Here is a 143,680-nt window from a genome sequence, read left to right on the forward strand (position 1 = left end):
AGCAATGAGACAATGCTTAGTCTTGCAGAATAAAATATCTCAAATGGTTAACCCAAATTCACAACCCAGCCCCATCCAGCTGCTTGCCACCAAGCAGATTAAACTGCAGAACTTCAAAGTCTCATTTTTCAGGTTCTCTCTTCCCTTTCCTCCAGTAGAAGCAAAGCCTAAATCCGGTGCTGCAGAAGATATCAATACTGTCCATTAACACTCTTGGTGTTGCTATTCACAGGTCTTAATAAACTATGTGCAAAAACTCAGCTGCCAGCACACGTGCCCACTTAAAGAGGCATGGCCTACTCTTCTGAGATTAAGGGTGCTCAGTATTTTTATGAAGTCAGTGGCAGCTGGAGGTGCTCAGTGCCTCTGAAAATCAGCTCACTGCAATTCAGCTCTCAAAAATCCATATCAGCTCAGCTGTATTTTTTCTCCTTTGATTTTTTTTAAGTGGTAGTTACAGCACATAATGTAACAAGAACTACTTGGAAAGCATTATTTGTGGCCAGCATCTCAGATGGAAGAAAAGGACTGGCTCATCGCAGAAAAGGGGGCAGATAGAGGGAGTCCCCTTTTCATGAAATTATAAACATCTTAGCAGTGCCTAAACACTGACTTTGTGTTTAATAAAGTAGAATATTGTTCAGTGTTTTGAAAATGTAAGCGACAATTGATGTGGATTTGGGTAATTAACTTTGAAACATTTAATTGCAATTGACAGGTGCTGACATCTTATAGCAACTGGCATAATTTGAGACACTAGCAGGACACACTACGCTCAGTCCCAAAGGCTGTGGCTTTTCAGCAAGGTGGGAGGCTTGTAATGAAATTTTTAAAAGTCTTATATTTGAACAGTTGATTCCTGGAGAGAACATTTCTGCCCAGACTGCAACAAGGGGACGTCGAGGGAGCTTTAACAGATAACTGCAAATCAGAGCTGCTCCAGCATCTCCAAAATGATCTATTTTTTTATTTAAAAAAAAAATTCATTTTGTGTTTAGGACAAATCCTTCCCTTTTCTGCCCTTCTGCATTTGTACAGAATGTGCCCATAAGTAGCAGGTAACTTGTGGGGACTGAACCCAGATTGTGTGTACACAGAACCCAGGTAACTGTGCAAAGTGTTTGAGTGTTCTCTTAATGGCCATAGAAGCCATATTCTATTGAGAATCTCTCTTCAGGTGTGAGGAAGCTCCTCTTATTTGCTGTAATTATGGCCATCTGTGACATTCCCTTTGAGAACTGCTGCAATTCCATGCAGATTACACCTTAACGTTCATCATGCCAACTGCACCATACATACTTTATTGCACATTGCTAAAACATATTTAGGTTTTTTTTTGCAAAACACACCACAACACACTGTACAGAACAAACAATTTAACTCTGGTAATTTATTTTGTCACATCACAAAACATGAGCATTGTATATTTGATTTTTCTAATTGGAGTGATCTCCACCTAATGGAATAAAACTCCTCTTACTGAACACCCGGAGCTCCAACCTTCCAACCAAGATAAAGGAAAAGAACCTGTTCGGTAAATAACTTTGTGCCCTGTACATTTTCCTCTCTAGTATCCTGTAAAGAAAGCTGTAACCCTTTTTTCCAACTCCAGTAGTACAGGAGCCTTAAAGTGTACATCAAAGGAGATAAGAATGGCTCATTGACAAACCTGTAAAATTGCTAATCCCAGTGGATGGAAACAGAGAGCTGAGATTTTTAACAGAAAGCCAGTACAGGTTGTGTTTGTATAGATCAGTGCCATATATGTAGATCTATAGGTATAGATCTGGATTTCTTTTTAAAGTGTGTGGGTTGTACTAACAGCTTCAAAGTTACATTTTAGACTTTCAATTCCAAATTCCCATAGAAAACACTGTAGGGCGGAAGCTGCCCATTTATGTTTAGGCTTGGGATATCACAGAACAGGAGGTTACCAATTTCCAATAATAAACACATGGAAGTTACCACCCAGGTCTGTTCTATTTTCAGTTTTACACATTGGCAGAGCCCATGACATGGATGCATGAACAAAATTATTTGAGCACAGTCAAACTAGTAAAACTAATTTTAATAAAACTGGAGAAAGTAAAATTCCTGCTGTTTGTACTCACTCCTGCATCAGGGATTTTAACTGGCCCTGACAAGGGAGAGTGCATTGTAAATATTTAAATAACTATAAAGCATTGCCACTCACATCTATTGCAACGATTCCTTCTTGTCAGAAGAAACATACATGTGACAGAAGATTTTCAAGTCAAAGATTGCATAATACTCAGCATTTATATAGTGCTTTTAATCTTCAAAGCACTTTCTAACCATTAATTAATCCTCAACATCCCTGTGAGGTAGGTAAGTATTGTTTCCATTTTATAGGAGAAAGGTGACCAGCCCAGTGTCATACAATGAGTCAAAATGGAACTGGAACACAGTAGTTACTGGCTACTAGTCCTGCATTCAGATCCTACCTCTCAAACTCTGAACTAATTTTGCAAAATGTTTGCCATTTACAGGAAACCACTTGTTCACCGTACGCAGTTGCAATGGCACCCATTCATGAACGAATTTCTGGCTGTACTATGTGTTGCTGTAGTGTGACATGCAGAACTGTTGCAGTTCTGTTGTAAACAACTGTGTCTTAGTTGCATGGACAAAAGATGATGACAACAAAAAAGTACAAAAAGATTTGTGAATATTAAAGCAAAGTCCCAAACATCATACTCTTCTCTAAATTATAAACCCTGCCCCTGTAGTAGTGAAATGGCTGGGACATTTTTGGTTCAGTCTGAAGCATGAGAACAGTGTCTGCAAACAACAATGATATTTTAGAGGACTCATTACCTACTGGAGTTGCTTTTTTAGTAAACAATCAAACAAACCCAAAACATTCCTGCAAAGCAAAAAGCAATTGCTTTTTTTCTTGTTGTATTGGGTCTGGCATGGTAGATTTACTTGCTCTGTGACAGGTTTGTATCCTGAAGAGAAATATATCTTCTCCAAAGCTCTAACTGGATCTATTCTGACAAAAAGCAAAGTGCTGTTATTTAGAGATAAAACTTTTATCAGCAAATCCAGAAGAGGCATTCTTGGTTACAGCTAAAACAGTTTAATCACTGGTACTGCACCAGGTTCCTACTTACCTATTCTTCTGTGCTTAAAAATATATTTCTCAATGGTCACGCCAGTAATAATAAAATAATATATGGAGATATACCTGTCTCATAGAACTGGAAGGGACCTTGAAATGTCATTGAGTCCAGCCCCCTGCCTTCACTAGCAGGACCAAAAACTGATTTTGCCCCAGATCCCAAAATGGCCCCCTCCAGGATTGAGCTCACAACTCTGGGTTTAGCAGGCCAATGCTCAAACCACTGAGCTATCCCTCCCCCCACAGCAGCAGTGGGCAGCTCCACTCCAGTTTCAGTAAAAATGCACATTATTTTTTGGTACTTTGTCAATTTCATCTTATGATGGACGAAATCTCTATTTTTTTTTCCTTTTAATAAGATCTGGCACCTACAGTCAAAGAGATGCACTGAGAAGCATAACATGATTATGGAATTAAATTTAGAACTAAGAGTTCTTCTCAGACAGCTGCAATCTGCAGAATACTGTGCAACATTAAAGGACTTAAACTGAAAGAACAGATGAAAGACTGGAGGAGCACATGTGACATCACAAGTTATACTCTAACTATACTTTTCAAGAGTATGAGCAGAACAAAGAGAATGGATAGGAAACAAGGGAATCAGTTTCATGTATGACTCAAACTACTCAGTAACTCACTATAGGATATAATGTTTCAGAGCTTGCTTTTGGGTTAATTCATTTCCTGCAGGCATCTGCTATTCATCCTCAATAGACACCAGATCTGCCAAGTTTGAACACTGAAGACCTGGTTCTGATCTCACTGACACTGGGGTAAATCAGATGTTATGCCACTGAAGTTAGTAATGTTACATCATTGCAAATGAACTCTGAAAAGGTCCTATAAACAGATGAAAAATATCTCCATATTTTTCTTATCTTTCTTGATTTCCAGTTCATTTTAGTCATATGCCAACAGCGAGCAGCAATCTCTCCACCTGCTTTTAGGTGGTTCATCAAGACAATACAGAGCTGTGCAAATCCTATCATCACCACAAAGCAGATGGACTCTACTATTCCAACAAAAAACACTGAGATCCTTCCTGGATGTTTCTGATCACAGTCCCACTAACTAAACAGATCAATCTAGGAGCATCTGTGGAATAAAAAAATCTAATGCCTAATAATAATTTCTTTTTAGATCACTCATTGGGTTGGAGCCCTAACTTCTAAATGGCAAATTAAAGCCAAAGTGTGTGTGTGTGTGTGTGTACATACATATTTTCTATATTATTTGGATTCATATTTGCAATACACTGATGTAGGTAAAGAGATAAAAGCTCTATTCCATCAATAGAAGTAGAAAAACAGCTTTATCTGTAAACAAGATTGTATTATGCAAAATGGAGAATGAGTAATGAAGAAAAGATAAGGCAGGTGCTCCTTTTCACCATCTTTCATAATACCAGAAAAATGGGCAACCAAGGAAATTAAAAGGCAATAGATTTAAAAATCTGATCAACAGGAAAGACTTTTACACAAACATAATTAACCTGTGACACTCACCACCACAATATATGAAAGTCAGGGTTTTTTAAAAATCAGACATTTATACTGATAGTGAAAAGTATCCCCAAATGCATTAGATATGATAAAATTCTATAAAGGATGTAAACCCTCCTGCTTCAGGGCAAATGCCAATCACTAAATGCACAGGATTCAGTAGACAGGGTAAGTATGTACTGAATTCCATGTGCTGATTCTTCCATAATTCTCCATTGAGGCCATTTTTCTGTGGAAGCATCTGGTTCTAGCTGCTGACAGAGACAGGGTACGGGGCTAGCTGGACTATTTGTTTGGCTATCCCTATCCTATGCAAAGAAACTGAAGCAAGCCCTGTTTTTGACTAAAGAAGTCACATATGGAGTCATAGGACGAGTGACCCAACCTACAACTTTCTTGAAACCAAACTAAGTGTAAGAAATATTAAAATAAGAATAGATCAGGAAATGACACACAGTTAAAAAAAAATCGAATACACAAAAAGAACAACCTAGTGCTGGGCACTGTGTGCATCAATAATACAAGAGCTTTTCTTGTTAAAATGTTATCCTTTAAATACATAAAATCACACAGAAAAACTGAACAAGTATATGCAGGGTTCTGATAGCATTACCAACAACTCTGGGGGTGCACCGGGGAGGCCCTGAGCACATGTACAGCACTTTGCTAGCTTTTAAAGTTATGTTTGCACACTCAGCCAACATACAATCTGTAAACGAAGCAGCTCCCACTCCAGATACTGCAGTGACTCAATGGGGCAGCGTCTAAGAGAGGCCAAAGATATCAACCACTTGGAAGTAAATGTTTGCCACGCCCATGTGATGGACAACAGGGTCTCATTTCTGTTTAAACATAAACAGTGCAATCCTATTTCAAGCCAGAATGTGCTGTCCCTTACAATGGGCATCTTACAATAAGCAATCAGTGTGTGTGCTTCTTGAAGGGAAAAGATTTCAGTGAGGAGAAAGATTTCAGGTTCAAGCTTTCCAGGGTCAATATAAATAATAGTGAGGTTAAAGAAAAAAGAACCTGAAATTCACTAAAATCCCTCATGAGCAGCTAGTTCACATGGTGTGTGTCTTCTGTTCAGGTTCTTATACCACACCAAGTATCAACATACCTAAGCACTCCCCTTCTCTGCTCCTCACTTTCAATTCTTTCCTTTCATACTGGCTCTCTATATTTTACTTTTCCCTCTGAATTTTAAGATGAAAAAATACAGCATATTTGTTTCTACTTAATAATAAACACAAACAACAGAAACACAAACTCTATTTACAAGGGTACTTGTATTAACATCAGACTCTGGATGGCTTTACTGCCACACTCAAGCCCTGTATGTATATTGTATTGTATATATCCATACCACACACAAAGCTATACACACTAATAGGGGTGAGTGCATCTGTGTATTTGCATATATACTTCTCTATCTTTGCAAGCTCCTACACTTAGACTTTAGGCACCTGTGAGTGTGTGAGATACACTTTTAAAAATACAGTACTTCAATTAAAAGCAAGTGAAGGGAGGTGCGTTTCTGCTCTTGGGCACCCAGGCGGCTGAGCTGCACTGATGGGATTCAAGAACATGAAGCTTAAATAAATGACATCCAAAGTCAATGCAAAGCACGTATGTCATGGGACCTCCAGTGGGCTCTGAAACAAACACGTGATGACAGCGGATACGGTGTTGGAATTATCCCTCTAAAGAGCTTCCTTTAGTGCAACAACTCCTAGGAGTGATGGAGCTTTGTGCTGTTTTAAAGGACAGACCCAGACATGTGGGAAGATACTCTCACTAGACAAGAAGGGACTCTGCCTCCATCACACCGCATGACCTAGCCTAGCAGTTTAAATTTGGGTATCTAAAGCACCTAACGTGCACCCTTTGACAGTCCGGAGAGCCCCTCTGAGAAAATGCAGCTCCTCGGTTTAGGGCTTCAGTTTGCCCTCCTTCACTAATCTCTCATTGAGTTGGCAGAGCTGCTTCAGGAAGCCATCATTGGGCCCAATCTCCCGCTTCTGCCGGACAGCGCTCACTGCGGACTTGACATTCATGTTCTGGCGAAGCATCAGATAAGCAATGACCAGTGTCGGGGAGCGGCTGTAGCCTTCGCGGCAGTGCACAAACACCCGTCCTGTACAGGGAGAACATACAGAAAACAGATTATAACAGACTATCGTGGGAAGCACTACAGAAACATCTTTGATGGAAGAATGAATGAACAGAGTAACACTGGTCCTTCAGCAGCCCAATGACGGAATTTTGAATGGTCTCAGCTAGAAGACAGGTACTGTGTCTCTGTTAGCAGCCACGCCATCATCCAGCAGACTGCAAAACAATGACACATAATAAACACCTGTACAAATTAAAGCAGAAAATATCATATTTGTTTCCAAAGAGAGAAGAATTGGACTCCTTCCATTTGGTAAGCTCCTGCAATCTTTCGGCCTAGAATAAGGTTAGCAGCCTGCAGGACTCTCTAACTTCATCTTCTGCAGAAGGACCAATGTGGTAGAGAAATTAAAAACACAGAATTAAAAGTATGCAAGACTGCAGATGCATGGGATGAACAGAGACTCGGTTGTTGTTTGGATACAACACATTTCACAAAGCAAGATACACATCCTTTATGCTGTAATCCTAGCACTTCCTATGTCTCTACCTCAGTTACACCTTCCTCTGCTACTGCCGGTCTCTGCTTCTGAAGTCACATTAGCATGTAAGCGCTCTCATTTTAGAGAAGCTGCCCATTCAGCAAACAGGATACAAATGAAAGTGCTGACTATGCAGCACCACTAGCCAGCAGAACCCTGTTACAAAACATACCTGCACCAAGAGCAAACAGAATGCGGCCAGCTGACTGATACAGGATTCTGAATGCTATTACTCCAGCTATTTGTGGTGAATGTGCTGTAAATAAATAACCAATAAGAAATGAAATAAAATATCACCTCCATTCTCCCTGTTTGAAATCTGGCCCAAGTTGCTTTGCTCTCAGGTTGCTACTCACTGGCCCATGTTTCCAAAGACAGAACCTCTTCCTAAACACAGGGAAGACGGGAGATGCTGACCCTAACAAACCCATTGCAGAAGCAAGAGGACAGAGGAGTCACACATTTCTCCCATGAGAGCCAGTTTACTGTGAACTGCGGCAGAGAAAAGGCTCTTAGCATATTTGCCTTGGCTATTGAGATCCTTGAGAGACTTTTTTAGGAACATCAGCATTGCAACCTTTGTGTTAGTTTAAAGGCTGATCTCCTAACCACTCTCCTTATGTCTATAATATTTATTAATGGAATTTGGTGCCACTTCTCTTTCCACCTTTGCTCATCATTGCAGTATTCGAGAAAAGTTATCACTACAGGAACGAAGGAGAGGCTGGTGACCTGTCTGAAAAGGGAAGGGGAGTGAAGCCAATGAACTCCCTGCACTACCATACATTACAAATAATTTTAACAATGGATTCATTTAATAACTGGAATGGACCTTTAACCTAGCTAAAAGTCTATTACTTTTTGCATAATAACTAGACAGGTAGGTCAGAAGTGGCATAACAGCAGCACCTGAGACTTAAGGAGCCCTATCAGAATTAACAAGGGCACTGAAAATTCAGAGTAATTTTGTCACTATTATCCACATTTCTGTGAGCACCATCCAAATTGAGCAGGTGTAGCAGGACTTCCGTGCCTCTGCTACAGTTCACCCCAACTGCCTGGACTTCCTAAACTCTCCTTCCCAGTGCAGGCCTGTTTCCCTGGCTCACAAAGCTACTAGGAAGAGGTAAGTTCTTGCTTTTGGAATTCATCAGATTGACCAAACTGTAGGTTGTCAATCCCCTAAACCCCTCTCCCAAAAACATAAAAATATGCCAAAGGCAGATCCCCCTGGACTTCCTAGAAAGAGTTCTCTCTCCCCCTCTGCAAAAGACTCTTCAGCTGTTCAGATGTGGGCTGGGAAAATCATTGGGAGCGTGTGAAGAAATATGAAGTAAGTAGAAATAATGACCTGACGAGAAGCACAAGCTGACCTACTGCCCTCTGGACGTCTAAGATTTCAGTACAGAGGAGACCCATGTTACAAGCTTTGCTTTGCAGCATTGCAGCAAGTTTTCCTAGGACTCTGGGGAGCAGCAAGGTATCTAAGATTATACCAGAACTTCCATTTGAAAATGTTTAAGATAATTTGGTGCAGCAGAAATTCCAGGGGGCACATACCATAACCAGATAATCCATCTGAAGTGAGAGTTCTCAGAGCTAAAAATCTCATGACTCAGATGTTGTTTCTTTTAACCAAGCAGCAGTCAGTTTATTCAAACCAGAGACAGCTTTTATCAACTGTTCTGATCTTCTGACCAGTGACAGTGTTTGGAACCAGCATGGGAGTGTCACCCTTTCTCTCTCTCTCTAACAGAGAAATGTTTAATCAGAGGAGCTGCTACACCAATTCCCAGTTACCATTTCTTCTTGTTCGAATACACTGGCGCTACTATAATACCTTCAGCAGACTCTTTTGGATTACTCATCGCTCAGCTTGCTTTATACCTTCAAAGCACTGAACAAACATTAATGCCCTTACAATTTCACTCATATTAAGAACGGTCACATTCAACTCTAGAGTAGATTAACCCTGCCCTCTGTACAAGCACTGGGCCTTGGTAAAGTCTATAAACTTCTCCTGATGAGGAAATTGTACAGATGGCCCAAATTCACGTCTGTCTAGAGGCCGTCTCAATTGGTGTAATTTATACCTTCTTCTGTACCACTCCCTTATGTGTATATTACAGAATCTTAGACTGTGTAATTTACACCCAATCCTACATGCCATCTCCAAATTTAGCCCACTAAGAATAAAAGAGTAAGTTGATACATCTCACTTCACATCTGGCCCCATGATGAGTAAAGCAATGAGCAGGGCGTTCTAAGGGAATGTACAGTCAAGACAGCTACCCTCCCTCCTTCTTCTCCTTAGTTACAAACTCGCTTTCCTTGCACAGTTCACCTAGGAGCCAACTGGGTCATTGATGGCTTTTTATTACTGTTAAAATGAGGGCTCTGAATAAAAAAACAACAACCCAAACCTTGAATTCCCCAAGATTTCTGCCTGTCGTGTAACTTCTTCAGACTCCCTTGCTATGGTTTCCACCTCAGTTACATGTGAAGGAGACCCCAGGGGAGAAAGAAGCAGCACTGAGTCAGTTGTGTTAAAATATCTTAAAATGTCAGTGATTCCCCTGACATGCATAAAACCTGCTTCCTTTGAGTTGGAGTTTTTGGTCCTTATCTGCTGTCCTACTTTCTGAGCATTCATGCTACATCTAAAGATGACCAAGTAAACAGAGGAACAATTAATCAAATCCTAAAAGGTTTGCCTGGTTTTGGTGAATGGGGTGCAGATAGCAAATGCTGTTCAATGTAGAAAACTGTTAATTAATCTGTGAGAAAGGACCCAATTGGGAAAATACTGGTATGACTCCTCATTTCCAGCTGAGGGAAACAGAACAGAATTTGCAGGGGGGGAAAGAGATGAAATGAAAAGCACTAAACACAGCAGAATTAGCTTTTTTTCAAAAAACAACAATTTTTATTGCACAAAAGTCAGCAAAATAAATGGAATACCTTCCTAATATCACTATTCAATGTAGGCAACTGCTGTAGCTGCCACATGGACGTTGTGTGACCATGAATGGGAGAGGAGATGCTTTATATGATGTGAATGGGAGAGGAGCTGCCCCCAAAACACTCTTTCAAGAGGTTGACAATATATTGAAGGTGTTTCTAAACCTCTGTTTCAAAGGAACAATCACACAGTGCATGGTCAAAGAAAGGTTTGTGAAAACATAGTTGTACCCCATCAGTCCAGGACCGAAGAGTGAACACATGGCATAACAAGTTCCTGAGGATAAAGGGGGCGGGGGGGCTGATATATTGGGCTGGGGATGTTATCTTATTCCTAGAATTCCTTGCTTCTGGGAAGGACAGAGGGGTTTTAAAAAAAAAAAAAAGATATTCCCTCTGAGCCTTGTGCAAATAGAGCTGTTGACAGAGGAAACAGCTCCTCAGAATGGATTGATGGATGAAACCTATGGATCATAATTTAATTGATTTTAGTTGCATTTGTTTCAAAAGTGTGAAAACTTATGCCCACTGTCAGGATATCGGATAAAGAAAAGGCCATGCTCAAATGCATGGGGGCTTATGATGCAATAATAAAATGCCCTTTTTAAAAAAGGGAGAATTCCTTCACAGTCATATAAAATATAATATACCCACTACCCCTGCTACCAGAAAGAAGAAAAGAAATAGGTAAGTGAGCTCCTAACATAAGAACAGCCATACTGGGTCAGACCAAAGGTCAATACAGCCCAGTATCCTGTCTACCGACAGTGACCAATGTCAGGTGCTCCAGAGGGAGTGAATCTAACAAGTAATGATCAAGTGATCTCTCTCCTGCCATCCATCTCCACCCTCTGACAAATAGACAAACCCTAACCCTAACCACTGAGAGAGTGGGATTTAGATACTCACAAACAATAGGGGCCAGGTATTTAAAGATATTTAGATGCCTAGCGGGATTTTCAAAAATACATCGGTGCCCTATGCCAGGGGTAATCAATTATTTTTTGTCAAATTTCTTGGTCAAGGTATACTCAATGTCCAGACTCCAGAGAAAATAATATAAAAATAACAACAGTAATGATAACAAGTAAATAAAAAGATTTTGTGGTCTGTTCCAAAGCATCTTGTGGTCCGGATTTGGCCCGCAGTCCACCTATTGACTACCTCTGCCCTATGCTAAGAAATTATCCACTCTTGCATGTGTTATTTGCATTTAATCTGCATCTCTAATATTAGCTTGTGTTGCAAGCTGAGTGTTGCATTTTACAATGCCCTTCCTGACTCTGATTTACGATTTTTACCGTCTTGAATTAGTGTTTGGGTCCTGCGTTACTTTCCAGATTTTCCATTCTGATCCACTAATACATTCAGGAAATATTAAAGCCTCTCTTCCTAGCATAGCATTTCCAATATGATTTTTCCTTGACACTTTCATTGCTAAGATGCACCAGCTGTTTTACTCTCCCCAAATCACACACTGCTGTGGCAGTTTTCCATTGTTTCATACATTGAGGGGCTCTGTTCACAGACAGCAAATTCTACATTGAATATTCAAGTGCCCTAAACTCCTCAGCAAGAAGTCTAAGTCCTGATCTGAATGCTTTGGTTTCTGTTCCACTGAAAAACTGAGGAAAGAAAAAAGGAGTATTTCAAACAATGAAACAAATGGCCAGTAAATTCACATACTGGCTAGAAAACAGGGCAGAGAGACTCTTGGAGATGCCTTACCATCCTTCTGGGACAGCGCACTGTCAATAAAGTCAGCTGCCTCCTCAAAATAGCGACTGAGGTTAAATTCTTGGGTGTCATTAGCTTTAATGCCATGGTAGGTGATGCCTGTGCCTTCGTAGAACTCTGCATTAGTGTTCACATGCATGAAGGATTTTCCCTCTGCTGCATTCAGGACGTGGGTTATGCCGAGGCGCTGCAACCTCATGATATTCTTGGCTATGAACCTGGAAAGTAAGAAGTATCAAGAAAACAATTGGGGCTTAGCAAATCCCATAAACAGAGGCCAAACTCTCAGTATTTTCAAGTGCCCTCTGAATCTCTAACAAAGCCCCCTGCTGCCCACAGAATTACAGAAATGTAGGACTGAATGGATCATCTAGTTCAGCCCCTGCACTGAGGCAGAACTCAGCATTATCAAGACCATCCCCAGCAGGTGTGTTTGGAATCTCCATCATTGAAAATTTTTAAGAACAGGTTAGACAACCTCCCTTGGTAATTTGTCCAGTGCTTAACTACTCAAGTTAGAAAGTTTTTCCTAATGTCCAATCTAAATCTCCTTTGCTGCAATTTAAGATTACTTTGTGTCCTGTCCTCAGCGAAGGAGAATTAATTTATCACCCTCCTCTTTATAACATGTTGATTGCTATCACCTTTTTATCTTCTAGGTACTTACAAACTGATTGTTTATTTGCTCCATTATCTTTCCAGGTACCGAAGTTAAGCTGACTGGTCTATAATTCCCTGGGTTGTCCTGATTCCCCGTTTTTATAGATAGGGACTATATTTGCCCCTTCCCATCCTCCACAAGTTCTCGAGGATATCGCTACTCCTGTCCCTGTTATTTCATTAGTTGTCTCCTAGAATCACTTGGCTTTCAGGTCCTGTGGATCCTCCCCTTAGGCTGGGGGGAGGTCCTTTAGCAGTTCCGCCTGCCCACTTCCTGGATCCCAACAGGATAGTTACTCAACAGTCTGCACTCACCAGTGAGTCTCCTACAGATTTTTATCTCAAAAGTTGATCATATTTTTAGCCTGTTCACACAGGCTGTAGTCACATATGTACTGCGATCTACCACGGTCCCCACCTGTGACTGAGCCCTGCCTTCCTTGGCAGTGGGTGAGTGGAGAATATCTGGGACCCCAGAGACGGTCAATACCTTCTGTGACAAGAGGAATCCACCACTCCCTCTAAAATATGCAAGTCTGAGCAGTACTAAGGAACCATCATGGATGTTATGAAGGAGGCCTTGCAAGTCACTGCTCCTTGTTTAGCCTTTTTCTACACAAGGTAATTGAGAAACAGCTAAAAACAGCCAACAGCACCAGCTGCCAGCATCCTGGACCCCCCGGCCAGGCTTCAGGCCAGGACACAGTACAGAAATCGAACATGTTGCTCTAGTGCAAAGATGGGGAACCTAAGGCCCACCGGCTGGATCCGGCCTGTTGCTTAATTTCATGCGGCCCGCGGCAAGTCTCAGTGTCCTCCCCTCTTACCCTCTGTGGGGCTGGAGCCATGAGCGCTGGCTCGCCCCACTGCGGGGGGAAGCCTCGGGCAGGTAAGTTGAACGTTTTATATTTCTCTCTCTAAAAAAACCCCTAAATTAAGTTGCTTTTTACTTGCGTGTGGTCCACGATTGATTTTTTTTATGTGGGTCAATGGCCCGTGATAGAAAAAAGGTTCCCCACCCCTGCTCTAGTGGATGGCCCACAGGCAAGGGAATTCCATTCACACTCATCCTCTCTGTGGCATCTGATACTGTTGATGGCCAAATACCCTCGACCTACCTCCAAGAACATGCAGGGGTGAATGAAAACACCTTGAAATGGCTTAGGTCCTTCCTCTCAGACTGAACAAACTCAGGAGGTTGTTCTGGGTAATTGTTCCTCCACCTCCAAAGGCCTCACCTACAGAATCACAAGTTCAATCCTTGCTCCGTATTATTCAATATCCATGAAGCTACTGAGAGCTGGTGTGACAGTATTACACAGCCATCTCCCTGCTCTGTCTCAGCTGAAATCAGCATCTGGCAAAAGATGAACCCAAGGAAAAGGGAGGCTATAATTTTAGGAAAATGGAAACATTTTGAAGTATTTGCCTCATTGTTCATACATTGTAAAAGTTGGCCCACAGCTTATAGGTCCCTTCAGATTCCTCAGTTCTATCAGATACCAAAAAACCCATGGTGGCCAAAAAGAAAACCCAACAACCCCCAAAACAAAAAAAAAAACATTTCCATCTGCAACTGGCCAGAAGACTGCACTCCTCCTATTGGGTACAGACCTGGGCATGATGATAAATGTGTTCATGCCCTCCAGGCTTGATTATCACAATGCATTAAATGTAGGAATGAAGACACATGACCTAAAAAACCTCCAGTTGGTACAAATGGCAAAAGCCGATCTGCATAGCAACACAGGCAACCCTGAATCTATCACGACAGTGCTCTGCTCTCTGCGTTAGAATTTGTATTAGGGATAGGCAAAGTAGTTCAAAGGAAATAGAAACCACCAGCATCCTCCATCCCAAATCTTCACCTCCTTTTGGAAACAAAATCAAACCAAACTTTCAGGGGTCTGAACCTTTCAGAAAACTCCCCTACTCACCTGCCCCATTTGTGTACTGGAACCAGAAGAGCTGAACTACGGTGAAAAATCAGCTTTCACCATGTTTCCAGCTGGGTCTGGAAGCACAAATGTTATGGGAAAGCTGCTTCTCTCAAGAGCTCCAGCCCCATTTAGCAGGCTCAAGAGATTTTAATAGTCGCTGAGCTTTAGATAAGCATATGTGCTGTATATTTTTGGATGGGTTTCTAAGTTTTGGGAAGGTGCCCACAGCTTTTGGATGGACGCCTTTTTATTAGAAATCTAAATAGATAAATAAAATCTGAATTAGTAAATTGTACTCAAACTGAACCCACACTCTGGACTTTGAGGTTCTGCAGAAATTAGCTCACAGTTACCACATAATAAAATGTTAGATAATGAACATACAAACCTTCTCCATTTCCCCTGTGACTGTTCCCCTTTTTCAGTATGAGTGCACACTGCAGACAAATCCTCACGTGTGAGCAAATTTTCTACATGTTCTGCCATGTGTACCCAATAATCATGGCAATGGGCCAAATCATTTTAAGGACTTTCATCTATTAGCCAAACAAAAGTTGCCTAATTTTCTGTCTGGCAGGATAACAGCTGTGCCAGGGGATGAGTCTCAATGCCAGGGGAATTCTACTTGGAACAGAATAGTAAATGCTATAAAAACAAGGCCAAAAGGAAAAACGTTCATTCTGTAGTGTATGCCTTGTCCTTTCTTCTCATATCTGACATTTGTACTGATGGAAGTCCTTTGGGTTTGAAGGAATAGAATTGAAGAGAGCTTTAAGGACAGTAGGAACTCCTGTGTCTGGGAACCACAGACTAGGTCATCAATAACACTAGAGACTGGTCTCTATTCCTTACACAGTAAATGAGTTGCATAGAGTTATACCTAAGGTTCTGATCAGTACACTTAGTGGAAGCACAGAGCAAAGCTTGGCCTCTGCTTATTGTAGAACAAATAATTCCATTTTCAAACAGTCCCAGAAAATCCCACTTCTTACATTTCAGTTTCATTGCATCACCCTCAAACATTGGCTCCTGAGAAATAGAGCAAGGAGGTGGTCTCTGGGAAAGGAAAGCAGGATTAGCTTCTTTTCCCCTAAGAAGCTCATGGAATCTTATCGGCTCTGAATATAGAACTCTCCCCATTCTCGCCCTGTAATATTAGCTGGTACCTGAGTGTGTCTTTCTTCCTACCATAGATCACTTTTACCTTCCACAAAATTCCAGTCCTAAAGGCACATATGGCACCAGTTAATGGTAAATAGTCCTAAGTAAGACTGTAATGCAACATCACTCATGCAGCCGGCCAACCCAACAAATAAAGAGTTATAGACTAAGCCTGGCTACAAGACAGAATTCACTAATAATTTCTCCATTCTGCCTACCAGTATCCCCAGTGACAGCACAACTCACTTCTTACTGGGATATTCATACATGTCAATTTTCTTCTCCACACCTCTACCGACAGCTTAATCATGTGAGCAAGACACCAACAAAAGATTAACTGCCCTATAATTAGTGGGCAGCCATTAGCAACTCATTTATCTTAGCCCTGGGATGACAGGCCCAAATACATACACTTCCTACATACGATAAATGCAGGATAAACTGAAGTGTACTTCCAGTTCCTCATGAAGGAACAAGTACTTTCTAAAATTCCCCCACTCAGATGGGCACCATGAACCAGACTCAGACTTCCTTAGCAAGATCTTGTTACCAAATACATATTCTGGAGATGTGGCTTGAGGTGCTTATAGGTTTCCAAAACACAGTTTGAAATACAACAGAGTTTCTCAACCAGCAGTGCAGAAGTGATGCTGTTACATATGCAAAATTTGCTTGCTTTTTGACAGAACAGCAATTTTCACAGGACACAGATTTCTGCAGTAAAAAAGGAAAGAAAAAAAAAAAAAAGATAAATGGTCCATGTCAGCACAGGGCCAGATGAGGGGGAAATGCAAACACACAAACCAATAGGCTGAAGAGCGTTCTGTGCATTTACTTTTTTATGCCATAACATCGCAGTGTCTGCTCTCAGCCTGACTCTCAGTGTATTACTCTTTAAAATGCTTTGGACACATTTGAGAATTGTGTATTAAGATTATCAACTGCAGCTCACTGCAAGTAAAAAAACCCCTAACATCTAGAGCTCTGCAAATGTGCGGATATCTGCTTTATATCCATTCGTGGACCATGTTTGTAGATCTCGGATGGATGCAGATACAAATTTTGTATCTGCGCAGGGCTCTAATCACATCCACATTAATATCTTGTAGCCCTAAGATACAGGAAGTCTGGCTCTCAGACATTAATACATGAATTGGGAAAGCCTTAAACATGCCCTGTTCTTTTGTAATGCTATTCAGATAGGAATTTATGATTCATTGGTACTAGATAGTCAGAAACAATTATTTTCTGTGAAGTACTTCCTGGAGATGCAATTCAAAACAGTGTTAACATGAGGAAAATGTTGACATTTGTTCAGTGGATTGAGGATGATCTAGAAAAATTCCATAATCACAGAGGCTGGTTTAGATTTCATGCTGTATTTTGAATTATTCTGCTGCATTATTATCTGAAAAATATATAACTGTACTGGTCAGTAACCTGTGAATAGTGGTTACCCTTTACTTTGAGGAACTGGTCTTGTCTGAACGGTTAGGACTGTCTGGACGTGCTTTTTAGTTATTATCCTCTGCTGTTTTATCTTTGCGTTTTCATCGTTTCCTTCATCTATTACATTCGAGGTCTGTTCAGACCTAATTTTAAAGCCCGACCTGAACTCAACTAGACGCACAGCCCACCCAAACACAACCCAAGCCCGAGAGTGTTGAGTCATCTCATTTTCAGACCCTGCTCAAGCCCAGCTCAATACTTCCCCCCGAACCTTTATTAGCACTGCCACTTGGAGCTCGGTCTGGTGGGGTGCTTTCCGCTCGTATGCCTGCAATCTGTCTTCGGCAACCTCATGCCCATGAGATCAGTGCAACCGCAGATGTGTGACCCCTCCAACTGGCCGCTGCCGCCTCACTGGACTGTGTGTGCTGCAGAGGGAATGGCACTGCAACTTGTCAGCCCACTCATACCACAGTGCAGCAAAGAGGTGGTGGGTTGTTTTCAGACCCAACCAGACCTGAACGCAACATTTGCTGGGTTCAGGTCAAGTTGCAAGACTCCATATTATATGGAAAATTTAGTGCTTTGGCACTAAGTCACTCAACAGAGGGATTGTTCATATTGCACTGTCTATGTTCCAATTTAATCTCGCCTTTCTGAATTTCTGAGCTAAGTGAGATCCCTGAATATTCTAACACCACTCCCATTTTTAGCTCTGGATGATTCATTCACAAGAAAAAACAGCCATACCATGATGTGAAATAGTCCAGTAGCTTTCAATCAAAAGTTTATTCTGAATCCAGCTCAGATATTCTCATTCATCTGTTTGAATCCAGTTGCCCACATGCCAGTCACTGGGCTTGTGATTTCCCTGTGTCTGAAACCCTGCAGGGATGTGTCTGCTCTAGGAAAAAATATTTTTGAAAGTGCTTCCACTGGGCAGTGATAAATCAGGAACTCTATCCCAAAAAGGAAGTGATCCATCCAGATCAGAGTTGATGTTTCAGTGTCAAAGCAAATAATCAAGTCACTTCATTCTTCTTGGCAGGACTTTTGCCATACTGCTGTCCAGCACTATCTTGCTGCAATGTTTACAAAGTACCTTTGACAACAGCTCAGGTGGGAATCAGAGACAAGGATTACATGAGGGCCAAAAACAAGATGTGAACCATTCAAGCTATCTCAATTCACACAGACTATCAGTGTACCACCACTTAGCTAGATTTTTTTTTTACATTTGTTACATAGTAAGAATGAAGACTCAAATGGTTCTATTGTAATGTAAGATATGACTCAAAATTTCTTCATACAGACTTGCTATACAACCTGAATTGTTAGAATTAGAACAATTGTATAACAGCACATTTTTGCAGGACATAGTTTGTATGAGCTATTATGGTTGACTTAAGTTAAATAGACACTAGACCAGAAAGTTACTTTGGGATAAGATTTTATCAAATTAATTGGAGATCTGACCTTTCAGTTCCACAACCAAAATAAATAACTGTTTTCATTTGTCAACACATTCACACCGTTCTGACATTCTGTACTGCCACATAAGAGCAATACAAAACGTACACAGAAATCACGCTATACCATAGTCCTCCACAGTTACTTTGCTGAACGATTTAATGGATTTTGAACAGAGACTTTAATGATAAGGCAGACATTATAAAAAGAGAATGTCTGTACAAATGCAATGTCAGTAGCTTGTACTAACTCCCAGAATCCCCATTTCTACCGTGAAGATTCACGTGTTTGGATAAGGGCTTGTGCCATCCTCAACCGAGCATTACCTTTTGTTTGAACCTGCAGTGAAGTCATAATCCTAGCTTTGTGAAATCACAACATGTTGCTATGGAAATTATGAAATCCCCATTTAAAGGGAAGTATCTTCAGGCACCCCTCCCCCCATTTCTGATCTGCATTATCCACCGGTCCAGGTGTACATACAGCACAGATTTAAAAATGCAAACAAAATTTTTACATTTTAAAATGCTTCCCAGAGAGACAAGGTGTGTGAGGTAGTATCTTTTACTGGACCGACTTCTGTTGGTAATAGAGACAAGCTTTTGAGCTACACAGAGCTCTTTATCTGTCTGGGAAAGGGCTCTGGGTGTCACAGCTAAATACAAGATCAAACAGCATATATTCTAACTACTTATGCTAAACTACAGGACCATTCAAGGTGAAGTGGTCCGTTAGCACCCTGTAGTCAAAGGACAAAAAGAAGGGGGGCTAGTGGGTTGCAGATTGTTGAAATAAGCCATATTTCATTTAATAAAGACACTGCATTTATTGCTTATTTCAACAATCTGTAACCCACTAATCCCCCTCCTTTTTGTTCTATGACTACAGGGGTGTTAATGGGTCACTTCCCCTAGAATGTGTGCTAAGGGACTATCCAATCTGTTTGATCTTGTATTTAGCTGTGACACTCAGAGGGCTTGTCTTCAGGTGCAGGAGAAGATGAGGGGTGTGGCGCTTATCTTGGGCGGTTCCCAAAAGCGACCTACACACCCCTCTGGCAGCAGCGCCTAGGTAGGGGGGAGGGGGGGCTCGGTGCACCGCTGCCCACAGGCACCGCCCCTGCAGCTCCCATTGGCTGCAGTTCCCGGCCAATGGGAGCTGCGGAGTCGGCACTCAGGGTGGGAGCAGTGCACAGACATACACATCCTTCCCTCCCCCCACCCCCGGGGCCACAGGGGTATGTCAGCTGCTTCCTGGAGCGGTGTGGAGCGAGGGCAGGCAGGAAGCCGCCTTAGCCCCACTGCGCTGCCTATGGTGGCGGCCGGGGGCCCCTGGGCCCTTTTAAATTGCCTGGGGGCGGCAGGCGGGGCCAGGAGACACTCCAGGGGAGGTGCGTGGGGGCAGCAGGCAGGGCCAGGGGAGAAACCCGGCCCCAAACATTGGTGGAGCCGGGCCCCCAGGTCCTGAATATTCCTGGAGCATGGGCACCAGGGCCCATATAACTCGCCGCCCCTGCACATATCAGCAGGCAGTGTGAGGAGTGAGGTCAGGCAGACAGGGTAAAGGCAGAGAGAACTACAGAAGCAGGGAAGGAAGCTAATGTTGGGACAGGGTGGAAGAGGGACAAGGAGCTGGAGAAGGCATAGAAAGGAGGGAAAGACTTCAAGGAGAGGCCAGGACAAGTTCTCATCCTTATCAGGATGACAATCAATACAAGTACTGTCAAAATGAAAATCCAATACATCAGTTTAGGATAGAGATTCACAGCAATACAGAGGTCTGGGGACAGAGTGAGACATCAAGAAACCAGTCAACAGGAAAACGACACAGATTTTAGAACCAGAAGAAACCTTTACAACCATCTAGCCTGACCTCCTCTAATGTAGCCACAGAATTTCACCCAATGATTCCTGCATCTAGCCCAATGACTTGTGTTTCTAAATTATGGGCTCTAATTCAAAGCCCTTCATTCTTGATTTACAGACTCCAGGGATGGAAAGTCTACCATATCTCATGGTAATCTGTGTCAATGATCGATTGCCTTCATTGTTAAAAATGTGAATCTTATTTCCAGTTTGAACTTTGGTGGCTTCAGTTTCCAGCCACTGGATTTTGTTATACTTTTGTCTGCTAGAATAAAGAGTCCATTATTACCTGTGGGTGCTGGCCCAGGCCCCACCACACCACCCCGGACGTTCCTTCACGCCTCCTAGGAGGGCACACCCCACAGTTTGGAGACCACTGATCTATACCAAATGAAATTAATGGGCAGCAGGTTTAAAACAAATAAAAGGAAGTTCTTCTTCACAGTGCCCAGTCAACCTGTGGAACTCCTTGGCTGAGGAGGTTGTGAAGGCTAGGACTATAACAGAGTTTAAAAGAGAACTAGATAAATTCATGGAGGTTAAGTCCATTAATGGCTGTTAGCCAGGATGGGTAAGGAATGGTGTCTCTAGCCTCTGTTTGTCAGAGCATGGAGATGGATGGCAGGAGAGAGATCACCTGATCATTACCTGTTAGGTTCACTCCCTCTGGGGCACCTGGCATTGGCCACTGTCGGTAGACAGGGCTAGATGGACCTTTGGTCTGACCCAGTATGGCCGTTCTTATATTCTTATGACTGTCTCTGACAGGTGTTTGTCTAACCTGCTCTTTTGTAGTAAACCCAAAGCTGACTCCAAAGAATAACAAAGGGATCTCACAAAACTGGGCAACAAAATGGCAGATGAAATTCAATACTGATAAATGCAAAGTAATGCACATTGGAAAAACATAATCCCAACTATACACACATCTTGGAGTCAGTGTGGCTATTTCCCTGAAAACAGCTGCTCAATGTGCAGCAGCAGTAAAAAAGCTAACAGAATGTTGGGAACCAATAGGAAAGGTAAGAAGATAAGATGATAAGACAGCAAATATCATAGTATCACAATATAAATCTATGGTATGCCAACAGCTTGAGTACTGCCCCATCTCAAAAAAGATATACTGATATTGGGAAAAGAACAGAGACGGGCAACAAAACTTAGAGGTATGGAACAGCTTCCATATTAGAAGAGATTAAAAAGACCGGGACTGTTCATCTTAGAAAAGAGACCACTAAGATGCGATATGTTAAAGGTGTATAAAATTATGAATGGTGTGAAGAAAAAGTGTTATTTACCCCCTTCACCTAACAAAAGAACCAGGGGGCACCCTATGAAATTAATAGGCAGCAGTTTTTAAAACTAACATACAGAAGTATTTCACATAGCGCACAGTCAACCCATGGAACAAACTTCAAACTGTTGTGAAGGCCAAAAGTGTAACTAGGTTAAAAAAAGACTTAGATAAATTCGTGGAGGATATGTCCAGCAATGGTTATTAGCTACGATGGGCAGGGACACAACCCCATGTTCTTGGTGTTCCTAAGCCTCTGATTGCTAGAAACTAGGACTGGACAACAGTGGATGGGGCACTTGAAATTGCCCTGTTCTGTTCATTCCCCCTGGAGCATCTGCCACCGGCCACTATCGGAATATAGGATAGTGGGCTAGATGGACCATTGGTCTGATCCAGTATGGCCATTCTTCTGGACCAAGGCAGAGCTTATTTTGTGTTTAGGATAAAGGTGGAGGTCCTAGTTTTATTTTTATTTGTATTATGTTAGCACCCACAGGTCCACATTTTGCTACCAAGAGACAGTCCACTCCCCCAAAATCTTAAGTCTAAACAGACAAGACAAAGTTTGAGATGGGAAACCGAGGCACAGAGCAATGTAGTGACTTGCCCAAGGTGTCTCAGTAGGTCAGAAGCAGAGCAGAGACTAGAACCCACAGTCTGGGTGGAGTGAATGTAAATACCTTACAACTGAGGACAGGAACAGCCCCCGGCATTTTGCCAGATGGGTGGAGAATGTTGTTGGCCACCTAACCCACCCCCAAACAGCCGAGAGAATTACCATCTCCTGGGTAAATAACACATGTTCTTGAATATTTGCTCCCATTTCTGTGGGGTGTCTATTGTGGAGTATAGGAGTGTAGAACTTGGACTGCAACCCCCAGGACAGCTGTACAGGGGGAAAGGCTAGTGCTGACAGTCACATTCAGGTCTGAGCCTGGTGAGCAAGATTTCTCATCCATTTTTAGCCCACTCTTGAATTAGCTTTGACAGCTTTTATTTTAACATCCCTCAGTTCTAGGACTTCAGTGGGCTACCAAAACCCTTTAGCAAATACCACAGGGCCCTGCAGCTCTAAACTCACACACACGACCCTAACTTCAACCTAAGCACTCCCAGGGTCCTTTACCATGAATGTCCAAGGGCCACATAATCCTAACCCCCAGACCTTTTCTACCCACGACCTCCTAGGCCCCTGGCCCCAGCCAAGTTCTCACACCAATATTCGGACAGTGGATTGGGAACCGGACTCCCCGGGTCCCCAGCAACCCAGCTTCCCCCATACCCTCGGCTCACGCGCCCCCACCTCCGCCCCCGCCTACTCCCCGCTCTCAAATCAGGCCGGGGTGAGCCGTTCACAGCTGTGCGGGCTCGGGAGGTCACTGCCCGGGCCTCAGCCCCCCACCCCGCGGCCTCCCCCGCACTCACGCGTTCCCCACGTGGATGCGGGGGGCCACCTCGTTGCTGTGCGCGCTGGGGAGGCTGTAGCAGCCGCTCCCGTTAGCCAGCAGGTCGTTCAGCTCCTCCACTGAGATCTGATAGTCGGACATGGCCACTCCCTGCAGCCCCCACTCTGCTCCGCAGCTCTAGGCAGGGCCTTGCTTCTCTCCCCCCACGAGCGCGGGGCTGAGCCTGATAGGAGGGGCGGGGATCAGCTGGTTCTGCCAGCAGCCGGGCACACACGGGTCACTGTGAGCAGGAAAGCTGCACACGCCGCCGGGCAGGGGGGGATTTTCCTTGTCCCGCTGCCCCCACCCCCATCCTGACTCCCCCTCCCGGAGAATCGCGCCTCCAGTCTGTCCCGCCCCTCAGCCCCCGGACAGGACCCCGCCGCCCCGGGAACAGGCAGCAGGTGTCGAGTTCGCCTCCCGCGCCGGGTCCCGCGCCGGCCCCATGGAACGTTGTGTATCAAACATTGTATCGCGCTGCGGTGTGCTGATACACCGGCCGGGCCGGGGGGGGGCCGACTGGGCGTGTATGGCTGTCTCCGGCCCTTTCACAACAGGCCCAGGGAGGAGGCGGTGGGACGGGACTCTAGGGCGGAGCTGGGGCACCGAGCGTCTCTCCCTGCCCGGGCGGGGTGCGGAGGCAGCTGCGCGGGGCCCGGCCATGGCCACGCTGAAGCTGCTGGTGGTTGGGGACAGCGCGGTGGGGAAGTCCAGGTGCGGGAAGCGCTCCGGGAGCGGAGGGGCCGGTTTCTGGGGCGGGCCGGGCCGGGGGGTTGGTGTCCTGGGAGGCAGCAGGGCGTGAGCGGCCCGCTCACCCTGTCTCTCCTTTCCCCGCAGTCTCTTGCTGAGATTCACCGATGACACGTTTGAGCCGTACTTGAACCCCACGATAGGTGAGTGCTGCGAGCTTCCCCGGCCCGGCCCCCGCTCCCGGGGATCTCTTAGCACTCGGGGATCCGTGCGCGGGCTCCAGGCCGCCCCGGGGTGAGCCCCCCAACCCTGCAGCGTTACAGATGGATAATAGGAGACTGAAATAGGGCAGACTTGTACGGAGCCAGGACCCCCGGTGACACCGGCTGTAGGGGTCTGGATTTGGGAGTGGGAGGAGCGCGGCAGAGGCCTCCTAAAGGGGATCGCGAGGCTTTCATAACTGGCTGTTATGAACACACACAGCCTGTGTTTGTGTTCATGCCTCTTCTCCGTGTGAGGTGCTGTGTACAGCCCCGTGCGGCTGTGAAGTGACTACCTCCGCCTGTAGGGAGGTAGCAAATGTTGGCGAACTTCATAGCAACTCAACTAAACGCAGAGAGTAGCAAAGCCTCTTGCTGTGTTTGTCCTGACATTGCTTCCCTCTCTTTTGCATACCAGGTGTTGATTTTAAAGTGAAGAAAATGGTGGTTGACGGCAATCCAGTGCAACTTGCAATATGGGTAAGTTTTGCCCAGGACAGATAAAGACAAAAACGCCTGCCCTTTTACATTACTAAAGTTTGCTGTACTTTAGAACAGCGTTTAGTAGTGAATGGGTATGCAGCAGGTCTTTGCATACACAGTATCTCGAGTATTTAAGTGCCATGGGTCTGCTAGTGTAAAATTGTGTGAAGTGGGCAAGGTGCCTAAATAAGGCAAAGTCTCAAATATCAGGACTGTCACTATAAAATCCGGACATCTGGGCAGCTTAGCTTCACTAGTTCTCCTGGATTCCTCTGCTGTGCATTAATGGACTTGACAAGATACAGCCACCCATGAAAGAGGATTGTTGAGCCCCAGGTATTCTCCAGGTAGACAGCCCTTGAACAGCCAAGACCTAATGGGGATGAAATGCCCAAAACAGCTACTGTATGGATTTGGCTGTATTATTTCAGTGAGCTGTTTTGCATTGAACTCCCGGCATACCATGCTGAAAACAAACTCTAGACTTGCCATGCTCTGCCCCATTTCTTCAATTAATGGGAAAGGGGAATTCAGTGTTGTAATCCCTGTTTAAGGCTAAAGACTTATTTTCAGAGGGTCTGAGCCTTCACCCACAACTGTTGGCTTCAGTGGAGGAATTCAGAACCTCTGAAAATTAGGACACCAGACTGCAACTGCATGGGAAGTATAATTATAATATTTCTAAAGCTTCCTCTCCACACCCACAACCACGGTGCTTGGTGCTCAGTGCATTAGCATGATCATGATCTAAAATACCCCAAAATAAAAATCTATTTAAAATGCCCCACTTAAAATTAAAAGAAAAACTTGAAACTTTCTCTCTCTCCCAAAAATATATTTCTACATGATGCCTGTTATTCTCCTCTCTGTTTGCTTTCCGCCCCCTCCTCTCTCAGATCCTCAACTTTTCTTATTTAAGTGAGGTGAGAGAGACTGAAATTAAACTCAGAAGGAGCAGGTTCCGTATACGTGAGGGCACAATTGTCTGTCAGCCTCAGATCTAAAAGGTGGATTGTGTGAGGGTAGATGTTCATATGCAGGAGGCCTCATATACATTATCTTGGACCAATACTATTAAGGCTTTAAAATAAAAACAAAACAAAAAATGCTGCCAATTTGCATCATTTACATTGATTGTCTATATAGCAGGAGTCATACAATCATGGTTGCTCAAACCAGGGAGGAAGTATGCTGCTTACATTCTGAACAAGTTGCAAGCAAAGAAGCAGCTCTTCCAAGAGGGAATTCAAATAACCAAGCTTCAGTCACAAGGGTGTGTCTTGCTGTTCTGAGATCAAAATCAAGGGCAGAGCCTGTGCAAATTGTGCTGCTGAAAAAGATACCTTTGCAGCAGTATGTTAACAGCATCAGGAGAAATCACTCATTACTGACGTGCAGCTGTATTATAACAAAAAATAAAATCCATAAACAAGCTGCCAACCCCCAGAAAGATGTGCAGAGTCCATCTTTGTTTAAGGTTTATGCCAGCTTACTGTGTTCTGTGCATAGGTACTCTGATGACTGGTGCTCTGTGAAATCTAAAAATCATAGATAAGGTTGAAAATAATAAATTTGTTTTTTCCAGCTGTTCTGGAATTAGTATTTGGAAAGCAAATAAGATTTCAAAAGCTTGGTGGGGAAATTGGTCTCTAGAATAGCAAACAGACTTGGAACATAGCACTTGCCCTGCATTCCGTGTACTTTACATTTCATAAAGGCTCAGCAGGGAATGTTCTGAAATTCCCTGTGGCTGGATGTAATCTGCCCTAGCATGCCAGATGTTAAAGCAGAACTGCTTATTTCTGAGAATATCACTTGTGTAGTGGCTTTAAAATCCTTCCTCTTCTTTTCGATTAGTCAGGTATCCAGGAGAAATTTTGAAAATGTTTATTTTACTAAGATTGCATCAGACATTGCAGGATTTTCATTATTATTAAAACTGGGGATAACATTTAGGAACCATTTCTTTTTTGTTCTTTCATATTGCCAGTTGCACTGGTACTAAGGAGTGCTCTGCTGTTGTATCCTTGTGTACTTGGAGGCTTAAGGGTATAATAACAAACTGCTTAATAAAAACTCCACAGGTCAGCCCTTGTAAGGGAATACCATGCCAAACCTATGATTGAATATTTGCTGCACAATGTAGAGAAATTACATGATGGTGTAGATGTCCACCATGTCTAGGTTTTGTAATCCTTACATGTATTTAAATAAAAGGGCAATTTCTGAAGTAGACTCATAGACCTTCAGGCCAGAAGGCACCACTGTGATCATCTAGTCTGACCTCATTGCAGGCCACAGAACCTACCCACCCACTCCTATAATAGACCCATAATCTCTGGCTGAGTTACTGAAGTCCTCAAATAATGATTTAAAGACTTCACGTTACAGAGAAATCCACGTTTACCCTAGTTCAAACCAGCAAGGTCCCGGCTCTCATGCTGCAGAGGAAGGCAATGCTCCCGCAGAGTCTCTGCCAATCTGGCCCTGGGGAAAAATTCCTTCCTGACCCCAAATATGGTGATCAGTTAGACCCTGAGCATGTGGACAAAATCCACTAGCCAGATATCTGGGAAAGAATTCTCTGTAGTAACTAAGGCTAGGTCTACACTACCCGCCTGAATCGGCGGGTAGAAATCGACCTCGCGGGGATCGATTGATCGCGTCCCATCGGGACGCGATCAATCGATCCCCGAATCGGCACTCTTACTCCACCAGCGGAGGTGGGAGTAAGCGCCGTCGACAGAAAGCCGCAGAAGTCGATTTTGCCGCCGTCCTCACAGCGGGGTATGTCGGCTGTGATACGTCAAATTCAGCTACGCTATTCACGTAGCTGAATTTGCGGATCTTAAATCGACTCCCCCCTGTAGTGTAGATGTACCCTAAGAGTGCTTCCCAAGTAGTGTCCTATCACGGGCTGTTGGAGACAGACTATTTACAGTCGCAGATTGACTATATGCCACTGTAGGCAGTCTCATCACACCATCCTCTCCCTAAACTTAACAAGCTCAGTCTTGAAGCCAATTAGGTTTTTTGCCCCCATTACTCCCCTTGGAAGGCTGTTCCAGAACTTCACTTTCACTCCTCTGATGGTTAGAAACCTTCGCCTAATTTCAAGCCTTAAACTTATTGATGGCCAGTTTATAGCCATTTGCTCTTGTGTCAACATTGGTGCTTAATTTAAATAAAAGAAATCATAGTGGGTAAAATTTCATATTCCTTTGCCCCTTTATAGTCCTTGCTGTGGGGGGTTGGACTTCATAATGCACTCTGGAGATGTTTGAAGTCTTTCTGGAGGGAAATATAGGGCAGGGATCGGCAACCTTTGGCCCGCGGCCCGCCAGGGTAAGCACCCTGGCGGGCCGAGGGATGTGCTGGCCGTTGCTTCCCACAGCCCCCATTGGCCTGGAGCGGTGAACTGCGGCCAGTGGGAGATGTGATTGGCCAAACGTGCGGACTCGGCAGGTAAACAAACCGGCCCGGCCCGCCATGGCGCTTACCCTGGCGGACCGTGTGCCAAAGGTTGCCAATCCCTGATATAGGGTATTGCACTAATAATTTAATTGACCTGTGAGTAACTTTTAATCTAATTTCTCATCTGCTTGGGATCCTGCTAGCCTCAAAATGATTTACACGTACTGGGCCCTCTTCTTCTACTGCAGGATAAGCCAACGGGAGAATCAAACCCACTGTCTGCTCTTCCTGCCTGCAGTGTCTTGCACTGGATGAATATTTATTCCCATTTCCTCACCTCTTCCACTTCCAACCCTGCTCATTGTGTATATATATAGTATTGTTTTGTTTGCAGTATTATTCCCTTATTTATTTTTAAATGGCCTTCCAGATCTGAGTCTCATTGGCTTTCTTCACCTCTTTACTCCTGTTCAGAGACTGACATCCTCTTTAATTTTAACCTTCAATTATAACCTCTCCTTTTTCACGGTTTTTCTTTTCATCGCATCACTTTTCCTAATATTTGTTGCTTGTTTCCCTGACTCTGCATCTTCTATGCTTTATGTATCCTAATGTCAAGATTCCTGGTCGAAGCATTGTTAACTTTTTCTGTTTATGCCACATACTGCAAATTACCCTTTAATTCTAAATCTTTTTGATTTTTCCTCTGTAGGATACAGCGGGACAGGAACGGTTTAGAACACTGACTCCCAGTTATTACCGAGGCGCTCAAGGTGTTATTTTAGGTAGGAGGAATATGATTAGCACAACTGTGAAATCATTATCACTAACTAAATGTTAATACCTCTTTACCAAAAGAAGTGGTATTCACCAAAAAGGCAAGAGAAGCAATTAACACAGGCCTGCTCCACTAGAATTTTGTCTCCTAATCTTTATCAGCAGTAAATGATGAGTCTTCAGAATATTTTAAATTAAAAAGCTGTAGACTTTATATTACAGACAGCTCAACCATGGAGCAGATGCATTCTCAACTTTATAGTAATTTCTGTTTGGAGCGTTTCTGGTTACAAAGCAAATTATTTTTCAAGTCTGCTCTTCCTGAGACATTTTTATTTCCCTCTTCAGAAACAATATCAAATCTGCCTGGTGAAAAGCGCAGATAACTTATGGCCGTTCCCATTCTTTGTGATCGCATCAGTTGAAAAAATCTGATTCCTATTGTCAAGGGATTATGAAAGCCGAATAACCTGCTATACAGAATATACATTCCTTCTGTGGTACAGTCTGCCGCTCTGTTCAACTAATTAGCAATAAGTAAGCACAGTTGTGGAGTTACCAATAACCAAAAGTCTCTTTTTAAAAGGGTACTGAAAATTCCAAATTTCTGTTGCTAACCCACACTCCGCTGCCCCCTTAAATACGTAACTTTCTATTTTAAAATGTCCGGCAGTTCTACTCTCAGCTCTTGAACTCAAAGCCAGTAACAGCATAAAGCCCCAGCTGTTAGGTTGGGTTCCCCAACCTTAAATATTACTGGAACAGGTGTTTGTTTCCTATCATCATTATACTTACTCTGAGTCATCAGGGATTAGAATTGACATTCCTACTCAGTGGGATCACATCTACTACTCCTAAAATTATTTGAAAGTAACCTCAAATGAATAAATACATAAGAAATGAGTGCAGCACTAATGCATTAAAAATAGCCCAGGAATCTGCAGTTGACAGTGTCCCTTTCTTTTGTTGTTAGTGTATGATGTCACGAGAAAAGACACTTTCACAAACCTAATGACCTGGCTGAACGAGCTGGAGGCATATGCTACGCGGAGCAACATTGTAAAAATGTTAGTTGGCAATAAAATTGACAAGGTCAGTTTAGAGCGGTGTCATCTTATGCTCATACACTTGGTTCTCATTCATGATCAGTAGGTGTTTCCTGTGCACCAGGAGGCTCACAGCCTTGCATGCAGCATACCTGGTCTGTGCCGCTTTGACTGAAAAACCTGAATGAGGCAGGCTGGAGACCTCCTTTCCTTGCTGCTTCCTCTTAGAGGCAGAAGGTTGTTTGGGAATTTTGTGCAAACTGTCCCAGAGAGGTGACATGATCTAAATCAGGTGAGATGTTGTAAACAAGATTAAGAATTGAAAGAGCAAATAATATTTAATGAAAAGAAACTACGCTGGAACTCTTTCTGAGCATCTCCAGTGAAGTGCCATCTGAGTTAGAAGATTCCACCCTCTCTCCCCAGCTGTCCCTTTCTCCTGACCCTTTGGCCAAGCAGTGTGTCTTAGACTCAGCCTCTGGGTCTCCTGGTAGGTATTACCTCTGGGTTTCAGATCTGCTGTCATTCTCCCTCCTTGTCTGACTCACAGCACTATTAAACTGTTCAGGTTTCTTCAATGGGCCTCATTTCCCATCTTAACTACTGCAGCCTCCTCCTCGCTGGCCTCCCTAATACACACTTCGTCCCCTCCAATCTGTTCAGAAGGCAGTGACTAGAATCATATTTCTTGCTCGTCGCTCTGACAGCATCACTCTCTCTGAATGCCTCCACTGGCTCACTATATCAGTGGTCCCCAACGGGGTGCTGGCGCCCGCAGGGGCATCTTATGTGCACCCGCGTACTGGCTGGCGGACGAGCATCTGCCGAAATGTCACCAACAAGCAGCGTCATCCAGAGGCCTATTGACGTTGCCGCTTCTCGGCGGCATTTCAGTGGATGCTCGTCCGCCGGCCATGATCCATGTTGGCTCGTCGTCTGGCACCCGCCAGACGAAAAAGGTTGGGGACCACTGCTCTGTATCATCACCCTGAGTTCAAGCTTCTTGTGCTTGTCTTCAAGGCCCTTTACAGCTCTGCTCCTTCCTCCTTGTCCATTCTTGTCATGTTATCTCCTGCAGACGCTGCCAGCCTCGTCCACCCATTTGTCAGCCTCACACACTAACATCTCCACTCTTTCTCGTACACTGATCTTTTTGAACAACTCCTCCTTTAGTTTCATACAATCCAGTCAGCGATTTAACCGCTCTGCGGGTGAAAACTTAGTGTCTGAATCTGTAAGTGTTTCCTCCGTGAGTCAAATATTTCTTTAGTTGCTTTTTCAACTACCTAAAGCTTTTGTGAATCTCACCCTATTCTTCAGAATTAATCAGAGGTAACAGACAAAGGTCACTTGACTCAAAATTCTGTATCTGCCCAGTTATTACCTTCCTGGTTTTTACCATTTTTTAGAACCCCTAATTTTTTCTCTGGCTATTTTGAAATGCTGTACTGGATCCAGGGATCTTTCTATGGTTATACTGCTCTCAGTATCAGTACAACTCTGATTTTTTTTTTTTTTTTAAACCAGTGTTACAGTGGTTGTAAAGCCTAATGGAACCATTCAATCATTTATGATCACCATATAGACTTATGGATTTGCAGCAACAATTCGATATGTCTGGAGGAGTTTTAGAAAATGTGCCCACAATGACACTTTTCCTTGGAGTTCCCAAGACCTGGCAAGTATAGCGTATTTTACTTTTATTCTTTTCTTTTCTTTTCTTTTCTCTGCAGCCAGATCGTGAGATAAACAAAAGGGAGGGACTCCAGTTCGCTAGGAAACACTCAATGCTCTTTATAGGTATGCAGTTCTTTTCCAATAAAGATATAAAAATAGGATAGTTATTTTTTTACAGCTGAGCATGAATGAACAGAATGCAGCTCTCCTCCAGGCCATTATTCTTTGTTACTCTTGGGCTACTGCAGCTACAGATAGATGGCTGAAGGCAGTGAGTACTTTTCAGATCCACCTATAGTTAAATTAACATGACTCCTTTATTGCCTTTGGTGCCCTATGTGTGCACAAAGAGCCTTATTTTCTGGGGCTACATTTAAATCTGTGACTTAAAAGTAGATGTGTTGTATTGTGTTCCCAAACCTCCAAGCCTTACTCTGCTCAGACTGGAATCTTTATTTGGGGCTGGTACCCAGAATTTTGACCAATTCCTATTTTCCAACTTCGAGTTTTTTGAAGAGTTATGGAGGTGAATTTATAGCCAACTGTAGAATGCAGTCTGTCTTGGGGAGATGATATCATGGTGAAGACGAGTGAAGGTGCAATGAAATGAGAACCTACAAGTGGTGAAGCCTCTTGAAATGTAGGGTTGGAAGGACTTAAAGGGGTCATCAAGTCCATTGTCCCACAGTAAGGCAGAATTAAGTATGAAGCAGAACAAATAAATAAAGGGAGAACTTTCCTTTGTTTGCTGATGAAATTCTAGAGCCATCCTTTTTCTAAACATATATGTGCAGGATTGGTCACAACCTGAGGAGAAGTTTCAATTTAAAAATGCAAAAAGGAAGGGGAAACAATGGAGTTTCCTTCAGAGGAAATTAGACTCTTCAGACTGCTGTGGGATGATTTGTCAGTAAACTCGAGATCTGAGGAGGAAAAAAGTTCAGCTGCAAATAACAAAATAGCATCCCCTCCCCTCCAAATATAATTGTTTTATAAAGCGGAAAATTCTGTGCAAAAAAGGAAATTATTGGTTTTACCCTCTCTCTAGAGACCAGTGCTAAAACACGGGATGGAGTACAATGTGCCTTTGAGGAAGTAGTTATAAAGATCCTACAGACTCCAGGACTTTGGGATAAAGACAAACAAAAGTTTGGAGTCCAGTTGGAGACTGCAACACACACAGAGGAAGACGTTTGTGGTGGATACTGTACACTTACTTAAATTCACAGATGCCTATTCCATCCGACCAGCTGGACTTTCAGGCATGTTGCTAAGAGCTTACAAAGAGACAATCCAACTTCCATTCTGGACACATGTGATTCATGCTATGGGACCAACCCAGATGGGTTCATTTCAGCACACCTGCCTGGTTTTAAAATAATAGATTTGATGGTTACTATGTTCGCAAAAATGAAATGGATATTTATTTGTATGAAGCATGGTACCTCTTGCTCTGACATTATTTGCTCAAAAAATAAGACTGCAGTGTCAGATAGCAGCATAATGTTATTCGTCATAGGGCTAATAATAGAGCCAAGCTGTCCAACCCTCAGGCTTTATTGAAAAGCTTTTAATCTCTACAGTAAGCGTGCAAGGTCCTCAGGCAGCCAAGTTCCCTTGAAGGGTTGAAAAGACACTTCCCATGCTACAATCTGGGATAATCACTGATTCTACCTCCCTGTTTCAGGTGCTTTTATGTGCTGGAACTCCCTCTGAGACCTTTTCCATTCGACTTATCCAGAACATTTCATCCAGTTCTCTCGGATCCAAAAACTCAGTTCAACTCCAGCTCATCACTCGGTTACTTCATTAGGCATGGAACAGTTCTGTGCCCACACTAGCCAGGCCTAGACGTAGGTGGTTTAGATACAGGGTGACACACATTTTTCCAGCTACTAACATCTATACTTTTTAAATGTAAGTGGTTTGGACATCATACGGATCATGTAAGGACCAGTTGCTTTGCAGAGTGCGTAGGGCCCAATCACTTCTGTCTTCACCTTAGGTACATTTCAAGCTTATCAGTTCAAAGTGTCCCCACTTACCTCAGCTAGTTCAAAAACACTGTCTCCAGAAGACTAGGGTGACCAGATTACATGAACAAAATATTGGGACAGATTGGGGGGGGGGGGGGGGGGGGAAAGCAGGGCCGGAGTGCGGGCGGAAGCCAAAAAAAAACCAAACAAACCCGTGCTTGAGTGCCGCCGAAGCAAAAAAAAAAAAAAAAAAGACAAAAAAACCCGAGCCAGAATATCGGGACAAATGGCGTGCTGACCATACATTTGTCGGGACGCAGGCCAAACGACTAAATATCGGGACGGTCCCGATTTTATCGGGATGTCTGGTCACCCTACAGAAGACAGGCTGTCATACCCTTGTTTTACAGTTGAACCTTGCACTCAACGTGAGCTATATACAAGTTGATTCATGACCAGCGAGCTCTAGGCCTACATTATGTAGTATATGTTGCTGCTAAATGTTCCCAAGTCAGATGTAATCCAGCTACCTATCCAAAATACTCTGGGTGAGGACAGTCGTCATCTCAGTGTCACACTCGTGGGAGGTAGGCTTTTTCCACCGACTTTTCTGTTGCAAACCCAGGCGTTTACATGCAGCTCTGTGTAGATTTACTCCTCACTGGTTCTTACGTAATTTCTACCAACAGCTAGGATCGGTCACTATTAGAACTGTATTGTTTTAGGGTCTAATTCCACAAGCCACTTCGGGAATGCAGATCCCCATTGCAATTAACAGGGCTGTGTGTGGGCACAGTGGTCTGCCCGGGTGGAGCATCTTGCAGGATCAGGAATGTAATCAGTGTTCCTTCAAACTGTGAATGTGATCAATAAAAAATCTGGTTTAAAGCTACGTGACAGCAAGTGAGGCTCTAGAGGATTTTCCACTGAAAACAAGATGCTTCTCTCCATTTTCTTACAGTTTCCATAGTGGAGTTCTGGTAATTAGTTGCCACTAATCTTTATTATTTTCCACTACACTGAATCACTTCTCTTGACATTAGAGTTTGAGTTTATGGATGCAGCTGTGGCTCTTCTAAAATCTTTGAAATTACTGGGCTAGATTCTGACCCTAGGTATGTTGCCTTCTGTAGAATTACTGCCAGGTTTCAGCAGCAACTGAGACAAGAACCTGGCTGGCTGTTTTAACACAGCCAATCTCAGCCAGCAGAAGAGATCACTATGACAGCAATAAATAAGTTGGATGCAGCAGGTTTTGCAAGAAGGTCCTCGTGATTAGGGCTGCTTTAAAGAGGACCTGGTGCACTGTGGGAACTGTCTCCTTTTATGGTTCTCTTTTGCTAAGCTACAAATGAAAATCTAAAGGTTTCATGCTAGTTATGGTTTTTAAATTAGTCTCAAAAGTCTCTTAGCCAGCATGTGAGTGGAAGAGGGTGACCACTAACGTGACACTCAGGAAAGTTCAGACTAAACAACTAAAGCAGTGAAGTCAGCATGCCTGAATTAAAGCACATTCAATCCCTGTGTGGATGCTCTCATTCAGAAGTAAAGTGGCCTTAGTTCACTGTAGCTTATTTCTACTTGTCCCATGCAGACAAGCCCTAACATTCATCTCTTGAATAACATAAAGGTCCAAAGCTTCTGTTGAATGAATAAGAGAGGGAACACAAGGGAATGTAAGGGTGACAGTAGGTGGCGGGGGGTTGGCTGGGATGAAGAGGAAATCTGAATTCATGGAATCAGAAATAGAAGAGACTGAGAAGAGCATCCTAGAGTTGCAACTATAATACTTATCTCTAAGATTGGCTTACCTTTCAGCCCTTAATAACTACAGGCAGTGTTCCCTATGTGCATAGCTGTTTCTGAACTACTAGCACAAGTTCCAGAACTGCAGTATATGCACGGGTGAGAGAGCGAGTGTGTATGCACACAGCACGTGTAGTCATTGCTTCATGCAGCAGTGACCGCTGTGCAGCTGCTTCCATTCTGTGACTGTAATGGTGCCATGCCTAGATACTGTGCTAATTGGTGCTATGTAAATACATAGATACAATAATTGGAGTCTACCACCCTCTCAGTAGGAGTTTGCTACTCATCAGCTATTGGACTAAATGTAACAAACTGCCTCTCCTACCTTACATACAAGTAATATGCCCCAGCCTTCTTGTCTGTAATACTGAATGTCATTTCACAGTATTTGTATCTTCTCTCTACATCTGTCAGCCCAGGCTCTAAGCTCTGTAGTAGCTATATGGCTGTAAACTATTTAATGATTCCTAAAATATGCTGTTGCTTTAAAATAATGCCTGTTTAATAGTTCCCTCCTCTTATAGTCTACTTTTGCACTTTAATTAATTAATTGCCCTGGCAAGACCCTGCTACTCCACCCCCCACATATGGGTAAGTGGTATCAGTAACTAAGTAGTGTGTAGGTCTCTAGCTATGCATTTTCATTAGCGCTAATGAGAATTAGACCACGCACGTGCAGACATTGAGAATGTACCCCGCCATGAAAAATGCACACCTTTATGTGCGTGGAATAGTACCGTAATAGAAAATAGTTTAATTGGTCTTTTTAATACAGTATTTTTAGAGCTTCAAAGGGACACTCATATCAAACATAACCCCATCTTAGGTTTGATAAAATTAAACTTTCAAAAAAAAAGAAACATCATAGAAATGTCTCCATGCATGTTATGCATTTCAGTGGAAACAGCTTACTTTAAAAAAAAATTCTGTGTTTGCTGTTCAATTATTTTATGTTTGAACTAGTGCAAGAAAACCTAAAAGTGAAATTTCTAGAAGCCAACTGTAAAGAAAAACAAAACTCTTCAAGATGAGAGGTGCAAACAGTGACCAAACAGCATAAACAGGAAAAATCAGATAATTAAAACGGGAAGAATTTTAAAATTAAAACTAAGGTGTATGTAACATATGAAGAAAATAATAATAAAAATCCTCTACTCTGTCTCACTATTAAAGGACACTGTCAAGTTAGAAATAATTATTGAATTTTAACTTTTATTGTATAATAAAGCATTTGATGATAATACCGATCAAGTCCATAAAAATAATTAGCAAGTTTTCCTTCTTAGCTAGTATGATTGTGTGTTACGTGCATGAGTGTAATACAACAGATGTCATATAAAACTATTTATTTATAAATATAAACATTCTGACACTTGCCAGATTTGTCCTACCTTATTTTGAAGCCGTTATGGGCCTGATTCTGAACTGTCTTGTTCCTTGTAGAGTCATTTACATTTGTGTAAAATGAGTGTGTAAAACTGCCACTGGTGTAAGTGAGTGGAGAGTTCCGATTTGCCTGCGTGTAAATGATGGTGTAAGGTGCAAAGCAGTTGGAGAATCAGCCCTGGCATGTTTTCCTGTACTGAAATCTGAGTCTGAAAAACATGCTACAAAGTCAGCGGACACCTGATGAGCTCAATCAAGCACAGACCAATGAGAAAATGTTTAACTCCTAAAGCAGCTTTTAAATATTCTTAGCAACTGCTGTAGAGCCACAGCCACTTAGATAACCAGCCTGAAGAATAACATCTCACTTCACCTTACTGGTTGCAATGTATAAAATGTGACTATTGGAAACATGGTGATTCAGGTCAATTCATCACAAAGTAGAAGAGAACGCTGGTTTGCTGGTGGGTGTGCCCCAGCACAAATTCACACGCACAGTGTGTCACATCTCACAAAAGGGACAGCTGTTTCAGCCCTCAGCAGTTGGTTTGCAGAATGTAAATGTTACATAATTCAGTGCTGTTCATATCTACCGTATATCACCACAAACAGGAGTCCAGACAGAGGCAGTGAAACTGAGATTAGGAGCTCTGTCTGTGAGCTAGTGAAGCAAGGAGTCTGAGTGGGTAAGCTTAGATGGGTATTTTTGGGGAGTCTGGAGGAAGAAGTGAGATATCAGAAAGGGGGGGGTGCATCTGAAAATTGGCTGGAACATGGAAATATGGTATGATGATGCAGGAGGCAGGAGAGCCCTCTTAATGTGGGATGGGTGAGTGAGCAGAAGCTCAGAAGTAGGGTGTGGGTGCTACCTCAAGGGATGGTGTTGAGAAGTGAGAGGAGCTATAGACAATGTACTGTTCTAGCTGAAGTGCTTATAGCACAGTGTAATTCCTGATTCTCAAGGGGTTGGTTTTGGTCTTATCGCCCATCTTAAGAAGCAGGGGAGCTCATCTCCAACAGGCCCTGGTATCATTCCAATATATCATAAGAACAGCCGTACTGAGTCAGACCAAAGGTCCATCTAGCCCAGTATCCTGTCTACCGACAGTGGCCAATGCCAGGTGCCCCAGAGGGAGTGAACCTAACAGGTAATGATCAAGTGATCTCTCTCCTGCCATCAATCTCCATCCTCTGACAAACAGAGGCTAGGGACACCATTCCTTACCCATCCTGGCTAATAGCCATTAATGGACCATGAATTTATCTAGTTCTCTTTTAAATGCTATTATAGTCCTAGCCTTCACAACCTCCTCAGGTAAGGAGTTCCACAAGTTGACTGCACTGCGTGAAGAAGAACTTCCTTGTATTTGTTTTAAACCTGCTGCCTATTAATTTCATTTGGTGACCCCTAGTTCTTGTATTATGGGAATAAGTAAATAACTTTTCCTTATCCACTTTCTCCACATCACTCATGATTTTATATACCTCTATCATATCCCCCCCTTAGTCTCCTTTTTTCCAAGCTGAAGAGTCCTACCCTCTTTAATCTCTCCTCATATGGGACCCGTTTCAAACCCCTAATCATTTTGGTTGCCCTTTTCTGAACCTTTTCTAGTGCCAGTATATCTTTTTTAAGATGAGGAGACCACATCTGTACGCAGTATTCAAGATGTGGGCGCACCATCGATTTTTATAAGGGCAATAATATATTCTCAGTCTTATTCTCTATCCCCTTTTTAATGATCCCTAACATCCTGTTTGCTTTTTTGACTGCCTCTGCACGGCCATCTTCAGAGAACTATCCACGATGACTCCAAGATCTTTCTCCTGACTTGTATATCATGCCATTTGTATGCACTCAGTTCTGAGGACAGACATTACTCCTGTGCAGTGCCCTGATTCCATTTTTTCCTCCATAAGGAAGATGGCTTTATGGGTAAAGCATAGAGCTGAGAAGAGATCTGTGTGCTCTGCTGCTGCCCTGCTATGGGCAAGTCACTTATCTGGTCAGTGCCACAGTTCTTATCTGTCAGGTTGGAATGGCATTTGCTTCCCTCATAAGCGTGCAGCGAAGCCTGATTCATTAATGTCAGGAAGTGATTTGTCCTTTTCTGTCACCTCCTAGCCACAGATCTTCCCAAATGGGGCTTCCATTGTTTTAATTCCACAAGGCTCCCTTGTCTCCTGTCTGAGGGAAAACCTGTTTCTCCCTGTATTTGGTCACAGACTTTAAAGCATAATATCAGTGAGTACCATTAAGGCCTCAGCTGGTGTTAATACAGATATTTCACAATGATATTAATCACCAATGTGGCACTAGCTTTCATAAAAGACCTTACCCCCAATTTTATAATACAGTAATATTGTGTACAATCAGTTGACTCAATTACTTATCATTTGAGGTTCAGACCCATGGAAGAGCCTATCTCCCTCACTCACTAAGTTGATGGCTTTGTTTGCCTTTTACATACATGTACCTTTGTTGTCTCTGCCTGGTTGGTCAGACAAACAAATACACTTCTGTTGTTTAGGGCACAATGAGCTTATGCATTGCTTGCCAAACACATTTTAATAACAGAATTCTAGCACATATCCATAACTCTTTGTACACCTCCCGTACATACAACATGCAATAATTTTAAGTGTCAGTGTGGTATTAGTTTTCCAATTATAGCTTACATGAGACCTTTTACATCCAGATTATGATTATTGTTAGCTGTAGTATGTCAGGCCTGATGGGAGCTGCTAACAGAGCACTGAACCACAAATGGGCATCTGTGTCACACCGTCCTGTAGTACCAAGCACTAAAGGGAGCATTTCCCATGCAGTGTTTCTCTTTTCTCCTTCTTTTTCATCTCTGTTGTTGGGCTATTTAAATTTTGAAAGAAAGGTTTAATTATTTAGATTTAACTTTATTTCAAACTTATATTATCAGGTCATCAGTGTATTATATTGTTGCCTAATTATCAAAAGGAAAATCTACTGAATTAGTGCTCTTGAGGCAAGCGTCAGAAGAAGGGCCTGCGAGACTCTCACTTATTCAGAGGAGTGAGCCTCTGCAATGGGCTACTGTTTTATCAATGCCCTGCAGATGCTGTACCCTAGGGCCACCTACACTTTTGAGAAATAGCCCAGTGTCTTATGTTTTCTGAGATATTCATATCCCTTAAATGTGTTTGTTCTACCAACCTCCTGCTGAGCTGCCATGGGGCAGAGACAGGTACAGCGTTACTGTCTGTGCGAAAGAATTATAAACTTTCTGCTTGTAACGCCCATGTTCAGTTTGGGGCTTTCTTATTATGTGTTTGTGTTTGGCTCTATTTTTTTGTTTATTTGTTAGGTCACTATATCCAATTAATCACATAACAATATTCCACAACTTAGTTTTGATTGTCCAATGAATACTAGTGGGTTTGCGTAGCACATACAACATTGCACTATAAACCACCCTTATTGCACTGTGTTCAAAATAATTAAAAAAGAAATATTAGAAAAGCAAATTAGAGCGTTCCAATGAAAATTCTCTTATTCTAAGAATGTGAAAGATTCACTTAAAATTACATGCACGGTTTCCTGAGCCAGACAGATTACCTGTCTAGGTACTTATATGGTCCCATCACCATAGTATTTCAGCACCTTCCAAGTTTTTAAGTGTAGAAATAATTGATCTTCCTTCCTACCCTGGAGGAAGAATAACTCGATTAGTTTATAGAGACATGGGGGGGGGGAGGGAGGACGCTGCATGTGCATGTGTGTAGAATTTATTGAGGGAAAGGCAAGTCAAAGAAAGGAGTTCTGCGTTTAGTTCCAAACATAGGGAGGGGTGGGGTAACAAACATACATACCCACAATATCACTAGGAATTATAAGAAGCATTTAAAAAGCTACAGATTTAGAATCCTTTTGGAGCATTTGGCTGTGTGAGCAAGCTATTTTTAAGAAATATTTATCTGCCATGAGAAGCTGCTTGCTGATTGGTTAATTTCACCAAAATTATTTGTTATGCTTACAGTGCTTTCTCCTATAGCAAATGCTGGCCTCTGATGTCATAAGTGGAGTATCTATGGCAACTTTCAGTGGTACAACTCATTTTACACTAGGGCTTTACCTCCTTACTTGGTACCTAGGATTAGAACAGCAAAGATGAGCAGTTTAGAGTACTTAGCATATCCAGTGATTATTGCCAATCACAGGCAGAGTACCACCATGAAGAAAAAACTGGACATTGGTGACTATCTCTCTCACAAGAACAAACTAGAACTCGGTATGTTTTCTTAAATATTTCTCCTCCACATTTCTGAAGTCACAGTTAAAAGGTTTTAAAACCAGATGAGATGTTTTCCTGAAGGATAGCTAGCCATACAACTCAGAAAGTGTAAATTATATACACCAGAAAAATGGGAATTTCAGTCAGGACTCTGTATAAGTAAAGAAGGCTTGAGGAAATCCTGCTGGGAAATATGGGTACTTTCTCTTTTTAAGATAAGACCAGATCTTTTAAGATGACATATACTCCTGTTAGTTTGTAGTTTCCATGATGAGAGCCAGTGGATTCACAGAATGACACAGGGTTTCATGAGGATTTGAAACTTTTGCAGAATTTTATAATTTTACATACAGATTTATACCGAAACATATTAAGAGTTTCTTTTGATGTTGAAGGATAGGTGAGAAGAGTTTATTAAATTGGCATTGCTAGTGATCAGATAGTTTTATTGATAAGAATATCATACATATATACATATATTGAAAAATCTTGTATCTGACCTGCAAGCGCTGATGGAAAAATTATTAGGACAATTGGGTTTTTTATTAATTTGAAGTTAAGATTCTCCTAATTTCTGTTTATTCTGATTCAGAAATAAAATGAAGAGATTAAAAATATGAGGTACTCTCTGATAATTAACCAATGAGATTCAAAAGGTTTGCAGATATAGTTCTGATAATCATCAAGGTTTCATTGCTTAGCAGAACCCATTTAGTCTGTAAATTGGACTAGAAGTCTCATGATAATTGGGTTTCTTGTTTCATCTGGGCTGAAAACCAGGAAATGCAGCCATCTGAGAAATTTTTTTTTGACATATTTACCTGGTTGAACACTTTGCAAAATGCTGCCAACTTCCCCAAATTCCTCAGCACTAGGGAACATTTTTCCTTAAAAATTCAAAATGCTGCTTAGAAGATTCTGATAAATGAATACTGGAGGTTTCAGCCAGTTGTAAATCTGTCAAATACCACCCAAGGTAATAATATCACCACAGTTGCATTTAACTTCAGAAAGGGGAACTACACAAAAATGACAAAACTAGTTAAATGGAAGTTAAAAGATACAGACACAAAAGTGAAATGCCTGCAAGCTGCAAGGAAACTTTTTAAAACATTATAACAGAGGCTCAAATTAAATGTATACCCCAAATTAAAAAACATAGCAAGAGGACTTTAAAAGTGCCACCGTGGCTAAACAACAATGTAAAAGAAGTGGTTAGAGGCAAAAAGGCATCCTTGGAAAACTGGAAGTTAAATCCTACTGAGGAAAATAGAAAGGAGCATAAACTCTGGCAAGTCAAACATAATTAGGCAGACCAAAAAAAAAAATATGAAGAGCAATTAGCCAAAGACTGAAAAACCAACAGCAAAAAATGTTTTAAGTACATCAGAAGGAGGAAGCCTGCCAAAAAATCGGTGGGGCCACTGGACGATCAAAGTGCTTCAGGAGCACTCAAGGAAGATAAAGCTATTGTAGAGAAGCTAAATGAATTTTTTGCATCAGTCTTCATTGCAGAGGATGTGAGGAAATTTCCCACACATGAGCCATTCTTATTAAATGACAAACTGTCCCAGAGGTTTTTGGAACAAACTGATAAATTAAACAGTAATAAGTCACTAGGACCAGATGGGATTCACCCAAGAGTTCTGAAGGAACTCAAAAATAAAAATTGCAGAATTACTAACTGTGGTGTGTAACCTATCACCTAAATCAGCTTCTGTACCAATTGACAGGAGGATAGCTAATGTGACACCAATTTTTTAAAAAGGCTCCAGAAGCTATCCTGGCAATTACAGGCCAGTCAGCCTAACTTCGATATCAGGCAAATTGGTTGAAACTATAGTAAAGAACAGAATTATCTGACACATAAATGATCACAGTTTGTTGGGGAAAAGTCAACCTGGCTTTTGTAAAGGGAAATCATGCCTCACCAATCTATTAGAATTATTTGAGTGGATCAGCAAACATTTGGACAAGGGTGATTCAGAGGATATAGCGTACTTGGACTTTCAGAAAGCCTTTGACAAGGTCCCTCACCAAAGGCTCTTAAGCAAAGTAAGCTGTCATGGAAGAAAGTTCACTCATGGATCAATAACTGGTTAAAGGACAGGAAACAAACAGGTGGACTAAATGTCCAGTTTTCAAAATGGAGAGAGGTAAATAGTGGTGCCCCCTCTGGAATCTGTACTGGAACCAGTGCTGTTCAACATATTCATAAATGATCTGAAAAAAGGAGTAATATGAGGTAGCAAAATTTGCAGACAATATAAAATTACTCAAGATAGTTAAGTTCTAAGCAGTTTATGAAGCATTACAAAGGGATCTCACAAAACTGGGTGACTGGGCAACAAAACTGCAGATTATGGCAAGATGGACTAGGTCCAGAGGTCCCCTTCTGGAGGCGTCATGGGCCTGCATCACCCTTTCCCAGAATAGAGCAGCGAGAAATCCTCCAGGCAGCCTAGAGTGGCTGCAGAAGAGCAGCCAATCAGAGGAGTTGCTGGAGCGACCAATCCGGGGCCAGAAGGGTTCTATATAAGACAAGCAGCAGAGCACAGAGAAATTCAGTTGCTGTGTGGATCTTGATGAGGGAGGACTGGGTTCCGGGCTGACTAGACGAGCAGCAGGCCACAGGCAGCTCACTGCAGAGCTATGGCCCCGTACCAGGTCTGAGAAAGAACTTGGACTGTATACCCCAGAAGGGGGACAGCGTGTGCGGCTTGGCTGGAGGGCTGAGCTGCCGAAAACCAGCCGAGAAAACCACGAGCCCGGGGGAGGGGGGGCCAGAGCGCTCGCAAGAGGCCACCCTGTTTAAAGAACAAAAAAACAAAAGCAGTCTCACACCTAACTGAGAGAAAGGGGGCCATCCACAAGAGGTGGGTTTCCCCAAGATTAAAAGAACTGTGTTTGCAGGCACTATCGGCCAGAGAAAAGGGGGCACACACAAGAGGCGGGTGCTGGCCCTGTTACATAGATGATATTCAATGTTCGATGCAAAATATTGCATATTGGAAAACATAATCACATTTATACATACAAAATTATGGTGTCTAAATTAGCTGTTACCACTGAAGAAAGAGATCTTGGAGTTATTGTAGATAGTTCTCTGAAACCATCTGGTCAATGTGCAGCGGCAGCCAAAAAAGCTAACAGCATGTTAGGAACCATTAGGAGAAGGATAGATAATAAGACAGAAAATATCTTAATGCCTCTATATAAATCCAGGGTACACCCACACCTTGAATACTGCATGCAACTTTGGTCATGCCTCCCATATCAAAAAAGATATATTAAAATTTGAAAAGGTACAGAGAAGACCAAAAATGGTTAAGGGTATAGAACAGCTTCTGTATGAGGAGAGATTAAAAAGATGGGGACGTTTCAGCTTGGAAAAGAGATGACTAAGAGTGGATGTGATAATGGTCTACAAAATCATGAATGTTGTGGAGAAAGTGAATAAGGAAGTATTTACCCCTTCACATAACACAAGAATGAGGGGTCACAATGAAATTAATAGGCAGCATGTTTAAAACAAACAAAAAAAAAAGTACTTCTTCACACAATGCACGGTCAACCTGTGGAACTTGTTGCCAGGAGAATGTTATGAAAGCCAAACTATAATGGAGGTTCAAAAAGAATGTGGTTCTCAACCTTTCCAGAGTACTGTACCCCTTGCAGGAGTCTGATTTGTCTTGCTTACCCCCAAGTTTCACCTCATTTAAAAACTACTTGCTTACAAAATCAGATATAAAAATACAGCAATGTCACAGCACACTATTACTGAAAAATTGCTTATGTTCTCATTTTTACCATATAATTATAAAATAAATCAATTGGAATATAAATATTGTACTTACATTTAAGTGTATGGTATATACTGCAGTATAAACAAATCATTGTCTGTATGAAATTTTAGTTTGTACTGACTTCGCTAGTGCTTTTTATGTCACCTGTTGTAAAACGAGGCAAATATCTAGATGAGTTGATGTATCCCCTGGAAGACCTCTGCGTACCCCTAAGTTCATGATGGATAGGTCCATCAATGGCTGTTAGCCAAGATGGTCAGGGATGCAACCCCATACTCTGGGTGTTCCTAGCTTCTTATTGCCAGAAGTTGAGAGTGGATGACAGGATGGATTGATTGATGATTACCTGTTGTGTTCATTTCCTCTGAAGCACTTGCCATTGGCCACTGTCAGAAAACAGGATACTGGGCTAGATGGATCATTGGTCTGACCCAGTATGGCCAGTTTTATGTTCTTATGATGCTGTGCTAAGTAACAAAAGACTGGGGAAAGGGAGCGGGGTGTCAGCAGCTCTTAAAGACTCATCATAGCATAACGTTCATTTTGATTTTGTCTTTTTCCTCCAGCAAGACCTCGTGTTGATAATAAACCCCCACGTGCACAAACTCACCATCACTTTAAAATGAGCAAGATTCAGGTACTCTTCTTTCCATGTGGGTTCAGTTCTCTCCTGTAGTACCTGAGATTTATTCATCATGCTTTACACAGTGCCATAAAGATCAAGGCAGTGCTTCAGATAAGTAAAGAGAGGGGGTGTATAGTTTACTTTGGGTGTGGCACAGCAAGGGTTCACACCTAGGAAAGGGGGTGGGGAGAGTGAGAGGATGCAGAAACCATAGTAAAAGGATCAAAGATGCTCCTGGCCTCTGCATGTCTTGTTAGTTTCTTTGAAATACATATATTTATTCTGATGAAAAATAGTGGGGAAGGCAGTAGTGATGGACAAGCAAAGAGCATGGCAATTATGGACATGATGGATGACAGGAGTGGGCATGGGGGGCTGGCTGGCAGATATGGCAGGCAATGGACTATGGGAGTGGAGGTTGATGGGACGCTAACCCAATAAAGTGCCTCTTGAGGAAGGATTTGAAGCAGGAGAGTGATATCACAAAACTGGGTCTCTTGCGCAGGAAGACCAGAAGAGAATTGGTAGAATCGAAAGAGAAAACAAGCAGCTGGCAGAGAGGTTAGCTACCATTCAGCGTGGGACCGGGATGGTGGATTGCTGGAATCAATACTTTCAGAGGAGGTAGATAGTATTATTTGGATTACAGGAGCAGCCCAAAGCCTCACTCAGGATCAGATTCCCCATTGTGCTGGGCATAGCACAAACGTACAGCAGACAGTCTAGCTGCAAAGAACTCACGCTTCACAAAAGGCAGAGCTATCTCAGTTATCATCCTTTCAGGTTCACTCCTTTGTTCTCAGAAGTTGCACTGGTGCATTTGGGGACGTGGTACCATCTGAGGCCAGATGATGCCTTCGTGAGCTGACCAAGATGTGTATTTTCTTTTTGTATATTTAAAACTATAGACAAGATTCCACTCATGTGGTGCACGTGTCCAGCAGCAGCATAACTTTATTACTGTCTTCCCTTCTACACCCTTCATTTCTGTTCTGTTGCTTCTTTCCTGCAGCACGTGTGATATAATGTAAGCTGTTTGGGGCAGGGCTCTACATGTGCACTGGGAGACACCTGCTACAGTTTGGGGTGCTGCGAAGTAACCAACAATAATAAATCTAGAAATCAGCCTGGAGGGGACACTTAGGCCAAAAAATATGATTTCACAACTCTGGGTTTCAGGCAGCATCTGCTATTGAGCCTTTATTGGAGAGCTGTGGACTGGAGTCAATCATCAGTGAGCAGACTCAGCGAAATACATCAGTTATGCCCCTTAGTAGAGGACAGATAAAAGTATTTTGACTGAGTATTTGCCACCAGTTACCATCAACTCATGCCTCATTAGTGTCAGCCATTCAGCACGAAGATTCTGAGAATTCTATGGCTTTACAAATAAGGTTTTCATTCACATTTGTTTTTTGCAGCTCAAATAGGGAGAAGCAGAACAGGGAGATGGTGAGGATCACTGTTGAAAATCAGGGGATTCTGAAGCGACTTGGTGACCCTAAACCTACATATGATCGTAGGAAGTCTGAGATTGATTGGCAGGCATGTATAATCATTTTATTCTTGGAAAAACCGTTTGCAGCTATAGTCAGACTAATCAAGTCTCAGGAGATGAATTGGCTGATCTTAAAGTTTTCCAAACCAAAATGTGCACGATCAGCTGTTGGCTAGTTTATCTGGATCCCGTCGTTCTGGGCATATACATCCTTTATTAAAGCAAACCAAAACAGTCTTACATTGGATATACGTGTATCTAGAACATAAGAATGGCCCTACTGGGTCAGACCGAGGGTCCATCTAGCCCAGTGTCCTGTCTTCTGACAGTGGCCAGTGCCAGGTGCCCCAGAGGGAATGAACAGAACAGGTAATCATCAAGTGATCCATCGCCTGTCGCTCATTTCCAGCTTCTGGCAAACAGAGGCTAGGGACACCACTCCTGCCCGTCCTGGCTAATAGCCATTGATGGACCTATCCTCCATGAATTTATCTAGTTCTTTTTGAACTCTTTTATGGTCTTGGTCTTCACAACATCCTCTGGCAAGGAGTTCCACAGGTTGACTGTGTGTGGTGTGAAGAAATACTTCCTTTTATTTGTTTTAAGCCTGCTGCCTATTAATTTCATTTGGTGACCCCTAGTTCTTGTGTTATGAGAAGTAGTAAACAACATTTCCTTATCTACTTTCTCTATACCAATTATGATTTTATAGATCTCAATCATCTCTCTCCATAGTGTGTCTCTTTGCTAAGATGAAAAGTCCCAGTCTTATTAATCTCTCCTCATACGGAAGCCCTAGTCATTTTTGTTGCCCTTTTCTGAACCTTTTCCAATTCCAATATATCTTTTTTGAGATGGGGAGACCACATCTGCACACAGTATTCAAGATGTGGGAGTATGAATTTATAAAGAGGCAACATGATATTTTCTGTCCTATTATCTATCCCTTTCTTAATTATTCCCAGCATTCTGTTCACTTTTTTGACTGCTGCTGCACATTGAGTGGATGTTTTCAGAGAACTCTCCACAATGACTCCAAGATCTCTTTCTTGAGTGGTAACAGCTAATTTAAACCCCATCATTTTATATGTATAGTTGGGATTATGCTTTCCAATGTGCATTACTTTGCATTTATCAACATTAAATTTAATCTGCCATGTTGTTGCCCAGTCACCCAGTTTGGAGAGATCCTTTTGTAGCTCTTCACAGTCTGCCTGAGTCTTAACTATCTTTAGTAATTTTGTATCATCTGCAAATTTTGCCACCCGTTTACCCCTTTTTCCAGATCATTTATGAATATGTTGAATAGGACTGGTCCCAGACCAAACCCCTGGGGGACACTACTATTTACCTCTCTCCATTCTCAAAACTGACCATTTATACCTACACTTTGTTGCCTATCTTTTAACCAGTTACCAATCCATGAGAGCACCTTCCCTCTTATCCCGTGGCAGCTTACTTTGCGTAAGAGCCTTTGGTGAGGGACCTTGTCAAAGGCTTTCTGAAAATCTAAGTACACTGGATCCCCTTGGTCCACATGCTTGTTGACCCCCTCAAAGAATTCTAGAATATTGGTAAGGCATGATTTCCCTTTACTAAAACCATGTTGTTTCTTTCTCAACAAAGAATTAATTTAGTTTCTCCACAATGGCCTTATCATCCTTGAGTACTCCTTTAGCACCTCGATCGTCCAGTGGCCCCACTGGTTGTTTAGCAGCCTTCCTGCTTCTGATGTACTTACAAAAAATTTTGCTATTACTTTTTGAGTCTTTGGCTAACTGTTCCTCAAATTCTTTTTTGGCCTTCCTCGTTATATTTTTACATGTCATTTGCCAGTGTTTATGCTCCTTTCTATTTCCCTCACTAGGATTTAACTTCCACTTTTTAAAGGATGCCCTTTTGCCTCTCACTGCTTCTTTTACTTTGTTGTATAGGTGTATCTGTATATATGTATCTAGGTATAAGCAAGCCCAGTACCATTGCACAGTAATATGGAGGGGATCTTGTTAAATCAAATGCTACTTAGTTAATCATATATTGAACTAGATATAATTGCTCCCTAAAGCTACCCATTGTAGTAATCAGCAAGACTTGGGTAATGGGAAAGGGAAGAATTCACTAGAATTAGATTAATTCCTTGTCAAGTATTTATTAAATGAAAAACATCTCCCTGTTTATCAGGCTGAAGGGCTGGCTCCCTTAAGGGATGGCGTCTCAGCGTAATAACGGTTCTCTCATTGGGGTGTGAGCTTCGTTGACCTTTTATTCTGACAGTCTCAATTAATATGACCTTTTAGTACAAAGAAAAGAAAACTATACCTGTTGTGCTGCATTTATAACTTAAATATGAGCATCACCCTGTATTCACATGCATGATTTCAGATATAAAATCCATTTGTGGCTGAACAAGATTTTAGGCTCTGTCTTTTTCTGGTTTGCTACAAACGGCAATAAGTGACAAAACCATTAAAGAAGAGTCTGAGCCTTAATTTCTGGCCAGGGTCCCTAATTTGACTGACAGCAGCGACTGATTTCTCACTGAAACTTTGTGAAGTCACTGGAGTCTAAACTGGAAACATGTTGTTACATTTCTCTAATTTTATGGTCACCCTCAGTCTGTTAGAGGCTCATGTTGTGTTCACATCTGCAGGCTGTAAATTACTGACTTTCCCCAAAACCAGTTCCATTTATTAGGAGGTTTCATTCGTTTGCAATGGGATGGAGATAATGAAAAGAAAGTTATAAAAAAATCAGGTGCATGTATCTATGCTAGTTCTCGCCTCATAGCTCCTCCATTCTGCAAGAATTTCTCCAAGGACTCCATCTGCTTCCTGCATCATATCGTAAGAGGAAGAAGAGCCGCCTCATGTTGCAGTCTTAGCAACACCTGAAACATGATTTACCTGAGTGAGCGTCTCAGCCCAGACAGCGGGTTACAGGCATTATTCCCTTCTTTGTGGCATAATCTATGTGCCACTCTCCAGAGTAAAAAGAACAGGAGTACTTGTGGCACCTTAGAGACTAACAAATTTATTAGAGCATAAGCTTTCGTGGGCTACTGCCCACTTCTTCGGATGCATATAGAGTGTAACATATATTGAGGAGATATATATACACACATACAGAGAGCAAGAACAGGTGGGAGTTGTCTTACCAATTCTGAGAGGCCAATTAATAAGAGAAAAATTTTTTTGAAGTGATAATCAAGCTAGCCCAGTACAGACAGTTTGATAAGAAGTGTGAGAATACTTACAAGGGGAGATAGATTCAATGTTTGTAATGGCTCAGCCATTCCCAGTCCTTATTCAATCCTGAGTTGATTGTATCTAGTTTGCATATCAATTCCTGCTACTCTGAAAACTCTCCAGAGTGGAACTAAGACTTTACATTTTATAGTCAAAGCAACTACTGACTTTCAGTTAATTAATTGTTTTCAGCATTGGGAGAATTTGAGAATCTGGGGTAAATTATTAAGCAGAGTGTGGGAGAAGAGTGTATAAACCCTGTTATTAGTGAATTGGGGTTGTATATGCATTTTCTCCCACACACTGCTTTGAAAGCATAGTCCTCTCTCATAATTGTGAAAAGTTGCCAACCCCAATTTCTCTGTCACAGAATTAAATGTCTCCCTTAAGTCACTGCTTATGCATGCAATAAAAATCACAATGCCACAAAGCTCCCTACAAAGAAGGAAACAAAGCTATGGAACAGCTGCAGCTCATTGTTGAAGGAAGGCTGTTGAGTTTACACAGTAATTGCCGTGTCTCTGTCTCTCATTTTAAAATGAAGTTGCTGAGCTCATTTTGGATACCTCAGTTACTGAAGATGATTCAGAGGCCCATTACACCCTCCTGTGTGCTGCATTACTGTCAAAAGGGTTAAGCAAGACCTGGGTTTCCAGATACCCTTAGTGTCCTGGTACTTCAGCTCTAGGAAATTCAAAAGACTAATAGAATTCTTTATCAAGGTTTTAGGCAGGAATGAAGTAAAACACATGATTTAGAATGTGGGCTTTCTGTGGCAGGGTCTACGTCTTTCCTTGTTTTGTGAGAGGTGTGGCACATTTTTTGGTAGCTCAGAAATACATATTTTAATAGCTTGATTGCAATCAGGATTAAAAATGTTACATTTTCAAAAGTGGCTTCTGCTATTCGATGGCTAACTCGAGCACCTTCAGCTCCCCACGGCTTTAACTAGAATTATGGGAGACAGCACATGTGAAAATCAGACCCAAGACACCTCATGCTGAGATGTCCAAATCAGAAGAATCCAAAATCAGGGTCTACTTTTGGCCTCAGGCATTTACACTAACTACTAATAAAACAGAAAACATGGATGAGCGATCCGCAAGAGACTAAGCCCATTAATGACTCATCACTGCACTGCAGAAACGTAAGTACTAAAGGAACAGGATGCAGAAGTGTAAGGGGAAAAAAAGCATCATGATCAGACAGTGTACATGTTTTAATTACAATCCTAATAGTCACTTTAATAGATAATCAGTGTCACTGACAAATCTATACTCTTCCCTTCTCGTTGGCAGAATTCACGGCACTATATCCGGAATACCACGCGGTATCTCATTGCTTCTCGGGATAGCTAGGTATACAGTTGTGCCTTGGCTTTATTCATTTTCTAAAACTGTATGTGGCTGTCACAAAGTGTTGTTAGTGAAGTGGCCTGATTTGTGTGTGTATTTTACCCCTCCTGCAGTCAGTGCATGTGCATAATACCTAGGAGAGACTGGTCCAAATCCTGCCAGGTGCCTGCCCACCCACGAAATGCAGGACTGCTGAGTGACCTGGTAGCTTGCATTTAAACATGGCATCTGCTGAAATAACTGATGTCTGTATGTATGGGGAAAGAGATAGGGGGTGTGTGTGTGTGTTTTGGGGTGGGGGGTGATTCACAATCCTTTCCTCTCTCAACTTACCTGCTGCTCCTACAAGGCCTGCAAATCAGCACTGCGTGCTCCTCCAGCTGGAATTTGTTCCAGCAACATGTCTGAAGCCTGGACATTGCCACCTTCTTCCATTTGCTCCTATTCCAGGCAGCTGAGATCTTTGCCCCGCAAGCCCCTTCAGCTGGTGCCAGTACAAACACCTCCCAACTCCCCTCTGTACCCCTTCAGTTAGGGCCCTGCCTATCATCATTCAGTTCCCCACACCCCCTCTCCACAGGCCCTGGCTGTGGCAGAAATGCTTGAGCTCTAAATAGTAAATGAAATTTTAAATTAGGTTAGTTGCTGAATAGTTGGTTTATTAGGGGCAGAATTTGGCCTTTATATGATGATTGACAACATGGGGCTGGTGAGTAAATAAGGGGCCTTGGCAAGATGAGGCAAAATTTCATTTCCTATCCACTCAAAATGCAAAAAGGACGAAATTGCTGTTTGCCAAAGGACAAAATTGGCAAAAAGATTAAAGAAATGTCCTAAAAGGTTTGTAAAGTCTGAGATATTAAAAGGATAAAGAAATTATTTGTGAATGTCCCAGGATGCCCAATCTGTAGACCTCACACTTGGGCCCTGATTCAGCAAAATATTTAAACATCTTTAGGTTTTGCTGAAGTCAATGTGCTAATGTACTTTGCTGAATTGGAGCCTCGGGCATAACTCCTCATGGAGTCAAGACTTTGAGTTGCAATTCCATTATGAACCGATTTTTTTCAATTCCCCTCCCTCCCTTTTCTTTCCTAATTGCAGGAGAATACACCAGGCATGGATAATACAGCAGAGACTTAGCACATCTTGAAAGTCTGATGGCCTGTTAAGGATACATATTACAACTGGCTGATGTTTTCTTAGGATTGTAAAATAAAATGGAGCATTGAATGAATGCAGTTTTCCTATAAAAGTGCAACTCTCCACTCCAGCCCCCAAATCTTCACCACATACATGTCTACTTTTGCCATAATTTATTTTGAATTTACAAACAAAACTGCACCTAAAAAACTCACATCACAATTCTCCCAAATTAATAAAAAGGCAATTGTGTTTAACTACAGGGTTTGATGCCTGCACAGGATAGAAATGGAGGCAAAGATCATTTATTACATGAACCAGACTGCAAAAGACATTTTAGCTCAGTGTTTGATACCAATTTAGACCATGAGACGTTTTCAGTTATTGTAATTTTAAATATTTTACAAAATCTGCACATTTCCATTTGTCTTGGTTCTTTTAGCAACTATTTCCTCTATTGGGATCTACTGGACAATGAAGCAAACTGAAACTATGTTGTACTTTTACTGCTATCATTTTGTAAGTGGTTTGATAGTAATTCCTGCATTGAGTAGATTTCTGATGATATTATTTTACAGCACAGAGAATGCCGTTTCATCTAACCTACATCCTTGTCCATGGTGATACACAGTATATATATTTATCATGTCTAGCTGGATTTATTAAAGCTGTTAGTAATCTGCAATAAATCTACAGAGGCATTGATTATTTTACACAAAGGCACCATCTTTCCATCTGATATTCTCACAAAGTCACTTAGTGTGAAATTTTGCTCTTTAGTTTAAAATTGCTTTCAAAGAGTTATGCTCAGCGATTATAAAATAGAGATGGTGCCTCAGCTACCAGCTACGCTTATCCAGCAGCACTACCCGCGAGCTGCCCCCTCTGGGATGTGGTGGGCGAGGCAGAGTGTGGACAGAATTGCAGGTAAAGCAGCTGGACACTCAGGTGTTGTGGTTCTGGCATGGAGGAGTAGCTGTTTCTCTCTGGCAAACCACCTGTGTCTTTTCAGAGAGGAACCCAATCTGGCAGTCCAGAGCTTCTCGCTGGCAGGCCACCGCAGGCCCAGCAGCCTGAGAAAGTGTCTTCCTCAAAGAGGGTACAAGGTGGAGTTTTCCTCTACACCTAAGGCCAGGTCTCCACTAGACACTTTTGCCAGTATAATGTCAGTTAGAACTGCCACTTTTTGCAACGTCTGTATTGCCAAGAACCTAATGTAAATGCAGTTATACTGGCATGGGATTGGGGGGAGGAGGAAGCATCTTTTCCCTAGTATAAGCTGTGTCTATACAACTAGAGTTTGCCATTCTAGCTATACCAGCAAACCTTTTCTAGCATACCTCTGGCCTAAGTGATTTAGGCACACAACTCCCACTGATTTTTCAAGGGGACTTGTACCCCATAGTCACTTTTGAAAATTCAACCCACAATCTAAATTTTTGTTGTAAGACTTCCATTATCCCTCCCTCTGTTGAAGCTAACGAGGTAAGGAGGACAGTGAGAGGAGCAGACTTCAAACAAAACTTGCTTTGGCCGTGGAGACTATATGTCCACTAGGGGAGAGATTTGTCAGCTGGACCTGACAACCTCACTTCTGAGCCCTGGCTCACGTGCTAGGGCTCCCACCCAGATCCTTGCCTGAATTTTCTGCATATCCAATAGGCCCCAGCTACCCTTCCATGCTCATCCAGTCCCAGGTCCCCTTGCCTCTGCAAAGTATTTATATAGCTATTATAAGCGTAATACATTCCCTATAGATGTAAAAATGATAATTTTTTCCATTCAGCGGTGGAGGGTGGGGGAGGAGAACATAGGATGGGGGCACATCTATGTAGAAAGCCAAGCCTGCCTCCAAATCATACACAACCATAACTTCAGTTTTATTACTAAGTAAAATTATCAGTAAGAAGATGATTGTTGCTAATGCTGGATAGTGTCTTTTTAGAGACTTTTTAACATTTTCAGGAACTGGGTGTGTGCAATCTGGGTCACTGACTATTGGAAGCAAAAGGGAGTGGTAAAGTACATTAACCGAGATGGGTCTGATATAAATGTAGTTGTGAGTTTCAGTAGCTGTAGTGATAGGAAATGGATTTGAGCAACAATAATTCTCAAAAAGAACAGGAGTACTTGTGGCACCTTAGAGACTAACAAATTTATTTGAGCATAAGCTTTCGTGGGATGCATCCGAAGAAGTGGGATATAACCCACCAAAGCTTATGCTCAAATAAATTTGTTAGTCTCTAAGGTGCCACAAGTACTCCTGTTCTTTTAGCGGATACAGACTAACACGGCTGCTACTCTGAAACCAATAATTCTCAAGTTATGTCTAACAACATTCTTTGTGTGGTATGCACAGTGGGGCCGGGGGGGACTTTGTTTTCTGTTTCTTTACTTGTCTCAGACATTGTAGTTCTACATTTCTGTTGGGAGTTTGTGTTTTTGGTCTACCTCCAGACTATAAGCTCCTTTGGCCAGGTCATTTTACTTTTGCCTATAAAACATAATGTACTAAATCAATAATATGGAAAACAGCAAGATTTCTTCGTGACACATAGTTTCTGCTGGGTTCAAACCTACTTTACAACAGAAACAAGATGCAAAAGATGTTTATGCATTTAGTGAGCTGGTATAAAGACCCGGTAAAATGTTAATATATCAAATTCAGGCCTGGGCTCCATTGAATGGACTGAACCTTTAACATGGTGGAAAGCCCTGCTTTTGGTCATATAAGGCATACCTGGCTCCATCCAGGTGATATGACTCTTTTCAAATATAATAATGACCCATCTCCTCAGAGTCACAGCACTAGAAATTCTCCTCCACTCTATAATTCATTGAAGTCTCTATAATGTTACTGGGGTTCATTTGTTTTACCATAGGTTGTCGACTTATGTGAGAGACTTGATACTTGCAATAACATACGCTTGTAGTAATTGCTCAATTAATCAACTCCTATGCCAAGACTTATTTGATCACAGTGCTCTCCCCTTTACCATAAGGGTAAGTCGACCATATTTTCAAAATCAAAACCCAAATGTTTTTTGTGGTAACCTTCTTAAGGTCAGGAAAAAACTGAATTTCTTGGCATTGACTCGCTTTTTGTAGCTCTATGCTGCCTGGGTCAGAAAATCACAGAAGAGCTGAGTGCCACCACTTCCTTCCAATGACAATAGCAAGGAGGGAGCAGAAGAACCACCAGCCCCTCCTGGGGCCAGAGCAGGGGTTTTGCACTGACCAGACTGAGTCAGTCTTAGACTTGTATTGCAACGTGGTCATAAGACAAGCACTGACCCTGCCCAATGATTGTCACAAAGCACATGCTCACTTCTTGATCAGAATGAAACAGTGTGCAAAACATTAAGAGTGAAACTGATCTTGGACAAACATTTTGTAGTGATTAAAAACCTGAACATTTTGATAGATGAAATGAAAAACTGGAACATTTCATGTGTCCCATAAGAAGTTCCAAGGACTTCATTAAAAAAACCTGGGATGCATGGCCTCTTTACATAATGGCAAGATCACATGAATAGGGTGGGGTCTAGTAACCACACAGAGCCACTGGTGATTGGAGTAGATTAGGGCCAATTAGACCCTGAATGAATAATGTGATTGAATACTGTTTTGAATCTAGACAAGAGAAACATTTTACTTATCGTTTTTTGGAGAGGGAATGTAACAGGGTGGCGTGCTGTGTGGGCTGGAGAGCCAGGGGCTGATCCAGTCCTGAGTACAGAATGGGCTTCACCTGAGAGGAATGAGGTGATTCCTGTATAAAAGGACCCAGGTTTGATCCCTGAAAGGATCCAACTGGGGAAAGGGATGGTAGGGAGCAAGATGGTTCCTGCAGAGCCCTGAGCGAGGAAAGCTCTCTAGGCAGAGAGTGGCCTGGGAGGGACCTGAGTAACTGGGGAAGAAACTGGTTGAAGAAGAGCACCAGAGAGGGTGGAAAGTTTGATTCTATTAAAAACAGTTTTGAAGCCTAGTTTGGACAACTATGACCCAGGAGGGTGGACTAAAAGATTGTGACCCAGCCAGAGGGCCAAGTTACCTGACAGAGAAACGGTCTCCTCACCCAGTGAGGGAGATGCTATCCTGGTATGAAAGCTGCAACACTATGCCTGGCATGAGGAGCACATAATGGTGAGTGGATTCCATTACAGAAAAGCTGTGACTTTATATGAAATGCTGTTACAATATTTTCTGTGGGAAGTCCCAGTGATTTTGCTTAACAATAACTTCATATTTTTGAGACAAAAATAAGTATGGGCTTACATTTGGAGCCATTGCTAAAGGATTTGATATATAGGAAAGATCATAAGTGGCAGGCAAATGGAAAGCAGGAACTCCTAGGTACATAATGTACTATTTATCAATAGCAGATTTAGCAAATTATGAACTGTCATTGATTTCCAAAATCCTAATACATCTGCATTTTCATCTATACACTACAAAATTCTGTATATCCAAACTTCCTGAAGTATTTGGAAAAAAGTCTCGCAGACATGTAGATTTAATCTTCAAGGCCCGCTTTGTCCCTTACACTCTCTGGGACCATTTGTCTGAGTTAAGATACTTGTTTCCATAGCCATTGGCAGGATGGAACCTTAGACAGTAGGTGAAGTTTCACTCTACATCACAAAGTATTTACAAAGCTTAAAAATCACTAAATTTTTACCAATCAATCTACAGTGAGCACTCAACATTTTAAATGACACTACTAAAAACTGTGGTTCAGGAATCCCATGTCAGCTTCTGACTGATGGGTCTGTCTAGTTTAACTGATACGACATTTTCATATTACTTTCTAGACAAGCTGGCAGTTTTGGAGTGCAGCTGACATGTTCCCTCTTTTAATCCTTCTATTTACAACACATTTTATATAGGCTTTCCTTTTGACATGTGAGAGCAGGCTATGATCTAACCCAACTCACTGGCACCCAAAATGAGTCCTCCTTCAGCTTCTCTAGCAGAGTTTTCAACTGATTATAGGCACTCTGGAGGTCTTCTTTCAGCAGCACAGTGTCAATTAAATGGCCATACTGCTCTTCAATAAATGCTGCTGAATTAATAATGTCCTGCTGTTCTTCATCCTGCAGGCCAATATGTGAGAAGATATTAAACTTGCAATAGTCATTCTATCCTTCTAATGACTTTTTTAGTCTCCTTGTATCCTCCCCAATCTTCTATCAACTACTTTGAAAGGAAATAAAACAAAAAAGCTATTGCCAATGTGAAAGGATAAAATGAATTCTTGCTATCAAGTTTGATGAGCAAGGTACTAGTGCTAGGAGTGATATGGCCTCAGGGATGGAAGGAGTGAATGAGGGATTTTGAAATGGTTACAAAAGTAAAATGGCATTGCACTCAAAGTAACAAAAGTGCGCCTAGTCAAACTCAGGTGCCAACCATACTCCCTCCCTTCAAAAGTAAAACAATGACAGTGGAACAGATGTGCCCAAGTTCAACAACACTGAGCGCTTCACTGGAAACGTTGCAGGATCCCACAGGCAGTGTGCATGTGAACTCACACACTTTATTACCAAAATAAATGAACAATAATGAGTTGGTACTTCTCTAAAGAGAATACCAACCAGCTTAGTTTCCTCTTCCTTGCAAGAGTAAACTGCTTGTTATGTAAGGACCACCTAATCAGCTTGGACTTCACTCTGCAGTTACGAGGCAAAAGTGGCCTTCTGGGCTCTCACGGAGGCTGCTCAGTGGCAGAATAACAAGGTTATTAACTAATCTGACTAAACTAGTAGTTTCCACTGGTGTGAACCTGAATTATTTTGTACAACTACAAAGAGTAGATTCTTATTCCTCCTCCTGCATTCCTGACATGGTTAGATTTTAGGGGGCAGAATCTCCCTCTGAAGTTCTAACTCTGTTCAAGTCATGGTGGGTGTTTTTAAATTGAAAACAAGCCTGTTTCTAAACTCCCCTCCCCCACAAGAGGATTTGCATGGTAAGAGCCAAACACAAAGTACAGTCTTCCTAAGAAGAAACTATACCTCTGGACCAAAACAGTCAGGATTGCTAGTGACTCTCCTTCAGATTTCCGCCTTGCCCAGATACAATTTGCAAAGACAACTTGAATGTTTTATGCCTCCCATACTATCCCAAACCTTCTCTAGAAAAAAAGTGCAAGAAACATGAGATCGCCTTGAATAATTTGCCTACTCTTCTTGGATTATCTGCCTGCCCTTTCTTCATACTGCAGAAACTAATCCTAAAAGAATTCAAGAAACATTCAGCTTTCTCCTACAACTGCCTCCCTTGGTAGCTTATTTCATATCTCTAATACTCAGTGAAACAACTAGGTCAGCAACTGTGTTTATTGTTTTACGTGTGATTGAGGAAAAGTAATGCAGCATGAATACACTTGTAATATTAAAAGGCACAACACGCTTCAGGAAAATTAAGTCAATTAATATATGGGATGAAGGTATGGCAGCTGAAGTAATGGTAGCTGTATTCACCTTAGCATGGGGGCTCTGAAAACTGTGTAGCAGTTTATAAAATCTGAATCTCAAATCAGAGTTTTGTTGGATATCATTATCTCGCAGAACATCTCAGACATATCCTATAGGCGGATGCTTTGCTGTCCATACTGACCCATCAGCAAGGAGACATAACAGAGGAAGGCAAAAAGTTCCCAGGTAATTGCCACATTAATGTAGCTACTTAAAACTCTCAACCTGATTTGCCATCATAAGACTAGAGCCAGTTATGTTATCTCACTCAGCTGGAGGGACAGGTTTCTCTTATGGGGGGGGGGAAAAAATCCAAATAGTTTCTTCAGTATCTTAAGAACTGAGGTTAAAATACTTACAAGTGGGGCTGAGATTTCTTCTGAAGTTGGAGATGTTGGTGCATTTTTTTTCTTTTCTGGAACAAGAGGCTTCACAAATATAACATATGGTTTAAACTCTGGTGTTCTCAGGTGCTTTACCGCCTGTGAGTAAAAATATACATGAGCTTTTTATGTATGTTAAGGAAAACTTTTACACGATAAATTAATGTATGAAACTTCAATTCTGTTCCAACTGTTCTTAGTAATTTCAACTGTAAATGTCTCATTTAAAACCCTGTGTAAAATACTGTAAGTCTGAGCATTATATCTGTAATTCTTCAAAAAAGAAGACTAACATAATGTCAGTGTCATTGCACACATCTTGCTGTGCATTAAATCTACAGAAAGGGGAAGGTGATACAAGAGAAAAGGGTATCACTTGCCTATTAGGCCAAATTATCCTTCCTTTCCATTCATAACAAGGGGACAAAACCCAAGAAATTGAACTCTACTTGCTTTGACAAGAGTATTTAAAGTTATTTCCTAATCCCAGATACATGGCCTGGGCCAGCCACTAGCATAAGAGAGGAGTCAGTACCCAGTGACAGGTACAGCTAGAATCTCACTTTGTGTGTGTGGCCAGAAGGACTGAGAATGCAGAGCCTGTTTATGGTGGGAAAAGTTCCACGTGGGCTTACACAAGAAAGGAGGACGTGCTTGCATCTCTCATACTGCAAGGGCAAGCTCCTTAAGAAACAATAACTATGTAATACACTAGGGCTTTTAGGGCACACTTTGCTTTTTGTTCATCAAGGCTCAGCACTGTGAACAGTCCAGTTCTGCTGAGCCAGCACTCGGACCAGCTGCTAGATTCACAAGACAGGCAAGCATCATTGCTTTCTGTAGAGCAATTAACCAGGGACTGTAAATAGCATTATTCATCCTAGGAGAAGGCAAAGATATTTACTTTGATTAGGAACAATCCAGCAGAAACCTTTTTCCATAAAAAGGACAAAATATGAGGAAAAGACACCGCATAATTCTTCATTTACACCTTTCTGTGACCTCCACAGTATATTCATCCCAGGATACACTCTTACAGCTGTCATCAGTATTTGAGTTTGTTTTTCTATTAACTTTAATATATATATATATTTTTTTTATAAGCCATCACCCAGGGACAAGTTGTAAAATTGAGGAGGCTGGTGTTTGAGCATAGCTCAACCTACAGAAAGGTATGTGGTCTTTAGAGAGTGCATGAACTCGATACATATAATGACAAAAAATGTCTGTTCCAGCCATCTGCTATCTCAGACCCCCGATATCAGAATCCTTGTGGATTAATTAAATCGGAGAAATGTGAGGTTAACCTGCTGGCACCTGATGCTGCAGCAGCTATACTATGTAACAGGAAATTGGTGCTTCCATGGTACTGGTGAGATGAGAGTTTTATTGTAATAATGTCCTAATACACGGCCTTCCAGCTGAAGATCCCAAAGCCCTTTACAAACATTAATGAGGTAGTGTCTCAGGGTATGTCTACACTACCCACTGGATCAGTGATTGATCCAGCAGGGGTCAATTTATCGCATCTAGTCTAGATAATAAATCAACCCCCGAGTGCTCTCCCATCGACTCCTGTACTCCAGCACCACGAGAGGCAGAGGCAGAGTCGATGGGGGAGCGGCAGCAGTCAACTCACCGTAGTGAAGACACCGTGGTGAGTAGGTCTAAGTACGTCGACTTCAGCTACGTTATTCACGGAGCTGAAGTTGCATAACTTAGATTGTGTTTTTGTTTGTTTTTTCCCTCCCTTCCCCACCAATATAGACTAAGCCTCAGTTTCTCCATCTTTGAAATAAGGGTAATAAAAATCCTCCTTACACCACCCACATGAGAGAGATGATTAAGAGCACTAATGATTTGCCTAAGGGTACACTTGAAGTTAGTGCACAGCCAGGAATATAACCCAGATATTTCAAATCCTATTCTTGTGCTTTTGCCACTAGGCAATTCTTAGTCTCCAAAAATTTTAGGTGAGGAATCCTACAAGTTCCAAGTTCTGAAAACAGGAACAACAGCAATATCCTCTCAGATATGGATAAGGTGCAAGGTAGCATCTAATTAATGTGCATAGGATCTCAGAGACAAATGGGTGCAAATCTTTATTTATTTTAAATTAAGAAAAGAGGAGTCTGGTACCTGATTATGTCCTTAGCAGGTATATTGGAAAGGGAAAGCCTCAAATTTAGAACCTGTCTACATGGTGCCTTAGTCCACATTAGCTGGGGCGTAAATTCTAATCTATGCCAGCGTGTTGCCCACTAACTGGCCCCTGTGGACACTGTTCATGCACATTAAAAGTTTTCTAGTGCACATTAATGTAGGACTGTTTGAAACAAGAGCTTCACACAGGCCAAGCCAAGTCTAAGGTTTGAAAACAAAGCCATGTTGGAATAACCCGTGTTCAAAGCAAGGCTTTACAATTGTTCTTACCTGAAGGAAAATGTTTTGGGTTTTTCCTCTGCTTAGCTAACCTGAAAGCAGCGCAAATATGTGGGTTGGTTTTGGTTGGTGGTTTTTGGTGACTACACACATGCCCCACCTTTACCTCCTCCCTCCCACCAGACACAATTCTTGGGCTGGCATTCAGTATGAGAACACTAAGCATAAACAGTGGTTTGCTTTAGTTTAAAAAGTTGAGATTGAACAGGGTGTAAAACATAAGATACCATAAAGCCATATTGTGTTTTCCATACTTGTGTATGGCTTGTAAATTAATAATGCAATGCAGAAAGCTGAAATCTGTGCAGAGGGAATTAATAGTTCTCTAGTAAAGATTTAAAAAAAAGAATGATACATTTTCATCTACAAAGCTTTGGGAGAATGTTTTTATTTGCTCCCTCTAGTAATTTTTTTTACAACGTTCATGTTTGTTTGAACACAGTATATTTGACTTTTTTAGTGTTAAATTTGATTTGCAGTATAACAGATCAAACCAGTTTCAAAGCAAATCAGATTATGCTGTTTTTTCTCTGTCCTACTCATGGCCATATGTAACCCCAACAGGAAAAGACTCCATCTTCTATTACTTCTCCTCATGGGAAACAGATTGTTTTCCATGTTTAAAGCTGGTTGAATATTGCAAAGCCATGTCCCTGAACATTCCTTCACGTTCTGAATGGCTATACACCAACATTTTTCTTCACATGAATGTTTAGGGAATGCCAATTCTTTATAGAGAAACCAATAATTTGCCTACAAACAAGGGTACTTTCTATCATCCTTTAATCACTATTCTCATTGTTAGGTTTTTATTCTGTTTTAAAAGTTTGTCATCCAATCAGGGAGCAGGAATAATATCTGACTCTAGCCAATCACATACTGCAAATAGCACTTGATCCTGCTATCTGAAGTCAACAGATTTCAAAAGGAGTTGGATAAGATCCTTGATAATGAAAAGTCAAAGTGAAAAATTTGCAAAACAGCTCAGAGGCTGAGTTTCTTCAACTAAGGTGTTTGGTGACTACCTAAAAATGAAATGAAAAAATCTAGATTGGGTCACAAACACAGGAAGGGGCTAAACTAGTTATTTGCAACAAATTTCTTTCCTTGATTTTGTGCTACAAACATTTTAACTTACTGAGGCCGCTGGCTACAGCGGCATGCTTATTTTATTTCTGATCGCTGCTGCCAGGCCCCCCCGGAATCAGATGACTTTATAAAAGCAGCTATACTTACTTCGGGTACCACATCCACCAAACAAACTTTATTTTTGGCCATAACAGATTGGATTGCCTCGAGACTTGTTCCATACAGATTCTCTTTGTATTCTCCATGTTCAACAAATCTAAAAAGTTAATGTATTTATACTCCATGAATATATGCCACAAAGAAAAGGAAATTTAAGAACTTTGACCGTTGTTTCCCCCCAAACAGATTACATTTGTTAATTCCAGGGAGTCCTGACAAGTTGTCTTCAGGGATGCTGTAACAATTCGTACAGTGGGGGTGGGGGCTGAGAGCCATTGAACCAACCTGTAAACCGCGTATATGATGGAAATCACTTCAAGCCAGGGGGAACAGTAGCACCCCTAGTTCCAGCACCTATGGGTGTCTCCCTTTACAAAACTAGTGTCTGGGGTTCAGAAAACTGAGACAATGCAATCAGAAGTCTCCTTCCGTTTGAGGCTCTCAATATGCTTTAGGATTTTGAAGGAATTAATATGTACATCCCCTCTCTCCATGGAGAAAGCTGAGGCAAAGGGAAGTTCAGTGACTTGCCAAGGGTCACAAAAGTCTTAACAGAACCCAGCTTCCCTGACTTAATTACAAGTCAACCCCTTTCTCTTGCACAAAATCACAGTAACAAATACAAAAGTACCACTGAATAAGCATGGGCCCTGTGGAGTATATTGAGCAAATGGAACGTCCTAAAAGAAAAATGTATCTTGGACTATGTATCCTTATTTGGATGTTCTCAAAGGAAGGTGGAAATGTTATAAATATTGCAGGAAACCATATCCAAGCAGTTTAGGACCAAAATCTGACCTACCTTGAAACTATTAGTTTATGATCGGGAAAGCAAACAGAAACCAAACCAATGCATAGAGCTCAATCTGTTACCATCACAATTTCAACAAAAACTCCACTCTTTTAGGGCACCTACAAGACTCTGCATGTTTTTGTGACCCTTCTGGGGGCTTAATAGCAACAGTTTCCCCAGGGCATCAGTGATCATCAGTGAGGCTGACAAATAAAGAACTAAAGGAAAACTGCCATGGTAATTGCAGCTGAATTCTAAAAATAGAGAAGGGGGAAACCTCATGTTTTCCTCAGAGAACAGTACAAAGCTAGCCAGGAAAGAAATGTTCAGGCTTTGGGGGGAGGGGAGGGATTTAAATTCTATAGCAAAACCTTGCACTAGCAGGAAATGGACTGGATAATCCAATAGGTCACTTACATTCCCAAATTCAGAGTCTAAGATGATTACAATGAATAAGTAAACTAAAACTTGCCAGCATACATGTACCAGAAAATAGCAGTAATAGTTAATGGGACTGCCCTAATTAGATAGCAGGGTTAGATTCTGCCTCCTGCGCCTCTTTCCAACCCTTTACTGTTCCTGACTTGCCTTTCAGTCAGGCTTTGAGTGAATCATTACTCAAACTGAAAACAAAAGTTTACTGGAAAAATTGCCCCATCCCATTATTACACTAAACTAGATATGTATATACTATACATCTTGACAAGCAACATGTTGAAAATGTAGCCACACTATTTCTGTATGTTAAAACAAACCTACTTGTTATGCTGTACATCTATCTCAAATGATTGCTTAGAGACAAAATTGTATTCCACTCCCTCTTTTTCATGACTTTTCTTTGACCTTGTTGTATCTGGAAGAGTGGAAACAGTACCATGAACATCAAACATGGGGTAGCAGTTAGCAGAGGTTGGATGCTGACTTGCCTTTGTTTAGTCTTAGGTTTTCATGCCTCCAAAACTAAATGGACACACACCATCAAGTGAAAAACAAAACTGAAAACAAAAATCCATTTACCTGTATAAAAACAAAACCTTACAGTAGATTAAAATTGAAATAACTCAATTAATTTACTTCATCTTTTATATTGTAACACCCAAAAGGCTACCAATCAAGGTCAGGGTCCCACTGTGCTGGACACTGTACAAATATATAGGCTGACAAGGCCCTTCACTCAAAAGATTTGAAGTCTGGGGCCCTGATCCTGGTGGAACCCTGCATCGTTGTAGATTCAGTGGAATTGCTTATCTGGAGCAGTTGGTGGAATTATAGCTCAATTTAAGACCAGATGAAACGAGTGAGTCAGACAAGAGGAGGGAAGGAGGAAAAGCATGTAACCTGCAGTCAAACAGTGCACCTCTGCATACAGCTTGGTGAGTACTTTATTTAGCTTTTTAATTCATCTCTGCTGGGCAATGAAAACAGACTCCATTTCACTTATGGTCTGGGTCTATCACAAGACATGGGCTTGATGCAGGAATTATGGAGAGAAGCTCTTTGAGGTTCAGTGTTGTGCACAGGGTCAGACTACTCCACTGGTCCCTTCCAGCCTTAAACTATGACATTTTTGTTTGTCAATTTTGCATTTATGTTGTGTCCTTGGCACAAAGATGCTGTGTTTTGGGTTGTAAAATATGCAAAAGTTGTTTATTTGGCTTCTTTTTTTTTTTAAATGTTTCCATTGGAATTTTAGAGGGACACTGAAACATAGCTCTCTTTAAATCTGTAAAACCCTGTTTTTGGAAAAACCGAGTTGAAGGCCAAATTCAACCTCTGTCTTTAAGATAGTATAGCATACATACGTTTTTACGCTCTCTTTTTTTTCCTTGCACATGGCACAACCATAAAAGTTCCTAGGGAAAATGGTATCATTTCTAGTAAACAGGCTACAAATCTCTTGTATCACTACGGCCTTTAAGAAAATTACTCTCTCACAAGATGCCCAAAACCCCAATCACAATTTTAGAACATGTAATTCATCACAAAACAACCTGGAAACAGTATAAAGGCCTTATCCTGCTCCTGTCTAAGTTAATGACAGAATTCCCATGGCTTTCTATGGGAGCAGAAGCAGGTCCTAAAAGAGTAAAAGGAAATCAGATGTGACTCACTGGAGATAATCATTAGAAAATAAAATCAGCTTTTTTTTTTCCCCCCCCATCATTTTTTCCACCCAGAACTTCAAAAAACCACAACAGGTTTGTTTGAGTAATTTCTTTTTTCTCCCCCATGCTAACTAAATTAGTGATATAACTCTGACTTTGAATTCTTGCCTTTATATTTTTTTAAGTAATAGTTTCTTCCCTATACCTTTTTTGATTGCCATAATGTCTTTCGGTGCAGTGAATATTTTAAATCTGGTCTGACATGTATGGTGGTAAGCTCATCATTAGTCCTTGAGACATGCATTCTATTTCTATACATACACTATGTTTTATATATTGTTCACATTTTAAAATATTAGTAGTTTGCTATCACAAGCTTCTTTCAGTGTTCTTGCTTTTGAATCCAGTAACTTTAAAATTGCATCATGTAGCTCTCTATTCTTGCACAACTGTTGAAATCAAATTTTATTTTTTCCTTAATCCAGTTACAGTAAGGCAGTAAGTTATTTTCCAAGGTGACATATGACATTGTAAAACTGTTACCTTTAGTATATTCTGTTTCATTATTTCAAGTTTTTTATATTGCAATAAAATACCAATGTAAAGCACAGGAAAACAAACCTGTTTGCTATCAGAATTTGAGCTCTTGCCTGTTGTACAATTAATCTCAACATTAACACTGTAATTGATGTTTTTTGCTTTTTTATTTGTCTGGTTTAAATCAATAGTACTCAGACCTCAGTGGTTCAGGAGCCAAATTAGCAGTCAACATTACCCAGAAGAGCCACGGTAGTGTGAATTAATTGGTACTATAGAAAAATGAAACAATCCTATTTAAACAGTATATGATGGGAAATGTTTAGTTAACTTATTTGTGTGATAATATATCAACTTGCACTAAGTTATTAACTGGTTAATAACATAGTAAAAGCATCCTAATTGGTTAATAATTAAATCAGTGTTTAATATCATGTGCTACAAAGAGCCACAGGAGACTCCATTAAACAGCCATTTGCAGCTCGAAAGCCACAGTCTGGGTATCACTGTTTTGTTTATTGATTCTCATGATTAGCTTAAATCTCCTGATCCTTGGGATCTAACCTGTGGCTTTTGAATGCATGCGGCTGGCAACACCTGTATATTTGTGCTTTGAAGTCTAGTGCACTCAAATGCCCGTCCACTAGTGTAAAACTCATTACTTTAAATTAGGATAAAGTATAGATATGATAGACTTGGTGGCAAATATTTATGGGAATGAATCCTGCTCTGCTGAGAAACGCACTGCACATGGACAAGCACAGCAGAGGTGAATTAAGAAGAAAATCTAGAGCACTTGATAGGTAAAGACTCAGAATGTTAACAGTTAAGCCTAAAAATTATTGGTTTTCTTTGTGTTCTCAACTCTCACCAAGATCAACACCATATTAATGTTCAATCATGGATTCACATTCAATAGGTTAAGCAAAAGTCACTATATGTAGATAATTTCATTTCACCTCAGTTATTGTCTGTTACCTCTTCCTCCTCCTGTGGAATTGTTCTCTCTGCTTTCTCATTACAGCATTGTTCATTCTCACTAATGCTAAAGTATCTACCTGCTCTCCTCCTGCAACACTGATTTTTTTTTTCATGCCATATATACCATCTATATAAGTATAGCTCTTCTTTCCTTAGCTTTGAAGTTGTCAGTCATTTCTTTTAAGGAAATTAAAAGAAATATTAGTCATCCCTCTACTCTAACAGTACACTTTGGTGACCACTTGCAAATATACAAGCTGACCATGAAGGTGTAATCACAAAACTTTCTGATGTTACAAGTAAATCACATTCAGATTTTTAAAATTAATACAAATTATGAGTGTGTGATGCACATCTTTAACAAAGGGCTATTGGAAGAGAAACATGTCAAAGCCAGCAATCTAAATCAGATGTGTGTAAAATGTCTGGAAGACAAATTAATCAGAATAACTCTAAATCAGTTTTTGGGGCACTCAGATAAGATACATCATGATATTATTGCAAAGTTCTAAACAAACTGCTAACTTCAATCTGTATTCCATCAGCCATCATCTCTGTATAACTGATAGACCATAAATTCATACATCAGCAGAGCACAACCACAGTTTGGAATATGTTTTTAAATTCCAATCTTGCATATCACTGTGGTTCTGTGTGTATGAAGAGAATTAACATGTTAATCAAGGCTTCAAAATATCAGTCTTCCGTTTTAAGGAGTTTGCCCGCTTTATTGCTATTTCTTAAGATCAATATTTTTCTCTCTAATTAAATTGATTAATTAAAACTCTGTAGATAATCCAGCACCATCATCTTTAAATAGGAACAAAGAAGCCTACATTTTTCTTCACTGAATCACAAAGTCTCATTTTAATTCTAATTTTACATGTTTACAGTCTAATTTTTTCCCCCTGTAGTCAGTCTGCTTTTCTCAATATCCATTTCAAAAAATGAATCTGTTCATTTGGGAAAGTGTCATTAAAAAAAAATCGAAGGAGCTGACAAGATTCCAGATTCTGTTCATACCAGAGAGATGTGATATGCTGAGTCAAGAGACAAATGCAGACCCTCAAAAGAAGGGGGAAGAACCAGGGGTGGCTCCAGGCACCAGCCCACCAAGCGCATGCCTGGGGTAGCAAGTTGTGGGGGGTGGCCTACCTGTCCCCATGAGGGCGGCAGTCAGGCTGCCTTCGGCGGCATGCCTGTGGGAGGTCTGCTGGTCCCGCGGCAATTCGGCGGCGGGTATGCCAAAGGCACGGGACCGGTGGACCTCCCACAGGCATGCCGCCGAATCCACTTTACCAGCAGACCTCCCGCAGGCGCGCCACCCAAGGCAGCCTGACTGCCCTGCTTGGGGCGGCAAAATACATAGAGCCACCCCTGGGAAGAACTTGAGCTACTTCTGAAAATGCATGTAAATAGTGTGGAACAGGAACAGACTGGACAGTGGTGCAATCAATCACTAAACTACTGCATGCAGTATACAGTCAAAGGTGGGGACAAACAGATTCCTGTAACAGCTACTTACGTGGAACTGCAACACCATACTCCTGTGGATTCTCTGACACAACTTTCTGTTTGAGCTCATTTAGTCTGGCTCCCAAAGAACCTAAGCAATAAGGAAATGAAAACTGACGTGTTTTGGGTGCTGAAAGAAATACTGCGAACAGAATGAAGGAATTTATTCAATCTCACAAATGGGATGCATGATGTAGGAGAGGGCTTAAAGAAATCTGTACACAGAACAGCAAGAACTCATGCCCCACCCCCATTCTACCTTAAAGAGCATCACTAGCAGCAGCTTGAGTCTTAAATGGCAGGAGACCAAATATTTATCCAGTCACTCCAGCAGAAACTCTATGTTCATAGCATTTCATTTTTCTGGATACCCCCCAGACTCTAAGCCACGCTGGAAAAATACCTAGACTCAAAGTTGCTAAGCTTACTGAACTGCAGAAAATCTAACTGAGCCTCCTTTTCTCTGACATCCAGTTTTTTATAAATTATTTTAACAGGTAAACATGCCTAGGTCCTGGTCAAAATTTTTGGGCAGGAAATCAGGGTAAAACTACAGGACCGTGCCAAGACCCAGAGTGCTGCCTTATAGCTTCTGGAAGGGAATTTTTTCAGCTTTTCATTTTAAAATGTCTTAAAAAAAAAAAAAAAAAAAAAAAAAGTTGATTGGAAAATGTCTGACCAGTTTTGTGACATACCAATCAAAACTACCAGTCTCTGCTTTTCTCCCGGCTGCTGCTGATATTTAGTGACTTCTTCATATGTTAGAAATTCGGATATGTCTGCTTGCTTTGCTTGATTCTGATTGTTGTGTTTCTCCTTTCGGCTTAACCTAAAGCTCCTCCGCAAACCAGCTAAAGAGCAAAATATAACACACATTAAACAAAGTATCTTCCTAGCCAACTGTCCAAGCTGCTTGTCTTTCAATAAGAACTAGTATGGTGAAGACTGGCTTGCTGTTACGCACCACATGCACCAGTTTGTTTATAATGATGGGGAAGGTTGGGAGTAGTAGAATTCTTAACTCCATAAAGAGATACAATGAACCCCCTACTGTAGCATAAATACATCTATTCCATGGGAAGATCATGACAACTGTCTGCATTTGCTTATCAGGTGGAAAACTGTGCAGAGGAAAGAGGTATTTGAGTCTCCACAACAAAGGAGCTGTCTTGGGATGAATTCTTCTTGAATCTTCTGGATTGGTGCCAAGCTCGAGCTTTGCCAGTGGCCTGTTGTATCCTTGCATGCACTTTTTGAGTTAACAACTCACATGAAAAATTCAGATGAAAAGCAACTATTGATTTAAAGAGAAGCACATTATTATACACACTATATTTTACAGGAAAGAGTACTGGGAATTAGGTTTCTCACCTATATATTGTCCATTGAAATATCCCTCACAGTCACAATCTTCTGTTAATAAAAATGAGAGAAGGGGAAGCAAGATGTTACAATACCTATGTTATCTGGTTTGGGGGGAAGGCTTTGCATCCTGTATTATCAATATAAACAAGTATTAATGACACAAATAGTTTAGCCTATGGCTAATGGTTTATATTAAACTGCCATTTAATATCCCAGAATACATCTCTCAGAATTTTTTTTTCATCACACCTGCTCAGAGTTGCAGTTAGTGAACATTTAAGCAATATAAATACTATATGCCCATAAAAACAAAGCTTCTCTAACTTCCCTGGTACATAGGACTGCAAGTGGATCTAATAATCCAGGACACTTCTTCTCGTTGGACTCCAGCACCATTCAGTGCAATAGTGAGAACTATAGACCAAGCATTACTCTGAACTCAAACTGACAGTCAACAAATTTAATGTTGTTTCTGTGCTAATCTCGTTACAAAGATGGATAAAAAGCATATAAGAATAACACTGGCTTTTTATCAGATCTCTGGGTCATTCATATACAATAAAATATACAAACCAAGAGCATGCACAGTAAAAATGTAATCACTAGAATCTGCAGAATGTAATAGGTGTGTGTGTGTATAGTAATACTAAAAAAAGTTGTCATACTTGCTCACTTACTGAAAGAAAACAGCTTAGCTTTTTATACATTAAGGGCACTCCTGAAAAAACGTTACACACATTAAAGGCAACATGCCAACTTTACTTAAGTGAGTAAACACAATGTTTTACATGATCGAGTCCTTAAATAGCAGAAGATGCCAGTCCAAAGTAAGGGCTTTTTTTTTTTTTTTTTTTCTTTTCTTTTCTTTCTGTCCCTGATATTTGCATGTCAGTCCAGTAACATCAATGGAGTCTTTTCTTTCAATGCAGGTGCATAACAGTGAATTGTATGTCTACTGAAACAGAAAATATTAGTAGTAACTTTAAGTGTAAGACTCACTGTTAAAGGACCTTTTTTTGCCTCATCACTGTAACTAGCTGTTTCCTTCTCTTCCTCCCTCCTAGATCCTCTTCCCCAAAAGCTAAGTCACTGGCCATCTGATGACAGAAGGCAATTTGTACCATGAACAAAGTCAGTGGAATTAAATTTCAACACCTGAGATATCCTTTTCTAAAGGAGCACATTGAATGTGCGAGACTATCAGCAGGAACAGCAGTTAATTAAGAAAACACCTGCTGTTAAGAAGACACAAGGAAGTAATACAATGGCTATTATAAACAACATGAACTTAATCCAGTTGACTAGAATGAAAGTAACCTAGTAAAATGCAGTCCAAATTAATAGCCAAGAAAATTAAACAAGATTGATACTGGTATCCCAGAAGGTGTCAAGGACACTTTTTTTTTTTCCTTTTGTATAACTCCAAACATAGCAAGTTCTGCATTGATTTATAATTCCTGTTCACCATATGGCCCTGAGCAGGCTGCAGAACATGTAAATTAACACAGGATTTGGCCCACAGCAGCTAACAAGAAGCACTTATCCTAAATTTGGAGTAAATTGGAAACAGTATTTATTTTTGTAGATACCTTCAGGTTAATTCTAATTAAAAAAAAAAATGGCTGTAGGAGCAAATTGTCTTTAGCATTTCCCTTTGCTTTGGGAGTTCCTGTCTGTTTGGGAAAAGGCATTGCTTGTTCATACCAGGATAGGCAGAGTACCTACCTTTCTCAGAAGACTGATCATCTGCAGTTAGCGTAAAAGATAGAAGTGAGACAGTTAAACGATGGGCAGACAAATGAGTGATAATCACAATGGAATGAAGGGAAGAATCTTCCTGGCTGTGAGACTACTTAGTAAATTATACTAAAAGAACCTATGAAGCAATGTCTCCCCTTAATATCTCCACACCAGCTCAGGAACCTTTGCAATCTGAGCTGAGGGGTAAAAACATTATTTAAATCCAGCAGCTCTGGTTAATTGGCTTCCTTGAGAGTGTCTTATTAAAAGCAGTAGGAGGCAATCTGCATTCTATGCATCCTAACAAAGGCTAATTGAAACCATTTTATTTGGAAACACTTTGATTTATAAACTTATCTGACAGCTGTCTTGTGTGTACACTCTTCCCTCTCTGTAGCTAATGTGTGTGTGTGTGTGTGTATATATATATAGAGAGAGAGAGCAAAGCAAAGCAAAGCAGATGGTGGGTGTGAGAGACCAGAAGCTCACTTGTTGCACGGGGGAAGCACATTAGTTTCCAAAAACGGAGCCGTCTGATACCTAGCTTTATTTACTTGATTTCTGAAAACTTTCACTTTGGTTCTTCTTCGAGTGATTGCTCCTGTGTATTCCACAGTAGGTGTGCGTGCTCGCCACGTGCACCAGTGCTGGAAGTTTTTCCCTCAGCAGTACCCGTAGCGGGGGAGCACCGCTGCGACCCCTAGAGTGGTGCCGCTATAGTGCACTATAAGGGGAGCTGCGCTCTCCCCCCGCCTCAGTTCCTTCTTGCCGCCAGTGAAGGTAGTTGGAACTTGTGCTCCAGCTTTGCTGCAGCCTTATCTTCTCTAGCAGTACCGTTCATCAGATCGTTTCTCAACATCAGCTTGGAACCGGGGCATGCCCCGCGCTCCAGGCTTCAAGTCGTGTGACTCCTGTCGCCGCTCTATGCCCAGGAGCGACCCCCATGCTAAGTGTCTTCACTGCCTGGATGAGATTCATATTAGCGACCGTTGCAAAATCTGTAGGTCGTTCAAACCAAGGACTAAAAAGGAGAGGGACTTCAGACTTAGCTCTCCTGATGGAGTCGGCGTCGGCTCCGACCCCGGTGCGCAGATCGGACTTGGCACCGTCCGCCGCGTTGTCGGTACGCAGCGAGGCCACTTTGACCAGCAGGCACTGCTGTGGAAGAGACAGGAGCAACACATCCCGAAGAACGCCAGTTACGGAACAGGTAACTGTCCTTTTCTAGCTGGCTTGGCTAGTGCACAGCAGCATCTTTATTTTCTACATCAAGGTGGCAATACTGGGGCAAATTCTAGCCTCACCCATCCACATGGCATTCTTACTCCAATAAGAGCTGAATGGAAGCATTCACGGGCAGCATTTAACCAGTTACGCTGAGTGGTATCACAGAACTGCCACCCAAACTTCCATCCCACATTCTGTGATCCCAGGAGGAGTATCATTTTCTTCTTCTTTGAGACCGTTTACCCACCCCCCTCCATCATTAGCAGCTGCTGCTGCTAATAAACATCCAACAGCTGTTTCCTTTCACATGCTAAAGTTTTCTTATGGCATAGACTCTAAGGAATGGGATAGTGATGTTGAATTCTCCTTTCAGCCTGAAGCACAGAAGTCCAGAAGTGGGAAGCGTTCCCAATTCTTGTTTGTTTGTTTTGTTTTTATCATGAATCTTGGATTATTTTGTGAGAGCCTTTAAAACCCCAGCTTTTGAAATCATAAGATTATGTGATAAACTCAGTTTCCCCCTCACTCCCTCTTTTCTTAGTTTTAAGTACATTTCCAGCCCTTGAGCTTGCGAAGAAAAGCTTGAAAATGTGACACCCCCCCCCCCCGTCCCCACCCACAGACACCCCTAAAGCTCAAAGCCCAGCTGGTAAATAACAAGTCTAAACTTTATTATGTTTAACATCTCATGATTTTAAAATTTCATTATTTTTAAATCAATCTTATGACTTTGGGGGCTCATTCATTGGTTTTCTTTTTTGTTTTTGAATGCCTGGGACTGGCAATACTGGGCAAAACTTAAACCCAAATCCTTCCATGTGACAGCTAATAATCATTAACATCTATGACATCAGAGTAACAAATATTTAAACACATGATTAAAATCATGTCAACCTACTGGAAAGTTGATATATCAACAGTGAATTCATTGAAGAAATAAAGATCTGTTGAAACTTACATAATGGCTTCTTTACAGTTTTGGAGTTTTGCAGAGTGCCTATAGTTCTTCTATAATTCAAACGCCTAAATATTAAATAGTTATACATGAGTGACTTATAAAGAGAAATTTAATATAGACAGTTTATACATATGATGGTATGGCGGATGAAGAATTAAAGCTTTTTCTTGCAACACTTTGCAAAAGGCAAATTTCTGATTCTGGCTTAGATGCATGTTTTAAATATTAAATTTAATGACATCAAATTGTCATTGCTGGGTAACAGGTGGAAAAAAGATGCCGAAAGATTAATATACCAGGGAAAGACTATCATAGAAATACAGATGCAAGTATGAAAAGTATGGTTGTTTCCAAAGTACATTTGTTTCTATTCCCACTGTTTTTTTCCATCTCAATTTTTTGTTTTATCTTTGGTACAAAGTCCTAATTTCATTCTCACTTATGAAAAATTAGCCAAATTCTACCATCAGAGTCTCCCACTTACTGAATTCAATGGGTAGTCAAAGGTATGAGATCAATCTCTAGTCCAAAATACATAATTTGAAGATATGATATTCAGAAATTATTCAGGGCCTGCCGGCTGATCATGGAGCTTCATGCTTATTCCATAAAAATCTAACAAACCAACTGAGCTAGCTGGAAAAGCATCTTGTATTGAGATGAAGTGAGACAGCCATGAACCACTCTAGAATATTTGAGTGCTCAAATTATTAGACCAGCTTCTAAACTTTGTTTTATACTCAAAATTTAGCTACCTGCTTGAAAACCACTTTTAACAAAAGCGATTAACTTTTCTTCAGACAACTGCACTTTGCACTGATAACTGGAGAACCTTCCTTAAAGACAGTTATTTATACTACATACCAGTACACAACTCCATAATGGGGGCTAAAACAAGATGCCCAGGGTTTTACATTATGTATATTCATGAGTGGGGGAGGGGGGAGTTTAATCCCTTACACAAGTCCAGAGCAGCCCCAGATCTGAGAAAGAGGAGTGCCAGAATATTCATTTTTATCCCCAGGAAGGGGAATAATAGCTTTCCCGAGATCAATATTTGCAGAATTCCTAATATTCTAGAACACATTAGAGGAATACAGCCACACTTAACTGATGTCTATGTACAATACAGCCAGGTTAGGACAGCTACTGACAAAAATATGCTGGCTGTGCGTGAGCTGCTTTGAAAATTGGCTCTGTGGCCAGGGTTTTCTGTTCACCCCCCCAGGGAGTGCTCACTAATAAGATTACAGCCTGAAGTACAGCCAAAACATTTTAATTAAAAAGATGAACTTTGCTAAACAGCTGAACCCAGCTCTTTGGAAACCGTGGCAGCCAAACCGAGTTACAAGTACATACAAACAACACTACCCCAGAAATTCACTTTAATGGTGACCATGGTATTAACCTTCCCCTTGTACATAATCCAGCGCAAACACTGGAACTACCAATTAGTTCCAATGGGTGCCAGCGGAAGGAGTGTAGGTAGCATCTTTCCCCTCTTCCCCTGTAGCCTCACAGCAGTGGGACAGGATTCACTACTTGTTCTCTCGAGCACTAGGCTGTGCCCTCCTAATTTGCTTGATGTGTTCCATAGCCACAGAGATGGGTCAGACCCATGACCGCCCTGCCTATTGTGCTTTGGACAGCAGCACATTAGAGAGTGGTGAATGCTACAGTAAGGTGCCTATTAAGCACCGTTCTCGCCAGCCTCTGGGTCAACCTGACCAGATGTAGAAAGATGCATTGGGATTAAGGTTCAGATATGTGTGGTAGTGGAGATTATTACAGACTAATTTTTTAATTAAAATGCCAGTGCTTTATGGAGTTCAGATGCTTGGCAAGTAGCAGCAATATACACTTTTAAATAATAGCACCAATTTAGTGCTATTAGTTATCAGCAGTTACCATGTTATAGTCTATTACTTGTTTTCCCTTATTCTTGAAAAAATAGTTGTTCAGGATCTTCTCTCCATATCCTTGACAATTCCAGACAACATTTTGCTTTCTCCATCTATTATGCCTCTTGGCAGCTTCTTAATTTATCATGCCAAAAATATTTTTCATGTGCTTAAATTTTATATGCTGTGGTCTGAAACTCTCATTTCCATATCCGTATTACATATTGCAGACTTGGATTATGAACTACAATCTGCTAAATCTACTTGCTGCAGCTCAATCATTTATATATGGCTTAACCAATTTACATCATTTTTAATTAGGAAATTGTGGCAACCTTTCTTCCAGATTTCATCTCAAGTCTGTTTTGGAAATGGCCAAAATGCTAAATGGTAAAATCAACCTAAACTATACAGTCTTCTTGCATAATAAAAAGGAAGGGTACCTTGTTTCTCCACTTTGGCAGCTGCATTGTGTAACATTTTCCATTCATATAGCCCCTTCTACACAAGCATTTCACATTAACAAAATTAATTCAGCCTCAAAACCCTCACTGTGGAGAAGATATAGGACGTATTATCTCCATTTTGTAGAGGAGAAAAGTGAAGCACAGAGAGAGAAAATTACTTGGTAATCACAAAATATCTTCCAGTGTAAAGTATTTCCAATACTGAAACAAATTTAACAATGAGAATATTTGTTATGCAATGTATAAAGCACCTGTGGAACTCATTACCACATGGTATCCATAAGGTCAAGAACTTACAAAAGTTCAAGGGAGAAACACTTACACTAGGTTAAAAAAAAAAAAAGGAGAAACTGTGTCAGCCTTCATGCTTCAGGACATAAACTAACAATTTACCACCTGAGCTAGGAAGGCTATTTGCATAATTTTTCCATTTTGAGGATTTTTAGTACCTTTCTCTGGAGCTTTTGGTACTGGCCACTGTCAGACAGGATGCCGGAGTAGATAGCCTCCTGGTCTGATCCAGTGTGGCATTTCCTATACTTCCTGTCATAAAATAAGTAATGTCCCCAAACAAAGCACGAAAGCACCACAAAAATAATATAACATTATGGTTATGATTAATGAATGTATCATCCTATAACTTTCACTGACAAACCTTTCTTGGAACTGTTTTGAAGGGATCAATCCTGCCCTGAGGTTGGTATCACCAACACGCTTTGCCTGCCACCATGTTGGATCATCCTGGCTCACAACTTCTAAGATGTGTCTCCTCTTAAACGGCAACCCTGCCTCCTGACAGGGAATGGCTTTGTCCTCTTTTGGATTATAGCAGAAGAGTGCCCTCATAAATACCTTTAAGAAAAAATAACATACTCTTTGCTGCTTGTCCCACATCAAATTTTAAAGCACTTTTAGAATGGCATTTCCACATCCCTAAATATTATACGGATTATACGTGGTTTCATACTGAAGTGGAAGCGTATCAAGCTACACTTACATACAAGTTTGATTTGCTCACTACTGTAGAAAATGTGACTTTTTTTCTAGGTAGTATCAAAAGAAATAGTGTGGTAGCAAAGCGAGGCCCAAAGAAGGACCAAGGCCTCACTGCACTTGGCACTGTACAAGCATCTACACAGACAGTCCTAGCTGAAACCAGCTTTGTCTAAATAAGGACAAAATGCAACAACTGGATAGAGGGAAAAATAAGGAGAGGGGCTAGGAAGGGGGCAATATGGTAACAGTAATAGAAACACAAGTTTGTGTAGATTAGCTATTTATTTATAAAAGTTACAGGATTCAGTATATACAAAACATTTTTTGTAGGGCTGCCCAGAGGGAGGGGGGCAAGTGGGGCAATTTGCCCCGGGCCCCGCGAGCCCTGGCCCTGCAGCGGTCCGGGTCTTCGGCGGCGGGGGGCCCTTCAGTGCTGCCGAAGATGCAGAGCGACGGAAGGGCCCCCCGCTGCCGAAATGCCGCCGAAGATTCAAACCGCCGCCTGGTGAGTAGAAGCGCCGCAGTTCCCCCGCTTTGCCCCAGGCCCCCTGAATCCTCTGGGTGGCCCTGGTTTTTTTGTACTACACAAATGGACACCAGATTTAGAAGAATCTGTAACAAGCAAACTGCCAATCGCTATTAGGCATCTTACTATGGTCGTAAGAGAAATGGAGCTCGAAAAATATTTGAAAGGATCTAAAGTGGATTTGTGAATTGATTATGGGAGGGTACTTCATGCATGTGCAGCTGCCAGGAAGGAGTCCTTGAAAAGGATTAGCAGACACTGGAGGCTGCAGTTGTTGGGCTGGTTCATGACCAATATAGACAACTGGGTAAGTACGCAGGAGGTTTAGTCATGAAGAGTCTTGAAGGAGAGGACCTGAAGTTTGCATTTATGCAGTGAAGAAGTTGGAGCCAGTGGAGGGACCTCAGAGTGAGTGGGGTAACACTGTCAAAGCTATGTGCCAGGAAGATGGCAGCAGCTTTTTGACTTGAGTGGATTTCAAGAAGGCCAGAGAGGAGGTGGTTACAGTTCTCAAGGTTAGAGATAGTGCAGGCCTGGACAAGAGTTTTGGTTTTATGGAGCAAGAGAAAATGCTAGATATTGGAAATGCTATGAGGGAAGATGCATCAAGAGTTAAGGCTAACCTTAGTTCGTGGTAAGCTAAAGTGTAAATCTACCCACTCTAGCCTGCTGTGTACTACATGTTCCATAGTGCACTTTGAAATGGGTGTAGATTAAAGTGCACAAAGAAATTTAGAGTGCACGGCAGCAGGGTCCACATGGGCACTTCATGTGCGACAGGCTAGCGCGGAGTAGATTTGTACCCTAGCTTGTCGCAAAATTAGTGTTCATATGCAGCCTGGTATCCTCCAAATTATTTCTGTTTAGCAGAACTTTTTTTTCTGAGAATACCTTATTATTCTTTTAGATACAAATCAATTTGGGGTCTCATTTTGCAGGTGGGATTTCCCACTGAAATCAGCAACGAACTGCAGAACTATGCACTAGATTTATTTATTTTTTTTAAAAAGGAGAGAGATGGGTTGCATACCTTGCTGTCCTTCAGACGATCTTCTTCTTTGATGGCTGGAATTATTTTTAATGTTATTGATCCCTGAGATTGAGCCTGAGAAAAAGAGAGAAATACATTTCTTTCCATTGAAATAGTACAAAGAAACGCTGCAGCACACTCCTATTCAGTTTCTGGTACTAGTGAATTGTCTGATCATCTCAGCCTTCACATGCCAAACCAAGGCTTTCAACTTTGAAAAAGATACTTTTTTAGCTTTAAGGTGGTTACCATGATGCCCCAAAGATGTCAAGTGTATATTCTGTTCCTTTTTATCCCTTGTATGTATTACCCTGTGCAATATCCTCTTTATTATGGAGACATGTATAGTGACTCACAAGCTAAGCCTATATTGTGGCTTGCACTAAAAATCTCTCTTCACATTTAATTATTACACTTAGTTTCCAATTTAGACACAACTCACAGAATAATAGAACTGTGTCTTTTTTAAGTACAATATTGACTAATTTTTGCAGATAAAATTTAGAAAGGAGCATTTAAAAAGGTTTTGTCATGTTTTCTACATATTTTTTCAGGTCCGTCTAGTTAAATAACTACAGTTCCCAGAAACTCTACACTTCACACACATTCTAACTTCATCTCACATATAGGCCACTTTTGAAACTTTAAAGTTAAACACAGCTATTCCCTTTAGTCAGCATAACAGTTTTGATCTAAAACAAAATTAGCTGATTGACTGAACAAAGCAGTTCCATCTGCCTCCCTGACCCATCAGCTTCATTCCTCAGACACCATGGTGAGCCAAGGCACAAGAGGGGAGGTGAGCAGTGGGAAAGAAGGTTCTTTTGGGGCTGTGGCCCTGTTGGTCTGAGCAAGTATGTGAAGGGGTAGAAATAAGCAGGGCTTGAGAACAGGAGGGTCTGAGTGGGGCTTTTAGGGGGTGAGGAGAGAGGTTTGCAGCTGTGCAAGAAGCCTATGGGAGACCCAGGCCTCTGAGATGAGGCTTCCTTCAGCTCCCTAGCACACTACATTATGAATACACTGTATATATTTTAATGATATTTTTTTTTAAATCTGCAATTCTCATGTCATGAACCAATCATGAAAGGGAAGCTCTTGGTCAGAGCCATAGATAACCTATGTGTATCATATTCGTCATGTTCAGAATCAAACTCAAAGTTTCATGCAACTTTCTTAACTTTAAAGCTGAAAGCTATTTATTCGATTATAAACAGTTGGAATAAATTCATAAGGACATTGTAAAGACAGCCCAATTCTGTCCTCAGTTATACCTGTGTAATATTATTAACTGAGGGACAAGGGTCACCTATCTACTGCTTTAACAAGCCTACTTGGTAATAATAGATCTCGAAGTAAAAATAAGAGCAGACCAAAATCTGACTAATTTCTTCTGGTCGTTTGTGAAGCACAGCAATCCCATTGACTTCTTTTAGCTCATCTCCAACACGGACAAGACCTAAAAACAAGATAACTATATTAGAACTAATACTCAGCCTGCTAAGCTGCTGCTCACCTATTTACCCACACCCATGTTATCCATATGTACCTAATGACTTTCCATACTAGTCCTGTACTCCTCTGCCAACATTGCACCTTACAGTCTCCTGCCCTCCCACTACCTGGCACTCTTCAACTATGACCCATAATCACCTAAAATGGCAATAGGGAGAGAGAGGACACTTTGCAAACCATGTGTCCCATCGTAATGATCAGGAGGAAGTTTAGTGTCTAATCACACTGTCTGTGTACTGGACCTGCAGTGAGGGACCATTTTTACCGCCCTGTTTTCGTACACTGTATCTGAATCCCCTGTCTGCACTTCGGACATTATACCGGAATGTACTTGCAAAGATGGACAACTCTTATAGAATTAGAAGATAAGCTGCTAATTCTTCATGCTGAAAGACCTCTGCTGCTGTGAGCTATTTACAGACAGCTCTACACAGCATGGCCTCAGAAAGTCTGATGGGCTAAATTTTGAAACTATAACCTAAAGCAAACCATAAAGGGTTTAGCTTTGCTCATGCAGTCCAGTTTTGTATTCCTAGTAATGTCAGCACTAGTTACTGACCATATTAGAACTTCACAATAAAATGGCCAGCCAGCAGCTCACAATCATACCAGAGGAACATCTCTCTCCATCTGTTTTAAAATGGAATTCCCAATTACATCAGTGGGAAGTTCTGCATAGAACTGGACAGAATGATATGGCTCACAATCACTGTGGGTCCACACACAAAACATTTACTATGTCTTATTGATTTATGTAAAATACAAATGACCTTATTTATTCACTGACGTCTACCTTTTACCGGAAGACTTAGTACTAACAATAGGATAACTGGGTAGACACTCTTATTTCAGACTAATATTTCTACAAAAGAATATTTAGAAGACCTTTGAAAAGGGTCAGCACAGTAGCCTTGGTGTGTTACATCAACAGTATTCAGAGCTGAAAGCACACCAAGGTTCTGGGTTAAAAGTTATTAAAAAAAAAAAAAAAAAAAAAGCCACCTTGCAATTTTGTTTAAATCAAAATTTGAGACTAGTCTTCCTCATTCTATTGGCAGTTTTTATCCTATTAACCATATTACCAGAGAATCGGATTTAAAAGGTGCATTATTGATGTGAAGCGGAAATGCTAATGGCACTGTTTTAGCCCCTTCACAATAAACGTCTTATCAGATTATTTTAATATGAAAAATGCTAATAAGAGACTAGAAGAAAGCTATAATGTACTAATATTTCTTCATCATAGTAATACATTAGCATTGGGATTGTATTACTATTGGATTAAAAAGGACAAATTATAACAAAAATTAATGACACTTCAATACTTTATTTGCTATGTATAAAATCTCCATGCAAGCCCAATTCAGCTCGTTTAATAAATTCTAATAGAGCTGCCTCTAAGTGGTGCAAGGTCAAATATATTAGGAATTAACCCTTTGGAGACTAGAGATGTGCTGTATAGCATTTATTTGGATATCTGTAGGGTAAACATCAGTATTCAAAGAGCTAGCTTTGCGGGTGAGTAACCATAGGATTTCATTAGAAATTATTAGAACTTTTTACAAGTTATAAAATGTAGTTTATAAATTGTATTTTGAAACTGCTTTTATTCAGAAACCTACCACTGCGGTCAGCTGCACCGCCTCTCATGATTCTCGCTACAATCACAGCTCCTGTATGCTCATCCCTTCTGATGGTGGCACCCTGAAACATAAATAAAAAAACAAGCTAAAGTACTTATTTAGAGTACATTTAATGGCGAAATAATGAAAAATCTGATTAAATTTTGAAAATTTGAATTTGTTCTTTTCCTAAGGGGAAGACAATAATTACATTTTGTCTTCCTCTGTAACTAATTTTGCAATCAACCCAACTTGTGTTTGGACACTGCTTTTATGTGATAATCAGATGGGTGAGTACGTCTGCAATCCCTTCTACCACTCTATTCTGTGCTGATTAGGCCTCAACTGGAGTATTGTGTCCAGTTCTGGGCACCACATTTCAGGAAAAATGTGGCTGAATTGGAAGAGTCCAGAGAAGAGCAATACAAATGGTTAAAGGTCTAAAAAACATGACCTATGAGGAAAGACTGAAAAAAATTGGGCTTGTTTAATCTGGACGAGATAAGACGAAGGTAGGACAACAATTCTCATGTACATAAAAGGTTGTTAAAAGGAGGGAGAAAAATTGTTCTCTTTAATCTGAGGATAGGACAAGAGTACCTTATACATACCAAAGGCTCTTTATTCTTCACTAGACGAACAATTTTAACTGATTCTTCATCAAAATCATCATCAATATTGTCTGGCAGAGGGGGAAGGACCGGGTCAAAGTTCTTCTGGGCAACAGTATCATGTACTACAAGCATTGCCTGTACAATAAGAAAAAAATAAAAGATTAAAATATTTCAGGCAAAATTGAGAAGGATGCCATTTCTCTTCTTCCAGACATAAGAGCCAGTGCAAAAAGAGCCTATCTACTCTGGTGAAAATCCATATACTGTTTTCTTGGCAAGCATTAACTATTTCTTGTCTAAAACAGTGCAAAGGTTCACAGCTAATGTAATGAGTTTCTGCTCTGCCTGCGTTAGTGAAAAAGGAAGCTAAAGATCCAATTTGTGTTAAAAAGACACCTGCATACTCAAAGAGAGAATCCTGAATATTTCCTCTTTCCTTCATCTTTAAGGGCCTGATCCTGTACCTCTGACGTCAATGAGAGTTTTATTATGGACATCAGTAGGAACAGGATCATGCACTAACTAACAATGAGGAATGATAAAGAAAGCACTTAACTGCTTCTTCAAGTCACCCTTTAAAATGATCTTGCTTGCGCAGATTTTTGTGTAGAATAATGCTTTGCCTTTTTTGCAGGCAAATCCTTTACACTTTTCATCTGCACCAGTCATTTGCTCTTCCCTGGAATGATCTAGCCCCAGAGGCATTTAGCATTAGAGAAAAGAAATTGGAAAGACTGCATTACAGTGTTTGTAAATCAATAAATATTTCACATAATGGATATTTGGAAGCTTAGATGACAACCTACCATAAAACTTCATGGACAGTCTACTGGTATATTATATCACGTTCAATGGCTACATTTTCTTTTTTTTTTTTTTAATTTAACTTTCATTGGCATATGAAACAACAAAATTGTCTGGAACAAGGGCTTTAGTTTGATTTTTGGGTTCACTTTGTTCTATAACATGTTTTTAGCCTAGTTGTTTAGTTAAAAGGTTTAAATATAGTTTGCTACATTTTGATTCATGGCCAAAATGTCTCAACTAGCTCCCAAAGACGTCCAATTGAGTTAACATTTGTCAAATATTTTGCAATCTTGAAAGGGAAGGAAGGTACTTTGTAAGTGCAAAATCTATATTTATAATATTTAATTACTGCTGTCCTATGATTATCGAGCAGCCAAATAAAATCCATCAGCCCCCGCCCCCCAAATAAATAGGTTACAGCTGGGCCTGTAACATAACTTTTCAACAAATTGAAGTAAATTGGAGAAGGGATTCTTGAATAATAGCAACCCAAATAGAGACATGACCATGAGGCTCCACAGATTTTTCTAACTTATTTTTGCAACTCTGTCAAAAACAAAACAAATGGTAGAAGAGAAATAGCATAGTTTACTGGGCTCATCTACTCAAGAGCTAATGCACAGAACCAAAGTTTTGTTGCTCACAGTCCAATTTTTAAAGTAACTAAGATTTTAAACTGGCTCTCCCAAATTGCGCATGGGCTCTGGTGATCTAATTGATCCTCTCCCGCAGCTCCAGGGATCCTGCACTGACTGAAACAGATGAGTTAAAATAAGTTCTTCAGAACAGTCATGAGCCATAATTAATTCCATGGATTAACAAAGCGAGGCCAAACAGGCTTCATATTTAAGAGGTCTGCAGGGTGGTGGTGGGGATGAATTATAGTGAGCAGAGGGCTGGTGGGGGCAGTAAGATGGGGACAATGGTCTCTTCTCCCACCTTAGAAAATATGGAGGAGGAAAGGATAATGCCCCTTTCTGCATTAGGAGCCTGTAGCGGGGCATTCACCCTGCTCCAGCTAAGAAGGGGTTAAAAGCCAGCCCTTGGAGAGGGCAGGGGCTGAGAGAAAAGGCTAGGCTGATTGGGGAAACAGCCACAGCTGGGGCCACGCCCCAATCAGGTCACAGCTGGCTCTATAAAAGAGAGAAGGACCTGGCTGCCTGGGAGCTGAGAAGGGTACCTGAGGTGGAGCAGTGCTGGGGAAGGGCAGAGGGAGCTGGGGAGCTCCAGCCTGGTAAAACAGCAGGCCTTGCTAAAAGGCCAAAATAGGTACTGGGGCTGCAAAGAGGCAGCCCAGAGATAGGCAGCAAGTCCTAACTCCCTTGCCGATGATGAGTGGTTTACAGACTGAAGTCTGCCCCAATAAGTGGGGGCTAGATGATGACTGGCAGTAGCCACTGAGGCAAGGTGGGGATAGAGGGTTGGGGTGACCCAGATTGTGGGTTACTGCTGGGGGCAGAACCCCAGTGTAAAAGGGCACAGGGGTCTGGGAGGGACACAGGGGCCAGTGGCAGGCGGGACACCGGCCTGCAGAGGATGCTCTAGGCTGGAAGAGCTAATTCCCAGGACGACCATCAGGTGGCGCCGTGCCGGTGCCCTGCCACAGAGCCCCACATGCCACAAACCCCTGGTCAACTTGATCTGCAGGAGGAGACAGATTCTGCACACCTCTTAAAATGTGTAGGAATAGAACCCCTGTCCTGCAATCCTTAGGAAGCATATTTGGGGTCTCCCCCTCCTCTTAGGTAATCTTAGTTGTAACTTGCTCTTAACAATGTTTTCTGTCAGGGAATCATGCTGAGACTTGCATTGCTTAGGAGTATGGGTTTTACCCTAAGGTGTGGTGTTGACAATAGCTGAAGCAGCTCTTTTTCTTCATTATTCACTGGTGTAGTCTGCAACTCTTCAATTACCTTAAAAAGTATTAACAAAAGAACGTAAGGCAATATATTTGCAACTGGATTTTCTGGTCAATGTTTGTTAATTTCTGTGTCATGCTTCAAAGAAGCAACAGTAACTGAAATATGCATTTAAAGGCAATCTCAATAAAATATACATGTATCCTGAAGGAGATGTATGTCTCTAACCTGCTTTATTATGTGTATATTATAGTAGTGCCTGAACGCGGACAGAAATTGAGGCCTTTAGATGTAAACCCTAAACAAATACACCAACACTAAACTCTAAGTTGATTAACTAGCCTTGACTAGTACATTGTCATGGGGATCTGATAAACAATTTCATATATTCCAAATACTTCCAGGCTTTCCAGTACATGATGACATCCCCTAGAGCAGTGGTTCTCAACCAGCAGCCTGGGGCCCGCTGGGGGGGTCATGAGCAGGTTTCAGTGGGGCCACCAAGCATGGCCAGCATTAGACTCGCAGGGGCCCAGGGCAGAAAGCCAAAGCCCCATCGCACGGGACTGCAGCCCAGGGCCCTGAATCCCACCACCCAGGGCTAGGGCTGAAGCCAAAACCTGAGCAACTTAACTTCACGGTGCCCCCTGTGGTTTGGGGCCTTGAACGGCTGCCCTGCTTGCTACCTCCTAATGCCGGCCCTGGCTTTTATATGCAGAAAAACAGTTGTTGTGGCACAGGTGGGCTGTGGAGTTTTTATTGCATGTTGGAGGGAGGGGTTCAGAACTCCTGCCCTAGAGATCAACTTCATGTATCACTGAAGAGTGACCTTCCTGATCAATTATAAATGGGTACAGATGCGTTCTATCACATTCTCCTAAGCCAGAAAGATGTAGGCTATGATGTCTCTCCATATTCTTCAGCGTTTATACCCTTACCTCACAGTTGGTAAGGCAACTCCCATCCTTTCATGTATTTATACCTGCTCCTGTATTTTCCACTCCATGCATCTGATGGAGTGGGTTCTAGCTTTTTTTTTTTAAAATATGTGAGCTGTGTTTTAGTTTAGTCCATGGAAGAGTAACTTCAGTTGGAGACTTTCTGTTCTTTAGTATGTAACTTACAAATCTGACATCAAAAAGAATTTACTGGACAAACATACTTACATCCTCGGCTAAAGCTGCTGCACTATGTAAAACAGGGGTTGGACTCTGTCTTTCATAATGGCGGAGCTTTTCATGAATCTGAAATACAGGTGTTTTCAGGTAAGTGACTACAAAGGTCAAGAATTCCTGATTTTTTGATACTGCAATGTATTGGAGGTCATTAGCTGAAAGTCCTATTGCTGAAACCAGAAGGCTCTATGTCCAAAGGAAATATCATCAATGCAACTAATGCATGGGAGATTTTCAAAGGCGCCAGAGGGTTTTAGGAGCACAAAGCCCAAGTTGTGCTCCTAAATCCCTTATGCCTCTGAAAGAATCTTCCCCGCAGTGTAGCTTGGAGGAAGAAAAAGACTTGATTAATGTCTTTGATCTTTTGCGTTAAATAATCATCTAACAGCTGTGTGTTAGTACTCTGCCCATATTCAGACCTCACTGATCAGACTTATACAGGATCAAATCACTACTTTGGTGGATATACTCATCAGTGATGATGCCAAATCAGCAAAGAAAAGGATTTAAGTGAACATTCTAATATTACTAGTGTGTTAACTGTCATTACTAATTCTATAGTGGTACTCCCTAAATTAGTCTTCTGGACACTTTTTATTAGTCCATGAGGCATATTTTTATATCAAAAGGGCACATTCTTTTGTCAAATATTGTAAGTGTTAATGCAGTGGTCTTGCCCCCATTAGCCCTGTCCACCACCTCCCCAGGAGCCCGGGCTGCGGCTCCCAAGGAGGGGGCCATGGACAGGGGTAAGGGGGCAAAGGCTTGGGCCACAGTAGGGAGCGGGGCTGGGGCTGAGAACGGAGATATGCCCAGGGGCCAAGGCTGGGGACAAGGCCAGGAGCCAGAGCCGTAACTGGGGTGGCATTCCCTCCCGGCCCCCATGGGGGCTGGCCCATGCCCCCTAAGAGGGGCACACCCCACAGTGTGGGGAACTTTGTGTTAATGAATGATCCATGTCAAGAGCAGAATAGTTCTGCTCATATTTTTGCTGCTGTTGGTTCTGTAGATGGGAGAATATCTTGTGTAATTGATGTCATAGGCACTGACTCCATAAGTGCTCCGGGGCTGGAGGACTCACGGGGAAAAATTGGTGGGTGCTCTGCACCCACCGGCAGCCAAGCTCCCCACCCCAGTTCACCTCCGCCTCCACCCCTGAGCGCACTGTGTCCCTGCTTCTCCTCCCAGCGCTTGCTGCCATGAAACAGCTGTTTCACAACCTAACAAGCTGTGGGAGGGAGGAGGGAGGAGCGGGAACATGGCACGCTCAGGGAAGGAGGCAGGGAAAGGTGGGGCCAGGGTGGGGATTTGGGGAAGGAGTCCAATGGGGCAGGGAGGGGGCAGAGTTGGGGCAGGAACTTTGGGGAAGGGGTTGGAATGGAGGCAGGCCAGGGGTGGAGTCAGGCTGGGGGTGGTCGAGCACCCACCAGCGCCAGGAGAAGTTGACGCCTATGATTGAGGTTCCGTGGTTTAAAGGAAAATTCTGATTATTGCACTCTAAAATGTTTTCATTACTGGGCACTGATACTTGCATTTATCAATTAGTTAATTGACAGTAAAAAATTCTCCAAATAGAGAATTATTATTTTAACAATGAAAATATCAATTATGTAACAAGAGAATCCCCCCCTTCTGATTCTTAGTGATGGCAGCTTTCTACAGCTTCAAAATGACATTCACTCAAAACTAGGCAGAAATTTCATTTCAGAGCAAGCAAAAAAGTAATTTTCATAGGATACTGTTCATGTTTGTTGTTTTAAAGTAACTTTAATATATGTATTTTCTCTGTTCAGTTTTCTCTTCTACATAAAAACAAGTAAGCCTTAGTAACACAATGTGGCAAAGAAATTAAGAATACTGAAAAATACAGAACACAAAGAAAAGGAAATTTTGTGAAATAAACATTTACCTTCATTAGATAACTTAGACTTTTTTCACTGAAGACATCTCTAAGGAATCCCATTTCTTCTTTGTGATTTGAATCAGGTCTTAGTTGAGATGTCAACAGGGCCAAAGTCTCATGCAATCCTAAATTAATTGCAAAATGTAGAGAACAAAAGCTTTGTGGATAACTAACATCTCTTATCTGCGCTCTGTTACTGCATTGTTTATAATTGTATTTGACCAGTACAATAAAATTGTGCTCCTGATAATTAAGGTTATACTGAGAGTTGAAGCTTATTTCCAATCATTGCTCTTGATTTTCAACTCCCTTCTTAAACAGCAGATCTCACATGAATTTTCTACATGTGCCAAAACCAGCAAAGGCAGAATCCACTTACTCTAAGATTATAAAAAAATCACAATTATTGAAATTTTGCTCCCAGTGTCTGATGTTTCCCTGGGTTCCTATAACATTGGGATCTCTTTGAAATGCCCAATCACTCATCTGCATTATATCTTGGACCTAAGCTAGAGTAACCCACTTCCTTGCATTGCAGCATTGAGAGGTGTACATAAGGAAAGAAATAGTATGACGGATCCATATTTTGTTGATGTGGACACAGCTGCAAAAAGACAGACACATACATGGAATTAAGAGGAAAGTCACAACTTTTATTAAACTTTAACACAGGGGAGGGGGACACTAATCACCCATTACCCATGCTGTCCTGTACCAGGCATTTAATTTGTTCCAGTGTAGGGGTTACAGGACTTGTTACCATATAAACCTACCCCAAGTTATGGGTTTCCTCTACCTATCTGGCAGGACTCAGCTGTCTCTGAGTCCTAGACCCTCCCCCTACCCCATGAAGGAGACGGAGGGTGCAGAAGAGTGGGGACCTCAGCTTGCAAAGGGCACAAGGTCTCACCCCATCCCATGAGCCCAAGGCCCATCACCAGGTCTTTTACCTCTGGGAACTATTAATTTTATTCTCTTAACCGCACTGGAAACTGGCTGCAAGTTGCAACAAATAAACAACTCAACCCAAGTACCTCAGTTAGGTATTGAGCACATTCCTACTGAATCATTGTGGCTTGAAGGTGCTGCGAGGAAAGCAAAACACTCCCGCCTGGAATGGAGCCAAAAGAAGTGCCACAGCCCCCCTTCCTCGCTGGTGGGCCTGTCCCCTTTCACCGATGGCCCATCAAGATCCCCCTCTGTTGAGGCAGGTGGGTGGCATTTTTTGTGTGGAGGTGTCACCCATAGAGCTAGCTTAGGATTCAAGTTAGCAGTAACGCAAGGAACCTACAGGCCTATATCCTGTAAGGCATTCGCTTAAGCAATTAACATAACGCTTTGAGGCCTATGATCCTTAGCAAAAGTAAGTGGCCCAACACTGACCATGAGTTTTGGGGAACTGGGAACATTGTGCTGGAGGGGGCAGTTTGTACAAAACGATACCAGGAACACTGAACTGATGCTAGGCTTGGATATTTTAGGATAAAAATGCTGGCAGATGCTTAACCATGAACTTGCCTTGGCAACAAATTGACGTACATGATAAGTTAAAATCATTAATATACTAACCAATATAGGATAAGGATACCCCAACATTATTAGGGTGAGGAAGTTCAATATGGGCAAAGGAAGATGAGCATTTGTATGAATATTCATGGCAAATATCAGGCCCTATAATAGGCCAGATCATCATGGCAAAGAGATCTGGACCATCAAACTTATTTGGCATGCCAGGGACAGAGGAGAGGACCGCTTGTCTCTTACCACCAGATTCCTAAGGGTGTGAGTATATGTAAGGAATGGTACAAAATATCAGCTTAACTTTATATTCCTGCTATCTTTGTATGTGGTTTGGAGCAGTTGTGTCTTTAAGTACACCTCTATAATGCGTTATATCGGGGTAGAGGTGTAGTTTTATTAGCCCAATGAGTAAAGTTTTGCTTTGCCCTCAGAGTGAGTGTCATTGTTGTGCGCATCAGTGTCTGGTTGGGAAACCCAAACTTGATAACTTTGCTTCTGTTGTGCCTGATTCTGGGACTGGAAACCTATAATCCCCAACTCTTTAAATTAGTAATTAATGGGAAATCAATAATAATTAATAACCACTAAAGAATCGAGCAATGGGGGGACTCTGTGGGAATGATTACACTGCAGCTGGCAGCTTGCCTCCCTGCCCAGGCAGACTTGTGCTAACTCTGCTTGAGAGCATGCTAAAAATAGCATTGTGGATGTTGCAGCGGGGTGGCAGCTTGAGCTAGAACCTGAGTCCAAGCCCACCCAGCCCTCTAGGTTTGAGCTCAGGTGACTAGTCTGAGCTGCCACCAATGCTGCAACAACCATACTGCCAGGTTTAGCACACGAGCTCAAGTAAAGCTAGCATAGGTCTGCCAACCTAGGCTGGGAGGCATGCTTCCATTTGCAGTATAGACATACCCCGGGGGCCAGAATCATCAAGAAATTGGTTGTGATGGGCATTAGGTGTACCCATTAGCTGTTTGAATGTTAATCCCATTGTAGGCAAGCAGGCTGGCAGGACACGCCCAGAGTCACTCTCTGAGAGTAGAACTAATTGGGAGGGGGAGGAGTTTATAAAGAGGAGGAATGGGAGCCATGGAAAACTCAGTGGTGAAACAGTGCAAACGCAAGGCTGGTTTGCTATAAGGACTAAAGTCCAGGGATTTTTGCCAGTTTTAGATTCAGACTGCAGGCTTCTTTACTTCACTGGAGGAGAACATTAGAATTTCTGCAGGGTGTGCAAATTGCAGACGTTGTTGCAGAGATTCAAAGGGAGTTTGAAAGAGACTGTGGAGCTATCACTTGTTTCCCAGACTTTGAGGAGCTTATGTGTCCTACCAAGGGTTTGGACACCACTCCACAGACAGAAAGGTAAATCCTCCTAGAAAAGTGTACATAGATATGTGCTTTTCCATTTGTGATCGTATCAAGTATTAAACTTAGGGGGAAATCCCTGCGAGTGTTTATCTTTAAAGGAGTTGACATTCACAGTTGTTTCAAGGGCAATAAGTAAACACTTATGCATTCATATATTCAGAGATTCAGTAAAAATTTTCCTTAAGAGATTGTCACTCTCCTTCTATCTGATTTAACTCTGTACAATAGATGTAGACAGATTTCTGAAGACTAAACTCTGGTCTGTACCATAGCAGAAAGGTAAGCTGAGACACAGGAAGGGGAAAGAAATATCATACCGGACATTTGCATGTTGCTTTCCTGAAACCCATTGTGCTAGCTAATGAAATAATGCTTTTAGAAGTCTGCACCAACTCAGCTGATGGATGGATATGCCATGATCTGTCAGCTCCTGTTAGCTGACGCTGCTAATATTGTCCTAACAGGTGCTATTTATCTGGGTAGCAAGAAGTGACATAAAAAGTATCAGAACTGTAGGAAAATGATCTTTATTGTGCATGCATAGAGAACAGTGCTACATGCGGACAGGCCTATGTTTGTCCAATAGGAGCCTGGCCACCAGATTACATTACTGAACTCCAGGTGTGTCACCAAACTATGTTCCTCCTGAAATCCGTCTCTTTATCCAGTCCCACTCATACTGGGATATCCTTGATTTTTAGTACTTGCATTGATGGGAAATGAATTTGTACAATCTCAACTCTAATTTAACAAATTAAATTACAGATAGTCTTTTGTGTGAGAACATTCTAGGATTTCAGCCATTCTTAAATTGAAAGCATGCAGACCAATTACCTGAATCTTCTGATAGCACTGGCATAGCTGTTGTCTTAATGCTAGAGACAAATGTTCAACTTAAACCAAAATGATTTTCTTCTTGCAGGACTGCGATTCAGAAACAGTCCTGAAATAAGCAAAGATAATGTCTGAGGTCAAGTATCTCTGACATACAGATATTTTATTATCCTGTGTAATGCTAGCATTTTCATCTTAGTGCATCCTTCTTTAGTAGGTTGTTCAGGCTAACTATGATCAGGGTCCAATGCGCCATGCAGTTATGTGGCTGTACAAATGGTAACATAACATTGTTTTGCCAAGGTGCTGCACAGCTCTTGATGCTGCATAATCCAGAAAATAGCCATTTCCATGCCTGTTCGAGCTCCTCTGCTTATTAGTCCACAATTTTAGGCACTTCAGGAAAACCACAGAGGGGAAAACTGATAACTGGCTAGGAGGTGATGGGGCAGCAGGAGCATGATATAGGAGGGGAGGACCAGAAGGGACTTAAAGACTCGGTGGGAGCAGGAGGAGGGAGCTGCCATCATATACCAGTTTTGCATTCTGTAGGAACAGTGTTGGGTCCAGGCATAACCAGGTGCAACTCTTATTAAAGTCAATTATTTCTAGTTCTTAGATGAGAAGATAGCATAAGTTAGAGCAGGGTGACTTCATTGTACACCCATTATTTCTTTTCTCTATCATGCTTCCCCTTTTACTAGTGAACAATTTCTCAATTTCAAATAGCAACAAACAGTTACTCTGCCCCTCGAGATCACACATTCAAGACAAAACACCCATTATTGAGAGTTGAAAATGGATTGGGGGTTCCAAAACAATCTTTGTACTTTACTCTTGTAAAATTAATTGAAATATGCTTTGCAGAGAAATATGCAACAGCACACAAAGGTTGCTAAGAAAAAAGCCCGGTATCCTTTACTGTTTGCACACTACGTGTCTTATTTGGCAAAGTCATTATAGACAGGTCACAAAGTTTCATTCCAGTATGCAGCTGGAAAGCTTGTCTCTCTCACCAACAGAAGTTAGTCCAATAAAAGATATTACCTCCCCCAACTTGCCTCTTTCGTTCCAGTGTCATGTGAAAGTAGTTTCAATCTGTTGCCTCTCATCTTAATTTTGTTTATGAAGAGTGCATCCTCAAATACACCTCTACCCCGATATAACACTGTCCTCGGGAGCCAAAAAAATCTTACTGCGTTATAGGTGAAAACGTGTTACATCGAACTTGCTTTGATCCGCCGAAGTGCGCAGCCCTGCCCTCCCACCCCCCCGCCGGAGCACTGCTTTACTGCGTTATATCGGGGTAGAGGTGTAGTTCATTTTCTTATTGCTTGGTGGCATTTGTCAGTTTAGTGAAGTCCAGCTCCCCCAGGATTTTACAGAAGTGACTTTACTCTCTTTACTCTCTGTGATACTAATCTGCATTCCTTTCTGCTTTGAAATGTCTAATTAGTCCACCTGGGTATTACCGTTCAAAGAAAACTTATCTCAGTTCTCTCAAGCTCATGAATACAGACAGGGCTAAAACTTCATTCAACTTCACCTGCATGTAGTTAGTGGATTCAGTTAGTGTCACACTAATGAACAATGGGTGAGCTGTGGGTCAGAGTTACGAATTTAGCAAAGGGAGAAAGAACAGAAAGTCAAGAAACTACAACTATAGAAAAATAAGATCCCCTAGGAAGCATGTTAGTTTTGCAAAATTCCAACAGTAGCTCAATAAAATAGAAATAAGTCTCTCCCACCCCCATGACCTGGGAGTTCCTTGCTGCTGTTGCTTTGGTCTGCATTGTCTGAACAAACCTAATCTACACTGTAAACTCTCTTGGGTAGAGACTGGTCTCAATATCTGTGCCTTGCACAGGGCTGAGCACATTGTCACAAATAATCATAACGAAAATGTATGACATAACTTGCAAAAAATCACATTTCTTCAGTGCACTGAATCTGGTTATTTTATTAAAACAAACTAGATATTCCCCCTACTAACCTGGGGGAAAGCACTAGGGTTTTTTTATACCTACATTTGTTTTTATGCTCTGCAGATTAATTACCGGTATTTAATGCCCTGCAGAGGGTGAATTACTGTACAAGGAAAATGTTCCTTATAATTAAGTTTGTCATGCTATGTTAAGCCAATTTATTTTATTTAAATCCCTAGAAAATATTGTATTTAATCCTTTTTTAAACTTTCCTTTTTCTAGATAGCTCCAATAACAAGCCATCAAAGTACAATCATTTGAATAACCTTCCTCATTTTCCAATATCAAATTAAGCATTAATGCAGGCAAAGGTTATGTATTAGATAAAACCAAGTGGTCTCATTAATGTCAATGGGACTATTCATGTGCTTGAGGCTTAACATACAGTATGCTTTAAGCACTTTGCTGGATCACGCCCAGAGCGCTCAGCACCTTGCAGGATTGAGCTCTAACGTTGTCCAGTAGTCCCCCTGGCCCAATATCCTGCCTCTTACAGTATCAATAGTGAATGCTAAGAGTTTCCTCCAAGTTATGTTTTGTTTATTGGGATGCAGACTTTCATTGTTACAATTTATAAAATGGGTATGATGCATGATCTTGGTCCAAATGATATAGGTATTACCTTAGCAAGTTTTAAATTTAACCTTCTCTTTCACTTGCAATAATGATACCCTGTTTGGCATTCTCATTATAGTATTTCTTCTGTTTTAGTTTGCTGGCATATTGCTGCTTGTAACGACTTAAGGCTTAACTGTCTGGTTCAAGAGGTTGGTACCAAGTTTTTTGCCCTACCCATAATTTTCAGAACTGGTGATTTAATAAAGAATTGTGATATGCATTGTGATATTCTTACAATGCTAAATATTGATTCTAGCCTCCTGCTGTAAGTATTATGAAATGTCATCTGTAGAGAAATCCATCAAATGCAACAATTTCATCTCTACAGTACCCACAAAAAAGTATGATTGGAGGTGACTGCGCTTTTTCTGTAGGTCATCAATCTGAATTTATTCTCTGAGGTTGTTGTAAGGCTCAGCTGAGGCATTTTGTGTTTCTTGTTTTAGCTTCTCAAATACTGTTCTGGAAATGGGTTGTGTGAGTTTTTACTTCAAATTCCTTTAAAAACATGTCTGGTTTAAGAAGGCCTTTCCAGTCCCACATTTCAGATTGGACAAGGAGTTTAGTGATAATTGTTTTAGGTCTAGGCACCGTTTTGTGCAATAATTTCTGTATTGTGATTTATAATGGCTTATGATCGGTTTCTACCTAGCCTTATTTTTCCCATAAACATTCATGAAACAGCTCACTACCTAAAAAAATTGCTAGCTTTTCTTTTCAATATGGGCACAGTTCTATTTTAGGTTAGCCAGTGCATTAGAAGCAAGTGTTTGATCTTGCAGGCAGGGCCGGCTCTAGTGTTTTTGCTGCCCCGAAGCAGGAAAAAAAAAAAAGCCGCAATCGGCGGCAGCTCTACCGCTGCTTCATTCTACAGCGGCAATTCAGCGGCAGGTCCTTCTCTCCGAGAGGGAGTGACGGCCCCGCTGCCGAATTGCCGCCAAACAGCCGGACGTGCCGCCCCCCTCTTCATTGCCGCCCCAGGCACCTGCTTGCTATGCTGGTGTCTGGAGCCAGCCCTGCTTGCAGGACAGGCCCCTTACCCATGTCAGTTTAAATCAACTGAGACCATAGGTTCTTTGCTGATCTCAGAGTATTTGAGTGAAGATGTGACTGTAACAAGTTATTTTCATTCCCAAAAGCTCTTGTTTTGCCAATCATCTTTTTGTCATTCTGAACTATCCTCACTCAGCATTGTGAGTGGAGCACTTAGCTGTAACAAATTTGGGATCAATATGCTTAGATTAACATGCCCGTGAATCTTTGAGGTTTCTTTGTTTTGCAGTCTTCATTTGTACAGTTGCTGAGTGTGTGTTCTACTCATTCAGTGAAATCTGGAATTTATTTCCTGTTCAGTTTCAGATTCTTCTCTTTGGCATGCTGCAGAACATTTTGAGCCTGTGGTTGAGGTGCTTATCAATTTCACTCCAAATCAGTAAAGTTTCACATACTGTATATAAATTAACATGTTAAAATATATACTGTATTTTGTACATATCTATCCAAGAGTACTTTACAAATTAAAATTATCAATGAGACACAGTGTGTAAAGTAATATCTTTTATTGGACCAACTTCTGTTGGTGAGAGAGACGAGCTTTCCAGCTTATACAGAGCTCACCTGTGTAAACTGGAAAGCTCGTCTCTCTCACCAACAGAAGTTGGTCCAATAAAAGATATTATCTCACCTGCTTTGTCCCTCTACTCTCCTGGGACCCACACAGCTACAACAGTACTGCATACAACTGATTTCAATAACACTTTAGTAAATATTAGCTATAAAATCAGTTAAAATACGGAGTGCCTATTAAGAACCACCACACAAACGACATGGAAAAAAAGAACTTCTAACCTCCACATTAGAAAATGGATGTTTTGAGCATTACCCTAACTACTGACTCAAAATGTTTTATATAAAGATCATGAAGGTACACTTGTTTGCTTTTGCTGTAATCCGGAACCTAAAAATTTACAAGATCTTTTGAATTTTGAGGGCTGAACAAAATAATATAGTTCAATTCAACTCTGATTATTGTAGGAACTGGTAATATAGCAAATCACTTTTTCTGCTCAAGCAATATTGAACATACGGAGTTAAATTCTATATTTGTGTACACTAGTGTAATTCATTGACTGAGCAATTTTCATAGTCCATGGTTTGAGGTTCTGTCAGTTGCCATTGTTAATTACTGCGCAGTGTTTACATTTTAGCCAGAGTCTGCTGACTTTCAGGTTGGGTTTTTTTTAATAGTAAGGAAGTTGTTTGTTTGGGATGTCCAGTTTAGGCAGCAGGGTATGTGGCTATTGTTACTCACGGATATTGCCAGTATAATTAGATTTAGACAACTAAACTTTATAACACTCAAAGATTTTTGAGAAACACCAATAATGACTGCTCTTCTTGGAGCAGACAGTCCTGGAACCCACAAGGGGGAGAGGCAATTCATGATGTAGTTCTAAGTGGATCACAGGATCTAGCCCAAAAGGTGAATACAGCTGAACCACTCAGTAATAATGACCATAATAAAATTAAATTTAACAGCTGAGGAGGAGGGTGAAAACCACCACAGTGGCATTTAACCTCAGAAAGGTGAATTACACAAAAATGAAGACGCTAACTAAATGGAAATTAAAGGGAACACAAGAGTGAAAAGCTTGCAAGCGGCAGGGAAACTTTTTTAAAGCATCATAATAGAGGCTCAAATTAAATGTACACCCCCAAATTAAAAACAATAGGAAGAGGACAAAGGCCGCCATGGCTGAACAACAGAGTAAAAGAAGCCATTAGCAGCAAAAAGGCATCCTTTAAAAATTGGAAGGCAAATCCTACTGAGGAAAATAGAAAGGAGCATAAACTCTGACAAGTAAAGTATAATTATACAGGCCACAAAAGAATTTGAAGAGCAAAAGTCTCAAAAACTAACAGCAAATTTTTGTTAAGTACATCAGAAGCAGAAAGCCTGCCAAACAATCACTGGGGCCAATGGATGATCAAAGTGCTAAAGGAGCACTCAAGGAAGACAAGGCCATTGCAGAGAAGCTAAATGAATTCTTTGCATCGGTCGTCACTGCAGACGATGGGAGGAGGATTCCCACACCTGAGTCATTCTTTTTAGGTGACGAATCTGAGGAATTGTCCCAGATTTAGGTGTCAACAGAGGAAGTTTGGGAACAAACTGATAAATTTGTTATCAGCAAGTTAAAGAAGTATGGGCTGGATGAATGGACTATAAGGTGAATAGAAAGCTGGCTAGATGGTCGAGCTCAACAGGTAGCGATCAACGGCTCAATGTCTAGTTGGCAGCCGGTATCAAGCAGAGTGTCCCAGGGGTTGGTCCTCGGGCCGGTTTTGTTCAACATCTTCATTAATGATCTGGATGATGGGATGGATTGCACCCTCAGCAAGTTCGTGGATGACACTAACCTGGGGGGAGAGGTAGATATGCTGGAGGGTAGGGTTAGGGTCCAGAGTGACCTAGACAAATTAGAGGATTGGGCCAAAAGAAATCTGATGAGGTTCAATAAGGACAAATGCAGAGTCCTGCACTTAGGATGGAAGAATCCCATGCACTACTACAGGCTGGGGACCGACTGGCTAAGCAGTTCTGCAGAAAAGAACCTAGGGATTACAGTGGACGAGAATCTGGATACGAGTCAAAAGTGTGCCCTTGTTGCCAAGAAGGCTAATGGCATATTGGGCTGTATTAACAGGAGCATTACCAGCAGATCGAGGGAAGTGATTATTCCCCTCTATTCGGCACTGGTGAGGCCACATCTGGAGTATTGCGTCCAGTTTTGGGTCTCCCACTACAGAAAGGATGTGGACAAATTGGAGAGAGTCCAGCAGAGGGCAATGAAAATGATTAGGGGGCTGGGGCACAAGATTTATGAGGAGAAGCTGAGGGAACTGGGCTTATTTAGTCTGCAGAAAAGAAGAGTGAGGGGGGAATTTGATTGCAGCCTTCAAACTACCTGAAGGGGGGTTCCAAAGAGGATGGAGCTCGGCTGTTCTCAGTGGTGGCAGATAACAGAACAAGGAGCAATGGTCTTAAATTGCAGTGGGGGAGGTCTAGGTTGGATATTAGGAAAAACTATTTCACTGGGAGGGTGGTGAAGCACTGGAATGGATTGCCTAGGGAGGTGGTGGAATCTCCATCCTTAGAGGTTTTTAAGGCCCGGCTTGACAAAGCCCTGGCTGGGATGATTTAGTTGGGGTTGGTCTTGCTTTGAGCAAGGGGTTGGACTAGATGACCTCCTGAGGTCTCTTCCAACCCTAATCTTCTATGATTCTATTAACTAAACAGTAATAAGTCACCAGGACTAGATGGTATTCGCACAAATATGAAATTGCAGAACTACTAACTGTGGCATGTAACCTATCACCTAAATCAGCTTCTGTACCAGTTGACTGAAGGATAGCTAATGTGATGCCAATTTAAAAAAAAAAAAACTCCAAAGGTCAGCCTGGCAATTGCAGACTGGTAAGCCTAACTTCAGTATCAGACAAATTGATTTAAACTATAGTAAAGAACAGAATGATTGACACATAGATGAACACAGTTTGTTGGGGGAAGAGTCAACACAGCTTTTGTAAAGAGAAATCATGCCTTACCAATTTATTGGAATTCGTTGAGGGGGTCAACAAGCATGTGGACAAGGATGATCCAGTGGATATAGTGCACTTGGATTTTCAGAAAGCCTTTGACAAGGTTCCTAACCAAAGGCTATTAAAGTAAGCTGTCATGGGATGAGAGGGAAGGTCTTCTCATGGATTGGTAACTGGTTAAATGATAGGAAACAAAGGGTGGGAATAAATGGTCAGTTTTCAGAATGGAGAGAAGTAAATAGGGGTGTCCCCCAGAGATTTGTACTGAGACTTGTGGTGTCCAACATATTCATAACTGATCTAGAAAAAGGGGTATACAGTGAGGTGGCAAAGTTTGCAGACAATATAAAATTACTGAAGAGAGTTAAGTCCTAACTGACTGCAAAGAGTTACAAAGGGATCTCACAAAACTGAGTAACTGGGCAACAAAATGGCTGATGACATTCAATGTCAATAAATGCAAAGTAAAGCATATTGGAAAACATAATCCCAACTATACATACAAAATGATGGGTCTAAATTAGCTATTACCACTCAAGGAAGAGATCTTGGAGGCATTGTGGATCACTCTGAGAACATCTGCTCAATGTGCAGTAGCAGTCAGAAAAAACTAACAGAATGTTAGGAACAATTAGGAAAGGGACAGATAATAAATAAATCCAGGGTACGCCCACCTGACATGGGAGGCTGAGGTTCAAGTCTATGGTCTGAATCAGACAGAGACAGAATCAGGAGCTCCCACATCCCATGTGAGTACCCTAACCACTGGGCAATTAGCTGCAGTATTCTGGTGTGGGTGGGTCTCACTTGTTCTGATCAGAAGTTACAGCCTGGACCTGGGAAACCAGGTCTGGCAGAAATAGCAAGGTCTCCCAACTCCAGTTCAATACCCTAACAATCCAACTTCACTCCCCCTGGGCTTTGCTGGTGAGCACTTCTTGTCCTAACACTGGCTTCCAGCTAATAGGTTCAGTCCTATGCCCATTAGGTGACTAATAAATTTAGGCAAAACTTAGTGTTGAGCATGCAAATTACAATACAGAGTGTCAAGTATCAGAGGGGTAGCCGTGTTAGTCTGAATCTGTAAAAAGCAACAGAGGGTCCTGTGGCACCTTTGAGACTAACAGAAGTATTGGGAGCATAAGCTTTCGTGGGTAAGGACCTCACTTCTTCAGATGCAAGACAGGACCCTCTGTTGCTTAATACAGAGTGTATCATTTCAACACTGAAGGCATAAACTCACTGAGATACACTCTTCTGCTCATACTGGGCACTCTCCAAAACCCTAATTCATTTTTAAGCTTATTCCTGCTCAGTTAGTATTAGGGCAGAGGGTTTGACCAGCTTCATGGCCTCGAATCTTTAAATAGGATTCCAACATTGTTTGGCCTGTCCACAATGGATGGCTGAGCTGTATTAGAAATTGGTTTAGCTCTAGTAATTGAATTGTCTAGTTAGAATGACCTCACACTTGGTAAGGCAACTCACATCTTTTCATGTATTTATATCTGCTCCTGTATTTTCCACTCCATGCATCTGATGAAGTGGGTTCTAACCCATGAAAGCTTATGCCCAAATAAATGTGTTAGGGCTTGTCTTCACTACCCGCCTGGATCAGCGGGTAGAAATCGATCTCTCAGGGATCGAATGATCGCGTCTCGTCGGGACGCGACATCGATCCCCGAATTGACGCGCATACTCCATTAGCGAAGGTAGGAGTAAGCGCCGTCAACGGGGGAGCCACGGCGGTCGATTTGCCACCATCCTCGCAGCGGGGTAAGTTGGCTCGAATACGTCGAATTCAGCTACGGTATTCGCGTAGCTGAATTTGTGTATCTTAAATCGATCCCCCCCAGTGTAGACCTAGCCTCAGTCTCGAAGGTGCCAAAAGGACTCCTCATTGTTTTTGTTGATACAGACTAACATGGCTACCATGCTGAAATATGTTTATATAGTTTCCAAACTTGGTTTGTGGCTTAACATGGAATGAAGCATCAGTATAGTGGGCATATTTTCCAAGATAGACTGTTTTTAAAAAACAATTGCATTTACACATCTTTCCAGAAATCATTACCTATAACAGGTCAGGTAAGGCATATGAATTATAACATTTTGGGTGTTGGAAACTTCATTGCTGTCTGCTGTTAAGCAGGACTTCAGTTTCTTGGAGACATTATACTTTTGTCTACCTAGAAAATTCAAAGCATGGCTTACTTAACCTTTTACTTAATTATGGGATTTAAGTATAGTATTTTACAGTGTAATGAAATCAAAAGAAATTTGTGTCTCTGAGTTACTGTTATATTAAGCAAGAAGTCCATTGAGCACTGGAAAAAAAATGTAACTATTCAAAACCCCAGAGTGCAGTTATATAATGTGATGCCTTGTTTGGTGCTTAAATACCACAGTGACAGGTGTCTTAAAATAGCCAATAAACCAGATAACTCAAAAGATATATAAACACATAAAAGAAGTGAAATTGCAAGAAACCAAGCACCTAGTGTTATAAAATCTGACACCTCTCAAACAGGGCTTGAGTCTTTAAGATCGTCTAACACTAACCTGAACTGCTCAGTTTATGTTTAGCATAATCTAAATCATTTCCCCTTAATGCAGGCACCCTCTATCATTTTAACCCTTCAATTATATTGTAATTAGCTCAGCCTCTTGCAGTCTCTGTGGAAAGCGGATTATGAATTAAACGGACGGGTATTGCCACTTCTTTCCTTTCATCTCAGCACAAGCACGTTTCTGCTGCCTCCTTGTAGCTGAGGCTGTCCACCGGCTGGTTTAAAATAAACAAGAGTACAAAATCCAGCCCACTTGGCCTGGACGCTCCATCTTTGTTTTCACTTGCTGAATTCCTCAGCTCTTTGGGCAGATTAAGGCGGCCCTCGGTACGGAGAGCTGCTCGCTGCATTCATACCAGACCCTGTTTACCAGTCTGAGTGAGGGTGAGCTTTGCACTGGCCTCGCCTGGCCCGACGTCATGCTCCTGCCCTGAGGCAGCAGAAATGCCCCAAGACGTGGCATAGGCGAGAACCATCACAACCCTCCCCCAGCGAGAAGCCAGAGCCCCTCCGTGCAATGGCTCAGGTCCAGGGATGTCCCCCCGCCACGTGCCCATCCTCCCTCCGAGCTCCCCGGCATCTGTCCTTGCAGGTGGAGCGAGGGCCAAGCGGGAGCCAGCCTCCCCGAGCGGGGCGTAGGGAGCGGCCCGGCCCGGCCCAGCCCCGCGGAATTCCTCCCCCGATGCCTTTGCTGGGGACTCGCGGAGCGGAGCGCAGCGCAGCGCGCTACTGCCGCGGTCACAGGGACATGCAGCCGCAGCCGCACCCGCACCGCTCGGGGTTGTTACCTGCGGGACCCGGAGCTGCCTGCCGGCCGGCGGGCACCGGGACTCCGTGCTCGGGCGGCGGGCTGCCTCCCGCGGCGAGAGGAGCAGATCCCCGGTGTCTGCGTCCCTCTAGCCCGGTGCGCGCCGCGCTCATGCGCCCCTAGAGCCCCGGAGCTGCACGCACCGCCTCCATCCCTGCCCCGGCTCCGGGGGGTGGGCTGGGAAGCTGGTTCCCCCCAGTCCCTTTGTGTGGCTGCGCGGGTTAAAGGAGAACACAAGCCGCAGCGGGGGAGAAGGGGGGCGCCAGCCCCGCCCAGATGTGCGGCCTCAGGGCATGCCCCGGGGTTCCTGTAGGAAATGGTGCCAGCCCACAGCGCCATCCGGCGGGCACAGAACCCGCCGCCTCCCTTCCCCAGGGAAACAGGGCAGAGCTAAGAACCTGGGTCGGTGAGTGAACTACCCTGCTTTCACCTCTTGGAGCCATGGGTGAATTTAGGCCACTAACAATGCAGCTTTCAGTCTGTTCAGTGTTCAGATATAAGGGATCCCTTCAGCATGGAGTCCCTGGGGGTACAATGGGATCATAACAATGTTTACATTTCTCTCTGGCTTTCCCTTGGAATTGTTGTTTGGTGGTTCAAAACTTCCCAAAACATTCAGCTTTCTGCAGGAATTTTTCCAGGCCTAGGCTCTTTCTGAAGGTGACTGTGGAAAACATGAATGGAGACAATATGCACTTTTCTCATTAGAAAAATTTGACTTAAAATTATTTTTGTTGTGGTTACACTTTAGAAGGCAATGGGTGTGGGAGGGGGTGAGCCCAGGGTCAGAGCCCAAAGCCCCATGGCCGGAGCCTGCCACCCACCACCCCAAGGCTGAAGCCAGAAGTCTGAGCCCTACTGCCCCTGGAAAGGTGGGGAACTCACACTGGCTGCCTGCTCCTCTGGGTTTGGAGAGTCACCATGTTAGAGAAGCCTCCAGGGCTGTTCTTATTTAAATTGGGAACTGCATCAACTCATAAGCCTGCCCAGAATCCTGGAGATGGAAATGTGACAAAGCCTTGTTTGGTCCTTTCATCCCCAGCTGCAAAATCTAGTCTCACTCCTTCCAAAATTTAGTCTGAGTTCAGGGGAATGATTTTCTATTGAGGTAATACAGAAAGGCTAGCTACTTGCTCCTTTGAAATATGCAAGATACCTGTATATTTATGGCAGTGTTCTAGGTGTGAAGGACTCTGCCATTATACTTGTTTTCCTCTTTACATAGTTTTACTATTGAAACCATTTAAAAATACCACGGGCAAAATCCTGCTTGCCTTATCCACACAAAGTGACCCAATAAAGTTAATGGGACTACTGGTGAGAGAAAAGCAAGCAAGATTTTGGCCCTGATATATTAGTTTTTAAAGAGATTTGGGAACAATTATCCAATTTGAATTTCTTGCAATGCTGGGTGGCTTGCACTTTTTCTACCCTTGTTTTTGTATATTTGTTTTAAAGACTTCATAATTTTCTATAGCTATCAGTCATTCATCTCTGGGTAATATCTGGCATCATTCTAAAGTGGCTCTTGTTAATGTATATTGTTCATGTCTGGGTAGATGTAAAATAAGCCACGAGTCAACAAGATTCACAGACTTAGAACGTTTTATGTGGTCAGCACACTTTCGCAATAAAATAGCCCAACAACTTAAAGAATTTGAAGGGACAAAAGATCATTCCATTAATTAGTTCTGGTTTTATTAAAATAAATAAGTCTGACATTGTTTCTGTGAGCCCCTCACTCAGAAGAACAGTCTATTTCTGTACATAAAGAGGGAATCTCCACCATATGAGCTGAGCTGGTTTCCCTTTTATAGGCCATTTAGTCTTCCATAAATATCCTTCTTCATCCGAGAGTAAAGAGTGGGTTTTCCTTTTACCAAAAAGAAATGGTAGCTTTCTGGAAAGTGCTCCAGTCCTCCATAGTCCCCCAAATGGGGAGGGAAATTAAGAATTTCAGTTTCTGAAAGGAAACCTCCCTATAAAACCAAACCAGTCAAAGGCCTTGTGCCACATCTTCAATTTGGTTGGTTCTGTTATAAAGACTAATGTGATTTAAAGCAGTGGTGGCCAATCTTACAGCCTGAAAAGGTTAAAGCGTATCAAGGGCCAGCCTGCAGTAAAGCCAGCCTCCTGACAACCCAATAAGTGCAGCTGGCCCTGATAGAAGCAATCTGATTTATTGCACCATCTGATTGGCTGCAGGAGTCTGCAGCCTGATACTTAAACTCAGTAGCAGCTCCAGTCTAGTGCAGGGGTTGGCAACCTTTCAGAAGTGATGTGCTGTGCCTGCATTGAATCACTCTAATTTAAGGTTTTGTATGCTAGTAATACATTTTAATGTTTTTAGAAGGTCTCTTTCTATAAGTCTATAATATATAATTAAACTATTGTTGTATGTAAAGTAAATGTTTTTTTTAATGTTTAAGAAGCTTCATTTAAAATTAAATTAAAATGCAGAATCCCCCTGACCAGGACCCAGACAGTGCAAGTACCACTGAAGCCTTTGGCATGTGTTCTAGTAGGTTGCCTACTCCTTGTCTAGTGACTACTTAATGTATTCAAAACTACAGCTGTGTTTGGTCTTTTCCCTATGCTACTGTCTCTAGCCCCCAGTGCCTTCCTGATGTCTGGCTCAGAGTGTGGCTCTACCTTCTGACTGTGCCTGCAGGTAACCCTTTGGCTTAGGCTTGTGTTTCTGTCTTGGACCCCCGGCTATGCCTCCTGTGAGTCAGGTTAACCCTTAGATTAGGCTTTGGTCTCTAAGGCTAGATCTATGCTATGGGGGGTCGACCTAAGATACGCAACTCCAGCTATGTGAATAGCGTAGCTGAAGTTGCGTATTTTAGGTCAGCTTACCTGGCTGTGAGGACGGTGGTGAGTCGACCACTGCCGTCGACTCCGCTTCTGCCTCTTGCCGCCGTGGATTTCCGGAGTTGATGGCAGAGTGATCAGGGATAGATTTTTATTGTGTCTTCACTAGACTGTGATTGCTACCTGCCGATCCGGCGGGTAGTGAAGACATGCCCTGACTATAACTTCTAGTTTCAGAGGGGTAGTCGTGTTAGTCTGAATCTGTAAAAAGCAACAGAGGGTCCTGTGGCACCTTTGAGACTAACAAACAGATGGACAAATACATTTATATTCAGTGTGTTAGTCTTAAAGGTGCCACAGGCCCCTCCGTTGCTTTTTAACTTTTAGTTGTGCTCCTGAACCAGTTCTAACTAGCAGCCTAAATTCTTGCACCAACCGTTAGGCAAGACTGCCCATAACTTGGCCACTGACAAAGCACTAAAATCTGCCTTTGCTGATTACAGTGTGTGTGTGTGTGTGTGTGTGTGTGTGCCCTTTTTGCTCCTCTTACAAGATACAAAGACTCTTCTGGAAATGTGCTGAGGAGTCCTTGGTGGCTATACAACCACCGTAGCTGACCCCTACATCTCTAGGGCTTCTGATACAGGGGGCATAAATAAAACAGCTAGAGTGTAATGCTTCCAGTTCTCCTTGACTAGTGTATGCTATGAAGGGAATGGTAGCTATCTGGCTCATGTCAGAGCAGTCTGGAGGCAGCTCTAAGTTGGCCTGGGCCAGAGAACGGGGGAGCTGTAAATGGTGATTAGTTCTCCAGTTATCCTCTGCTGGGTTACCCTGAAGCGCTGTGCGGAAGAGAATGAGGAGTCTTTTGCTAGGAGGTCCTCTAGGTTCAGGGAGAGCCAGTCAAGCACCCATCCATCAGCTCCGCAAGGAACTAGGCAATGGTTTAACCAGACTAGAGCTACTCTCCTCCCTGCCTTGCAATGCCCCAGGTGGCCAGTAGGGCGCTACTGAGCGCCTGGAAAGAACTGAGAGCAGCAGCCGAGAGCTCCTAACTCTGCTGCAGGAGACGGCAGACCCTGCTGGGGCTGATTTAAACACGTTAGGGTTAAAAATCACAAGGTGCAGCAATGGGAGGCCAATTCCAGTTCACAACCGAATACCGGTTTTCTGCAGTCACAAGTTATCCCATCATTGCATAGGTTGGACACCACTGAATAAAGTCGTTAAATGGAGTGTCTGACACTCCTCAATATATGTTCCATTCTATATGCATCTGAAGAAGTGGGCTGTAGTCCATGAAAGCTTATGCTCTAATACATTTGTTAGTCTCTAAGGTGCCACAAGTACTCCTGTTCTTTTTGGGATACAGACTAACACTGCTGCTACTCTGAAACCTGACACTCCCTTGGTTGTGTAGTAATTAGTAACCAAAAATCAAACAAGTCTATGGTAGTGTGTTCGCTATCTCTAAGTTTGATCATCCCTTTCATTCCTTACGAAGCCATCCTCTGTCAAAGAACCCACCCTCATGCTTGTATGTAAGTAAGATCGTTTACTAAATATGTCAAAATTCTTAAATAGTTTGAAACATACCTCCAAGACTACTGCATTTGTCAACTCTGTTCTAGGTAAATAATGTTTAAATGTGTTGGGTTTGCATTTGCTGTTAACTAGGGTAGAACTAAAATAACTTTGTTCTTACTGATAAGGTTAGGGATGCCTTTCCCACTCCTCGAATAAAAGCCCCCAACGGGACTTCCTGGTTACATCCATCCCCTTTAAGACTTCAGAAATAGATTGATTGACTCGCAACAGAACAGTAATTAGGAAATGTGTTCTGTGCCTGTTAGATAGTTTGTTGCACGTTTTCCCCTTGCAGACGAGAAATGTCTCTAGGCAATGGGACTCCCCTCGATTAGATGCAGCTCAGAGAACTAGTGTTACTAGGGAGGACAGGACAGAGCTGTTCCCTTTGTGGAAACCGGATGTATTTCTAATGATAGGCGTCACCATTGGCACGTGTTACAATAATGCTAGTAGCTGTAGTAATAAGAGGCTTGTGCATACTATTCTGTTAATTTGAAGTTCTGCTAAACCAGTACCAGATTAACATCCCTTGATACTGACACCTGCAGGGCATGGAGAGAACGTGCGCCGTGCCGGACTCCTGCCATCACCTCAGCAGGATTCACGAACGAGGTGTTCCCCAGTCCCGACTCTGGTGAAAAGAGACGTGGTGATAATGCTGCTGCCCCCCCCCCCTTAAACTCGGTAACCCAGCGTTAGAGCATCACCTGGCATGTGGGAAACCCAGGTTCAAATTCTCTCTCTGCTTGATGTGGAGCAGTGATTTGGACCCAGGTCTCCTATAGTCCATGAGAATGACCGCTATAATGTATTCTAGGGTGGGTTTCTCTCATTCCTTCCTGTTGGAACCGTTCCGCAGTGTATACCTTCAATATTCGTTGGAGAAGGGAGGGGGAGCTGGTGAAAGAATGTAAACACTTTCCCTCTGCTAGAAATGTCATTTGACAAAAGCTGCTGAGTTCCTGTTAGCTGTTAATGATTTTTGGTCACCATCTGTTTGACTTGAAGTGTATATATAGTCAGAGTCCTGGGTAAAAGGCCGCCTATACTAGATTTAAACTTCTGGGTCTTCCAATGATGGACCAATACATTTATATTCACTGTGTTATATATTCAAATCACAGATAAAGCCACGAAAATTTATAATTTTCCATACAGTAAGATCAGAAAGGGGGAAGTTCTTGCTTCTGTTACAGCCTCCCTGTTCTAGTATTCAGACTCTGTTTGGAGGGGTGATACATTTGCCTGAAGAGACAGGAAAATGTTTTCTGTCAAATAAATACTGCTAGAAAAGCAATAATTAGAGAGATAAAGGAGAAGGCTTTATTATCGGAGATGTTGACAAAGCTATTAAAGGTGCTATTGCTGTAGTCAGAATGTCTAATTTCTATTCTCAAGGAAAAGCCATTCTTTTCCCAAACTCGCAGAGATCCCTGGAGAAGGAAAATATTTGTATGAAGCAGGTTATTCCAGTTGCTGGGGGAATGTTGTTACTCAGAATTAAAATTGATTATTCAGCTAATATTTGCCGCTCATATTTACTACAAAAACTAATAGCTTAATTTGGATTGAAAGGAATCTCTGTTGTGCCTAGGTCAGAAATAGAAGTAACAGAAAAATACTTGGATCCCCATCAGGATGGAGTGAAAATACTGATATTTAACTCCAAGCAGATTAAAATAGACACTTTATTTCCCATTCTGAATATTCAACAAAAAGCAGCAATTAATTATAATTAAAATTAATTTGTCAGTAACTGATTTAGAAAACATTTGCTGAAAATTAGATATTGAAATTATTCATCCAATCAAGTGTCACTAATCTTAGTATTTGAATCGGGCTCTTGGTAAATATAATATTTCTGACAAACAGTATCTATATTCATAAAAAGTGAGATGGAAAATAGCTAAGCTACATTGTGATAGCTTGTAATTGATTTAGGCCCAGTTGTTTCTGATCTCAGATCTTTTCATCCTTGAGGAAGGTAGTGAAGGTGTTTTGAAACCATTTGAAGCTGCTTGGGAGTTCTTTTCTGCACACTTCAGTCTTGCCTCCTGAACAGTCACTTTTCCACTTGCTCCATAAGCAGGAGCCTCTAACGCCTGATGTGCTGAACTTTGCCTTACTTGTAAAAAAAAATTTAAATGTTGGCTGAGAGGATTCGCTTGTTCAAATTCCTTTCTTGTGTAAGAGCCCAGCCATCTTATTTTGTTCCCTGCAAAGTCCCTTGTGCTGAGGGCAGGACTAGTTTCCAGTGGATGACTCATTGCACTCTGCTAGCGGGTTGTTACAGCGATATGAGATGATGTAGGTAATAATTCATTTTGGTTAAAGATGTTCAGAGCTAGACTTTGACTGGAGCCGCTTTGAAACCTAAAGGCAGATTTGGATGCCAGTGTCGCGAGTTAGCGCCCTGACTACAATAAGAGCAGGAAAGGCTACACTGTGTCCCTGGCGCTTAGCCTGATGTTTGCCGTGTTTTGTACAATGTGCAATTGCAAAAACATCGCCCCTGGGTGTGGGTTTCGCCGCCAGATTGGATTGTACTTTTCGTCTCTGGCAGTGCCTATTCCTCCATCCCAACCAGAATGGATTCACACCCCACAGACTAAATCCCCGAGAATCAACCCACCCAATGGGGGGGGTCAGAAATTCTTCTCTGCCCCCACCCCACGTTACTCCCCCCGCGTCTCCCTGTGATAACCAGCGTGGGGGAAGCCCCGGCTCAACCCTACTCCGGATTCTCTGCAGCTGGCGCTCTCTTCCCTGGTCCTGGCTTCATGAATCTGGACTTGCCTCCTCCGCAGGGGACCAGACAGCAGGAGCTGCGCTCGCTGATAGGTGCAGAGGCTTGGGGGGGCGACAGCCCGTCCCCGCCCCCCAACGTTCACATCTCAGCCACTTCCCTGCGGGCTCCACAACCCGCCGAGCCCCAGGAGCAGGGGCTGAGCCGCGCTCCGCTCCGCTCCTGGGCTGAAGCGCCGACGGGAGGCAGCGCTCCCGGAGCGGAGCCCGGCTCCGAGGCGTACCAGACAAAGGGAAGCCGGAGCCCCGTCGGGGAGAGATCCGGCCGGCAGCCCGGCGCTGGGCGCCCCAGACAAAGGGCCTATCTAGCCAGGGAGAGCTCTGCCGGCCCGGCCCCGGGTCTCCCGGCATGTCGGCCGTGCGCAGGCACCTCTGGGACGAGTACCAGGCGGTGGGCTCCGGCCGGGGCAGCGCCCGCAGGAAGCGGCAGCGCTTCGTGGACAAGAACGGGCGCTGCAACGTGCAGCACGGGAACCTGGGCGGCGAGAGCAGCCGCTACCTCTCCGACCTCTTCACCACGCTGGTGGACCTCAAGTGGCGCTGGAACCTGCTCATCTTCCTGCTGACCTACACGGTGGCCTGGCTGGTCATGGCCTCCATGTGGTGGGGCATCGCCTACCTGCGGGGCGACCTGCACCGCGCGCACGACCAGAGCTACCACCCCTGCGTGGCCAACGTGTACAACTTCCCGTCCGCCTTCCTCTTCTTCATCGAGACCGAGGCCACCATCGGCTACGGGCACCGCTACATCACCGAGCGCTGCCCCGAGGGCATCGTGCTCTTCCTCTTCCAGTCCCTGCTCGGCTCCATCGTGGACGCCTTCCTCATCGGCTGCATGTTCATCAAGATGTCCCAGCCCAAGAAGCGAGCCGAGACCCTCATGTTCAGCCGGGCCGCCGTCATTTCCCAGCGGGACGGCAAGTTGTGCCTCATGTTCCGGGTGGGCAACCTGCGCAACAGCCACATGGTCTCCGCTCAGATCCGCTGCAAGCTCATCAAGGTGTGGGGGGGGGGGGGGGGGAAGGGGGGGGGGGGGGGGAACGGGGGGGGCTTTGGCGCTGGGTTAGCCTGCATGGGGACCGGACTGGAAAAGAGCCCCCGGAGGGTCAAATCACAACAGCCCGGGAGGCTTCTGCAGCCTGTCTGATTCTGTGAGCCGCTTTCTAAGGGGATTCACCCTTTAACCACCCTCCAGTGACACCCAGTGAGGCAAAACCCAGGGGGCGACCGTCCCCCGGGCGTCCTTTGCCCCTTTGGGGTAGTGCCGAATTTTCACGAGGGCGCTGACACTTAGAAACCCTCCCTCGCTGCTGATTGATGCAGCTGGAAACTCGGTTCTGTTCACTCGACTCTGAGACTGAATGTTTGTTTGTTTGGCGGGCCAGGGAGAAGGATGTGGCACCTGTAGAATACTCCGAAGCAGCTAAGCGGGAATCTTTTTCAGGGTGCTCAGAAAATGAGGCGTGAGAGAGTTGAATATGGGAGGAAGTGAAAATGGAAGTCTGAGGGAAAGATGAAAACCTTATTTTGGTCCAAGAAATTGGGAGAGGGGACATTTGCAGCCTGGTGCCTTCAGAGGTGGTTGTTTTGGTTTTTTTAAATCAGAAGCACAAAGCAATGCAACTTTATAAAACCTTCCAGGGAGCACTTCTGTTTTCAGCTTATTGTTGTGAAACTGAGAAATAAAGTAGTTTAGTAAGGAAACAACAAGAAGTCCAGTAGCTAACAGATTTATTTGGGCATAAGCTTTCATGGGTAAAAAAAACACTTCTTCACATGCATGGAGTGAAAATTACAGATGCAGGCATTATATACTGACACATGAAGAGAAGGGAGTTACCTTACAAGTGGAGAACCAGTGTTGACAGGGCCAATTCAATCAGGGTGGATGTCACTACAAAAGCAGCTTTGCCTCTCCTGGAATTGATACCTCCTCATCAATTATTGGGAGTGGACTACATCCACCCTGATCGAATTGGCCCTGTCAACACTGGTTCTCCACTTGTGAGGTAACTCCCTTCTCTTAACTTGGGGAAACTGATTTGGGGGGACTCGGGATCAGAAGGGCTAGTGAGGTCACCCTGCAAGAAGTAAAAGGGTGGGTGGAAGCCAGAGTTGAGATCTTTGTACTTGTAGGCTGGCTACTGGTGTCAGAACTCTAAGCCATAACAGGATAGCATTAAGGCATCCAAAGCTTCAAGGCAGGTGCTGACAGAACCCCTTACTGCGTGATCCCCACAAATGTCACAGAAATGTACTACACCTCTACCCCGATATAACNAACCCAGTAAGATTTTTTTTGGCTCCCGAGGACAGCGTTATATCGGGGTAGAGGTGTATTTGTTACTTGCAGGTGTTTGGAAATATAAAAATGATTAAAAACTGATATTTATAGTATTAATCATAGAAGTAATATGAACCATTACAGAGAATAAACCCCAAAGCTTCTCTGCTTTACACTTGAATGCAAGTTTCTTTAGGAGTGTTAGCCTGTTTTTTGACCCATTCTGTAAGGATTTTCCTATCACTGTTAGAGATTTGCACATTGGCAAGCTTTGTTCTGTTTTCTCATGTAAGAGTGTTTTCTTAAAACACACCAACAACATGGAAGGATAAAACACTAAAGAAAGAGTCCGTCTCTGAAGAGCAGAGACAAACAATTTCTGCAGATGAGTTGGATGGGATTTTCCATTTTTAAAGTTATGCTGAAATTCACAAATAGATTCCTTTAGGATGGTTTTATCAGTAAACAAGTATAAAACTAAGCATTATTGAGGAGGGAAATCTCTTGATTCCAACTAAAAGATGAACCAGTACTTTTCTATGAATACTAGCTACATTAAGCATGTTTTATACCATTAATTTGACAGGAGATAAAACAAAAAACTTACTGTTCCATCCAGCATTTCTATTATTTGAGGGAATTCTCTAACTAGTTTGGCCAAATAAAAGAAGGAAAATTGCTGCAGGCATTTTGATTATCAAAATGTGGAATTGTTGGATGGGTTAGTAGTTAGTAACCAAGGGGGAGTATTATACAGTAACTCCTCACTTAACATTGTAGTTATGTTTCTGAAAAATGAGACTTTAAGCGAAACGATGTTAAGCGAATCCAATTTCCCCATAAGAATTAATGTAAATAGGAGGGGTTAGGTTCCAGGGAATTTTTTTTTCACCAGACAAAACTATATATTATATAGATATACACACAGTATACGTTTTAAACAATGTAATACTTTTGCACAGCTATGATGATTGTGAAGCTTGGTTGAGGTGGTGAAGTTAGAGAGTGGAAGAGGGAGGGATATTTCCCAGGGAATGCCTTGCTGCTAAATGATGAACTAGCATTCGGCTGAGCCCTCAAGGGTTAACACATTGTTGTTAATGTAGCCTCTCATCAAGGCAGCACGAACAAGAGGGAGGGGAGACAGCATAGCAGATCAGACAGAGACAGACCCACACCTTGTGTGTGGGGGAGAGAGAGAGATGCACACTGCTCCTTTAAGTAAGCTGACCCAGTCTTAAGTGCATTGTCTTTTTAAGTGGATCAAGAAGTTGAGACAGCAGCTGCTGCCCCCAAGCTCTCTCTGTCTCTCTCCGTCCGTGTCCCCTCCCTGCTCTATATGGAGAAGGGGTAAGTGGGGTGCAGGAGCAGGGGGGACACCCTGACATTAGCCCCCCCCTTCCCCTCCCTACACAGTAAGCAGGAATCTCTGGGAGCAGGTCCAAAGCAGAGGGCAGGAGCAGCACATGGCAGGGGAGGGAGGGACAGCTGAACTGCCGATTGATAGCCTGCTGGGCGGCTGCAGCACAGGGAACTTAGGGGGAGCTGATAGGGGGGCTGCCGGTCCACCCTGGTTACAAGCCCCCACCAGCTAGCTGCAACGGGCTGCTCTTCCTGCAAGCGGTGGACAAAGCAGGCGGCTGCCAAATGACGTTAGAAGGGAGCATTGCACAACTTTAAATGAGCATGCTCCCTAATTGATCAGCAACATAACGTTAACCAGGACGACTTTAAGTGAGGAGTTACTGTATTAACTAGACCCTAGTCTATGGTAACATTAGATTCAGCAGTTTCCTAATCTTTCACCCTCAAGAAATCTTTGAATCAAACTCATCTTTGGACAAATCCTCTAGTTTGGCACTCAGACCAGCAATTTATATATCAACAAAAAAGGTAGATTTCTATGTTTGTGCCATTTCAAAGCACTCTGCACTTAAATCCAGATAAATGAATTCATTCTGCAAATTCAGTCAAAGGTCTGAATATAGCTGTTTGGAAACAGTGTTTAGGAAACTTTCTTTGGAACTTAATGTCCAATTGTTTTACAGCCCAAGCTACAGTAGCAGACAGCTGGAAATCTCCTGACTTCTAAGGATTGCTAATGAAGTATGTGTAGACTTGGTAGAATTTAAGTTTTGTCTTTTTACCATTATTATTGTTCATTTCAAGCTTTTTTTTCTATCAGTATCTAAATTTTCACAGTTGTAGGAAGTTAGAAGTAGCTCAGACAATTATTTAATGACAGACATTGAGATTCAAAAAGGTAAAGCTTTATAAGCTGGCTGTTTTAGCAGAGTATAAACATATGCTTTATACAACATTCATTACAACGTGTTGTGTACACATTAAGGTGGGACTCTAATAAATTCTCAAGCAGCATTTTTCTTGCTTTGCTTATCTGTAAATTTCTATAATTTATGGAAATATTTTTTTCATCAATTGTGCATTTGCTGAAATGACATTTAAGGATATTTATTGATAAAAATCTAATCCTTCCAAGCCTAAGTATGAGAGAGCTTCCTTGCTTACACCATCCCTCTGCAATTCCTTTTCCAGAAAAAGGGATTCCCATGATTCCTGTTGACATAAACAGAATTATATTTTGATTAAATAATCTGTATATTTAAAATGAGGAATTGTATTATGGAAACAGTCTGCATGGCAGACAGTTTTATTTATCAGGATGGGATCCCATTGTGCTGGGTGCTGTACCGAGTAAGAACAGTGTCCCTGCACCAAAGACTTCATAGTCTAAGAAGTTAAAAAAACAGACAATGGTTATTTGGGAAGGGATACAATGTACCTGTAAATAGCCAGGATGAAGGCTAGCATTGCTTAGTTATTCAGAGGATTTTTTTTTTCCAGGGGAAGAAGTAGGAAATGGGATTAAAAGAAGAAGGGAGAGAAGAGAAGGGATGGGATGAGGATGACAGAGGAGAAGGTGGAGAGTAGAGCAGAGGGGGCAATGATCGATTTAATGATTCTAAGGAAAGGAAGGAGTGAGAGCAGCAGAATAAGGACAATTGACTTAAAAAAAAATCAGACTTTAACAATTTCAGAGAAGTGGTAGGTAGGTCTTCCCATAGGAAACAATATAAGGGGAAAGGGTGTTCAAGAGAGCTGGCAGTTTCTTTTGGAGACAATATTAAAGGCACAACTCCAAACTACCCTGATGGGAAGGAAAGATGGGAAGAATGTTAAGAAGCCAATATGGCTCCATTAGGAGCTCTTTAGTGACCTAATAATCAAAAAAAGAATCCTACAAAAGGTGGAGATATGGACAAATTGCTGAGGAGGAGTACAAAAGAATAGCACAAGTGTGTAGGGACAAAATCAGAGACGCTAAGGCACAAAATGAGTTGCACCTAACAAGGGACATAAAAGGTAATAAGAAGGGGATCTTTGCATATATTAGGAACAAGAGAAAGACAAAAGAAAGTGTAGGTCCTCCACTTAGTGGGAAAGGAGAGCTAATTGATGACGTTAAGAAGGCTGAGGTGTTTAATGCCTATTTTGCTTCAGTCTTTATTTAAAAAGTTGATGGTAACCAGATATGCAACATAATTAATATTAATAACAAGGGGAAAGGAGTGCAAGCCAAAATAGGGAAAGAACAAATTAAAGACTATTTAGATAAATTAAATGTATTCAAGTTGTCAGGGCCTGATTAAATTAATCCTAGTGTATTTAGGGAATTAGCTGAAGCAATCTTAGAACTGTTAGCAATTATCTTTGAGAACTACTGAAGGATGGGTGAGGTCCCAAAGGACTAGAGAAGGGCAAACATAGTACCTGTTTTTAAAAAGGGGAACAAAGAGTCCCCAGGGAATTATAGACCAATCAGCCTAACTTTGATACCTGGACCTGGAAAGATATTGGAACAAATTACTAAACAATCAGTTTGTAAGCACCTCGAGGATAATAAGGTTCTAAGGAATAGTCAGCATGAATTTGTGAATAACAAATCATGCCAAACCGGCCTAACTTCCTTCTTTGACTGTTTTACTGGCCTAGTGGATAGGGGGAGCAGTGGGTGATATATATATCATGATTTTAGTAAGCTTTTTGATATAGTCCCACATGACAAACTCATAAGCAAACAGGGGAAATGGTGATCTAGATGAAATTACTATATGGTGGGTGCACAACTGTTTGAAAGACCATACTCAAAGAACAGTTTATAAGTGGTTCATTGCCAAACTGGAAGGTTGTATCTAGAGGGGTGCCACAGGGGTCAGTCCTAGGTTCAGTATTATTCAATATTTTCATTAATGACTTGAATAATGGAGTGGAGAGTATGCTTATGGAATATGTAGATGACACCAAGCTGGGAGGGGTTGAAAGCACTTTGGAGTACAGGATTAGAATTCAAAACTACCTTGACAAATTGAAGAATTGATCTGAATTCAACAAGATGAAATTCAATAAACATAAGTGCAAAGTACTTCATTTAGGAAGGGAAAAAATCAAATGCACAATTACAAAATGGCGAATAACTGACGAGATGGTAGTACTTTTGAAAAGAGTCTGGGGGTTTATAGTGGATCACAAACTGAATATGAATTAACAATGGGATGCAATTGTGGAAAAAAAACTAATTCTGGGGTGTTGTGACGGGTTGGATCACAGAAACTCCCTCAAGACTGTCACTAGATGTGCTGGGATACCACTGAGAGTCCCCCCGCACCTCCCCCACTGCCAGACAAGGCTTCCCTCCACTCTCTTGTTTTGCTGAGCTAGATACACCAGTCTGCTCCAGCACAGACCAAAAGGTTGGGCCATGCCCCCCTGCAGTTCACAGAAATTAAGATTCACTTAGCCCAGGGGTTTCCTCAGTTAACAGGGACTTTCCCAGCACCCAATATTCAGTCTTTCTGGGAGCCTAAACCCTGTACTGGGGGCACATGTTAGGAAAGATGTGGACAAATTAGAAAGAATCGAGAGAAGAGCAACAAAATGATAAGTTTTAGTAAACTTGACCTATGATGAAGGGTTTTAAAAAAGGGAGCATGTTTAGTCTTGGGAAAAGAAGACCGGGGGAACCTAACAGTCTTCAAATATGGTAAGGGCTGTTCTAAAGAGGATGGTGATCAATTGTTCACTGAAGGTAGAACAAGAAGTAATGGGCTTAATCTGCAGCAAGCAATTTTTAGGTTAGACATTATGAAAAACTTTCTAATTATAAGAGTGATTAGGCTCTGGAACCAGCTTCCAAGGGAGATTGTGGAATCCCCATCATTGGAGGCTTTTAGAGACAGGTTGGATAAACACCTGTCTGGGATGGTCCAGATTTACTTGGTCTTGCATCAGAGCAGGGGGTTGGACTTGATGACTTCTTGATGTCCCTTCCAGCCCTCTGTTTCTATGATTCTGTAATGTGAAAGTAAAACATGTAATTGGAGCAGAGTTTACAGTCCAAAGAAGTCTAAGTGTAGCTGTCCATTGTGAAGTCAGGGTTTAGCAGCTATTAGGTAATGTATGCATTGTAGGTACCTGCATTAATTCCAAACTAAGGGTGCATCATTGTGTCTGGCAATCTCCAAAAGCAGAAAATTCTGGAATTATGTTGTTGTCAGACTATGCTAGTAGGCTGATAAGGGCCCAGATCCTCAACTGTGGCTAAAGTGTGCTTGATGCAACTCTGAAGAAAGAGTGCTTAGCAGCCCTTTGCGTTCCCCTCCATATTATCTTGGCTGAGCACTTCATGAGTCTCCTAACGTATGTTTAGAGTAGCCTGAAGGTATCTTTAAGTTTTCCAGCTATCCCTTGCTCCAAATGGCAGCTGAGGCACACAAGTACCTGGGGCACACCCTCATCCCAAGCCATACCCCCTGCTCCAGTTGTGGGTGGGTGGAGGATTGGCGTGGACCCTGCAGTGCTCTACACCATCTGAGGTCCCCCATGTGCTGGGGGACCCTCTTGTGGCTAGTAAGTCAGCTTTTGGGCAGCTTTGCATTAGTGGAGCGATACATATATAATAGGTATAATAGATCACTCATAACTTATGGACACTCCAAGATGGTGAGTTTACCCACATCCTCAGTGCCATATTACACTCTCATCATACCAGAAAATGACTAAGTTACCAAGAAGGTCCTGTGTTTCTTGCAATTTTTGCTCTTCCAATTGTGCTTTGTCCAGTCATGATGACAGCTGATCTTGCTTCACTTCTCTTGCACATGATTAGACGGAGCTTTAATTCTATCAGAGTTAAGCAATGCTAAGAGATATCCTTTATCACACTTTTATACTTTTAAGGGGACCCATATTTAGCCAATGAACACAATGTTTCCACAAACAGTTTCAGTGAGGGACAGGGAGTTCTGAAAGCTTTGCTGTTTTAAAAAGGTACGTCTATCGAAAGTGTGATATCTTATTGGATGTGTGTTGTTTGTCCCAGGGCACTCAGATTACAAAGATGCCATCATATAGTGGTGGCAGATTACCCTTCTGTGGTATGTGAAGCTGCCTAGCAACATTGCCGAATAGTACAATGTTGCAATAGAGATGCCAAAATCAGCTTTGGAGTGGATTGTAGACAACTGTACTGTGATGGGTTGCAGTCACCTCTATGAGCGCCACTTTACATGCTAGCATGGTGTTGCTGCTGTCTGCAGCTCCCAGCACCCCCTGCATGCTGTCTGTCAGCTTCTGTGAGTCTTCTGTGGCTCAGCCCTCCAGCCAGGTGTCACAGTTCAAAAGCCTTCTAGGGTATAACAGACTCAAAATAGAAGCAATTCCTTGTCCTTTAGGGCCAATTATAACCAAAATAGTTTCTCGCCCTTCTGGGCGAAATTCCCTCTCTGAAATTGAATCTTGAACTCCCGCCCCCAATTGTGGCCAGTAATGGGCACTGGATCTGCACCGGTTCCTCTGGCTGTGACCTTGGCAATGTCCTTCCTTGCTCCTCTGGCTCCAGCCAGGAACTGCCTTGCTGACACTGACAGCAGGCAGATCCTTTTATTTTGGACTTCTGGGCCTTGATAGAAGGGCTGGAGACCAGCAACAGTCAGGTTGCTGGAGAGCCAGATCTCACTGGTTCCCAACATGGCTGCTCTCTTTCTCACAGAGAACTGTTGCATGGGGAGGAGTCCAGTAGGGGACCCCAAAGGCTGGTACACCCCATCAAACATAGACAAAATAGGGTTACAAAAACCAAGTCAGTTTGTTTCAGCTTGCACTTTTTCAGACTGTGACAGGGTCAGGCCAGACGGCTACAGAAGAGTGCAGGAAGGAAGGTATATTAGCCTCAGGATAAGCAGATCCCTCTTCCCCTGGTAACTGAGCAGGGGTTACTCCAGGTTAATTAGGACACCTGGAACCAATTAAGAACCTGCCAGAATGGGTTAAAAGCCTTACCCTCCAGTCAGTCAGTTTGGGTGGTAGGTGTTGTGAGAGCTGAGTGGTGTGGAACCTGACAAGGACCAGGGGAGAAGCCCGTAGGTATAGAGATTGGGGAGAAACCCTACCCTAAACAGGAGCTAAGGACCCTTCTATGTCCAAAGATCTGAAGAAAAGGACCCTGCCAGAAGGGGAGAGACTGAGCCGTGCATTTGGTGTGGTGCTGCCACGGCCAGAAGGGCCACCAGAGACATGGGGCTCTCCCTGGCAGGAGGAATCCTGCCCAAGCAAAGTGGGGACAATAAGCCAAGGGGTGTGAGGAAGTAACCCAGGGAAGCTAGCAGCTTTCCTGGGAACTGGCAGCATGAGGCTGCTACTTGGAGGGTCCCTGCATTGGGGCCCAAAGTAGAGGGCAGGACTGGGCCCCCCACACCCCTTTTTCTCTCACTGGATGGCCACCGAGGAGGCCAGAAGCCCCAGTGAAGCAGTAAGTGCCTAGCAGACCCAGAAATGGGAGGGCCACTTGGACACAGAATTTCCCCATCCACTATAAGCGGGGGGGGAATTCTGGGAGATGAGATGCTATCCTGACCCACCACTAGAAGGAAGTGCGGGACCCACCGAGGCAGAGAAGAAGCCCTGTTACAAGATATTGAAGTCAGTTTTATAGATTCCAAGGCCAGAAGGGACCATTGTGATCACTGTATCTCCTGTATAACACGGACCATAGAACTTCCCCCTCAAAAATTCCTTTCAACTAGATCCTTTTTTTAATCCAGTTTTGATTTTAAAATTGCAGGTGATGGAGAATCCACCAGAACCTCTAGTAAGTTGTTCCAGTGGTTAAGTACCCTCTGTGTTAAAAATTTACACCTTATTTCTAGTCTTGAAGTTGTCTAGCTTCAACTTCAAACCACTGGATCTTGTTATACCTTTGTCTGCTGGACTGAAGAGCCCATTATCCAATATTTCTCTCCCATGTAGGTACTTGTAGACTATGATCAAGTCACGTCTTACCCTTCTCTCTGTTAAGCTAAAGAAACTGAAATCTTCGAGTCTATCACTATAAAGCAGGTTTTATATCCTTTAATCATTCTAATGGCTCTTCTTTGAACTCTGTCCAATTTATCAACATCTTTTTTTTAATTGTGGAGACCAGAATTCAGTATTTCAATAGCAGTCGCACCAGTGCCAAATACAGAAGTAACGTAACCTCCCTACTCCTACTCGATATTCCTCTGGCAATCCATCCAAGGATTGCAATAGCTCTTTTTGCTACAGCATCACTCTGGGAACTCGTGTTCAGCTGATGATGCACCATGACCTCCAAATCTGTTAAAAAGTAACTGCTTCCCAGGGAAGAGTCCTTCATTTTCTAAGTATGGCTTATATTTTTTGTTCCTAGATGTATGACTTCTTATTTGGCCATATTAAAACACACAGTTTGCCTGCACTCCACTTACCAAGCAGTTCAGATCACTCTGTATCAGAGACCTGTCCTCTTAATTATTTATCATTTCCCCCAATATTTGTGCCATCTGAAAACTTTCAGTGATTTTATGTTTTCATCCTGATCATTGATAAAAATGTTAAATAGCACAGGGCCAAAAACTGATCCCTGCAGGACCCCATTAGAAACACACCTGCTCAATGGTGATTCTTCATCTATTATTACATTTTGAGACCTATCAGTTAGCCAGTTTTTAATCCATTTAATGTGTGCCATGATAATTTTATTATATTCTAGTTTTTTAAGCATAATTATGTGTGGTACCAAGTCACATGCCTTACAGAAGTCTAAGTATATTGTATCAACACTAGTACCTTTATCAACCAAATTTGTCATCTCATTAAAAAAAAATCAAGTTAATTTGACAGGATCTATTTTCCATAAATCCACATTGATTGGCACTTATTATATTACCCTCCTTTAATTTTTTATTGAGTCCTGTATCAGCTGCTTCATTATCTTGCTTGTGAGCAGTGTCAGCCTGATAGGCCTATAATTAGCTTGATTGGCCCATTCACTCTTTTAAAATATTGGTACAACAGTACCTTTCTTCCAGTCTTCTGGAACTTCTTTGGTGTACCAAGAGTTACTGAAAATCAACATTAATGGTCCAGCAAGCTCAATCAGCTCTTTTAAGACTCTTGATAGCAAGTTATCCAGAACTGCTAATTTAAAACTGTCTAACTTTAGTAGCTGCTGGATAATCAACTGAAAATGAGCTCCCTGTGAGAGACTGTGGCCAAAAGCAGTAATGCAATACTTGGATGTATTAATAGGAGACAATTGAATAGGAGTTGGGAGGTTATATTTCCTCTATATTTGGCACTTCTGTGACCTCTCCTAGAATACTGTGTCCAGTTCTGGTCTACACCAGAAGGATGTTGATAAATTGGGGAGTGCTTCAGAGAAAAAAACATCGAAAACAGGCCTAACAGAGAGAGAATTAAGCTAAACAGACTGAGCTCCTTAACAAAGAGGAGGTTAACTTGCTCAGTTAAATTTCTGTTCCCCATGTAGATAAGAGGTTTCTTCATTCTAGCAGACAAAGGTATAATAAGATCTAAAGGCTGGAAGATGACGCTAGACTAAATCAGACTAGAAATTAGGCAAATTTTTAACAGTGAGGGTCATAAAACAGTGGAACAATTTACAAAGGTTCTGTGGATTCTCAATCACTGGAAATTTTAAAATCAAGATTGGATGTTTTTCTAAGGAATATATATTCTAATTCAAACAAGAATTACGGAAAGACCTATGGCCTGTGTTATACAGGAGGTCAGAGGTAGATGATCAGAATGATTCCTTCTGGCCTTGTAATCTATAAATCTGGCCTTGTCTCTCTCACGTTACTGATGATTTACAGTCTCATGACCTCTGTAGTGGTTCTTAATTCTTATGGGTAGAGTTGCAGACAAACAATTTTAATTAAAGGCAAAGTTTAGAAGATAGAAATGTAGTACTGGAAGGGACATCGATATATTATCTAGTCCAGCCCTCTGCACTGAGGCAGGACTAAGTATAGCCAGACTTTCTCTAACAGATGTTTATCTAACCTGCTCTTAAAAACCTCCAGTGATAGAAATTCCACAACCTAAAGTGAGATTTTTATTAACTTTTTTCCAAACCTTGAGAAAACTTGGAACTTGGGTGAGATGGATGGAGGTTTGAGACCATTCTTATTTTTTATAAACCTGTTTGGTGTTTTAAAAAAGTGAAAATAGATCTCTCAGCTTTTAAATACAGTATCTATTTATTTCGCATTAAAGTGTATGTTCTAGCTAATTTTTCAAGTCATTGTTTCAACTGGCATAATACTCGGATGAAGTTTAGTTGATAACTCAGAATTTTAAGATGTTGTTTTTTTTTCTAGGGTTGTCAATTAATTGCAGTTAACTCGCGATTAAAAATATTAATCGTTATTAATTGCAGTTTTAATCGCACTGTTAAACAATAGAATACCAATTGAAATTTATTAAATATTTTGGATGTTTTCTACATTTTCAAATAGATTGATTTACAACAATTACAACACAGAATACAAAGTGTACAGTGCTCACTTTATATTATTTTTTATTAAATATATGCACTGTAAAAATCATAAAAGAAATAGCATTTTTCAATTCACCTCATACAAGTACTGTAGCGCAATCTCTTTATCATGAAAATGCAGCTTACAAATGTAGAATTTTTGTTACATAACTTCACTCAAAAACAAAACAATGTAAAACTTTAGTGTCTACAAGTCCACACGGTCCTACTTTTTGTTCAGCCAATTGCTAAGACAAACGAGTTTGTGTATATGTATGGGAGATAATGCTGCTCACTTCTTATTTACAATGTCACCTGAAAGTGAGAAAAGGCATTCGCATGGCACTTTTATAACCGTCATTGCAAGGTATTTACGTGCCAGATATGCTAAACATTTGTATGCCCGTTCATGCTTTGGACACCATTCCAGAGGACATGCTTCCATGCTGGTGACGCTCATTAAAAAAATAATGCATTAATTAAATTTGTGACTGAACTCCTTTGGGGAGAATTGTATGTCTTCTGCTCTGTTTTACCCACATTCTGCCATATATTTCATGTTACAGCAGTCTTGGCTGATGACCCAGCACGTGTTCGTTTTAAGAACCCTTTCACTGCAGATTTGACAAAACACAAAAGATACCAATGTGAGATTTCTAAAGATAGCTACAGCACTCACCCAAGGTTTAAGAATCTGAAGTGCCTTCCAAAATCTGAAAGGGACGAGGTATGGAGCATGCTTTCAGAAGTCTTAAAAGAGCAACACTCCGATGCTGAAATTACAGAACCCGAACCACCAAAAAAGAAAACAAACTTTCTGCTGGTGGCTCCAGACTCAGATGATGAAAGTGAATGTGTCAGTCCACACTGCTTTGGATCGTTATCGAGCAGAACCTGTCATCAGCATGGACACACGTCCTGTGGAATGGTGGTTGAAGCATGAAGTGACATATGAATCTTTATCTGCATCTGAAGAAGTGAGGTTTTTACCCACGAAAGCTTATGCCCAAATAAATCTGTTAGTCTTTAAGGTGCCACCAGACTCCTTGTTGTTTTTATGAATCTTTAGCGCATCTGGCACGTAAATACCTTGTGATGCCAGCTACAGCAGAGTCATGCGAACCCCTGTCCTCACTTTCAGGTCACATTGTAAACAAGAAGCGGAAAGAATTATCTCCTGCAAATGTAAATAAGCTTGTTTGTCTGAGTGATTGGCTGTAAAAGAAGTAGGACTGAGTGGACTAGTAGGCTGTAAAGTTTTAAATTGTTTTATTTTTGAATGCAGGTTTTTTTGTACATAATTCTACATTTGTAAGCTCAACTTTCAAGATAAAGAGTTTGCACTACAGTACTTATACTAGGTGAATTTAAAAATATCACTTTTTGTTTTTTACAGTGCAAATATTTGTAATAAAAATAAAGTGAGCACTGTATTGCGTTGTAATTGAAATAAATATATTTGAAAATGTAGAAAACATCCAAAAATATTTAAATAAATGGTATTCTATTGTGATTAATCATGCTGTTAAATAATCATTACCATATATACTCGTTTATAAGCCGAATATTTTTGGTAAAAAAGTGACGCATCAAAGAGCAAGGGTCAGCTTATAAATGGGTCTACACCAAAATTTGATGATTTTAAACTCTATGGAATCATTGAATTGAATATCTAATACAGGGATCACCAACCTTTGTCACGCGGCCCACCAGGGTAAGCACTCTGGGGGGCCGGGCCGGTTTGTTTACCTGCCGCGTCTGCAGGTTCGGCCGATCGCGGCTCCCGCTGGCTGTGGTTCACCGCTCCAGGCCAATGGGGGTGGCAGGAAGCAGCAGCCAACACATCCCTCGGCCCGCGCCACTTTCCTCCATCCCCATTGGCCTGGAGCAGCGAACTGCGGCCAGTGGGAGCTGCGATCGGCCGAACCTGCAGACACGGCAGGTAAACAAACCGGCCCGGCCCCCCAGGGTGCTTACCCTGGTGGGCCGTGTGCCAAAGGTTGCCAATCCCTGATCTAATACATTGTAGTTTTGTTTACTTGGAGCGTCTGCAGGCATGGAGACCCTCAGCTCCCTGTGGCCACGGTTCACCATTCCCATTGGCTGGGAACGGTGAACTACGGCCACAGGGAGCTGAGGGGCTCCATGCCTGCAGATGTTCTAAGTAAACAAAATGTGCCGATCCACCAGTGGCTTACCCTGACGGCCGGGAGCCAAAGTTTTCCAACCCCTGAAATATAAGAAGTGTGCTGTAGTCCACGAAAGCTTATGCTCTAATAAATTTGTTAGTCTCTAAGGTGCCACAAGTACTTCTGTTCTTTTTGCGGATACAGACTAACACGGCTGCTACTCTGAAACCTGAAATATAGGGTTGGCTTATGAAAGGGTCATACAGTTTTTGCTACTTTTACCTATCCATTTTGGAGGGTCGACTTATAAACGAACGGGCTAATGAATGAGTATATACGGTAATTTTTTTTATCGCTTGACAGCCCTATTTTTTTCTAAATCAGTGGTTCAAATATTTTCTTTAAAACATGGTAAACCATGCAGCTCCTGCTCAGACTTACTAGTTTTCATGATAGATCAGATGTCTGCTACCAGTTAATGCTCATCCTGAGAGAACAGTAGCCAGCCAACTTAACTAAAGCTGCACTCTACTGTTTGATTCTGTAACTTTTCCTGAAAGGACCTAAAGTACTGTTTTCAGTAGTCTGACAAAGCCTTCACACTTAGTCCAGGTTCTTGTGATTACCATGGGGCAGAATTCTTGTTTGCTTTTAGTTTCTAGTGCTGTCAGTCTTTTAACCTTCACCCAGAATGTTTAAAAAGTCATGCAGCTGACATTCTGATTGATCTCATCAGCCATGGAGAAACTGATTCCTGTCAGAGTGAAAGCCTTGTTATTTGGGATAAGAAGACATCACACAACTTCTTAGCAGGGAAATAGACAAAAAACACATGAATATCTGAAGAACTAAAACAGACATTTAATACACCTCTACCCCAATATGATGCTGTCCTCGGGAGCCAAAAAATCTTACTTTGTTATAGGTGAAACCGCGTTATATCGAACTTGCTTTGATCCGCCAGAGCGCGCAGCCCCGTCCCCCTGGAGCACTGCTTTACCACGTTATATCCGAATTTGTGTTCTATCAGGTTGCGTTATACCGGGGTAGAGGTGTATAGCTGAAATACCCCACCAGCTAATTGTCTGGTATAGATTGGCAATTATATAACCAGCTAATCAGGCATTCTAGCTTTTTGTGGTATTAGTGGTGAGAAGAGGGAATTTGGAGATGCAGTAGTCACTTGTGGAAATTAAAGATGGAAAACTCCTGCTAGGGCATCTAGTCCATCACATAGGGTGAAAGCTTCCATTGACTTCAGTGGGGCTATGACTTCACCTAGATCTAACACAGGATCTAAAGAACAGGATGTCTTGTGATGGCGATAGTTAACTTATAATAATACAGCAAAGGCAGAAATGTGTATTAAATATTTGTTCTGTAGTTAGGAAGAAGCTGGATAACTAATCATATCATAGCAATAATAATGAAATTTCCAACCAGAAGTAACTAGGGAGGATGTTAAATAGCATTGGCAAAGTTTCTGAACATTTAAAATCTGCAAGATCCAAATAACTTGCACCCAAGAACTTTAAAGCAATTGGCTGAGGAATTCTGACCAACTGATGTTGATTTTTTTTAATAAATATACCTCTACCCTGATATAACGCTGTCCTTGGGAGCCAAAACATCTTACTGTGTTTATAGGTGAAACCCCGTTATATCGAATTTGCTTTGATCCGCCAGCGTGCGCAGCCCCGCCTCTCCGGAGCGCTGTTTTACCGCGTTATATCTGAATTCATGTTATATTGGGTCGTGTTTTATTGGGGTAGAGGTGTATTGGCATATTGTGGAAGTTCCAGATGACTGAAAAAAGGTAATATTGTGCCAATATTTTAAAAGGGTAAATGAAATGACCTGTGTAACAATAGGACAGTTCCCAGAATACCAATTCTGGGCAAATTCTTGAAATGCTTGATACAGGCTGCAAGCAGTGAAATATGCCAGTCAACATGGTTTTATGGAATAGGTCTTGTCAACTCTTTTTTTTTTTTTTTTTAAATATTACAAGTTTGGTTGATAAATTGACATGAGTTCTGTAAGGCCTTTGAGCTAGTACGACATCACTTCTTAACTTAAAAAAAAAAAAAACAATATTCAAAACTAATGTATCACATATTAAATGGGTTAAAATTGATAACTGGTAGATCTCAAAGTAATTGTTAATGAAGCCTCATCATTCAGTCAGGTTGTTTCTTGTGGGGTCCCACTGGGATCTGTTCTAGGCCCAATGCTAATCGATATCTTTATCAATGGTCTGGAGGAAAATATAAAATCACTGTTAGCAACGTTTGTAGATGACAAAGTCGGGAAGAGTAGTAAATAATGACAGGATCAGTTATACAGAGTGATCTAGGAGTGTCTAGATCAATATACTAGTACCTCCATATGATGACACAGAGAACTGCTGTTTAAATAGTAATGTTATCAGAGATATACATTTATACCCAATCACAACTTCATATACTGCCTGGGGCCTAACTATCTTTTTGTCTTTAGTCCCGACAGACACCAGAAGGGGAATTCCTGCCATTAGATCAATGTGAGTTGGATGTTGGATTTGGAACTGGAGCTGACCAGCTGTTTTTAGTTTCTCCTTTAACCATCTGTCATGAAATCAACCCCAAAAGCCCCTTTTTTTGTCTCTCTCAAAGATCGCTAAGAAGTGAGCAGTTTGAGATCGTTGTCATCCTTGAAGGAATTGTTGAAACTACTGGTAAGATATATATATATATATATATATATATATATATATATTTTTTTTTTTTAACAAAGTGAATGGTCTATGTCAGCGTTTCTCAAACTGGAGTTTGTGAGTCATCAGTCATGACTCGCGGACCCCCTGGAGCCAGACTTGTCCAGGGCCGCCAGGCCCACTGATCAACTCTTCCCCCTCCCTTCCAGTGCTTCCTTCACGCCACAAAACAGCTGTTAAGCAGCGTGCAGGAGGGAGGGGGAGGAATGGGACGAGGCACGCTCGGGGGTGGGGGCAGAAAGAGGCGGGGAAGAGGAGGGGCACAGGTGGAGCAGGGGTGGGAAGAGGTGGGTGGAGGAAGGGGTGGAGTGGGTATGGTAACCAGCCATCCCTCTGGCTCCTAGGTGCGGGGATGGCCGGGGGGGCTCTGCATGCTGCCCCTGCCACGAGTGCTGGCTCCGCAGCTCCCATTGGCCGGGAACTGTGGCCAATGGGAGCTGCGGGGGCAGCGCCTGCGGACGGAGGCAGCAGCAGCATGCAGAGCTGCCTGCCTGGCTGTGCCTCTGCCTAGGACCCAGAGGGACATGTCACCGCTTCTGGGGAGCCGCCCGAGGTAAACGCCGCCCAGAGCCCTCTCCTGAACCCAAACTCCTTCTCGGAGCCCGCATCCCTCCTGCACCTGAACCCCCATCCCTGAGCCCCTCCTGCACCCAAACTCCCTCCAGGAGCCTGCTCCCCACCCGCCAGCCCTGAGCTCCTCCTGTATCCAAATTCCCTCCCAGAGCCTGCACCCCAGGCCTGAGCCCCCTCCCGCACCCAAACTTCCTCCCAGAGCCAGCACCCTGAACCCCCTCCCAGGCCCCAACCCCCTGCTCCAGCCCTGAGCCCCCTCCTTGCAGTGGGGCTGGAGCCAGGGCAGTGTGCCCCCCAACCAGGGGCTGGGACTGCTCAATCTGGCTGTCCGGCATGGCTGGGGCTGCTCGGGTTTGGGGGTCCTCGAAAAATGTTTAAATCAAAATGGGGGTCATCGGGTGGCTAAAGTTTGAGAACAGCTGATCTACATATTGTATTATTTAATGTTGACACTTTCAGTTTGTCTTTAGTCCTAATATTTCTCTTAATCAGTGGTATAATATTGTATCAAGGCAGTCATTCAAAATTATATTCTCCTGGAAAATTCATATTGGCAGTTTCCATCAGCCTAACAACATGGTAAGCTTGGAACAGATTTTGTGCCTGAGCTAAAATGTTTTCATGATCAATTTACAAATCTTTATTAAAATATAGTAATCTATGAATCTGTGCCTTAAGTGAGGCAAAAAATCTCTCAACTTTTACAATATAGCATATGTAACAATATGAGAAACTGTTGTAATATGATGTCGGCAGTGATGTTTTTAGGTGTGTGTTTGTGAGAAAGGAGCTCAGCATGCTATGGTGCAGTGTGTTTAAAGAAATAAAAAGTTATTCATCTAGCTCTAGTTCCTGGCACTCCTAATCCTTGCTGGAGAACTCCCTCTAAATTCAAGCCGAGAGTACAATCCTTAACCCTCACACCCAGTTGAGTAGTGGGCCTTTCGGACCACTTCTAAGAACTTCCCAGACACTAGTACAGCTAAAGTAGCACCCCAATAGTAAGAGAATACTCCCTGAAGTATGTTACCTCACTTTTATTATTTTATTTGTAATTACATCTCCCTGCTATTCAAAATAAATTGGTTTGGTACAATGACAAGACAGAGTTAATCAAATATTTGTATAAGCAAATCTGACTAAGTCCTTAGAAACACTATCTCAACTGTTAGGAGACTGGTGATCACCAGATGGAGCAACACATTATCTCAATATTGTTAGATGTAGAATAGGATTGATTTTTATTATGCAATCTTACCATATATTCTCCTCCTACCTTATGTTGATCTGTTCTTTCATTTTATAAGGTTAACGTTCCTGTCTGTTTATGTAGGAATGACGTGTCAGGCTAGGACCTCCTACACAGAAGACGAAGTTCTTTGGGGCCACAGATTCCTCCCAGTAATGTCCCTAGAGGATGGCTTTTTTCGTGTGGATTACTCTCAGTTTCATGCCACCTTTGAAGTCCCCACACCTCCTTATAGTGTTAAACAGGAGGAAAGCCTGTCTCTTCCATCTCCTTTCAATACTCCTATTGGTAACAACCGAAACAGAAGGGAACACATCTGCTCACTTGACTGTATTGATATTTTAGAAGAGAAAACAAACAAGTTTCCTAGTAAACTGCAAAAAATTAGCTCCAGAAAGGAAGGCCTTCAGAGAAGAGTCCTGAGACTGAGTCCCAGCAATGTGGAGAAAGCTTGCAGTACTGGAGATCTCTTGAGAATTCAGGAGATAAGTTCTGTTCCCAGCAATGAAGATGGTGATGAAAGGATACAACTGAAGGCCTTCAGAATCAAATCTGAGTCTTTGACTCAGTCTACTGGAGATCTTGAGTTACAGAAAAAGCCTCAAGGTATGCTCACCTTAGGGACAAGACTAGAGGATAATTTGCCTGCCAAACTTCGAAAAATGAATTCTGATCGCCTCTCCTAAATAACAGATGCAACAGGAGTTATTGTTAATAAACTGCATTTTAGACTTCTGTCCTTCAGGATTATTTTGGAATACTACTGTGATAATTTGGTTTTGCCAAGGGATTCTTCATAAATAACCATTTTCAAAATTAATTAGCATTTTTCTATAATATTCAATATAAATCTGATTTATGTAGCATGGTAACTGTACAGGGTGCTATACTGTAAGTTCATTGTGCCAAATACACAAGTCCCTGCTTTAAAGCTGTCTATCAGCACTACTGTAACAGATTGGTCTGGTCTTCCATCCTTTCAGAAGCCAGATTCTCAGCTAGGACTAAAGTGCACATAGTGCAGGTTGGGTGGGGGAGGGTTCAATGGCAGCATAAACCTCACCTTTACACACCCCTGATCCTAGGGCTGCTGTGTATAATGTGGGTATTCTCCCTGTCACCCCCTCCCCCCACATCATATATTAGAGTAGCCCTATGTGTGGTCTAATCTATGCCATCTCTTAACACCCTTAAGGGACTAAAGCCATCACTGGGGAACTGTGTACCATAAAGATGCCCAGGCGCATCTCCTGTGCCAGCAACGGAGTGGATGGGGAGTAGCAGCAGGGGCTATATGAGCTGCTGTGCCACTGGAGGATCCATTACACTTATGTGAGCCCCCCAGGGCTGGATGCACATGTTCTAATGGCCAGCAGCCAGATTGATCAAAGGATTTGGCCAAAGAAGTAGATTAAGAAAAAGTACAAAACTTTTTTCTCCTACCACTAAAAGAATTAAATCTGAAATTAGTACATTTTATCAAAACTAGTTGGTGAGACAATAGAGGCACAGAAATGAGTATGCCCCTGAATATTACAGTCCTATGATATGAAAAGATAAGGATTTTTTCAGAAGGTAGGTGACCAGCAGTGTCTCAAACGACTAAGTAAAAATTATATTTTGACTTATTGAATTTTAGAAAATAGTAAGAACTGGACTCATATTTTATTTTCTTAACATTATTAGTTCCATAGTTATCAAATAATCAAATGTTTGTTTCAGTTTCTATTCTTGAACTGTTATTCATCTTTTCCCTGTGGAAAAATGACTTGTTTACCGCCTATAGTGAGCAAACAAAATCATATCTAACTATTTAATAAAATAATATTGAGTACTTGCTGTATATGATGCTTTGCTTCTTCAAACCATTCCACAAGAAGATGAAATTCTACTCTGGTATATTGATGCAATTTCACTGAAGTCAGTGGGACTGCACTGGCATAACAGAGCAGAACTTGGACTATTAACTAATCATCTCAGCACACTTGTGATAGAGAAACTCAAGCAGAGATTAAGTGATTTGCCCATTGTTACAAAAGCAGATGGATCTCCAGTCAGGGTTAGAATTCAGAAGTTCCTGATTCCCACTCCTGTGCTAATACCCCTAAACCAATATGCTGCCCACATAGAATGGAATGGACAAGGGCAACACATCTCGAAGAACAACAGTTACGAAAGGTAGGTAACCGTTTATGTTATGCTAGCACAATATTCCTTATTTCTAAAGGATGGTTAAGTTACAGGCACTATGGGATTGATAATGTCCTTATTTGGATTTCCCTTCAACTATTAGGCGTCAGTTATGTACAGAGACCAGAGCCAGTCCTAGGGCAGTACAGTGTATTTGGAATCTCTTTGGTAATCCAAGGTCTGAGGCTGGGAATTGTGGCAGTAAAGTCACTTTCTATTTTTAGACAAGAGGAAGACGTGAACAGTTGGGACTCCCCGAGGGTGGGGGAAGAAATATTGATACGCCTTTGCTGAAGAAAGGGGAGGGAAAACATCTCCAAGTTCTTCAGGAATTTGAACTTAACTTCCAGCAAATTTGCATCTTTAGGAAACAAAAACTAATGAAAACTGGAAACATGTTAATAGATGGCTTAGCCTGTGTCTCTGTTTTTGAACTGCTTGTACACACGAGAGCTACAATGCTATACTGTACATTGGAGGGAAAAAATGATATTATAGGCCATGTGTTAACTGAAATTAATTACATCAAAGTATTTGTTTTCCTTGCATTGTATGGCCATTAGATCAGGTATTTGGACTCCATTTTATGCAGTCTGGGGATACACTTCAGCTAGAGAGTGGGCAAAATTTGAAATAAATGTAATAATTGAGAGAATCAGAAAAAAAAACAAAAAAAAACCCACCACAAGAGCTGCGTCTTTTCAGATGCCTTTTAAGAGACCAGAAGAGTTTTACCAAGACTTCCTTACCATGGGCATAGGTCCTTAATTTTCTTTAAAAACTCAAGAGCATAGCCACATAAATGCACAAGTCCTCCTTTTCATTTTCCCCATATTCTTACAAAAGAAATCAAATGTCAAACTACAATTCTGTTAGTTGATGCTGTGTAAAAAATGTGATTTTAAATATTGAAACGTAAGGAAATTCTAAAAATTAAGACACAAAACATTAACTTGGACACATACATAGTGACACGTACGTTTAACAACCTAGGCAGCTGACCTGCCAAAGTATACACCGCTATGGAAACCATTACTTTTGAATGTACACACTTGGCTCATTTCAATTCTCTGGCTTAAAAGTTGCCAGCAGAAGATTTTAAAAATGAGGCTTGTGCCCTCCTTTTGCTTCTTTAGGGTGAGGCAGAGTGACCGGAGGAGCTGATTATCTTTTCCTTAAATAATTGTCTGTTAGTGATGGGAATTTATTATTAATGAGCTCTGGCAGATGTAAATATTGAAAGGCAGCAGAAAATGGAGCAGCTAGAGCTTCTCGTCTCCCGTCCCTGTGATGAAAAAAGACATTTTATATGACTAAAATTGTCTGAAAAGTACCCGAGTGAACACAAATCCTGCACATTTAAAACCAGAAGGGATTATGGTAATAGTACTCCTCCAAAAGGGCTTGAAAAACTCCTGGCCTACATTTGGCTTTCCAGTTCTAGCCCTGCATGCACCAAGTCATTGGTTCAATAAGTAAAGGGCCCACGCTGCTGCAATTTTATCTCTAGTATTGTGAAGAACACAAACAAGCTTGTCTGTACTACTGTTCTATGTTAGCTTTATCTTATTGTGTACAATAATTAGTGCCCTATTAAATTAATTGATGTTTGCAATATGCTTTAAAAATGTGTTCTATAAATGCTGTACTTATTGTAATAAGCAGGATAGCAGACTGAGATACTGTATTGCAGATTGGTTTCAGCTGCCTAGTCTCCCTTCTTTATCATCAGATTCTAAAAGTGTACAGACTCTGCTGTTTGTATTTTGCCCCCCCTTCCCACCACCGCCCCCACGACTAGTGTAACTATACAGATGTAGTTAAACTGATAGGGATTTTGCACCAGTGTAAAACAGGAGTACTGTGGTAACACCTGTGCAAGTTTTCCTAATCTAAACAATCCCTTAGCCAATATTTCACCAATAAGCATTAGGAAAAGGACAAAGAAAATTTCAAGCGGTGTAACTTCACCAAAATTATAGAGTAATTTTTTTTAATTGTTTATTAGGTGGGGGTTTAAATGTATGTTATCCAATACAGTGATCCAGCAACTAAAAAATTGGAGTGAGTTCGTTCATGGATTAGACCACTGAATGGTCTGACAACAGTTTTCAAGTATATAAAAGTTATGAGCAGGGAGAAAAATTGTTGTACTTAATCTCTGAGGATAGGACAAGAAGCAATGGGCTTAAATTGCAGCAAGGGTGGTTTAGGTTGGACATTAGGAAAAACTTCCTAACTGTCAGAGTGATTAAGCACTGGAATAAATTGCCTAGGGAGGTTGTGGAATCTCCATCATTGGGGATTTTTAAGAGCAGGTTGGACAAACACCTGTCAGGGCTGGTCTAGATAATACTTAGTCCTGCCTTGAGAGCAGGGGACTGGACTAGATGACCTCTCAAGGTCCCTTCCAGTTCTATAATTCTATGTTTGCTGTGCTCCTATTGGCTAGAAGGGACTAGGAACAGAAAAAGATAACTGTTGAAACTAATGTTGCAGCTGTACCCTGTGCTTAGTCTGGAAACAGATTCTTGGCTGAGGAGGTGTCAGAATTTAGAAACTGGTTGAATTATTGTAACCTCACTGCTTCAGAACTGTATTTGTTTTAATAAAAGTTCAACATTTTGTTAAGGAAATTGTATGGGTTCTTTGATTCTTCTACATGCAGCTGATATTGGGGCGCACTTTTTGCCAGTGGTAGATGGGTCAGGGTGGCTCCCCTCTCTGGCATGGCTAATACTTTCAACTACAACCCAGTTTAGTTCAGCAAAACTCAAACCTCTGAATACCAGGAATTACAGAGTTAAGATACACAACAATGCAATCTTAACTTTGTCCTCTTTGAGTGATGATCTAATGTGCCCATAGCACACATACTTGCCTTTACAGATAGTGGATGTCACTCAGCGAATAGAGCTCATGAAGCCCATGTGCCCTGCCACTAACACAACCTACAGAATGCAATGCTGAAATTATGCATATTAGATCTAGCAAGATACACATACACTTCTTTCCTTTTATCAAACATCTGCGGGGGAGGAGAGAGGGGAAAGGCGGGCGCCTCAGACCCAGGTGTTATATTAAAATTTAGTTCTGAGAAACTCTTCAGACTAATCCCCAGATCACCATATCACAATCAAACCTCTACCTAGCTGTTCCAACTAATGCCTCCAATATTCAGTACCGCTACATCTAATATACTGAATACAGCCGGAACGCATGCAGGTAATTACCAGTGGCTATTGCCAGCTCAAGGGAGGAAGAGTTAAGATTGCATTCGTATGAACATTAACGCTGTAGTTCCTGACTTTCAAGCGTTGATTTTTTTTGCTTAGCATGACATTCTGGAAGGGCACAAGCCACTTCTGGGCAACCTTAACGCTGTGTTAATGAAGTTTTTTTGTCAGTAAATCAAAGTTGACACTTTGTTAGCATCTATGCAATTCAGTATTAACATAAACTGCAATGGTTACTGGACTTTGCAAACACTCTTCCACCAATTGTGGAACAGGAAGACAAAACAGGAAGACAAGAGACTTCAAAAATATTGCAGCTGCTAATCTACTCTGTAATCTTTGGGCACATCATTTAATCGTAAGAACAGCCGTACCAGGTCAGACCAAAGGTCCATCTAGCCCAGTTGTCTGTCTACCGACAGTGCCAGGTGCCTCAGAGGGAGTGAACCTAACATGCAATGATCAAGTGATCTCTCTCCTGCTATCCATCTCCACCCTCTGTCAAACAGAGGCTAGGGACACCATTCCTTATCCATCTTGGCTAATAGCCATTAATGGACTTAACCACCATGAATTTATCCAGTTCTCTTTTAAATGCTGTTATAGTCCTAGCCTTCACAACCTCCTCAGGTAAGGAGTTCCACAAGTTGACTGTGCGCTGCGTGAAGAACTTCCTTTTATTTGTTTCAAACCAATCTTGGTGTGTCTCAAGAACCCCGCTGTAAAATGGAGGTAATTATGCTTTCCTACCTAAGACTGTTAGTGAATGATCTTTCATATTTACTATGGGATATGTTGGATATCCTTTTCTCACAATCAGTAGTATGTTACACCACATGTAATATCATGTAAGTCAATGGGACTATTTGGTGTAGGCTACTAATTGATATGAGTCACAGGGCACAGCTCTGTCACCACTCTTGACACAGTACTATGTCACAGATTCCTTTCCTGTGCCCAGAGCTATTCAGCCATTGCACAATAGGCGATTCAGTTAATGTTTCCCTTCTTGGGGTTTGCTTTGTTTAGCCCAAACAAACCTTTTTACTGGCCCACCCACAGCACAGTCAGTCCTTCTCTAGCTAGCAGGGTTTCACAAATCAGTCCATCTCCCAAGGCTCCCACTGTCCTTCTAGCCCTCAGAAAATCTCCCAGCATTTCCTGTTCTTTTTAGGGTTCTCTCGCAGGCTTTCCATCTGGCTATGGGGAGAACTCCCCTCCAGATCATATCCTGACCTTGAATCTCACCTAAACTAAGACTAGGCAACCTCCCCGCCCCCCTTTTTAAAAAGCAGATGAACTTCAATCTGTATTCATCTGATCACAGGTCTGTGATCTCACCTTGTTTACATGCTTCCTATGGTCAAGGTTTCATCTACCATTTCTGTCCCATGCATCAGGAGGAAAACCAGGCACAGGTGGTGCTCTGTCCATACTCTCTTAAAGGGGCCTTCCCATCCTGTGACATTGAGTAAGGGTAATCTAGCCCTATAAATTACTTACCATGTGAAATATGTATACTTTTTGGTTACTCACATGCTTGGCTTTCCAAGCACACTTTGGGACAGCTTTCCTATATGCTCAGTCCCATTAAATAAGAGAATTAATCTATACATCACTTATTACAAATAGAAATAGTCCAACATAAAATCTTTCAAATTAAGTGCTATTCATGATACTAATTCCTCTCAAATAATCTCTTAAAGCCCAATTCTGCCAACTTTTTTCAAACTGAGGAGTGATAGCACCTTACCCCACAAGAGGTGCCACTGATTTCAACAGGACTACTTGCAAAGGAAGGCATTACTCAGCATGAAGAAAGATGGTGGCATCTGGCCCTTATTTATCAATCATTTCTCCACTAAAGATCTTACATTTCATTTATAGTCCTGTTAAAGTTGTATCCATAAACCACAGATTAATAATAGACAGGGTTCAGAAAACATGGGCCTATACACCTTAAAAGCCTTAATGTGGGTAAAGGAAAGATAGGCCATTCTTCAGTTCATAATTACCTTCTTAACATGCTCTGTGTGAAAGGTCTTATTCTGCATGACTTGAAAAGCTGACAGTACCAGGAGCTGATCACTCCAGCCTTATACAGTATCTCATATGCTAACTTTACAAGTATTTGCATTAAAGTAGACTTCAAAACAATTGGCAAAAATAAAAATTATGACATCAGATTAAGAAAAATAAATATAATATCTCACAAGTTCCCTTTATTGTTTGTGGAAAGTTATCTCCCATAATTAAATCAACCAATAATTCTAATGCTTTGAGAAAGTTAAAGACCCGGGCAACTGGGGTGTAGTCACAACAGAAAGTTAAAAAAAGAAACAGCATCTGTTTATATATTTCTGTGCAATTTATTCTCTTAAATTCTATTTTACAGCCACACTAGAAAAGCTGGAAGAATACTTCTGTATTCGCACCCTGTATTTCATAGCGTACCTTGCTTTTGGACTTGGTACAGGCCTGGCTACACTCTCCAGAAATATCTATGTGGTTTTATCTCTATGTATAACTTATGGTATTCTATTTTCAACACTCTGCACACTTCCTTATTCTCTGTTGTGTGATTACTACCAGAGTAAAAAGGTAAGTTTCCTACTACTACATGTTTTTAAACCATAAAGTGCAGAAATTTCTACACTACCCACAGCTAAGACAACCTTCTGCCAAGACAGATCATGTTAAGCTAGACATTTTCGCTCCTTTTCTTTTTCTGCTGCACATACAATCAGTTAGAATTAACTTGTTTAAAAATCTCTTTCTACTACGTGGCCAGCCATGGGTAGAAAGGGAACTGAATCTTCTTCATCTCTATTTATTTTCCTTTGCCCTTCTCCCCTTCCCAGCCTCTTTATTGCTTACTTCTTTTTCCTTCTCCCTTGCCCTCTGCTGCATATTGCTGAGAAGCTGAAGATTTTTTTTTTATTATTTTTTCATAGCTCAGTCTGTGCTGGCCAGGACACTATTAATGCTCCTTTACTGGTGTTTGGCAGAATCTGATCAGGAAGCATAAGAACAGCCATACTGGGTCAGACCAATGGACCATCTAGCCCAGTATCTTGTCTTTCGACAGTGGCTGAAGCCAGATGCTGCAGAGGGAATGAACAGAACAGGGCAATCATTGAGTGATCTAACCCCTGTTGTCCAGTCCCAGTTTCTGGCAGTCAGAGAATTTGGGACCCCCAGAGCATGGGGTTGCATCCATGACCATCTTGGCTAGCAACTGTTGATGGACCTATCCTCCATGAACTTATCTAATACTTTTTTTTAACCCAGTTATACTTTTGGTTTTCAGAACATTGCTTGGCACGGAGTTCCACAAGTTGATTCGTTGTGTGAAGTACTTCCTTATGTTTGTTTTAAACCTGATGCCTATTAATTTCATTGGGTAACCCTGGTTCTTGTGTTATGTGAAGGGGTAAATAACACTTAATTATTCATTTTCTCCTCACCACTTATGATTTTATAGACCTCTATCATATCCCTGCCTTAGTTGTCTCTTTTCTATGCTGAACAGTCCCAGACTTTTTTAATCTCTCCTCTTAGGAAAGCTATTCTATACCCCTAATAATTTTGGTTACTTTTTCCAGTTATAATACAGCTTTTTTGGGATGGGGCAACCAGAACTGCACACAGTATTCAAGGTGTGGGTGTACCATGGATTTATATAGTGCCATTAAGATTTTTTTTTGTCTTATTAGCTATCCCTTTCCTAACGGTTCCTAATATTAGCTTTTTTTAACTGCCACTGCACCTTGAGTAGAGGTTTTCAGAGAACTATCCATGATGACTTCAAGATCTCCCTCTTGAGCAGTAACAGCTAATTTATATCCCATCATTTTGTAGGTATAGTTGGGATTATTTTTCTAATATGCATTCATTAGTTATCGCCATTGAATTTCCAAAGCCACACTGAGCACAACGGAATGGATGAGCTAGAAATACCACAAGCAGTCAAGACTGAGGTGAGAACTAAGGATGGGATCAAAAAAGATACAGATGCACCTAGATCCTGTTTTTAGGTGCCTGAGTCCCTTTTTTAGAATCATAGAAGATTAGGGTTGGAAGAGACCTCAGGAGGTATCTAGTCCAACCCCCTGCTCAAAGCAGAACCAACCTCAACTAAATCATCCCAGCCAGGGCTTTGTCCAATCGGGCCTTAAAACCCTCTAAGGATGGAGATTGCACCACAATTTATCAGGGGGGGGGTAGCCGTGTTAGTCTGTAGCTACAAAAACAACAACGAGTCTGGGGGCACCTTAAAGACTAACAGATTTATTTGGGAATAAGCTATCGTGGGTAAAAACCCACTTCTTCGGTTCCGAAGATCCCAGCCAGGGAGGAGCGGGCGGAGGAGCAGCAGCCGCTGGTGCGGAGCGCGCGAGGGGCCGGGGCTGGGGCCGGGGCCGGGGCCGGGGCCGGGGCGGCGAGGGGCCGGGCCGGGCGGGGCAGCGGCACTAATCGTACGAGACGCGTTACAATAACAGCAACTCGGGCGAACGGTGCTTGTGCCTCCGTTTCCCTCCGGGCGGCAGGTGCCGCGGGCCCCGGGGCGCTGCGGGGGAGGCGGGGCGGGGCGGGGCTGTCCCGGAGGCCGCTCGGGGTCGGGGGAGAGGGGAATCCCCCCCCCTCTGCGGGCACGTCGGGCCCGACTGATTAGCACCGCCTATTACTCGCTGGTAGCCAATGGACTCCGAGAGTGTTCTGACGTCACCTCTGATTGGCTCCTGAGATTGCCATCCCTCCCTCACAGGGGGCGGGGCTCCGGACTTGACTGACTGTAGTGCTCCGTCTATCCGCCCGCCCCTTCCCGTTGTCCTGTTCGGCAGCGCCCCGCCCCCGCCCCGCCCCCATAGTCCGTGTCCGGCCGCTTCGCGGGGGCCCGGGGGGCGGGGCTGAGCGCCCGACGCTGCCCGGCCCGAACCGCACCGCCGCTGGGTCCCTCCGCCGGCTGCGGGCCTGTGGCGCTGGGCACTGGGCGCCCTGCCCCGGGGCGGGGTCTGCAGAATTCATGCCATGAACCCGGGAGCGTCGGTCCGCCAAGGATATGGGGGATCGCGGCGGAAAACCTGCTGCCTTTTCAGAGAGCCAAAGAGTTCGCACTGAAAACCCTGTGGAGTTCCCGGGAAGCGTTTCAGCCGGTTTGTGACGTGCTCAACCGATCCCGTGTTCGAGTCTCTGCGTGTTCAAACCAACCCGCTTTTCCTTGCGGCTCTTCGGGAGCGGTCCTGGCAGCCCCTTTGCGCTAAATACCTGCTGTCCCCTGCTCGCTTGTTCTGTGCAGCCACTGTACAAAAGGAGGGTTTGTGGCACAGCCACCGAAGGCAAGCCGGGTCGCTTCATGCCCTCCCTGATCGTTGTTCATGAGCAGATGTGCTGAAGGAAAGAGCACATACCGTCCTGTCATAGATTTCAGGTGTGCTTAGAAGTCTAGCCAAATACTCCAAAGGCATCAGGGAAAAGTTTTGGTTTCACTTAATAAAACTGCAGTAACCTGCTCTTACACAGCAACAAGAGATGATTCTTTATGATGGAATCAAAGTCTGTACTCGGCCATGACATGGCTGTAAGACCTGCTCAATGTATTTACATTATTTAAGTCGGTTTTGCTCTACCACCAATAAGGGTCTTCAGTAAAGAAGCCTACGCATTCTGCGCTAGCTGTGATTGAGGGATGCAGAAACTAGGGGTTTGTTAGTGTAACATGGTGTATGTGCAACACTTAACAAGCCCTGTCTGCACTTACCGAGGTGTACCATGGTATCCTCTTCAGCACCTGAAGGAGGCAAAAGACCATCAATAAATCCCTGCTACTCCCAGCAACAGAGCAAGGAGTCACCCCATTGCAACAAGTCCCTGAAATACTACATGGAGTAGGCCGTGGAGGGGGCTGGGATCTTGTGAACAGAGCCTCTTGTGCTGGTGGAGACACCTTACAGCAGCCCCAGGCAGAGGGTAGTTTATCAAGGCCATATGCCCATAACTCTAGCTTCAAAACTCCAGAGCAAGTGGAAGAAGTTGCGGCACTGACTTAGGTGGCAGAGATGAGAATCTAAAAGTTGTAGTTTGAAAACCCCAAGGGAATCACGGGAGCTTACTTGCAAGACCTGCCTCACCTCTTCCACCCCCCCCCACCCCAAATCAAAAGAGATGTAGATTCTTTCCCTCTCATGAGCCTCTGCACACCTCCCCCATCCCCACTGGCCAAGGGGATCCTGGGACCTGAAGTTTCAAAGCATATTCTCCCTGCCCCCCCCCACCCCCAAAACCAAAACACTTCCCATGGGATTGGGAGCTAGGGTCTGGGATTTAGGTAACATTCAACCTCCTAGAACCACAGGTGAGATCACCTGTGTAAATTATTTCCGGTCACTGTTCCCCATGGGATGCTGTTAGTGTACTGGGGCAAATAGCTTCCAGTCACTGTTTCTGGTCAGACACTATTACAGTGAGTACTAGGACAAATAACTTCTAGTTCAGGGGTCGGCAACCTTTCAGAAGTGGTGTGTCTGTGGGCACCCTGAACCCTCTGCCTGCTCTGGGCAGCGCATAGTTAAGTGAGGACTTCTGCGCTGCTGGTGGTGGCGGCACTGTTGTCAGAGCTGGGCGGCCAGGGAGCTAGCCAGGTTGGCTAATGAAAAGTGTGTGTCTCCCATGGAGGAGTAGTGACACCCGGCGGCCAGCTGGGGTAGTGCACAGAGTGTGTTTCGGTTGCAGCAACAGTGACAGATGGTGGTCACTCAGGGTAAAGCACAGAAGGTGTTCCATTGGACCAGCAGTGACACCTAGTGGCCAGTCGGGATGATGCACAGAGAGTGGTTCCCATGGAGCAGCAGTGACACCCAGTGGTGAATCTGGGTAATGCACAGAGCATGTTTCCCTTGGCACAGCAGTGACACCCAGTGACCAGTCAGGGAAATGCATAGAGTGTATCTCCCATGAAGCAGCAGTGACACCCGGTGGCCAGTCAGGGTAATGCAGAGAGTATGTCTCCCTTGGCACAGCAGTGACACCTGGTGGCCAGTTGGGGTAATGCAAAGAAGATGTTTCTCTTGGCGCAGCAGTGACACCCAGTGGCCAGTCAGGGAAATGCACAGAGCGTATCGCCCATGAAGCAGCAGTGACACCCAGTGGCCAGTCGGGGAAATGCACAGAGTGAATCTCCCATGAAGCAGCAGTGACACCCGGTGGCCTGTGAGGATAATGCAGAGAGTATATCTTCCTTGGAGCCGCAGTGACACCCAGTGGCCTGTCAGGGTAATGCAGAGAGTATGGGTAGGTCTACACTTACCTCCGGGTCCGGTGGTAAGCAATCGATCTTCTGGGATCGATCCCGGAAGTGCTCGCTGTCGACTCCGGTACTCCAGCTCGGCGAGAGGAGTACGCGGCATTGACGGGGGAGCCCGCCTGCCGCATCTGGACCCTCGGTAAGTTCGAACTAAGGTACTTTGAATTCAGCTACGTTATTAACGTAGCTGAATTTGCCTACCTTAGTTCGAAATGGGGGGTTAGTGTGGACCAGGCCTAAGTCTCCTTTGGAGCAGCAGTGACACCTGGTGGCCAGTTGGGGTAATGCACAGAAGATGTTTCTCTTGTAGCAGCAGTGACACCCAGTGGCCAGTCAGGGAAATGCACAGAATGAATCTCCCATGTAGCAGCAGTGACACCCGGTGGCCTGTGAGGGTAATGCAGAGAGTAAGTCTCCCTTGGAGCAGCAGTGACACCTGGTGGCCAGTTGGGGTAATGCACAGAAAGTGTTTCTCTTGGAGCAGCAGTGACACCCGGTGGCCAGTCAGGGAAATGCACACAGCATGTTTCCCTTGGCATAGCATTGACTCCTGGTGGCCAGTTGGGGTAATGCACAGAAGATGTTTCTCTTGGAGCAGCAGTGACACCTGGTGGCCTGTGAGGGTAATGCAG

At 42.3% G+C, this 143,680-nt stretch overlaps 5 protein-coding genes across 15 annotated transcripts; 3 read left to right on the forward strand and 2 right to left on the reverse strand.

Moving 5' to 3' along the window:
* Positions 1–5,155: 5,155 nt before the first annotated feature.
* Positions 5,156–24,353, reverse strand: DUSP3 (dual specificity phosphatase 3). 2 transcript variants are annotated; one of them, XM_034756185.1, is made up of 4 exons: positions 24,105–24,353; positions 23,270–23,473; positions 11,994–12,220; positions 5,156–6,784 (listed from the first exon to the last, which is right to left on the reverse strand). In XM_034756185.1, the coding sequence occupies exons 2-4, from the start codon at positions 23,389–23,391 to the stop codon at positions 6,579–6,581; spliced, it is 555 nt and encodes a 184-aa protein (XP_034612076.1). In that variant the 5' UTR covers positions 23,392–23,473; positions 24,105–24,353; the 3' UTR covers positions 5,156–6,578. The 2 variants fall into 2 exon arrangements, with proteins under 2 accessions (XP_034612076.1, XP_034612075.1); XM_034756184.1 differs by lacking the exon at positions 24,105–24,353 and having other exon boundaries at positions 23,270–23,594.
* Positions 23,762–33,763, forward strand: LOC117869370 (ras-related protein Rab-18-B-like). The gene is made up of 7 exons (XM_034756183.1): positions 23,762–24,003; positions 24,127–24,182; positions 24,658–24,719; positions 28,849–28,921; positions 29,887–30,005; positions 31,693–31,759; positions 32,685–33,763. The coding sequence occupies exons 1-7, from the start codon at positions 23,819–23,821 to the stop codon at positions 32,855–32,857; spliced, it is 735 nt and encodes a 244-aa protein (XP_034612074.1). The 5' UTR covers positions 23,762–23,818; the 3' UTR covers positions 32,858–33,763.
* A 4,851-nt stretch (positions 33,764–38,614) lies between these two features.
* Positions 38,615–103,499, reverse strand: MPP3 (membrane palmitoylated protein 3). 7 transcript variants are annotated; one of them, XM_034756176.1, is made up of 20 exons: positions 103,222–103,498; positions 92,659–92,767; positions 88,939–89,057; positions 87,021–87,098; positions 85,828–85,908; positions 83,186–83,323; positions 82,575–82,656; positions 80,811–80,896; positions 79,441–79,515; positions 77,544–77,740; positions 74,521–74,585; positions 72,321–72,341; positions 70,602–70,643; positions 69,926–70,081; positions 69,241–69,321; positions 64,852–64,945; positions 63,288–63,396; positions 59,586–59,708; positions 40,400–40,489; positions 39,609–39,676 (listed from the first exon to the last, which is right to left on the reverse strand). In XM_034756176.1, exons 2-19 carry the CDS (start codon positions 92,681–92,683, stop codon positions 40,412–40,414), a joined length of 1,650 nt encoding a protein of 549 aa, XP_034612067.1. In that variant the 5' UTR covers positions 92,684–92,767; positions 103,222–103,498; the 3' UTR covers positions 39,609–39,676; positions 40,400–40,411. The 7 variants fall into 7 exon arrangements, with proteins under 7 accessions (XP_034612065.1, XP_034612067.1, XP_034612066.1 ...); XM_034756174.1 differs by lacking the exon at positions 40,400–40,489 and having other exon boundaries at positions 38,615–39,676; XM_034756175.1 differs by lacking the exon at positions 39,609–39,676 and having other exon boundaries at positions 39,688–40,489.
* CFAP97D1 (CFAP97 domain containing 1) lies at positions 40,546–53,426 on the forward strand. Its single transcript, XM_034756186.1, has 6 exons — positions 40,546–41,072; positions 45,448–45,518; positions 46,012–46,130; positions 46,928–47,051; positions 51,548–51,607; positions 52,709–53,426. Exons 1-5 carry the CDS (start codon positions 40,952–40,954, stop codon positions 51,605–51,607), a joined length of 495 nt encoding a protein of 164 aa, XP_034612077.1. The 5' UTR covers positions 40,546–40,951; the 3' UTR covers positions 52,709–53,426.
* Positions 103,500–110,789: 7,290 nt separating the features above from the next.
* On the forward strand, positions 110,790–133,187 carry LOC117869369 (G protein-activated inward rectifier potassium channel 1-like). 4 transcript variants are annotated; one of them, XR_004643809.1, is made up of 4 exons: positions 110,790–111,450; positions 128,242–128,284; positions 128,397–128,458; positions 130,404–130,439. XR_004643809.1 is itself a non-coding variant. In XM_034756179.1 (3 exons), exons 1-3 carry the CDS (start codon positions 110,800–110,802, stop codon positions 131,003–131,005), a joined length of 1,470 nt encoding a protein of 489 aa, XP_034612070.1. In that variant the 5' UTR covers positions 110,790–110,799; the 3' UTR covers positions 131,006–133,187. The 4 variants fall into 4 exon arrangements, 3 of the variants coding, with proteins under 3 accessions (XP_034612070.1, XP_034612072.1, XP_034612073.1); XM_034756179.1 differs by having other exon boundaries at positions 128,242–128,458; positions 130,404–133,187; XM_034756181.1 differs by lacking the exon at positions 128,242–128,284 and having other exon boundaries at positions 130,404–130,541.
* The last annotated feature ends 10,493 nt before the right edge of the window (positions 133,188–143,680 follow it).

This window comes from Trachemys scripta, chromosome 23, assembly GCF_013100865.1.
Source record: "Trachemys scripta elegans isolate TJP31775 chromosome 23, CAS_Tse_1.0, whole genome shotgun sequence".
NCBI lineage: Eukaryota > Metazoa > Chordata > Testudines > Emydidae > Trachemys > Trachemys scripta.

What these genes read in the sequence shown, in the direction of transcription:
- DUSP3 (XM_034756185.1), bottom strand. Translation starts at nt 23,391, where the DNA reads ATGTCCGACTATCAGATCTCAGTGGAGGAGCTGAACGACCTGCTGGCT. An exon ending in CGCATCCACGTGGGGAACGC is followed by an intron (nt 12,221 to 23,269) that starts GTGAGTGCGGGG and finishes CTTACTTTCCAG; the next exon opens with GTTCATAGCCAAGAATATCA. An exon ending in TGCGCTGTCCCAGAAGGATG is followed by an intron (nt 6,785 to 11,993) that starts GTAAGGCATCTC and finishes CTCCCTGTACAG; the next exon opens with GACGGGTGTTTGTGCACTGC.
- LOC117869370 (XM_034756183.1), top strand. Translation starts at nt 23,819, where the DNA reads ATGGCTGTCTCCGGCCCTTTCACAACAGGCCCAGGGAGGAGGCGGTGG. An exon ending in CGCTCAAGGTGTTATTTTAG is followed by an intron (nt 28,922 to 29,886) that starts GTAGGAGGAATA and finishes TTTTGTTGTTAG; the next exon opens with TGTATGATGTCACGAGAAAA. An exon ending in TTGGCAATAAAATTGACAAG is followed by an intron (nt 30,006 to 31,692) that starts GTCAGTTTAGAG and finishes TTTTCTCTGCAG; the next exon opens with CCAGATCGTGAGATAAACAA.
- CFAP97D1 (XM_034756186.1), top strand. Translation starts at nt 40,952, where the DNA reads ATGAGCAGTTTAGAGTACTTAGCATATCCAGTGATTATTGCCAATCAC. An exon ending in AATCAATACTTTCAGAGGAG is followed by an intron (nt 46,131 to 46,927) that starts GTAGATAGTATT and finishes TGTTTTTTGCAG; the next exon opens with CTCAAATAGGGAGAAGCAGA. An exon ending in AGTCTGAGATTGATTGGCAG is followed by an intron (nt 47,052 to 51,547) that starts GCATGTATAATC and finishes TCTCGTTGGCAG; the next exon opens with AATTCACGGCACTATATCCG.
- MPP3 (XM_034756174.1), bottom strand. Translation starts at nt 92,683, where the DNA reads ATGCCAGTGCTATCAGAAGATTCAG. An exon ending in TCAAAACAGTTCCAAGAAAG is followed by an intron (nt 74,586 to 77,543) that starts GTTTGTCAGTGA and finishes TTTAATATTTAG; the next exon opens with GCGTTTGAATTATAGAAGAA. An exon ending in TGATCAGTCTTCTGAGAAAG is followed by an intron (nt 70,644 to 72,320) that starts GTAGGTACTCTG and finishes TTTTATTAACAG; the next exon opens with AAGATTGTGACTGTGAGGGA.
- LOC117869369 (XM_034756179.1), top strand. Translation starts at nt 110,800, where the DNA reads ATGTCGGCCGTGCGCAGGCACCTCTGGGACGAGTACCAGGCGGTGGGC. An exon ending in TCCGCTGCAAGCTCATCAAG is followed by an intron (nt 111,451 to 128,241) that starts GTGTGGGGGGGG and finishes TTTTGTCTTTAG; the next exon opens with TCCCGACAGACACCAGAAGG. An exon ending in AGGAATTGTTGAAACTACTG is followed by an intron (nt 128,459 to 130,403) that starts GTAAGATATATA and finishes CTGTTTATGTAG; the next exon opens with GAATGACGTGTCAGGCTAGG.